The sequence below is a fragment of the Helianthus annuus genome, chromosome 13, assembly GCF_002127325.2.
Source record: "Helianthus annuus cultivar XRQ/B chromosome 13, HanXRQr2.0-SUNRISE, whole genome shotgun sequence".
In the NCBI taxonomy this organism is placed as follows: Eukaryota; Viridiplantae; Streptophyta; class Magnoliopsida; order Asterales; family Asteraceae; genus Helianthus; species Helianthus annuus.
This window is the reverse complement of record NC_035445.2, coordinates 153127194-153259586: the sequence shown is the minus strand read 5'-3', so window position 1 is coordinate 153259586 and position 132393 is coordinate 153127194. Positions and strand designations below refer to the sequence as shown.

At 37.2% G+C, this 132393-nt stretch overlaps 4 protein-coding genes, 2 long non-coding RNA genes and 1 other non-coding gene across 12 annotated transcripts; 4 read left to right on the top strand and 3 right to left on the bottom strand.

The window, feature by feature from the left end:
* Window positions 1-15729: 15729 nt before the first annotated feature.
* LOC110899815 lies at window positions 15730-19512 on the top strand. Of its 2 annotated transcripts, none has more exons than XR_004876382.1 (8): window positions 15730-16035; window positions 16433-16553; window positions 16744-16847; window positions 16948-16977; window positions 17192-17409; window positions 17838-17971; window positions 18115-18181; window positions 18558-19512. It is a non-coding gene; the product is annotated as an uncharacterized LOC110899815 (long non-coding RNA). The 2 variants fall into 2 exon arrangements; XR_002570557.2 differs by having other exon boundaries at window positions 15731-16035; window positions 17838-17967.
* An 11889-nt stretch (window positions 19513-31401) lies between these two features.
* On the bottom strand, window positions 31402-33244 carry LOC110899816 (protein SHORT-ROOT). The gene has a single exon (XM_022146705.2). It carries the CDS (start codon window positions 33183-33185, stop codon window positions 31917-31919), a length of 1269 nt encoding a protein of 422 aa, XP_022002397.1. The 5' UTR covers window positions 33186-33244; the 3' UTR covers window positions 31402-31916.
* Window positions 33245-50795: 17551 nt separating this feature from the next.
* Window positions 50796-51506, top strand: LOC110902007 (uncharacterized mitochondrial protein AtMg00310-like). The gene has a single exon (XM_022148752.1). It carries the CDS (start codon window positions 50796-50798, stop codon window positions 51504-51506), a length of 711 nt encoding a protein of 236 aa, XP_022004444.1.
* Window positions 51507-55565: 4059 nt separating this feature from the next.
* Window positions 55566-63790, bottom strand: LOC110899817. 4 transcript variants are annotated; one of them, XM_035981645.1, is made up of 11 exons: window positions 63475-63790; window positions 62069-62259; window positions 61930-61990; window positions 60989-61034; window positions 60819-60873; window positions 60652-60739; window positions 59947-60062; window positions 59681-59806; window positions 59139-59271; window positions 56879-57033; window positions 55566-56023 (listed from the first exon to the last, which is right to left on the bottom strand). In XM_035981645.1, the coding sequence occupies exons 1-11, from the start codon at window positions 63638-63640 to the stop codon at window positions 55964-55966; spliced, it is 1197 nt and encodes a 398-aa protein (XP_035837538.1). In that variant the 5' UTR covers window positions 63641-63790; the 3' UTR covers window positions 55566-55963. The 4 variants fall into 4 exon arrangements, with proteins under 4 accessions (XP_035837538.1, XP_022002398.1, XP_035837539.1 ...); XM_022146706.2 differs by having other exon boundaries at window positions 59139-59232; window positions 63475-63789; XM_035981646.1 differs by lacking the exon at window positions 56879-57033 and having other exon boundaries at window positions 63475-63788.
* An 848-nt stretch (window positions 63791-64638) lies between these two features.
* On the bottom strand, window positions 64639-77471 carry LOC110899818. 2 transcript variants are annotated; one of them, XM_022146709.2, is made up of 12 exons: window positions 77148-77471; window positions 72643-72749; window positions 72137-72240; window positions 71505-71704; window positions 71135-71416; window positions 70543-70601; window positions 70420-70456; window positions 70258-70329; window positions 70010-70160; window positions 65656-65790; window positions 65267-65300; window positions 64639-65228 (listed from the first exon to the last, which is right to left on the bottom strand). In XM_022146709.2, exons 2-12 carry the CDS (start codon window positions 72740-72742, stop codon window positions 64846-64848), a joined length of 1557 nt encoding a protein of 518 aa, XP_022002401.1. In that variant the 5' UTR covers window positions 72743-72749; window positions 77148-77471; the 3' UTR covers window positions 64639-64845. The 2 variants fall into 2 exon arrangements, with proteins under 2 accessions (XP_022002401.1, XP_022002400.1); XM_022146708.2 differs by lacking the exons at window positions 64639-65228; window positions 65267-65300; window positions 65656-65790 and adding exons at window positions 68710-69318; window positions 69703-69837.
* A 5608-nt stretch (window positions 77472-83079) lies between these two features.
* Window positions 83080-83661, top strand: LOC110903421. The gene is made up of 2 exons (XR_002571920.2): window positions 83080-83369; window positions 83453-83661. It is a non-coding gene; the product is annotated as an uncharacterized LOC110903421 (long non-coding RNA).
* A 20978-nt stretch (window positions 83662-104639) lies between these two features.
* On the top strand, window positions 104640-104746 carry LOC118486088. The gene has a single exon (XR_004877944.1). It is a non-coding gene; the product is annotated as a small nucleolar RNA R71 (small nucleolar RNA).
* Window positions 104747-132393: the final 27647 nt, after the last annotated feature.

The following is a 132393-nucleotide window of genomic DNA, read 5'->3' as shown; positions in this document are numbered from 1 at the left end:
GATGAAGATGTACACAAGACTGCATTCAGGACTCGCTATGGTCATTACGAGTTCCTAGTGATGCCTTTTGGGCTCACAAATGCACCGGCTGCGTTCATGGATCTCATGAATCGCGTTTGCAAGCCGTACTTGGACAAATTCGTCATAGTCTTCATTGACGATATCCTTATCTATTCCAAGAACCAAGCTGACCACGAGAAGCACCTCCGTTGCATTCTCGAATTACTACAGCGTGAGAAACTCTACGCCAAATTCTCGAAGTGTGAATGCTGGCTACGAGAAGTTCAGTTTTTAGGACACGTTGTGAGTGAGCGTGGTATCCAAGTGGATCCCGCTAAGGTGGAGGCAGTCATGAACTGGCAAGAGCCAAAGACGCCTACCGAAATCCGTAGTTTCCTGGGATTAGCAGGATATTACCGGAGATTTATTGAGAATTTTTCAAGGATTGCTGCGCCCTTGACTTCCTTGACCAAGAAGAAAGAAAAGTACATTTGGGGCCCAAAGCAGCAAGAGTCCTTCGAAAAACTGAAGCAAAAGCTAAGCAACGCACCTGTGTTGACATTACCTGAGGGTACAGATGAATTCGTAGTTTACTGCGATGCATCACACACAGGCATGGGGTGTGTTCTTATGCAGAAGGGCAAGGTGATTGCCTATGCTTCAAGACAATTAAAGGTGCATGAAAAGAATTACACCACCCATGACTTGGAGTTGGGTGCCGTTGTATTTGCACTGAAGTTATGGAGGCACTACCTTTATGGTATTAAATTTGTGATTTATTCAGATCACAAAAGCCTTCAGCACCTGTTCAACCAGAAGGAGTTGAACATGAGACAGCGCCGTTGGATGGAAACCCTGAATGATTATGACTGTGAAATCAGGTACCATCCCGGCAAGGCGAATGTAGTCGCCGATGCCTTGAGCAGGAAAGAAAGGGTAAAACCCATTCGAATCAATGCCAAGAGCATTGAGGTTAAGAATAATTTGATGGAAAGGATATTAGCTGCGCAGCGTGAGGCTGTGTTGGAAGCTAATTATCCAAATGAAAAACTGGGAGTAACTGAGGAGCAGTTGACTCTTAGCAAGGATGGAATTCTTAGGCTGAATGGACGTATATGGGTTCCGATTTATGGGGGACTACGAGATGTTGTTCTCCAGGAAGCCCATAGTTCCAAATACTCAGTCCATCCTGGTGCTGATAAAATGTACCAAGACTTAAAGGCAAATTATTGGTGGATAGGCTTGAAAAAGTCTGTAGCCGCCCATGTAGCAAAGTGCTTGACTTGTGCTCAAGTCAAAGCCGAGCACCAAAAGCCGTCTGGTTTGCTACAACAGCCTGAACTTCCCGAGTGGAAGTGGGAATGCGTAACTATGGACTTCATAACCAAGTTACCCAAAACCAGGAAAGGAAACGATACTATATGGGTCATAGTGGATAGGCTGACTAAATCAGCTCATTTTCTACCCATCAAGGAGACGTATAGCTCCGATATGTTAGCCCAACTATATGTTGATAAGATTGTAGCCTTACACGGCATACCTGTGTCTATTATCTCCGACAGGGATACTAGATACACATCTCACTTCTGGAAAAGTTTCCAGCAATCCTTGGGCACGCGTCTAAACTTTAGTACGGCTTACCATCCACAGACGGACGGTCAAAGTGAGCGTACTATCCAAACGCTAGAAGACATGCTTCGTGCATGTGCGATCGATCTAGGTAGTAACTGGGATAAAAACCTACCCCTGATCGAATTCTCCTACAATAATAGCTACCACACCAGCATAAAGGCTGCGCCTTTTGAGGCATTATATGGTAGGAAATGCAGATCGCCTGTTTGTTGGGCGGAAGTAGGAGAGGTCCAATTATCGGGACCAGAGATTGTTTTCCAGACGACGGACAAGATTGTCCAGATCCGGGAACGTCTCAAGGCTGCTCGCGATAGGCAGAAGAGCTACGCTGATCCAAAGCGTAAGGATTTTCACTTCGAAGTAGGTGAAAAGGTATTACTTAAGGTGTCACCCTGGAAGGGGGTGATGCGTTTCGGCAAGAAGGGCAAGCTGAGTCCGAGATACATAGGGCCTTTTGAGGTCATTGAACGAGTCGGATCAGTTGCCTATAAACTAAACTTGCCTGAAGAGCTCAATGGAATTCACAATGTGTTCCACATCTGCAATCTCAAAAAGTGCTTCGCCGACGAATCGTTGGTGATTCCACACACAGATGTGCATATAGATGAGAGCTTAAAGTTCATAGAAAAACCTTTGTCGATTGAAGATCGACAGGTGAAGAAGCTTCGCAGAAAGCACGTACCGATTGTAAAAGTCAAATGGGATGCTCGTAGAGGTCCTGAATATACGTGGGAAGTCGAAGCTACAATGAAAGAAAAATACCCCTATTTATTTGAGTAAATCTCGGGTCGAGATTTATTTTAAGGGGGTGAGGATGTAACACCTCGAATTTTTGTGTCCAATGATGTGTTAACACGTGTCATTTGTTTACACGTGGCATCTATAATAAATAAAGGACTAATTTTGACAAACCTTGAAAGTATATAAATTCGAGGGTTATAAATGTCAACAAGGGTAAATATACTGTATAGTATCCCTAAATGATGCTTAAACCTTCAAACGAATAAATTATAGATCGTACAAAAAAAAAATAAAACGCGGAAGAAAGTGAGAGATTACAAACTACAGGGGTTAACTGTGTCAACATGTTTAATAATACCTCTGAGTGACCCTTTAACGTTCCAAAGACTTTGTAACGGTATTATACCCTCACTAAAATAATATATATGAATTTCGCGAAGTTTCGATATGAAACGAGAAAGTTACGATCGAAATCGTAGAAGAAGGGTTAAAAGCGTCAACAGTGAAAGTTAAGGCTTTCCAATATAATTAATAAATGAACCGGGGACTTAATAATGCGGGTAAATAACATGAGGCCCCTATCAGTAAATAACCGAGGGCCAAACCGCAAAGTTACCCCTTCAAACCCGAAAGGTCAGGTAAATCATTACGAAAGATTTTGTTATTAATGGCCAGATTCTGTAATTATTACAAAAAGATTTAAAAATCCTGAAATCTTAACTTTAGGCGACCCGCGTGAAGGTTAGGGATTAGTTGAGGCGGGCCGCGAGCCTCCTCACTAATTCGCCTGATTTCTTCACCTTTAGGCGACCCGCATTAAAAAGCATGGGAACTCCCATGCGGGCCGCGTAAAGTGCCCAGATGCAGGATTGTAGTAACTACTTGGCTTTTGGACCATTTGAACGATCAAACCTTAATCAAAGAGGCATGGGCACCCTACAATTGACCCATATCACTCAGGGGACATCTACCCATCATCATGATCAGTAGTAGCATGTTGTGTAATGATTTTAGGCCTTGTTCTTGGCTATAAATAGCACCATTGTGCTCATAACATTCACAACATCAAAACTCACTCCTCTGATCATTCCAAGAGCTCTAAAGCTTTCCCCTGTGTTCTTAAGTCTTCTCTTAAGCTTCTGTAAGTAATTCAACCTTTGTGGTTCCACATTTGCTTAGTATTTAGCTAAAAACCAAACCGTCGTAACTACGGTTTGACTTTACGATAAATCAGTAATGGTTCAGTCTTATGACGAATCAAAAGTGGTTATGAGTTGGTATTTATGTGGGTATTAAACCTCTAAAATGGTTCCCCCTGATCACCACTCTAACTATGTCAAATGTCGAGTCAAACTTGCGGTTAAAAAGTCAACAGAAAGCTATTTTGGCGATTTATGCATAATCTGTAATATATATGATATGGAACCTGTTTTGATAATCATAAAACATGATAATAAGTATATAAACATGTTTGCGCTCGTTTGAATCGATCATTTGCTATATAGAACCGGTTCGGAGCCGAATGTCACAAAAGTTTGACTTTTGCTTTGACTTCAGTTCTGACCCGTTTTAGTGAGGTATAAATATACCCTAGGACTCTCTTAGGACCAGGTCACATGTTGGTATAAGCCTCTGTGGTCGGTTCATGAGTTATCCGAGTCTTTAGCGCATTTCCGTCATTCGCCTAAAAGTTGACCGTAACGGCCTTTTTAAAATTAAAACGAGTATTTCGGACACGTGAACGGACCAAAACCTTGCTTATTAAATTATAAGCATGTCCCTAAAGCTTCACATCAAACCAAGGTCTAAAATAAGAGTTATGCTAAAAGGCGCACTTTTAAGAAAATTTTGTAATTAACGGCGCAATTAGCATAACGCCCATCTAACCCAAGTTTTCGTCACCAAAACTTTTACCCACTGTGGTAAAATAATATTTTGGGAATTTTAAAGATTTTTAATAATTTTTACCTTGCTCATAACCTGCGGTTATGGCTACGGTTCGGTAAATACCGAATATGCCCTTTTTGGCCAAAACGGGAGTTCTACAAGGTCTTTTGACCCGATTCCAGTTGCTACTGGTTTTAAATAATAAATAAAGTATTTTAAGCTTTTTAAGCTGTTCGGGAAACTCAGATTTCCTGTAGAACTCGAAAATCCTTTTTAAAGTCTTTAAAATGACCGAAAAGCCCCTACGGGGCATAATATAAACTTAAACTCGTTACGGGCATTACGGAAGGTATCCTACTGATACCAAAATACTTTTAAGGCATATTGACTTAGGAAATAAGCGTACGACTCTTATGGTTAACCGTTTCGCCTATTTGCGCACACGGTACGGCTCATGGAACTAGTTTTCGTGCAATAGCCGATACGGGTCAAATTATATTATTTGAACCCCAAAATCCAGAGTATGAACTATAAACCCATATAAAACAAGTCACTGAACTTGTTGGGTCCAAATCATACTCCATTCTCGGTTTTCGCCTTTTCGTGCGAATTAACCATGTCTATATATCGGAATCAACCGGTTTAAGCTACGGCTACTATAAGGACCGTTAGGATTCTAAGAGGTTAATTAAAACCTTCGTTCCAGATTAGGAGCCCCAGTAAAAGCTATCGGTGACTTGATCTAAATTAAGGATTAATACTTGCAAAGGTAAATACTTTTGACTTATTTCCCCTATACGGGCTTGGGTTACGGTATATTAATACCGCTTGATTGAGCATTATATACTTCCATCGCTTAGGTGGTTAATTGATTAAATATGATTGGCTCATTTAAACAGTTTTGTTGCTTATAAGCCTTTGGGGGGTTTAATGACCGTTGTCCCGGATATCCTTGGCATCATTTTACGAAATGGCCACGACCATCGACATCCCGGTGTAGGCGTACACCCGGTATAAAGTGTCGACATTAAAACTAAAAGACGTAGCCGTTGGTTTCTGTACTACGGTTTTACGCAAACGTGGTGTGTCTATAAATCTTTAACCCGGCACGACCCGGGCTACTGAACGCATAAAAGAACATGTAAAACGTTCACAAGATCATTATGAATTTTCCCAAGTTATGAAAGAGTTTGTGCCTTGTGCATTCAAATCAATTTTAATAAACATTTTCAAATGTGTCAGTTGAATGTATTTACCAGTGTAAACTGACGTATTTTCCCCAAAAAGATTAAGTGCAGGTACCTAAACGTAATTGGCTGGTATTAGCTCCCTAGCGTCGGGATAAGCCTCGCAAGCTTGATTGCAGTATCTAATGGAACAATACTTTATCTGTATTTACGATCCACTGTGGATATTCAACTTCTGTAATACATTTTGATATTACAATCAGAGGTTGAAATTATATATTTAAATTATGCTTCCGCTGTGCATTATATAATTGTGTGGTTTGACTATATTGTTGCCAACATCGTCACGGTAATCCCCCACCGGGCCCACCGGTGAGACACGTGGAAATCGGGGTGTGACAATTTGTAATCATGGGATGCCTCGCGACATCATCTCTGACCGTAATGCTTGGTTTACCTCACGACTGTGGGAAACGTTTCAAGCAGCTCTTGGTACTACGCTTAATCTGAGTACCGCATTCCATCCTCAAACCGACGGTCAGACTGAGAGAATGATTCGAACCCTTGAAGACATGCTCCGTTCGTGTGTCATAGATTTCGGTGGTAATTGGGACGCTTACCTGCCGTTAGTCGAATTCTCGTATAATAACAGTTATCATACCAGCATTCAAATGACACCGTTTGAGGCTTTATATGGAAGTAGATGCCGATCGCCTATTGTATGGCACGAAATCGGACACTCGCAATTAACCGGTCCTGAGCTATTGTAAGAAACGACTGACAAAATCCTCCAAATGCGAGACAATCTGCTGAAAGCTCGGAGTCGTCAGAAAAGTTACGCCGATAGACGATGTAAGCCCCTTGAATTTGATGTTGGCGACTACGTACTCCTAAAGGTATCACCTTGGAAGGGTGTGGTCAGATTCGGCAAGAAAGCGAAACTAGCGCCTCGATATGTTGGACCTTTTAAGATTCTGGAAAGGATCGGAAAAGTTGCCTACAGACTCGAACTACCGGAGGAACTTAGTAACGTCCACCCAACTTTCCATGTTTCGAACCTCCGCAAGTGCCTAGCTGAGCATGATTTAATTGTACCTCTTGATGATCTCCAAATAAATGAAACACTACACTTCGTGGAGAAGCCTGTCGAGATCATGGATCGCCAAACCAAGCAGCTCAGGCGCTCGCGCATTCCTATTGTGAAAATCCGATGGGAAGGCAAATGAGGCGCAGAGTTTACTTGGGAACTCGAAAGCGACATGAAGGCGAAGTACCCGCAGTTGTTTGATACGGCTTCGGCCTAATTTCGGGACAAAATTCCCTTAAGTAGGGGAGGTTGTAACACCCCGTATTTCGAAAGTCAAAGTCAAAGTCAAGATTGAAGTCAAAGGGAGACAAGATTTGCTAATTGCGATCTGTCACTCCTTGGACAATTCCTGTTTTGACTTCTTTGACTCGTAGATAGTCTAAATTATGCTTAACATTAGTTGTATTATGTGGGGTACTTTATTAATAATCGAGGTTTAATCGATATTTATCGTTATTTATCGCATATGTTATCGCTTATCGCAATCGCACTCGCAACTCGAGCTACGCATTTTGGTTATTGTTATACGTGTGTGTGCCTTTTATGTGTTACTTGTGCATGTTTATTTATGTTGTGTTGTGGTAATCAATCGAAACGCAGTCGAAACTCAATCGCAATCGAATCGCAAACGCTAAACGCAAGTGAAGTAGGATGATTGTATGTTAGATATAGTAGTTGGGATTAAAAGTAATTGAATAAGGAACTCTATCGCATCGCAACGCTCGCAATTGCAATCGAAACAACAAAACTCGTCGCACCGAACACTCGAACTAACTGGCCAATCGACCAAGTGATCAGCCGATCGACCAGCCGTTCGATCGAGCTATCGCTCGATCGATCAGCCAGTCGACCAGGCCGCCACTCGATCGATCCACCCCTTTCCACTTTGGGAAACCCTATAAATACCCCCTGTCACCATCACAACTTACCACTTTTGGCACTCTCTTGTCCAACCAGCGCTCCAACCTTACTTTTTCTCCGATTTCTCGCAATTCCGGTAAGAACTCAACCTAAATCTTGTACATCTTTGATCTACACTTGATTCTACACCTTTCTATCTTTTGAATCTTACCTTTTAACCGTGAAATCACTAGATTTGAGGTGTTCTAGGATGATGTCATCATGGTGTTCTTGAGAACTTCATGTTTTGGCTTCAATCTACCGAGAACAACTTAGATCTAACTGATTTCCACACAAATAAACAAAGATCTTTCGTAGATCTAAACATATTCACAGTAAAAAGGATTGAAAGATGGATTTTCCAACTTTCTTTCAACTCTTTTACACCCAACGCACCCAAAACCGATAGAATCGGAGCTAGTACTGACTTTCTACTCATTCTTGTGGTTGTGTTGGTTCAAGATCTGGATTCTATCCACGAGACCTTCGATTTCAGGTTAACCAAGAACAACCGTCTTGAACTGGTTAACTGGTTGAACTTGGGTGATTTCTGTTCAATCGGGTCACTAGGGTCAAGATGGGGTTCTGTTGATTAACACGTTGTCACACCTTCTCGATAACACGACAAACTATCAAAACAACCAAGTGTAAGACGAACGGAACGACCAGGACGGAATGTCGTCCGATCGGACTACCGTCCGATCGGATTATCATCCGAACGGGTTGTCACCCGATCGACTTACACCTTGGCCCCACACTTAATTCTATTTTCAAACCTTGAAGGATGAACATTGAACGAAGTATTGACCGATCGGGTTACCATCCGATCGGACTACCACTCGACCATGTAATGTTCAAACTTCAATACTTAAACAATTTTCAACATGTTCAATAGCAACAGGTTGCCACCTGATCGGACTACAACCCGATCGAGTAACAAACTGCTGTGAACTTGTTCTCACTAAAGTGTCCAACCAATCGGGTTGTCGTCCGATCGAACGTCCGTCCGATCGACCGACTTGAAAGGTAGAGATACTTATATATTTTCAAAATGCTACAACGAAAACTTCAAAAGTCAAGCCATCATACACAAACACATCCTTCCCAAAAGAAGTAACAATCCACTCGAAAGGTCACCCGATCGGATGACCATCCGAGCGGACTGTCATCCGAACGGCCGGCTGTCCGATCAGACTGCCGTCCGACCCACTAACACTTGTATCGTTTTACGCGTCGCTTATCGTTATGCTATCGTTCTGATCAGGCTAACCCTACTCTCTAGCGCTCCCTTAAATCCATCAATCGCTATGAGTATACTCGATCCCTTTTTTCTTTATGCACTTTTGGGTGTTACATACGTTACTTATTCTAAATCATATCGAACACACTACGCAATACTTTAAACGTTAACCGTTATCGCATGTTATACGTGACTTAATGAATGCTTGTTTGTTATGTTTACACATGGAATGTTGTCTACCTGCCTTAGCAACGATAGTACTATAGTTTAGACTCAGCACCTGTTCACTCAGGGGTTGTTAAGGACAATTAGTTACATGGCTCACAGTGGTGAGTGTGTATCGCGAACTGCCTTGGGAAGTCAACCCGCAGTCATTGGTATCGATAGGTTCATGTCGATAACTAACATGCCTCATTTCACACTGTGTACATGTTGGTTATGCGTAATCGATTTCGAACTCTATTATATCTATTAAACTTGTATGCTCACCTTTACACTATGTGTATTGACTTTTATTTCAACGTATGTGACAGGTGCTTAGAATGCTTATTTGCTTACTTTGCTGTGAAATCGAGGCTAGGAAAGACATAGGTCAACAATAAACAATTGTCTATAATAAAAATCTGAGTTGTCGGAACAGAACAATTTGACTAGATCTTTTCTGTAATAATTGTATTATCATTTATGACATGGTATGGGACGTGTTGCTTTAAATATTTGGTAAATATAGTTGTTATGGAAACTTCTGGACAATCTGTTTCGCTCAATGCCGGGCCCCGATGATTCCGCCATCGGTTGGGGTGTGACAACAAGGAATTTAAACCTGAGAGGTTCCTCCGCAAGCCAAGGGTCAAGCCAAAACACCACATCTTCCCCATTTCCAACCACACCTTTGAAGCAGTTCCGTATAGGTTGTCCGCCCACCAAAGTATTAGTGAAGACTTTGGCAATACTACACCACACACCTCTGATAACCTTTTTTTAACGAAATACATTCCCACCCCAACCTTTTAGAATGGATCGAAACAATAATTTTCCTCCATAGATTGTTGTGCTCAGATTTATAGCGCCATCCCCATTTAATAAGCAAAGCCACATTGATATCCAATAGTTTCGATAATCTGATATCCCTGCCCTTTTTAGAGACGTCACCCGGTCCCAATAAACCCAATGTATTTTCTTAGCTCGATTTGATCCTCTCCATAAAAATCTTTAAAAGAATTTCTAAGTCTTGAGTAACTTTTAAATGCAAAATAAAAAGAGAAGATGTTCATCTTTTATCACATTTAAATTACCATTAAAATAGTGTTTACGATCCGACATTAAACATAATTTTTTAAATGAGCAACCAACAAAAGCCTGATCATCAGGATAAACCCAATGGCAAGAAGACACTTATGTCGCCCGCGGACGCAGCTAGTGTTGGTGACCCGACCTACCATCATTCTAAAGGAATCTCATCTTTCGAAAGTCCACTATGGTAAAACTTTCAACTCAACCCAGAGAACATTTGCTCCATGCGAGACTCGAATCCCTGACCTTCACTGATCATAGATTGCCAATGCACCAAAAGGTAAATGGCGCATTAAACCTAATAAGTTGAAGAATAAAGAGATTAAGGTCGCTGTATAAAATTGATATGAATTTTCTTAATTTTTAAATTAAAGAAACATATTACTTTATGAAATACATAAATATATATATTTATTATTTTTATATACCATTCTATCAGAGTTTTTTCCCAAAACAATGTAGATACAAAAAGTATTTACCTATTTGGGTATTTTGAAAAATATTTACCTATTTGGATACTTTTCTATATCCCTTTAATTTTTTACCTAATTTACACATTTCTTTTTATTTTTCTACCCAAAGTAAAATTAGATTACTTACAGAATTAGAATTAGCAAAAATATGAGTAATTATTTTTTTTGTAAAAAAATAAAAAATTCTGCAAATATTCAAAAAAAATCTGCAAAAATTCTACAAAAAATCTGTGAAAAATCCACAAAAAATCTGCAAAAATATATTAAAATTCTACAATAATTTTGCAAAGTTAAAAAAAAAACCTGCAAAAATTATTATAAACAAAAACCATATAATCTATAGGGTAATAGTTGGTGGATTTGATGGTCCATATTGTGTGATTCGTTTGGGGTTAATATCTATAAAAAAAACCAAACTACTTATACGTACATAATATTGGAGAAATAATCACTATTAATAAAATTGAAATAATTAAAATACTTAGGATCTTTTCTTAAAACTCAATTTTCAAGAAATTCGAAATTTGTAACTTTATTTGATAAATTGCTTGAGTTTAAATAAACTTGTTTGAAATATCAAACTTTCCGCCAGATTACTATCATCTAATCGATATAACTTAGGGGAATAAATTTGTGAATTTATTGTTTTATTTTTTTATGAGCTTAGTTTAAACGGGGCCTAGACAATTTCAGGTTATAAAAAGAAAATAAAACGGAAAAAGAAATGCAGTTTTTTTCCCAAACTAGTGTAGATTATATGGTTTCTTTATAATATTTTTTGAAGATTTTTTTTTACTTTGCAGAATTATTGTAGAATTTTTTAATATATTTTAGCAGATTTTTTTGTGGATTTTTCGCAGAGTTTTTTGTAGAATTTTTGTAGATTTTTTTTAATATTTTCAAAATTTTTTATTTTTTTTTTCAAAAAATAATTACTCATATTTTTGCTGATTCTAATTTTGTGAGTAATCTAATTTTACTTTGGGTAGAAAAATAAAAAGAAATGTATAAATTAGGTAAAAAATTAAAGGGATATAGAAAAATACCCAAATAGGTAAATATTTTTCAAAGTACCCAAATAAGTAAATACTTTTTGTATCTACACTAGTTTGGGAAAAAACTCGCACATATGCACCATTAAATCAACCATCGGCTGCCACTAGTTTGCATTGATCACTATTAAATGTATGTTATTCTCATCTTCTTTCAAAAAAAAAAAAAAAGTTAAACTCCTTCAATAATATAACTCTCGATTTCTTCCTTTTGACGTTTCAAGATTAACTACGAAACCACAAATGATTTAGGAATTTCACTTTCATTTTTTCTTGAACGGCAAAATTGGTCAAATATAAAACGGGAACTAGCAAAAAAGTAGAACCCAAATACAAAATACCATCATACAATTTAAACATTACTTCGAATTTATACCATGTAGACCACTCCAACCAATCTACCCTTAGGGGGTGTTTGGCCTAGTTTTTATTTTTTGGCTTATGCTTATATTTTAAACTAGCTTATAGCTTATTTTCTATCATTTGATAAGCTCTTTTTAATGTGTTTGGATTAGCTTATAGCTTATTTATATCATTTGCCCTTACACAAAGAAGGTTTCTTTAAATAAGCTAAAAAACCATCATCAAATAAGCTTATTCAAATTAGCTTATATAAGCTAATAAGCATAAGCTTAAAAAGCTAAACCAAACATCAAATTAAGCTTATTTTGTAAAAAAAGCTAAAAAAAGCTATAAGCTTTGTTAAAAAAGCTAGGCCAAACACCCCCTTACTCTATTCCCAATCCACAAATTTTATCTCTTCTACGATCCTTGTTGAGCTCAACTCCTAGCAAATAAACACCTTATCTTTTTTTAACAACCTAAATCATATAAAATCTTTAGATGACAGGATTTGAACCTTGATCTCAAAGAAAGTAACATCTAAATTTCAATGGCATTGCCAGTTAGACTCAACGTCACCATACAAATAAACACTTGTCGTATCTAGCCCTCACTTTTGACTTATAGAAATCTTATGAATCCAATCTTCAACACGGTGGCTTTTTTTACCATCTTTGAGAGGTGATGTGGCCATTCTTGACTACCTTTCGCATTGAATGAGGGTCCATCACAAATCCTTACGTGCCATCTTTGTAAAGGACTAGCAAAAACTAGACAGGGGCCTTATTTGCTTTCTTTTTTCTCCCTTTCTTTATTTTTCTTATTTTTGGTTAAATAGATCTTATTAAGAACGTTACAAAATGTGTAATAACATATAAAATATGTGTCAATGACATTATAGCCTAGTACATTTTCAGGGTGAATAAGGCTTTGAGATCGTTAGATTCTGGGTTTGATTCGCACAATAAAAGGTTTTTCAATCATTGCCTATCGGAGATATATATAATCGTACTTAAAAAACATGTAAAATATGTAAAATTCTGTATACATTTATAATAGTTGTATATAACACTCGGAAATTATAATCGAATCATGTGACAACACGTGTCCGATAACTCTCAAATATTCCCGATATGTTGGACAAGAGAGACTAAATTGTATAAAATATGGAAGATTGAAAGTTGAGGGGTCAAAGATGAAGAAATGCCAAACATTTGGCTTCTGACGGTCCCTTACTGTCCGCAAGGAAATTCAAAACAGTGGGCGCACCAGAGGTCCATACGGACCGCAAGGCATATGCCTTACGGCCCGTAAGGCCTTCAATGACAGACTTGTTGCAGCTGGGAGCTGCTGCTCCTGCCACCCATGTCGCGATTTGGCCACCTTTCTTCCTCCATTAGACATCTAGGGTGCCACTAATCACCTCCATAACACCTCAGAAGACACATGTCTTGATTTAGAGGATTGAATCCAACTATAAATAGAGGTGTTCAAGCACCATCTGAACTTGCACCTTTAAAAAATCATTCTCTCAATCTTGGAGTGCTTCTGATCTATAGAGGCTTCCCTTCTAATGTTATAACACTCCCTTACACACTTGTAAGGCTAGAGACTGATTAAGGGTTGTTATATGATCATATTATTGTAGCGAACAACCCTTAGAAGTTATACCTTTTAATCATACCGTTTTTCGGGTTGTTATATGAGCAAGTTTCAATTCCGCTTTGACTTTCAATTCTGATCCGTTTGAGCAAATTTAGAGATTGATTAAGGGTTGTTATATGATTATATTATTTTAGCGAATAACCCTTAGAGATTATACCTTCTGATCATACCATTTATCGGGTCTATTGCAAAGTTCACTTGTTATGTCAAATAAATATCCAAAATGCCCTTTATGGCACAAAATATTGTTTTAAAACCAAATGAATATGTTGAAACTGATGTTATAATAATATGAAATATATTTTGGCATTTCAAACTTGTCTTAGACCCATTCGTCCACCCGATACCGCATATGTACGTACGGCTAGCTTAATAAGCATAAATTATATGGCTAGTTTAATAAGTGTAAACTATATTAATCAGGTAGCAATGTTGTAGTTTTTAACTTTATTTATATGCATTTTTTATTTTGTCTTTGCAATTCATTCATTTAGTTTTTTTTGTATTTGTGTTTTTGAATTGTCATTCAATAATGCATTTACTTAGAGTGCTGGTTTATAGATGGTAAAATGGGTGGCGGATTCGGTTGGGTAACATGTTAAAACGGACAAATTTTAGGGAAAAAGGTCTAAGTTAGTTGTTTTACTCAAGTGTATAAGTATCTTTGGAATTAATCCTGAATATAATTATTCGGGTTAGGTTTTTGTACAAATGAATCTTAATGTGCTAAACATAAGAAGTGAAGAGAATTTTTTTAAGGTTTTTTTTTTCTATCTAGTAGAGTAATTATATAAGTACTCGCTGTTTGGCTAAGCTTATTTTAGTGACTTATTTACTTATTTACTTTTTAAGAAGTTAAAAGGTGTTTGGGTTTAGCTTATTATGTGAGAGGAATAAGTAAATAAGTCATTCCATTATGACTTATTTGCTTTTCAAATAAGCAAATAAGTAAATTAGTCATTCCAATAAGCTTAGCCAAATAGCCCCTAACTATGCAAAAAAATATTTTTCTTTAGTTTTTTCAACTAAAAGACATGTTTAAGTAGATGAAAAAATTTCCAAAAAAAAAAAATCTTCATTTCTCAGTTCTCATGTTTAACACATTAAGATTAGTTTATATTTAATCCTTACACTAATGATATAAAACAGTTACTATAATATTGTCTAATTGTTTATCAGAATTTGAATTAAATACTCAAATAGTCAAATAGACTTGCCCAAGCCCTGGAGTCTAGATTTAACCAATGTTTTAAAAACCGGTTCAAACCGGCCGGTTGTACCGATTAAACCGCCCGATACACCCGATTAAACTGTTTTTGAGCGAAATCCGGTACGGTATAAAGAACGGATTTTAAAACATTGGATTTAACCCAAATAACCCGTTTTTGTAAATTTTCTGGGTATTCTGGGCCGTGTTAATTTGTCCAAGTGAAATGGGCTGAAGTGTGAAAGTGCAAACTTGGTTTTCATGGGCTATGCTTTATTTGGGCTTTGGAGAATGGGCAAGACAAACGGCGGTTCAAGCCTTCACTAAAAAATACTCCTAAAATCACTTTTTTTTCTCCGGATGTTATTGGGGCTCGTTTATTTTCGGAACCAATAATTATATTGAGAACCGCGTAAAAAACTTGTATCTTTTGTTTTAAGTGTAATAAACAAGATGGTTACATAACTGCCTACCCCACTATCTCATTAAAATTAGTGATTACATATTTTGTTACTAAGTCATGAATACCTAGTTTTTCATCGTTACAATTAACAAATCGATGCTAATTCAGTAATTTATGATTATTCAAAGGGTCATGATAAGTTTATTTTTTTTTCGGATCTCACTAACAACATAATTACTATCTTGAGGGTGTACTGACTATACAGAACCATAAGCTTATATGTATATAATTGCAGCTTTGCATATTTTCGCTAGAAATTCCACTTTTACATGCTAATTATATATATATATATGGAACCCATTAAGTCTAACCGTTTTCTAAATTGATATCCACCGTCGGATCATGCTGAGATGAAATCTCAGCCGTTTAAACTCCCAAAAATAACCGCTCTCATGGCGGTTTAGAGCGGTTGTTTGTGGTTTCTCAAATAGGTGGTTACCTCCACCTTTTCCTGCCCAGTATCTCCACAACTTTAGTGGTTACTTCCTAATTTTCCCACCCATTATTATACTTTTGTTCCCACCCAGCTCATTAACTCCCACTTAAAAAAACTGTTTTTGAGATGACACTGGCCGTCCATTGTAGTTATTATATTAAGTCTAACCGTCTGTGGTTATCTTCTTATTTTATGGCCCACTATCTCCAAACCAGTTCCCGACGGTTATCTGATGGTTTTTTTTTGCCATCCCCACTCTCGCGTGATTCCAGGGCATTGGTTTCTCCTCCTCCCCATAAAACTCCCCCTGTGTTCAATCACAATTCCAAATCCAGAGAAACCCTCGATTCCATCAGCCACTGACCGTGCCCTCTGCGTCTGTTTGAGCCTAGCCCCACCGCCATAGCGCCACCGTCTGCCACCAAACCAGGTAATGACGAACATCGTGCTGAATCCTTTAATTTGTAAGTGTAATTCCAATCATCACTGTTTATGATATTTTAAAAGCTATAACCGATTGAGATCAAGGTATATTATTATGGGTAACGGGTCATCATTACTAGAGGTGGCAAGTGCAGTTTGGGTAACGGGTCAAAACGGGTTCGAGTTGAAACTTATAACTTTTGGTACGGGTTGAAACGGTCAGCTGTGTTTGTGTTGACTGCCTAAATTTTTTGTCCTCTAACTATTTGTGTAATATATAATGATCGCATAGGTGCGGGTTGAAACTGGTCGCATGTTATTTTGTATTTAGAACTCAGTAGTTTCATATTTGAATCTTATATTTGAGAGTGGTAGGTTTATATTGTGTTGGTTGGATGATGTAGGTGGTTGCACAACACGTCTATTGAAATTACGAAAAAGTACCTGCAAGCTTTTTGTCCATGTTTAATGTTGCTTACCGCGATTCAAATGGAGAACTCCCAGTGGCAGCTGGTCGCTTAGCTGGTACATTTTCTAAACCAGTTCTTTCTTTCATTTTTGGATTGAAGTTGAGTTTTTAAAAGTTGGATGAAGTAACCAGTAACCACACACAAACAAGTGTGATTTTTGGCTTGCTAATTCCACAATTATCAATCTAGCTTATATCCATCCATGATGTAATATGTGTACATGGTTATTTGAACATGCCCAAAAGCATACATTTATCAAAAGACCAAGCAGTTGAATGGTTTAATGAACAAAGGCAATGGGTCGGCCTCTTTAATTTGACGGATACCTTGTATTTTTCTCAAATATCAGGTAATTTATCATACATTTTTTTATGATTTACATGTTCACTGAACAACTATTGTTTGATGTTTAATTATATATAAGTAATCAAATATACTCAATGTTTCAGATTTTGAGATCTAGGAGATGCTCCCCGAGGGTACACGTTCTCTTTTGGTTTTGCCTGTGATTAGTAACGATTATTTTTTAAATTATCATCTTCTTTGGGCAATTTAGTTTAATTTATATTTTATTATGTTTATTTTTAATCGCTGGCGTTTTCAAAATTAGAAATAAATTTATGCCTAAGTGCCTAACTTGGAGTGAATTCTTTAATTTTTATACACTTCATTTGGCATATGTTCAATTTATAGAGCTTTGATCGTGTTACAAAGAAATAACCAACCAATCACAACATGCCATGTCGTCATCCCTTATGCCTCAACACCGGTGAAAGATTGCCTCGCCTCACCCACCACGCCGCCCTCCATGCCATACGAGGGCCGGTGTGCCCGACGTGGAGTGACTTCCACGCTGCTTTTCCACACCCATTCCGTGTGGTCTTAAAAGCTATAACCGATGTGAGATCAAGGTATATTATTATGGTAAAGGACCCGTCCACCGGACGGGTATTAATATATCGTGTGAAAGATGATCATTAATATATCGTTTGATTCATCTAGAAAGGTGTTAATTACGAATTTGTTGTGTTTGATATGTTGTAGCCTATAATTATGTAACGGAACGAGTCTTCCAAATAAGTGAAATAATATTCTTGGTTTGATTTGTCTCGTAAGTTTTGGTGTTGAATGAAATGCAGTTTGCCGTTCAAAAAAAAAAAAAAAATTTGAAAGTATTGGTAGTTGGTACTCGGATTCTCATTCCATCAAATCCATGGCTATTTTTGTAAAAAAAAAAGATAAGTATAAGGTTTATTTTTCAGCCATAGCAACCCCAATATGATGTTTGTGTGCGTAACTTCCATATCATCACTGTTTATGATATTTTTGTGTTTTGTAGTGTTGGCGACTGACGAGAAGTATAATGAGGCAATTTATAGCAGTGCTAAACGGCTAACTAGCTGCAGCGATCGATAGTCTTCCTGATCCTGGCAGCCCACAACCATAGGACGCTACAACAGTTGTGGCAGGTTCGTAAGTTACGAAAGCAATAACTTACAAATTCAAAATTTTGGTTAAGGGATACTGTGTTAGTATCCATTCAGTGTACGGTTCGACAGGACTAATATATATGGTGTTTTTGGATTTTGATCAGTGGTTGTTATGTTGTATTGTAGATGTTGGTGGTAGCATCTTAACATTTTGCAAATCTCCATTTGGGACAAATCATCCTGTTTACTGCAGGTTTGACCTTCCTCTTTTGTTTTAGTTTGACTTTTGTAAGTCAAAACTAGCATCTTTGCTATTGACGATTGACAATTTCAGTTTCTTTAGAACTTAGTTTTGTGTAGTCATCGGTTCTAAAAGATTATACCAATTTAGAGGTTAAAGATTAGTATGCATCTTTACTATTGACGATTGACAATTTCAGTTTCTTTAGAACTTAGTTTTATGTAGTCATTGGTTCTAAAAGATTATACCAATTTAGAGGTTAAAGATTAGTATGTTTGACCAACAAAGTCAAGGCTCTACTTTATTTATGCTATTTTTCACCATTTTAATTCATTTTGGTGGGAGCACTTCATGTTGGTGCTTTTAATAACTACTGTCCGTGCTGCAGGTCAACTATGGTGTACAATGAAATGTGTAGACTACTCAGATGGTGAATGAATACAAGAATAAGTTGGAATATTTTGATTCTGGACATTATAAGTATCTCAGAAGAAGGTTTTATCGAGTCTTTTTTGGGTTTTGCCTTTTTTTTGTTCGTTTTTCCTTTTTCGTGTTTAATATCTGTTACGATATGTTTTCATATCCGTGTGAAGTAGGTGGGTCCTTTTTATTTGATAAACAGATATAAGATTGTCGTGCTGAAGAGGTGAGTGAGAAAACGAAACATGAGGGGTGTCTTGGGATTAAACTATCGGGTGATAGTGGTGGAAATACCATGCTCTAGCCCAGGTACCCACTCTTGGTTATTATTTTTGGCCTGTCATCAATGCATAACTCATAAATTATAATACACAAGGGGCAACACAACTTTTTATTAATTTCTAAATTTAAAACTAAATATAACTATACCAAACCGTTTTCAACAAGAAAAACAATATAATTTTTTTAAAAATCATATTTGACATGTTACTGTTTATGTCGGATAGATGGTTTTGGTACTGAAATCGAAGGTTTAGGGAACCGAAATAAATGAGTTTTGATACTGATGTTTAAGGAACTGAGATAGATTTGTTTAGTTTGATCATATTAAGTTGTTTTCAAAAAGTCATGTTTTGAAAAGCTAAGCCAAAAATGGCCTTAGTTGGATTGTTTTTGTTGTTGTTGAGCAGTTGGTTTGATCACCACCGGAACTAATCACGGTTTCTCTTCCTTTTAACCTTCTTTTTGGTTGTATTTTGCATTGTTCTGTTTAATCACTTTATATGCATTTTCTTATTTTTTATTGTGTATACTCTATATTTGCAGCTTTATTTTTTTAAATTGATGAATAATTGTATCGATCTTTAACCTAAATTAAAGTGAGAGAATCGGAGTTCCTCCGGTTGGGATCTTTTATTGAACAAGTAAGATGGTTTTTTGGATCTTTTATTCTTTTATTGCTTATTTGTGCAGGGATTACGTCGAGTGTGTAAATAAAATTTACGTGTGGGTGTTTTGGGATTGCCTATTTTGAGCTTATTTTAACTTTTTGACTTTTTAAAAGTTAATAAGTCATTTTTGTGGTGTTTGGATAATGTGTTAAGAAGGGAGCTTTTGTTGTTTGAAAAGAAGAAAAAGAAAAGTTAGATGGTTGTGAAAATGAGAAAGAGAGATAGAAAAGGAGAAAAGAAAAAGGAGCAGCGATCCCAAACAGCCTCAATATAGATTATCTTTGTTTGTTACGCTGTTAGCGTAACCCGTCCACCGGACGGGTATTAAACTAGTTGGAGAATGGGTTTAGATAGGTTCGCTTCATTGGTGGAGCTTCAAAAAAGAAACATTAACTCGGTGGTTTGCAAGTTATGTGAAGATGCAAATGAGAGATGTGATCACCTCATGACTTTTGTGTTTATTCGGCCCAAGTCTGGCACCTCATCCCAAATTGGTGTAGATTGAATCCAATATATGTCTTTTCTGTGAAAGATTTGCTTGAGATTGACAAGGTGTACAACCTGGATCAACGTTAAGGAGAAGTTCTCCATGGAATCATCCTACCAACTTGCTAGAACATATGGAAGATGAGGAATGAGTGTGTGTTTTTGGGCAAAAAGAAGAGCGCGAAGAACGTTTTTGTGGATTTTTAATAGATCTCGTTTTAAGTATTTAGCTGGGAAGGAGTGGGTTAAATTCACGTTGTAATTTGTTTCGTTTGTTTTATTGTGCCTAGCGTCTTGCTAGTGTTTTTAATGAAATTGGAAAAAAAAACTATTTCTCAACGACCATTTAAAGAATGGTTCTTGAACGTTCCTTTCTATAATGACGTCACAAAGCCATGTCCCATTCACACAAATAACACCACGATGACGTCACGGATCTTCCTCGGTTTTTATGTATAGGCCGAAAAGAAAGTTTCAAATAATTAAAGAACTAACCATTTAAAAAAGGTCATCACGCTAAATAAAAGGGTATCTTTCTTGTTACACGTTGTTTGGCTTAAATTCCTTTAATTAAACCATCATAATAATAATAATAATAATAATAATAATAATAATAATAATAATAATAATAACAATAACAATAACAATAACAATAACAATAACAATAACAATAGAGTTAGTTACAAACTAGTTCGTTACAAAAATCAATTTTAAGTAAAAAATAATATTAAACATATAATGCTTTGTACGATATAATGAAGGTTGGAAAGAGAATGAGATGAATGGTTATAAAACCGCATTATACATCACATTCAAAATGTAACATACAGGTGTTTATATGTTTCTTAATTATAGTTCTCTACACCTTAGACGCTATACCTTAAACAATTATACTTTGCTTAAAATAAAAGATGGTTATATAATGTCTTGGACAGTTACACACCCTTAAGGATTGCTTACCTAAACCGCACATAAAAGTCTAAGTAAAAAAAAAACAAAAAAAAATAAGGCGGTGAGAACCGAATCTAGAAAAAAACATTTTTCTAGTCAGACGTTCATCCAATTAAGACTGAACTGTTTTCAATCAGTATCATTTCGATTCGTTACTTTATTGGTTTAGTTTGTTACAGTTCCGCTATAATACCGACATTCGTTATAGTAACTTGAAGAGATATGCCCATGGGGATATCAACACGTGTTTTACATCGATTGGAAAGCCATAAAAACGAATATCAATACCAGTACCAATGTTGTTTGGTTGGTATCACTTTGATTCGCCACAATACCGTTACCATACCAATGTTGTTTGACACGTTGAAGAAACCATTAAAAACAAATACGATACCGACACCGATGTTGTTCAGATGGTATCAGTACAATTTTCACGGCAAAGAACAAAAAAACTATATTTGACTAGGAATGGCAATGGGACGGGTATGGGGCGGGTATAGCTAATCCCAACCCCATACCCGGTTACAAAAATTGGTCCCATACCCGGCCCAAAACCCGTCGGGTATGGGACGGGTAATCACCCATCGGGTGTCGGGCATACCCACGGGTTTCGGGTATGCTTGCGGGTTTCAGGTATCGGGCATAACCATCGGATAACGAGTAAAAATCAATGTATGCCGAGTTTGAAACCTTACAAAAGGCTGGAACGTGATAAAAATCATAGGCTAGTAGGCTACTACCATCAATTAGAGTTCATTTTTAAACCAATACATATTCAAAAGAAGCTATGGTAATACTTTAACCAATACACATTCAAAAGAACCAAAACAGCTATGTAATTTTGATATAAAAGCCTAATATATATTCAAGTCAAATAGGTGCATCCTTGATCCTCCATTTCAGTTTCAGTAGTTTGTTTTCACCAAAAGAGAGTACATCCAGCTAAAAACCTTGTCCACCTGCTGATTCTCTTTTGGGATTTGGGGTAACTATTAACTAAGGTAATTAAATATATATCTATAACTAAGGTAAGTAAATATATATCTATAATTGGGCGGGAATTACTTTTTTAGGATTTGAGACTAAATATATAATACATTGTAACTATAAAAAAATTATATATTTATATGGAGTATGTTAACGGGTTAACGGGTATCTAGAATCGGGTAAACGGGTATATATAATCGGGTAATCGGGTCGGGTAAACGGCTATAGCACCAAATCCAATACCCGTCCCAAATTTAAAAAAAAAAAATCTCATACCCGGTCCCATACCCGATTACCCGACCCCATACCCGTCCCGTATGTTTCGGGTATCGGGTTTTCCCATCGGGTTCGGGTTTTGTTGCCATCCCCATATTTGACTCGTTGAAATAAACTTTTATCGAATCTTAGATAAAATAAGTACGTCGTAACGTTTATTCGAAATTATAGAGCATTACATTATATTGCTAAAATCATGACCAGGGTAAACACGCCACTTTATAATAAAAAAACTAAACCGTGACGTAACTTTTATGACATGTACATTTGTGCGTCTATATTACTATTCACAACCCGGTTTTAAGCACGTCACAACGATATAAACAAAATTATATAAAATATTGTATCTTGGAAGTTAAATTATAAATGAAAAACAAAATATGCTTAAATATAATTTAATAATAAAATATTCTATACTAGAATGAAAGAAATATTTAAAAAAGTAACGGACACAGCATATTAATGTTATGTATAATACACTGAGATACGTTCATTCATAACTTTTTTGAACGACGAAACACACTCCATAGTTAACTTATACATCATCAAAATCTCTCATAATAAGGCTTGAACCCTCAACATCAATTCACGAGTGCCCAATGAAATACCAATTGTACTTGGTGAGTAAATTTGCACCTAGCTAGCTCCTTGATCCCCGATTCCCAAGGTATACGTATAAAAATATTTAGATTTAGGTTAGTTTACCGTTAAAAGAAAACGCTTGTCAATCCCTAAGCTTTCTTGAATGAAATATAAACATTTGCCAATGATCCCCAGCCCAAGTGGTTGGGAGGAGGTCAGGAGTTTTCCCCCTTGGGGGTTTCTTCTAGAGGGGTGCAGGTTCGAGTCCACTCTGGTACCAATATTAGGTAATTCCAGTGCGGCTGGACCTTAGGGGGGCCTGGGATTCGAACCCGCAGTGCGGGCGAATTTCTTAAGGGGAGTGAACCGTTAACCGTTCAAAAAAAAAAAAAAATATAAACATTTGGTGAAGAAGATACATACTAGAAAATGATTTTCACTACTATAAAAATTATTGTAAATACACTATCTAAATATTTTTCTAAGAACCAAAAATCACAATGGTTTTTTGATGTAAGGCTATCAGCGAAACGAGTGACAAAAGAAGAGCGGCAATAATCTGTCGGCAATAGAATTGTTGTATTGATCTGTCAAAAAACACGTCATTGGTAATCTTTTGCGATATTCATCGTTGTTTCGATAATGAAGTAGATGTCTAGACAGTAAAATATCTATCAATAATTTGTCGAAAAAAGCGGTCGCTGATCCATTGATGAAAAGTCTTTATACATGGTTTCTTAAAGCACTTTCACACCATCAACTTTCACCAAAGAATTACATACCGATGATGAATTAGATAGTGAAAATCCTGTAGTGCATTGATATAGTGTAAGAGATGGATAAGGATGAAAAGAATAAATTAAATTAATAAAAATATATAATAAAATGGATAGTGGAAAAAAATATAGATTTGATTTTACTTTAGAAAAAGTTGTGTTCTCCACTAGAAAATGTTGGGAGTGAAAGATACCTGCCTGTTTCTGCATCCATGTACGTCTGCTCGAGTCTAAAGGCAACTGTGGTCTAGTCACAAACAAACAAGCCAGCAACAATGGTATCATATCATATCATTTCCCCACCATGCATGCTTTTCTTTACTCCATAGATTTTCGTTCAATTCTCAAACCTTTCTTTTCTAACCATTGTCATGTGGATGGGATCATCCTTATGTGGAAAATGTAACACTTAAAAAAGGCAAAGTATATGTTCCAAATATATAAATTTGATGTTTCTATGTACCATTTGTTCTATGAAAAACCAAAGCGTAATGTGGTTGGATTGAAGTCCGGCCTGCCAAATTCAGTTTTAGTATGTTAGGTCATTGTTTAAAGCGTTTATAGAGAAAAAAAGAACGTGCCATCTATTTCTTCTTATTTTTTCTCTCGCACAACGCTTTGAAGATGACATATTATATTATGTTAAAACTAAAACATGAGACGATTCTAAACCGCGGGGTTATCTGCATGAATCCTAACACGCGATGAATACATGTTTGTAAGAAGTAAGAAATTTTATGCCTCTATAATTAGTGGATTTAATCTTAATTTTTGGATCCATTGTAGAATGTATCACAGCTCATGTTCCAACATATATTAAGTTTCTTTCACTCTTTACTAATTTCTTATTTTCTAAAAGTGGCCTTGTCCAACAACATATACTTTCTACGTTACTTATCCGTCCCCACGATGGTGACTTAATTAGCGATCAAACATATGTAACATGATATAAAAGTCGCGAGGTTTGATCCCGATACCTGGTTTTTGTCTATGATTAGCGCTATTTAGTATTTACATACTGTATACTAATCAAGTCCAGACACTTCAAGAAAAATTCTATCTAATGTCACGTAATTTTTTAAGCGAGTGTTTTAAAGTTGTTTTCATCGAAGTTTATGTGCCACTAGAGAAAATAAAGATGTATTAACAACTGATAGTTTATGTTTTGTACCATTAAAGATTAACAAATGACATAAATTCTTGTACCTGATTATAGGTGATTAGACTGTAAATAATTTTGTCCATATACTATTATATATAAATCAATTGGATATTTACTTCTTAACATCGGATTAAAATAAATTGTTCTTTTATAGCTCTAACAATGACCCTATCAAAGTTTCATTGTCTTATATAATTGCTACAACTATATTAACACCAATATATAGATAATATTACTTGAACAAAATATATTTCACCTAAATACCACATAATCTTGCACTTGCAAAGATTTGAACCAACAACATTTTTATTTAGAAGAAATACCATACTACTAGACTATTAGATCATCATTACCTCACACATAAATGCAAAGATATAAAAACCAACTAATGCACAATTCACATGCCATATGCAAATTTCCATTATGTGTCTAGGAAATTTCCCAAGAGTGTCACAATTCCATGGACATGCTATCCTTCTTTTTCCATGGTGTTTTCCCCTACTAAGTTCATAACGTATTGACAAGATATTTTATCTCTCATCTACTAACATATTTTTTTTTATTGAGAATGTATTATTTTGTGCATAATTATCTCTCCTTGTTTTCCTCTCAATCAAAGATCCATGCATATCTCCAGCCATTATTTTAATTCTTTTTTATTAGTTTCTTTCGTTTGGTCTATTGTATTACCTATTTAAGGCCTATTCTTCTTTGTATTTGATTATTAGAAAAAGGCATATGCTAAATGAATAAAAACTCTGAGTACCAATTTCTATATGGTATCAGAGCGGGTTCCTAAACCCTTAAAAAATATATACACTTCGGCCTCTTCTTCGCCTCTCATTCAATCGACTCCTTCTCACCGCCATGGCCGGTGATGACCAGAGCCGAACTAAATCCAATTCCGCTGCCGACAACCTAAATCAATCGAGTCCAATCCCGGGATTAAACCGTGAGATGTACGAACAGTTCATCAGCTCGTTCACTAATGACGAGATAATCCAGTGGATGGCAACATGGGGGCTAGATTAGGCGATGATGGCAACTGGATCGTTGATTCAGGGTGTACCGAACACATAACCTACCTTCTCAATCTGTTTCATGGCAACCTAAAAACAACACGCGAACTACCAGTAAGAATTCCAAATGGAGACTCTATACCTGTTAAAGGGAAAGGGTCGTCCACCTTACCAAATAGGACTTAAATTCGAGATGTCCTATACGTTCCAGATTTTACTTGCAACCTATTGTCGGTTAGTGGGCTGACTCGATACCTTCATTGCACTGTAACCTTCTTTCTAGACTTCTTCGTAATGCAAGACTTGAATTCGAAGAAATTGATCGGAACGGGTAAATGTCAACATGGCTTATACCGGATGAAGATGGTCGAACGAGAAAGGAAGGCTATGTCGGTGTCGGTGGAGGTATGGCATAAAAGACTTGGTCATGCTTCTAGCGGTAAACTTTCTCGTTTTGATTTTGTCAAAAATGTATCTTTTAAAACTATTGATTGTGATTCGTGTGCTAAAGCCAAGCACACCTGGTTACCTTTTCCCATAAGTTCTATGAAAACCAAAGAATGTTTCGAATTGTTGCATTGTGATCTTTGGGGAAGGTATAGAACTCCTTCGCTTTCAAGAGCAAACATTTTTTAACGATCGTGGATGACTACAGTCGATCTGTTTGGGTTTTCCTTCTAAGACACAAATTTGATGCGGGTGACCATCTGATATTTTTCCACAAATGATCAATACGCAATTTGGAAAATCAATTAAAAGGATTCGTTGTGATAACCGGGGGGGGGGGGGGAGTTTATTTCAAACCGAATGCACAACTTTTATGCTCAAGCGGGCATAATTCTTGAGACCACTTGCCCACACACTCCACAACAGAATGGTGTTGTAGAACGTAAGCACAGACATTTGCTCGAGACTGCACGAGCACTTAGATTTGAGGCAAATTTGCCAAAGAAGTTTTAGGCCGAGTGTGTCATGACAGTGGCCTACATAATCAATCGTCTCCCATCAAACACCATTAACAAGAAAACCCCATTTGAAATTTTACATGAAGAAGAACCTGATTATGAACATGTGAAGATTTTTGGTTGCCTCGCTTACTTTCGAAATACCGACACAGATGGAGACAAATTTGAATGGAAAGGGAAACCTAGGGTATTTTTAGGTTATCCACCGGGAACAAAAGGGTACAAAATATATGACATTACCGATAGCAAAATGGTGGTGTCAAGAGATGTGAAATTTGTTGAAAATGTTTTTCCTTTCAAGAGCATGGATCGTATCGACAAAAGCGAAAATGAGAAACTTTTTGATTTTCCGCCCTGGTATTACAATGAGACTAATGAAGGCGAACCCTTAGTCAACCCTCATGTTAATGGGAACGAAGAAAATCAGAATGGAGAGAATGCCCACGGTCACGAGGATGATGTCGAGACCATCAGCCATGAAGTTTTCGTTGAGGCATCGTTGAACACCTCAAACATTAATGATCAAGATCTTAGCAATGCACAAATTGCAGAACATGAAATGCAAAACAGTGTTGGTCCTTCTGAACAAAACACTTCGGTTCGAGAGGAAGAAAATGCCCAAGTTCGACCATCCAGAGGTCGAACCCAACCAGCACGCTTCAACGATTACAATGTCAAGCTTCCCCCATCAATAGACCATACTCGACCCACAACTAATCAAAGTTCATCCACGGTACATCCTCTAGCTTGTTACATCTATTATGATAATTTTTCTCCCGTCATAAAGCTTTTCTGTCAGCTATCGACTCATGCGATGAGCCCAAGACTTTTCGTCAAGCGTCACTGAACCATGAATGGCGAGAAGCCATGAAGAAAGAAATTAAGGCCCTTGAACAAAATGGTACTTGGACTCTTGAGGCGTTGCCCAAAAACAAAAGGGTGATTGACTCAAAGTGGGTTTACAAAATCAAGTACTAACCAAACGGAGAGGTGGATAGATATAAGGCGAGATTGGTGGCGAAGGGTTTCACTCAACTCGAAGGGGTTGATTATCATGATACATTTGCACCAGTTGCAAAGTTGGTTACTATTCGTACCTTGTTAGCCGTGGCTGTGAAAAGAAATTGGATGATTCACCAACTTGACGTGAATAATGCCTTCTTGCATGGGGATTTAGAGGACGAAGTCTACATGAAGATTCCAGAGGGTTTTGCTAAACAGGGGGAGGCTCGTGTTTGTAGATTAAGAAAATCGATCTATGGTTTGAAACAGGCGTCACGTAATTGGTATCAAAAATTCACAAAATCTCTCGTTGAGCTCGGGTTCAGACAGTCAAAGGAAGATTATTCTCTGTTCATTTATAAGTCAAAAAGGTCTTATGTAGCTGCGCTTATATATGTTGATGATGTTGTCATAGTTGGAAACGTCTCTGTAAAAATACAACACACTAAAGATCAGCTCGACGAGATGTTCAGCATCAAAGACATGGGTTCGTTGAAATATTTTCTTGGAATCGAAGTGTCTCGTATTAAGGAAGGTTTGGTCTTGAGTCAAAGAAAATACACGCTAGATATCCTGAGGGATAGCGACTGGATGGGTGTAAACCTAGTTCCTTTCCCATGGAGCAAAACCTTTAGCTTGGGAAGGGAGAGGGAGAAGATAAAGTGGATAGCAGTCAATACAGGAGGTTAGTTGGTCGTCTCCTTTACCTGCAGGCCACCAGACCGGACATCACCTACGCAGTGAATGTCCTCAGCCAATTTGTGACAGACCCTCGCAAGAACCACATGGATGCAGCAACTAGAGTTCTGCGGTACTTGAAATCGACTCCAGGGCAAGGTATATTGTTACCAAAAGAAGGTGGCATGAACTTATTGTCATATTGTGATGCAGATTGGTTAGGATGCCCTTTGTTAAGAAAGTCTCGAACTGGTTACTTATTGTCTCTCGGAGGAGCGCCCATATCATGGAAGTCAAAGAAGCAATCAGTAGTTTCAAGATCATCTGCAGAAGCAGAGTACAGAGCCATAGCTACTACTGTCAGCGAGGTGATTTGGGTAAGGTGGATGTTGAGTGAATTATAGATGCTAAACAAGGAGAACCAACTGTTTTGTTCTGCGATAACCAGGCGGCTAGGCATATAGCGAACAATCCAGTCTTCCATGAGAGAACAAAGCACGTAGAGATGGATTGTTACTTTGTCCGTGAAAGAGTTGAAAGCAGAGAAGTTGAACCAGTTTATATTAGCTCCAAAAATCAAATTACAGATTTGTTAACCAAGCCCCTTGGAGCTCAGCACCTCAACTCTCTACTGAGCAAGTTGGGCATTCGAAATCTACATGCTCCAACTTCAGGGGGAGCATTGAGAATGCATTATTTTGTGCATAATTATCTCTCCTTGTTTCCCTCTCAATCAAAGATCCATGCATAACTCCAGCCATTATTTTAATTCTCTTTTATTAGTTTCCTTTGTTTGGTATATTGTATTGCCTATTTAAGGCCTATTCTTCTTTGTATTTGATTATCAGAAAAAGGCATATGCCAAATGAATAAAAACTCTGAGTACCAATTTCTATATTTTTCTCTTTCTTGTGTTTTGATTTGTTTCCTAATTTTTCTCATGGCCGTCGTTGTTCCACGGAGCAAGCCGACCATTCACCTTCTTGGGCGTATGTCTCAAGACAATGCCACCATTCCAGGGGCATGTTGTATGTAGGAACCAGGCGAGGGTGAATATCCGACTCCATCATAGATTATCATACCAATGAATGTTTTCTGTGTTAGCCATAATGAATAAGTTCACAGATTTGTTTTTGATTGTCCCAGTAGAGACTTGCAATCAGGGAACTTATCTTGAAATTCTTCCTAGCCAAGCACTCTTAATTACATAGGATACCCACTAACTTCTCACTTTCTTGGAAGTGATCACTTATAATAAAATGGTTATCAAGTGTAAAATTTAAACAAGGTTTAGTTCTCACTTCATGGTCTCTTGCTCAATCTTTTGAGATGTAGATTTGATTAGGTATAATCACCCAAGTATGTCATAAAAGTCTTATGTGTATTTTTGCTTTTTGCAAGAGATGAGCTAAAGTACTCTAACAATGATTATATAATAGTCTCAAAAGAGAGAATAGAAATTCATCATGTATGCCCTTACCAAGTAAAGACGTTTTGTTTCATTGAATTTTGATCTAGAAAGGAGAAATCAATGATAGCAAAAATAGATAAGTATGTCCTTACCAAGTAAAGAGGTTTTGTTTCATTTCAAGTTAAATGACCACTTTTCCATTTGTCTAAATCAACTTTGCTGTTTTTTTTTTTTTTTTGCTTTTAGTTTGAAGAACTCTTTCTTGCATGATATTTCTTTTAGACTTCTTTGATTTTGTAATTATTATACATATATTTTTTTGCAAGACTTAGTCTTACAAAAGTACCATTAATAAAACATATACCTTAACTTTAATTCGATTCGTTATTATAAATTCTTGAATGGTTATATTTTTTTTTCCCTTTTCTTCAACTGGATTATATATCATTTTTGTTGTTTAGCCGTTGTTCAAATATATACATGCATTTATTTTTTAACTTGGTTTTGAAAAACCGTACATAGGGTATGGTCAATCAATGGCCGAACCGTACGTGAAATTGATCGTAGACTTGTTGTTTGTTGTAATTAGTGGCGGATCTAGAAAATCCTTATAGGGGTAACGTTTCAAAAAAAAGCTAACGAAATCGAAAAACATAAAAAAAAACGTCAAAACTTTCCAAAATTTACCCTACCGTCGGAGCGTTAAGGGGTAGCGAGGGCTACCCCTTATTATATGGTAGGTCCGCCCCTAGCTGTAGTTCCTGTAAATTTTGAATGTTCTTTGGACTAACGTTCTACCTTTGTCAATTATGTAAATTTCTTCTTATAAGTGTTGGAGCAGAATTGAGATAGAAGCTCTGTGGTCAATCTGTGATTGTTGTGCCGCATGGTCATTAACACACATTTTGTGAATATGTTCGTTAAGATGTTTGGTTGATAAAGGGGTTAAGAGATTTGTGTACGAACACATCCACACTAAAAAGCATTAGACCTTTTGTTTTCACACAAATCCCTCCACATATCAATCTTGATAAAAAAAACTTTTTTGACATAACATATAATTATAAGTTTGTAGGTAGGTGAAAATACATTCTTTAGGATACACAGGTATAAAAGAATCAACGAATCTGATTCTGCGTAATTTGTTATGTATAGACGAAATATATATTTTTTTTCGGGATACACTATTTTAGAGACGAAGAGCATAAAAGGTAGATAACATATCAAATACTAGTTATTTATGGTATATTTTTTTCTGGACTAAACTATGTTACCAACAGTTAAATCATGAAACTCGAGCAAGTCGTGTATCTTATAGTGGTATATATTTTGTTCTTACAACTATATCCTTCAACCTAGAGGGTGCGGGTTAAGTGTCACGTAAGAAGACAAATAGAATGAGTAATGTAAATATGCATATCTACAAATTTCGTTTCTATTTAATAATTAAAAATATATATCGCAAACTTATATATAGTTGAACTTTTCAATTCTTGGTTACCTTAAAACAAGAAGAAAAAAATAAATCAAACCAACCTTTTAGAATTACCTTAAAACAAGAAGAAAAAAATAAATCAAACCAACTTTTTAGAAAAAAATAAATACATATATGGAAAAGGACTTCAATCTAATAGAAAGATAAATACATATATGGAAAAGGACTTCAATCTAAGAACACACCAATAAACATAAAATATAAAGCACAAACTCAAAACACTTTAGGACATCAAGAAAAGCTAAAAAAGCATTATAGAAACCACCCACACTTAAAGTGCCTGCAAATATACTCATCTAGTCATCTTCATGACATTGATCTTTACTATTTTCTATAAATAAAAACACTACATCTTCTTCTATCTATCTTCAACCTTCAAATCCGAAAATCCACACATGAGTTTTAACTTTTAATGAACCTTCAAATTAGGGTTTTAATGAATATGGTGGATCATGTTGATACCCTTTTAGTTTGTATCATGTTGGCACCAACTTACATACTACATGTTCAAGCAACAAGATTTGAAGCTAATTGAGCACCAACATTATCTACGCATGAAAAAGCATGCAACTTGAGTTCTTTCTTGATTAGGGTTTCCAAGCTGAAGCCCATACAACTGGTTCATCTTTCCAAGCTAACAATATTCCTGAACCCGAATTTGAATTTGAATTCGGATCGGTTTGATCAATCGCGAGAGACCATCCGGTTCGGTACCTCTTTAGTAAGGCTTTAACATCATCCACAACATCATCACTAAACCCTACATGTGAAAAAAGCTCATTGAGCCTCTCACACCATTGGTTTCCTTTCTCTCTTCTTTCACAATCTCCTAAACCAATATTATGTTTATCATCACACGACAAAACCCTAACGATGCTCCTTGAACACTCACGTTCCAACATCAAACGTTCGTTACTAGTGGGAGTGAAGCTTTCATCCAACATCTCAAAGTACAAAGTGTAGTACCTTAAGCACTCATCAAAACACTTGACAAAATCACTTCTTGAGCTAGTAAAATCGGCTTCTTCTTCGACTATGGTTACTACTCGAGGGTTTAACGATCGAAAAAGCCGAATAACATCTCCCCTTTCCTCAACTTCAACCCTTCTCAAAGCTCCAATACAATTCACAGCAATAGCTTCATCATCTTGAACACCTAACTCTTCTTTAGTAAACTTCCCTAACGGCTTATTCGATCCGTTAATCACGTTAAACGCGAATGGGACACCCATCAACCTCGCAAATTTCTCCATCCTTTGAGTGATTTCCTTCATAACCGAACGAACCATGGCCGCGGTGACAACCACGGTTAGCTTTAAACTAGGAGTCTCATCGGTTCGAGTCGCTAAAGCCTCTAGCAAAGTAGGCCATTGGGTGCATAGCGTGTTGCTAATATCAATAATATGAAGCTTAGTCTCACCATCAAAGGCTTCCAAGATAGCACCATTAGATGCAACATGACCAAAAGTTGTCCAAGGTGAAACCTCTTGGAATTTGAGTATTAACTTTCTTGCGGAATCAAAGCAATGGCTTTTATCAGCAACCGAAACCAAAGTCTTGTAACACCGTTGACCGGATTCGGTTGCTTTGCAAAAGAGTGCTTGCAAGAAGTAATAAGCTAGTTTTTGATCACAATCACCATAAGGTGAAGAGAGTTCATTTAACATCCATAAAAGGTGGTTGATCTTGCCGGAATCTTTGTCCGAGATGGCTTGGGCACACTCTCGGAGAAGTTTGGCAGCCCATTTATCGTCATCCGGGCAGGTCTCGGTGCCGCCAGAGTCGGAGTATGGGTGGTGTTTGGTGGTGGCTTGATGGTGGCTTGTGTAGGGAGAGAGGTGGGTTGTTCTCTCCATTGAAAGTTTGTGTGTGAATGAGTAGTGTTTGTTGTGATTGGCTTTCAACGCTTTTCATTATACGACTTGGCCGTCTCCGAAGTGCTAACTTTGAAAACGACAAAATATTTAGGTTTTTATAATTTTTACAAGTTGTTAGATTTGTATTGATTGTTTGTTTGTTTTTGATAATATTATTATGGGATGTGCTAATCATTAGCTTGTTTATGATTAACATGTAGTTAATAAGTCGTTTTTTTTTAAAAAAAAATAGTAAACTATAACTTATAGTAGTTTAATTATATACATAATATATCATAAAATGATTTCTATCAAACTAGTTGATAATATATCTTTTGGTATTTGTATTTTGTAGCTGCCTCCTTGCATTGGTTGAATGGGGCCGACTCTTTTTAAAATGTTATGTGACAACACCACTTTAACAAATGCAAGCTTTATTTATATGCATGTCACATCCCATTATAGTAAAGAATAATAATTTTTTCAAATAACTAATTAATTTAAAAATAACTTTTTATGCTTGAAAAGGCAGAAATATTCTTTGTTTTAATTATAAACTTTTAAGTTAACTTTTAATTTTAATTTTAATAATAATAACTAGGGTGAAGTTACAATAGGAAGTTTATTTGGTTAAGAAGGCTAGAAAGTGATCTTGATCATCCATTTAGTTAATCAAGTACTAAGATTAAATGATGGAAATTGAAGGGAAGAAAAGAAACGCGTGAGTTTGTTTAAGGCATTCTAGTCAATCCAAGCCAATAGTTTCTCTCTCCTCCAATTCCCCCCCCCATTTTTTAAACGTTAATAACTCTTTCATACGCCATTATTTTTTTATAAAAATTGCATCAAAAAAACGAGCGTTTTTTATCTTTAAAACGAGTATACTATTGCTATATTTTCAAAAAAAAAAAAAAATTAAAACCCAGTTGCGTAAAACGCAATAGAAAAACCCCCAGTTACGTAAAACGCAATGAAAAAAAACCTAAAAATGACATTTCTCTAAAACGCAATGCACCAAAAACACAAAGAAATGACTTATTTGTAAAACGCAATGGCCAGAAAACACAAAGAAATGTCTTATTTCTAAAACGCAATAGCCTAAAAACTCAAAAGAAAATGTACTTTCTAAAACGTAAAGGACTAAAAACACATAAAAATGTGTTTTACCTAAAACGCAATGCACCAAAAACACATAAAAATGTGTTTTTACCTAAAACGCAATGCACCAAAAACACAAAGAAATGTTTTATTTGTAAAACGCAATGGCCAGAAAACACTTAAAATGTCTGTTTTCTAAAACGCAATGGACTGAAAATGTGACAACTCGAGTTTCTGACTTTCACTTTCGCATTAAATGCGCGTTGACTTTGACTGTTTAGTAGTTGACTTGTTGGATTTGTAATTGTACGCGTTGTGTTTTAATGAAACGTGTTGTCATTGTGCATACATGTAACTACTTGTGGTTGTAAAAGATAATATTGGAATTATTATTTATTACACTTAGTCTAGATCACGAAACATGGCATACTGTTCGAAGGATTCGAAGGACCACGAAAGATATCCTTCGATTCGAAGGATCAGCTTTCGGTTCGAAGGATCTCGAAACATATCCTTCGACCAAGGACCCTATCCTTCGACATCTTTCGGCCCAGCCTTTCTGATGGGCTTGGCCCATTTCTGTGATACGTTTATATACGTGATACATGCAAACCGGCAGTTATTTTTCAAAACCCTAGTGCTATTGTGTGTGTGTGACGGCATATAGCAAACCTACTCTCTGTTCGAAGGATTCCATACCGTAATCCAGATTTCCGGTTAGTGTGATGTTGTTTATGATGCTTTGATTTCATGATTTATAAATTGTCTTGCAATATATTGTTAGTATGTTAATCGGATCTGTTTTGATGATGTTCAATGATGATGTCTTGTGGATTGGCCATGATAACCGGATATGTATGTTGGTATTGCAATATGTCGTTTGCGTGTTAACCGGAATATGTATGTTAATCGGATGTAGGTTAATCGAATTGATCATATTGTAATCGGACATGTTTATGTAATCGGCACCTATGTGTAAATCGGATAGTTTGAATGATTTTGTTATTCAGATTAGGGTTCTTGATAAACATGGGAATCATGCTTGTTTGATCTTGTTGATGCTAATTGATTTGTGAAATTGGTGTTAATTGATAATCAGTTAGGAAAAACTTGGAAACTTTGAGAAAAAACGTAACTGACATTCCGTAACTGATGTTCATCGAAAGATATTAGTAATCGAAACATAGCTGTGACCGAAAGATACCTGTCCTTCGAAACATAGGTGTTGACCGAAGGATAGCATTGACCGAACCATAGTAGTGTTGACCGAAGGATAGCTTTGACCGAAAGATAGTGTGTTGACCGAAACATAATCTGTGTGCCGAAGGATAACTATGTCGAAACATAGCTGATGTGTCGAAAGATAACCATGAATCGTAAGATGCTAACTGTGTATCGATAGATGTGTCGAAACATATTTGTGATGGTTGTGATAATTGTTAGACCGAAGGATGAGCAATATATCGAAGGATGGGTAAATGTGAATCGAATGATAGTTAATGATTAAATGCGAAATGATACGTGATGTGCCGATATGCAAACTGACTGTTATGTGAACATTAAATTGCATGCGTATCATTGTGAACATGAACTGATTTGTTATACGTGCATACAATAGGACGTGATTAATCACTTGTGAGTGCATAACCTAGCATACCGAGCAAACCAAGGTGAGTTCACACAGCCAAGGCATGGGTTCCCAGGGTGGGAATGGGTTGGATGATTATTTGTGCATACTTTGATATTATAACGAACGATTAAACTGTTGATGCTTACGAACTGCCTTCGCACACACCCTGGTCGGTAAAGACTATGGTCGCGAACGAACTACTCAACTGCCTTCGCACACACCCTGGTCGGTAAAGACTATGGTCGCGAATTGATTAACCGCCTTCGCACACACCCTGGTCGGTAAAGACTATGGTCGCGAACTATACGAACCCAATCTTCGCACACCTGCCTGGGAGGCCGCGATGGAACTAATCATATGGAACGTAACGATTAAACCATTACTCACACAATACGATATTGAACTTTAAACTGTGAACTCGCTCAACTAGTTTGTTGATTATCTGCTGCATGCCTTGCAGGACCTTAGGTACTTATGGAGCTTGCACTGGAGGAGCGGGACGTTGTGGGCAGTGGATTATGAACGCTATGTTTAAACATTTCGAATAATTGAACTTATGGTTTACTTGGGTTATTCACTTATGCTTCCGCTACTGATACTATGTTTGTTTTGAAACATCAATTGTATTGAATGAGGTTTTACGAACTACTTTATTTATGTTATGCTATGTTCAATATGATTGATGGCTTGATCCTGGTCAGTCACGCTCCCAAGCGGTGGTACTCCGCGTGTGGGATTTTGGGGGTGTGACAGATTGGTATCAGAGCCATTGGTTATAGAGAACTTGGTTTTAATATGGGAAAACGTTTTATTAAAACCAGACTATAACCAGAACAGTGCTCTCAACGATCCACAACGACGCTTCGCTCCACGTGCAAGACTCAACTTCCTAGGTAATAAGGTTTATGTTTATTGCCTACATGCTAGAATTTGCATAGAACTTTGCTCATAGTATGCTTACATTACTTGCTCACAACTTGTCATTGCATGAGAATACTTATGTGCTTACACTCTTCTGTCATCGCACTACTCGCGAACCTTTCTCACTTATGTTGCCTTTGATGTGAAGATCAATGGCCGCACGAATTACCATGACTCAAGCCCAGCTAGAGGCTCTCGTTGCTGCGGCAGTTGCAGCCGCCCAAGCAGGTAGTATATCCTGCGGTATAGATTCATACAAGGATCTTTAGATCCTACAATAATTCTCGTATTTAACCTTGTCCTATTCGTACACAATAGGTCAACCCGCTCAGCAACAACCTGCGTGTACCTTCAAGACTTTCATGGACTGTCGTCCTAGCTCGTTCAGTGGCACGGAGGGGGCAGTCGGACTCCTCCACTGGTTTGAAAAGATCGAGTCGGTTTTCGAAATGTGTGAATGCCCTGAGGCTCGCAGGGTGAAGTTCGCCACTGGCACACTTGAAGGGATTGCGCTCACTTGGTGGAACGCACAAGTGCAGATCTTAGGGTTGGCAGCTGCTAACGCCACACCCTGGAATGAATTCAAAGAACTGATCAAGAGAGAATACTGCACTAGAGAAGACATTCACAAGTTGGAGGATGAGTTGTACAACTTGAAGATGGTGGGTTCAGAGATTGAAGCTTACACCAAGAGGTCGAACGAGTTGGCTGTGCTATGTCCAACCATGGTAGACCCACCATACAAGCGCATTGAGTTGTATCTCAAGGGGCTTGTACCAGAGATTCAGAGCCACGTTACCTCGGCTAACCTCAACAACATTCAGGAGATCCAGCGTCTCGCTCATCGCATCACTGATCAGGCAGTGGATCAGAATAAACTGCCGAAGCGTGTCGGCGCTACTGCTACAGCTGTTACTTCAGTCACCCCCACTGCTGCTACTTCTGCCACACCCAGCGAGAATAAAAGAAAGTGGGACGGGGATTCCAGCAGGGGATCAGCGTCTGTTCAGTCCCAAACTCAGCAACGTCGCACCAACGATTACCAGAGTCCGAGTCAGCAATCATCGGGCAGTCAGGGACATAGTGGTTATAAGGGAAATCACCCGTGGTGTAACAGGTGCAACAAACACCACAGTGGAAGATGTCGCAGAAGTCAATGTCAAAGATGTCACAAGCCGGGTCATGAGGCTAAAGATTGTAGAAGCTCGCGTCCAGCAAACCAGCACCAGCAACTTCCACCGCCAGCTCCACAGAATCAGCAGCAGCCACAGCGTGGAAACCGGGGGTGTTTCCAGTGTGGGGCTGAAGGTCACTACAAACGCGATTGCCCTCAGTTGAACCAGAATCGCAATAACAACAACAACCAGGGCAACGGGAATAACAACAATAATCAGAACAACGGGGGAAACAACAACAACAACGGCAATGAAGCTCGAGGTCGTGCTTTTGTGTTGGGTCGAGGAGATGCAGTGAATGATCCCAATGTGGTTATGGGTAAGTTTCTTCTCGACGATATTTATGTTACTGTCTTATTTGATTCGGGTGCTGATACAAGTTATATGTCATTGAAAATGAGTAAATTATTAAAACGTACACCAACACCCCTAGACACCAAACACGTCGTAGAACTAGCTAATGGTAAAAGTGTAGAAGCCGCACAGGTAGTCAAGGGTTGTAGTATTGTTCTAGCGGGTCAGACTTTCTCGATTGATCTCATACCCATAGTTTTGGGTAGTTTCGACGTCGTCATCGGTATGGATTGGCTATCCCAACATCATGCGGAGATCTTATGCAAAGAAAAGGTTATACGTATTCCTCGCTCCAGTCAGGAACCTCTCGAGGTACAAGGTGACAAGAGTGGTGCTGTGGTTGGCATCATCTCTTACTTAAAGGCGCAGAAATGTTTACGAAAGGGACATACTGCCATTCTGGCACTTGTCACTGACGCATCAGCAAAGGAAAAGAAGCTAGAGGATATCCCAGTTGTACGTGACTTCCCTCAGGTGTTTCCTGAAGATTTACCAGGCTTACCGCCTCATCGTCAAGTCGAGTTTCAGATCGAATTGGCACCTGGAGCAGCGCCAATAGCCCGCGCACCGTATCGTTTAGCTCCAACCGAACTGGAAGAACTGTCAAAGCAGCTACAAGAGCTCTTGGAAAAGGGCTTTATTCGTCCAAGCTCTTCGCCTTGGGGAGCTCCAGTGTTATTTGTGAAGAAGAAAGACGGTACGTTCAGGATGTGTATCGACTACCGTGAACTCAACAAGGTGACGGTGAAGAACCGTTATCCTCTTCCACGCATAGATGACTTATTCGACCAGTTGCAAGGGTCGTGTTACTATTCCAAGATCGATTTGAGGTCAGGGTATCATCAGCTGAGAGTCCGGGATGAGGACGTCTCCAAAACTGCTTTCAGAACTCGTTATGGTCACTACGAGTTTCTGGTCATGCCATTCGGGCTTACAAACGCACCTGCAGTCTTCATGGATCTCATGAACAGGGTGTGCAAACCGTATCTCGACAAGTTCGTCATCGTTTTCATCGACGACATTTTGATTTACTCCAAGAATCAGGAGGAGCATGAGCAGCATCTACGTATTATCTTGGAACTTCTTCGAAAAGAGCAACTGTACGCAAAGTTTTCAAAATGCGACTTCTGGCTTCGTGAAGTCCACTTCTTAGGCCATGTGGTGAACAAGGATGGGATTCATGTCGATCCATCCAAGGTTGATTCGATCAGAAACTGGCCAGCACCGCGTACACCGACAGAAATACGCCAATTCTTGGGTTTGGCGGGTTACTACAGGCGATTTATTAAAGACTTCTCAAAGATCGCGCAACCACTTACTATGCTAACACAGAAAGGTGTCGTTTACAGATGGGGTAATACGCAAGAGACCGCTTTTCAGTACTTAAAGGATAGGCTTTGCAGCGCACCTATTCTCTCATTGCCAGAGGGCACAGATGACTTCGTGGTATACTGTGACGCATCTATACAGGGTCTGGGTTGTGTATTGATGCAGCGTGATAAAGTTATTGCCTACGCCTCTCGGCAACTCAAGGTTCATGAACGGAACTACACGACGCACGATTTAGAGCTGGGAGCTGTTGTTTTCGCGCTTAAGATATGGCGACACTACCTGTACGGTACCAGGTGCACGATTTACACCGATCACAGGAGTCTCGAGCATATTCTTAAGCAAAAGGATTTGAATATGCGTCAACGGAGATGGGTTGAACTTCTAAACGACTATGAATGCGCCATCAAGTATCATCCAGGCAAGGCCAATGTTGTGGCTGATGCCCTCAGTCGGAAAGACACTCTACCTAAGCGCGTGCGAGCGCTACAACTTACTATTCAGTCCAGTCTTCCTGCACAGATACGAGCTGCTCAGATAGAAGCACTAAAACCCGAAAACGTCAAGGCTGAAGCCTTGCGCGGTTCAAGGCAACAAATGGAACAAAAGGAAGACGGCGCCTACTATGTAACGGGGCGTATTTGGGTCCCACTTTATGGCGGCTTACGCGAACTTGTGATGGATGAAGCGCACAAGTCTCGCTACTCGGTACATCCAGGGTCGGATAAGATGTACCACGATATCAGAACAACTTATTGGTGGCCAAACATGAAAGCTCTTATCGCAACTTACGTCGGCAAGTGCTTAACTTGTGCAAGGGTTAAAATCGAGTACCAGAAACCATCAGGCCTGCTTCAGCAGCCTAAGATACCGCAATGGAAATGGGAAGAAATTTCCATGGATTTTGTTACGGGCTTACCTAGATCCCAGCGTGGGAATGACACTATTTGGGTGATCGTTGATCGGCTCACAAAGTCTGCTCACTTCTTGGCTATCAAAGAAACGGATAAGTTTTCTACCCTAGCAGACATCTACATGAAAGAAGTTGTTTCGAGGCACGGAGTGCCCACCTCTATCATTTCGGATCGCGATGCACGATTCACGTCAGAGCTTTGGCAAGCGATGCACAAATCTTTCGGCTCACGGTTAGACATGAGCACAGCATATCATCCTCAGACGGATGGGCAGTCTGAGCGAACTATCCAAACCCTTGAAGACATGCTTCGGGCATGTGTTATTGATTTCGGCAACGGCTGGGAAAAGCATCTCCCTTTGGTGGAGTTCTCGTACAATAACAGTTACCATACCAGCATTCAAGCCGCTCCATTTGAGGCATTGTACGGACGTAAATGCCGGTCACCTCTCTGTTGGGCGGAGGTGGGGGATAGTCAAATTACGGGTCCAGAGATTGTAGTGGACGCCACAGAAAAGATTGCACAGATACGACAACGCATGGCGGCAGCACGCGACCGTCAGAAAGCCTACGCGGACAAGCGTAGAAAACCATTGGAATTTGAGGTCGGGGACCGGGTTTTATTGAAAGTTTCACCCTGGAAGGGTGTGGTTCGATTTGGTAAACGAGGCAAACTGAATCCGCGGTACGTCGGACCATTCGAAATCTTAGAAAAGATTGGTAAAGTAGCCTACAGATTAAAACTACCAGCTGAACTCGGAGCAGTTCACAATGTCTTTCACATATCGAACTTAAAGAAGTGCCTATCAGATGAAAACCTCATCATTCCTTTTAAGGAACTCACTATCGACGAGCGGTTGCAGTTCGTCGAGGAACCAGTTGAAATCACGGACCGGGATGTTAAGGTCCTCAAACACAAGAGAATCCCTCTTGTTCGAGTTCGTTGGAACTCCCAGCGTGGTCCAGAGTATACCTGGGAACGCGAAGATCGGATGAAAGAAAAGTATCCCCAGTTATTCGAAACCAATGCATCCACTTCTGAGGCTGAAGCTACTACTACTGAATTTCGGGACGAAATTCCAAATCAACGGGGGGATGATGTGACACCCCAGGAAAACCAGTGAACGATGTAACTTACCTAGCTTCCTCAGTGAGTGCGTACCAAATTTCGGGACGAAATTTCTTTTAAGTTGGGGATAATGTGACAACTCGAGTTTCTGACTTTCACTTTCGCATTAAATGCGCGTTGACTTTGACTGTTTAGTAGTTGACTTGTTGGATTTGTAATTGTACGCGTTGTGTTTTAATGAAACGTGTTGTCATTGTGCATACATGTAACTACTTGTGGTTGTAAAAGATAATATTGGAATTATTATTTATTACACTTAGTCTAGATCACGAAACATGGCATACTGTTCGAAGGATTCGAAGGACCACGAAAGATATCCTTCGATTCGAAGGATCAGCTTTCGGTTCGAAGGATCTCGAAACATATCCTTCGACCAAGGACCCTATCCTTCGACATCTTTCGGCCCAGCCTTTCTGATGGGCTTGGCCCATTTCTGTGATACGTTTATATACGTGATACATGCAAACCGGCAGTTATTTTTCAAAACCCTAGTGCTATTGTGTGTGTGTGACGGCATATAGCAAACCTACTCTCTGTTCGAAGGATTCCATACCGTAATCCAGATTTCCGGTTAGTGTGATGTTGTTTATGATGCTTTGATTTCATGATTTATAAATTGTCTTGCAATATATTGTTAGTATGTTAATCGGATCTGTTTTGATGATGTTCAATGATGATGTCTTGTGGATTGGCCATGATAACCGGATATGTATGTTGGTATTGCAATATGTCGTTTGCGTGTTAACCGGAATATGTATGTTAATCGGATGTAGGTTAATCGAATTGATCATATTGTAATCGGACATGTTTATGTAATCGGCACCTATGTGTAAATCGGATAGTTTGAATGATTTTGTTATTCAGATTAGGGTTCTTGATAAACATGGGAATCATGCTTGTTTGATCTTGTTGATGCTAATTGATTTGTGAAATTGGTGTTAATTGATAATCAGTTAGGAAAAACTTGGAAACTTTGAGAAAAAACGTAACTGACATTCCGTAACTGATGTTCATCGAAAGATATTAGTAATCGAAACATAGCTGTGACCGAAAGATACCTGTCCTTCGAAACATAGGTGTTGACCGAAGGATAGCATTGACCGAACCATAGTAGTGTTGACCGAAGGATAGCTTTGACCGAAAGATAGTGTGTTGACCGAAACATAATCTGTGTGCCGAAGGATAACTATGTCGAAACATAGCTGATGTGTCGAAAGATAACCATGAATCGTAAGATGCTAACTGTGTATCGATAGATGTGTCGAAACATATTTGTGATGGTTGTGATAATTGTTAGACCGAAGGATGAGCAATATATCGAAGGATGGGTAAATGTGAATCGAATGATAGTTAATGATTAAATGCGAAATGATACGTGATGTGCCGATATGCAAACTGACTGTTATGTGAACATTAAATTGCATGCGTATCATTGTGAACATGAACTGATTTGTTATACGTGCATACAATAGGACGTGATTAATCACTTGTGAGTGCATAACCTAGCATACCGAGCAAACCAAGGTGAGTTCACACAGCCAAGGCATGGGTTCCCAGGGTGGGAATGGGTTGGATGATTATTTGTGCATACTTTGATATTATAACGAACGATTAAACTGTTGATGCTTACGAACTGCCTTCGCACACACCCTGGTCGGTAAAGACTATGGTCGCGAACGAACTACTCAACTGCCTTCGCACACACCCTGGTCGGTAAAGACTATGGTCGCGAATTGATTAACCGCCTTCGCACACACCCTGGTCGGTAAAGACTATGGTCGCGAACTATACGAACCCAATCTTCGCACACCTGCCTGGGAGGCCGCGATGGAACTAATCATATGGAACGTAACGATTAAACCATTACTCACACAATACGATATTGAACTTTAAACTGTGAACTCGCTCAACTAGTTTGTTGATTATCTGCTGCATGCCTTGCAGGACCTTAGGTACTTATGGAGCTTGCACTGGAGGAGCGGGACGTTGTGGGCAGTGGATTATGAACGCTATGTTTAAACATTTCGAATAATTGAACTTATGGTTTACTTGGGTTATTCACTTATGCTTCCGCTACTGATACTATGTTTGTTTTGAAACATCAATTGTATTGAATGAGGTTTTACGAACTACTTTATTTATGTTATGCTATGTTCAATATGATTGATGGCTTGATCCTGGTCAGTCACGCTCCCAAGCGGTGGTACTCCGCGTGTGGGATTTTGGGGGTGTGACAGAAAACACATAAATAAGTGTTTTACCTAAAACGCAATGCACCAAAAACACAAAGAAATGTCTTATTTGTAAAACGCAATTGCCAGAAAACACTTAAAAATGACTCATTCTAAAACGCAATGGACTGAAAACATCTCAAAATGTTTTTACCTAAAACGCAATGACTAAAAACACTTCAAAAATGTGTTTTACCTAAAAAGCAATGACTAAAAACACTTAAAAATGTGTTTTTTTTCTAAAACGCAATAGCCAGAAAACACATAAAACTCTCTTATTTCTAAAACGCAATGGACACATAAAACTCTGCCCCTTGGACCCCGCCAGGGGCGCTGCCCACGGACCCCTGTCATGATCGTAAAACGCAATGACTAAATAAAAAACCCAGATCGTAAATATGAAATTAAAGAATTTCTTACATGGATCGAAGTGATTTCTTCAACAATTGACGAATTTTGAATGATTGAAACACTTATCAGCGCTCGAATCGAACGAATCGAGTGATTATCTCCAAAATCACCGGAAAAAACGAGATTTTTTATGAAATTAAACTGGGTTTTCTTCAAAAAAGCTGAAGAACACGTTGATCGGGTGTTTGAATCATTGATTAGGTTTTTTTTAGGTTTTTGGGGTGGGGGGGGGGGGTTAAGTTTTTTTAGGTTTTTTAGGTATATTTGTATAGTAACTTTGATAGTTGGTGGTAATTACAAAAATGACACCTTGTCTTTTTGAGTTTTCCTTCAATTTGTATGTTTAGTATGTTAAGATTATTTGTATAAGAACTTTCCCGTAGTTTTTAAATATTAGTATTAACCCCTTTAAACGGATTTGTTCATTTTATTGTTCTTGCTGTATTAGCTAGGGACCATTTTTTAATAATTTCAAGCAGTACAATTTATGTTATATATTTTGTGCTCAACATTCTTACATACATCCTTCTGGAAGAAGAAATAATCTATCAAAACCACTTGAGGACAAAAGGAGGCAATGAAAGGATCCATCCCTAAGGATGTTTCATTCTTTAGCTCTTTACATGTTCTTTAATAATTTTATCTGTATGGGTTATAAATACTTTTACAATGATTTAAAAAACTTAACAATTGCAAAAATTATAGTCTATACCAAGCTATAGTAAATGACTACTCAAACAGTGATATTAAGACTAAGGAAATGGAGAATAATCCGAATAGGATTTGGTTATTAAATTAGGGTAAACTAGAACATAATCCATTTAATAAATGAGTAATAAAACTAGTGAAGATTTTTCTAATATTTATTAGGTTTTCTTCTAAATTTGTATACTGGCATTATGGCTAATGGAGATAGATATTATCTGGTGGTTCCGCTGATAACACGATGATAGTCTAATGGTCCGAAAGTGATAAACTTGCCGTTAAAAAAAAAATTATTTCACCTCAAATTCTCAAAAGGTACTTGTTTCTATAAAAAAATTAAACTATATAATAGCTAGCAAAACACATAAAACAAATTTTAATAACAGATCCCAAGCTACCCTAAATGATTGGTTTCAACGCATATACCTAGCAAACTACCAACTGAAACTTGTCATGCATCATTGCATTGGTCACTTGTACATTATGCATACAGAACATGTATCTTACATTTGTTTATAGGTCTATTTTCTAATATAAAGTATTACTTATAAACGATAGAAACTATAAGTATAATAGTATATAATAACATCATATATTAAGAATAATTTAATGCTAAAAAACTTTTTTCTAGTGATAATAATAATTATAAGTATATGCTAAGAAACAAGTTAGCTACAGTGAATACTAAAATAACTGGTTTGTGATGAAAGTAAAAGTGGCTTTTTTTTCACTTAGGTAGTGTTTGGTACGTAGTAACGAGAGACGGAATGAATGGACCATTACGAGAGAATAAAGAAAAAAGAGAATTTGGTTGGTCCATGGAATGGTATCACCCATTACGAGGGAATTGGGCTGTAAACGAACCAAACGTTCAGCGAACAGTTCGTGAAGTGTTCGGCGAGAATTCGTTTATGTTCATTCGTTTAATAAACGAACGAACATGAACAAGAATTTTCATTTGATTAATTAAATGAACGAACGTGAATAGAGGTCTCGTTCATTCAATTGTGTTCGTGAACGTTCGGTAAGGTGTTTGTGAACATTCGTTCTTTTGCCTTTGTTTATTTTCGTTTGTTTGTGTTTTAATTAAAGATTTTTGTACTTTCATATGTTTTATCTTTGTTTTTTATATTATTTCATTTTTATTTATTTTGTTACCCTAACAATTAAACTAATAAACCCTATTTCTACCTTGTTTATGCATCATTCTTCTTTCCTTTATCATTATTTACATTGACGAATATGATCAACAACCGTTCAACAATTAAAGCTTCAAGTTCCAGTGCTACTCTCTGGGCCATCCACTTTTAGCCTTCATCGCCGTTTGCTAAATTTATTTGTGTCCGTGAACCGTTCGCGAACACGGTTATTTCCTTAATGAACGAACACAAACATAAAATCTCGTTCGGTAAGTGTTCATGAACCGTTCGTGAACATATTTATTTCCATAACGAACAAACACGAACAAGGCTTTGTTCGTGTTCGTTCGGTTCGTTTACAACCCTACGAGGGAATGAAGAAAAGGATGTTTGGTTAATCAATGGAATAAAATCACCCGTTATATAAGGAATGGACCATTACAAGGGAGTGAAGAAAAGGATGTTTGTTTGGTTGTGACCCATTGCCAGTAACAACCACCGCGACCACCATCGTAGCCGCCACCCACCTGTCACCGTCACCTATTGTTGCTGCCACCTCGCCACTCACTGCCGCTACCTATCACTACCCAGCGTTGCCACCCACAATCATAGCCACCGACCACCACCACTCACCACCGAGTTTATTATTTCGTCTTTTCTTGCTTACCAATAATACACGGTAATAATTTATTCCATTCCCACATGGTAACCAAACAATACATGAATTGGTAATGATCCATTATATTCCTTCGTCCATTCCATTATCCCATACTAAACAGACGTAATAGAAGTTTCACACTTTTGTCATGCTCATATTCATGTTAAGGTTCAAAATTTAACAAATGTTGTGCTGTGAAACATCCAAATAATTCTAAATTATTATATGTTAGGATTAAATATATAATTATATATGTATTTAATTATATAGCCATGATTATCATGTGTATTGTATTATATCAAAATACTATTATACCTTATGAATATTACTTGGTAATTCTTAATGACTCGTATTACCCTTATTAACTAATAAAGATTTCCCTGTGAGTGTATTTAAGAAGATAACTAAAGAGGGTTATGGGTAAGACAATTATTATAACATCACAATCTTGACCTCATTTCTCTCCATAATCACGAGTTCTTCATCCCTTAAACTCGGAATCACCATCACTCATATACATTCTAAACGGTAACCAGATCAAGTTGACTGACATGTCAAATTCTATGGTTACATCTGTTTCTCAACTATCTGCTAGCTTGAATGCTGTAATAGATATTAGAGTTAACTGCCATTTTCGTCCCTGTGGTTTGGTCACTTTGGCCATTTCAGTCCATTTTTCAAAAATGCGCCATTTTCCTCCCCGACGTTCTGGAAAGGTGGCATTTCAGTCCAAAAATCATAACCCAGTTAAGTCAGTTAGTAAACAAGGACTGATTGTGTAAATTTGTAACATAAAGGACTGATTGTGTAAATTTGTAACACCACCACCACTAGCCTTGCCACCACCACCACTCCGCTGCCACCACCACCACCACCGCCACCACCGCACACCGCCACCACAGCCACACCGCCACCACAGCCACTGCCACCACCACCACCACTTCCGGAACCGCCACCACAGCCACACCGACGTTCTCGTTTTATACATTTTCTAGAACGTTTACGTGCAAAACGAAATGGAGGATGCAGATGATGGAAGTGGTCGATTTGCCTGAATTCGGATGAAGTTGCAGGTTCCGGTGATCACAGCTCGGCTCCGTTCATCACCACCATTCGAAAGCTTCTGAAACAAGATCATCTTCAACGTTCATCTCCTGCAACTTCTGTTCGAAACATAACTTCCCGAAAAACCGATTCTGATTCCGCTCACCGCAATCTCCATTCATCACTGTTGTTTCGACATAAGGCAACTGTCCGTTCATCACCGTTCATCATCGCTCAAACCTGCAACATCACCATCTTCTCCGGTCATCACTCCGAACATCATTGTTTTTCACCCCTCACTCCGGCGACCACCATCGTTCCGCATAACCCGACAACCTTTATATCTCCATCGCATACCTCGCCGTCGATCACTTTCACCACCGTAGCACCATTCTCCGACCACCCTTCTCATCTCCGGCTAACCTGCAACTCCGGTCACCATTGTTGTCATCATCGGACATCATTCCCGTCATTCATCATAATTACCATCATACCATCTCCACTGTTGTCACCTTTGTCACTGTTTGAAGCAGCGTGAAACGGGTTTTGGTTTTGGACACACAATCTTTCATACAAGTTCAAATCTTTCATACACACAAAAACCAAAATGACGTTGATGGTGGTGGTTCCGGCGGTGGTGGTGGTAGTGGCAGTGGTTGTGGTGGCGGTGTGGCTGTGGTGGCGGTGTGGCTGTGGTGGCGGTGTGGCTGTGGTGGCGGTGGTGGCGGTGGTGGTGGTGGTGGCAGCGGAGTGGTGGTGGTGGCAGGGCTAGTGGTGGTGGTGTTACAAATTTACACAATCAGTCCTTTATGTTACAAATTTACACAATCAGTCCTTGTTTACTAACTGACTTAACTGGGTTATGATTTTTGGACTGAAATGGCACCTTTCCAGAACGTCGGGGAGGAAAATGGCGCATTTTGAAAAATGGACTGAAATGGCCAAAGTGACCAAACCACAGGAACGAAAATGGCAGTTAACTCTAGATATTATGTTTACATGTTTTCCACTACATACTCACAGAATTAGTCAACATTATATTCATAGTAAAAACATAAATCGGTTACTTAGTACATCCACAATAACTTTCTTTTATTTTCCAAAATTTTTAATTAACGAATTTGACCCATTAATTTTTTTAATAATATAATTTTTCTGTAATAATTTGTATGTTTGTTTAGATTTTCTCTACATGCTGGTATAAAATCTAGTTGATAACCAAGTTGTATTCAAAATAGAGTGCACGCTATACGAGTGACGGTACGATGCTAGTATCCTGGCGAACAAAATAATTCAAACTGAACAACGATACATGGTTTTTGAGAGATGTAAAACACATGTTGATATTTTTCAGGTATAAGAAAACTTTATCTTTTTTAATTTCTATTTTTGATTGTTATAGCGAGTGCTAATAGCATAACGAGTAGAAATGTTACCGAACAAATTCCCGTTGCGTAGCGCAGTGAATTTCCCTAGTTAAAACTAAACATTGGTGAAGAAAAACATGCCTAAGAGATGGTAAAACATATTAGGATACGGGTTAAGTCAAAATGGATCGGGTCACAATTATTTTTTGAGTTTCTAATAGTTTATGTTAAAGAAAAATAGCACCCGAAATGTTGTAATCGTCAAATCAATACGACACAAAAAATCAAAGGGTACAACATAAGATTTTTTTATGGGTGTTGCTAAATGTACCCTTATTTTTCTTATTTTTACTGGTTATACTCCCCCAGGAAGTTTTTATATTAAGTTATTAACTATATATGTTGTTTGATCAATTTTGTTATTTATTTCAAACTAGGTTTAAAGAAGTTCGCCGCGTTGCGGCGAATTTCTTTTGTTATTTAGTCTGTGTTTACTTGTGTTTTGAAATCACTACGAGCGTGTTGCGAACGAAACTGCTGACAAGAATAAAAAGAAAATATAGAAAAAAACACTAAAAGATAACCGTAAGAAAATCAACCAAAAAGTTGTATGGTAACGATATTGTTCGTATGAAACTCGTGGTCAGATATGAGCAAATTATTCTGGGTACCGGTACCAAATTTGCCGAACCGAAAGATCTTAAGTACCAATTAGGTACCGACTTTTGGCATTCCTGGTACCGGTTTACTACCGTTTTTTACCTTCATATACCGATACCGTAACAGGTATTTTCGGTATCAGTACCGATTCTGTATCGGTTGGCACCGAGCTCATCCCTACCCCTAAAACTAAAAAAAGAAAAAATTAAAAGTTGAAGAAAATCAACAAAAAAAAAGTTTGTACGATACCGTTGTTCGTACGGTAACCGTGATCAGGGATGAGCAAATGGTACCAGGTAGCAGCACTTAACTTCCCGAACCAAAAGATTTCCAATATCAATTCGGCACAAACTTGTTTTCTGTATTAGTGCCGGATTTTACCTTCATGTACTGATACCGAACAGGACCATCACGGTATTTTCGATACCAATACTGGTTCGATACCGGTTGATACCAAACTTATCCCAACCCCTGATATGAAAAAAAGATTAAATTTAAAATGTAAAAAAAATAACTATTATTATAATATTAAAATAATAAAAGTATTAAAAAAACTATATATTATTATAATATTAAAATCACTATTCAATTCATTTTATTTATTAATATATATAATATATATAATATATATAATATATATAATATATAATATAATAATTATAATTATAATAATTCTTAAATCTTGCATTTTTCCTTTTTTTGCTATCACTCAAATTGTCTAATTCTATCATATTTATCCGTTTAATTCCTCATTTGCTGCATCCTAAGTGAGGGTATTTATGTCTTTTAAACTTTATGATTTTAAATCTAATAAAAAATACAAACATCTATTGGTCTTCTGTCTTCATGTTACCGGCTCGGATCATTAATGAGCTTGAAGCTTGTATGCGTAACTTCTTATGGTCCCAGGAGAGTTCGTTTTCTAACGGAAAATCTAAAGTTTCTTGGAAGGTCGTTTGCACTCCGAAGTATGAAGGAGGTTTGGGCATTAGACGTATTGGAGATATGAACAAGGCTCTTATGTCTAATCACATTTGGAGCATTGTTTCGAAGTGGGATTCTCTTTGGGTTGAATGGGTGTATAGTTACCGATTAAAAGGCAAAAACTTCTGGGTGTGTAAAACCCCATCTAATTGCTGTTGGTCTTGGAGAAAGTTGGTTCAACTGAAGCCGCTTATTAGGGATCATATATGGTCGGAGGTAGGTAATGGCGCTAAAACGTCAGCCTGGTTCGACTACTGGTGTGATATAGGTCCACTCGGTGACTTTATTTCGCCGAGAACCATTTCTGATGCAGATTTTACGCTGGACGACACCGTGGCTAACATTTACTCTCATGGTTCTTGGTCTTGGCCTATGGCATGGATAGATCTTTTCCCGGTTCTCATCCAACTGGATCAGGTACATTTGATTCCGACAAAACCCGATAGACTATTATGGAGAGATGGTAGTGAAAAAACAGAGTTTTCTTCTTCGGGTGTTTGGCATTCAATTCGACACAAAATTGGTGCAACATTGTTTGGTTTTCGCAATGCATTCCTAGGCATGCTTTTATGATGTGGTTGGTAATTAAAGGTAAACTTTTGACTCAAGACAAAATTTTAAATTGGGAGATGTCGCGGAGGAAGAATATGAATATGATGTGCTGCCTGTTATGTTATAAGAATTTTGACTCTCATTCGCACTTATTTTTTGAATGCGAGTATTCCTCTCAAGTTTGGCAGATTATTCGAAATAAGGTGGGTATGGACATGGTCAGGCCGAAATGGACTGATATTGTTGATTGGTTGCTGGTTCGAGCTCGGTCTAAAGCGGCAGGGATTTATGTTGCTAAAATTCTGGTTGCTGCTGCTTTGTATTTCGTTTGGCAGGAAAGAAATGCTAGATTATTTAAAAATCAGCTGAGGCCTCCGGAGAAACTCAGTGAAATTATATTATCAACGGTTAGATACAAGCTGACGGGAGCCAAGCTAAAGAATATTACAAGGGTGCGAAGACTTCTTGAAGAATGGGAGATTCACAAGGGAAATGTGGATGATGATGGCGGCTGATTTGTTTTTGATTTATGTTGCAAATTCCTAGATTTTAGTCTAGTGGTTCTAGTTTGTTGGTGTTTTCGTTTGTAGTTGTTTCCTTTGTCTCTACTTTCATGGGACATGTCTCATGATTGAACTAGTGTAGACTCTCTACACTACTTGTTTTTTTCTTGTTTGTGAATATATAGAATTACCAGGGTAACCCTTTACCAAAAAAAAAAAAAAATACAAAGAGAAATTACGACAATAAATTTTTGAATTTATATTTGTATTTCATACTCTATAATACAAATATATAAAAGAATAATTATTCTCGTGATTTTTTTAAAAAAAAAAGGATATATCATCAATTCTTTTTCTAAATCATATTTAAGGGAAAGAGTTAAGATAGCTTTTTTGCAGTAATAAATCCAATGATTTTTTTAAATTTTGTGGTTAATGGATATGGTTTTGTGGTAATTTTATGTTTGATGGTTTAATGCAATGGTTTAAACAGATTTTTGATGCAATGGTTTTAACTTATCCAATGTGAATGAAACCAATCATACCATGTTTTTTATTCGAATTATATAAATGTCAAATCAGTAGTTAAATCAGTTAATTTGTTCCGGTTTAGATAGTTCTATGGGTTATGTCCACCCCTCTAGCTCTCAGTTGGTTGTTGGACCGGGTGTTTCCTTGTGAGACTCCGGTTCGATTCCCGGCAAAGGCAAATGGGTGTGACATGTGCGTTATGATGGTGAAAAACCTACCGAGAAGAGTTTGATCCTGAGCGTTACTCCGGTTTTTATCCGGCTGTTACTCCAGCGAGTAAAATCGTGTGAAAGCAGTACGGTTTCCGGGGAAAAGCCTTCGACCCAAGACTGGTTAACTCAGCGTTGGCCCTGCTATCTGGGCCCACGTTCTTGGAGAGGGTCCGCAATATACGGATATGACAATGGTCACCATTAGAAGTTCACCTTTAAAAATAAAGTTCTATGGGTTTCTAATGGTTTATGAACACTTATAAATGAGATGAATACCAAATCAAAGATCTTTGTGTTTTTTTTATTAAAGTTATGGGTTGTTTGTTTACCTCTTAATGAAGCTCTTAATGGTTTAGAACTCTTACTGGTTCAGCACTTAATAGTTCAAACTGTTTGTTTCGTGAGCAGATGTCTGGAGGGTTCAGACATTTGTCTCTGAATGATTAAGTATTATACAGAGTCTGAATGGTTAAGACCTCTAATCTGAATTGGTCAGAAATTTGCCTTTGAAGGGTTAAGCATTATACTGGCTCTTAATGGTTCAGACCTCTTACCGGTTCAGTACTTAATGGTTCAGACCTCCTCTTACTGGTTCAACACTTAACCATTCAGAAGTTGTCAAACAGCCCCTTATTTACAGTAACAAATATGATTTAGAAAATGAAATAATGATATATATTTTGTTCAAAAAATTTATAAGTTTATTATTGTAATTTTCTCTATTTTTTTTGTTAGGTTTAAAATTATAAAATTTAAGAAATATTGGATATATTATTAGAAAAATACTTAGGGGTTGTTTGGCAACATCTGAATGGTTAAGTGTTGTACCAGTAAGAGGTCTGAACCATTAAGTGCTGAACCAGTAAGAGGTCTGAACCATTAAGAGCCTGTATAATGCTTAATCGTTCAGAGGCAAATGTCTGACCAATTCAGATTAGAGGTCTTAACCATTGAGACTCTGTATAAATCTTAACCATTCAGAGGCAAATGTCTGAACCATTCAGACATCTGCTCGTGAAACAAACAGTCTGAACCATTAAGTGCTGAACCAGTAAGAGGTCTGAACCATTAAGAGCCTTATGAAGAGGTAAACAAACAACCCCTTACTCTTTCGAGTTGAATGTTAAAAAAAAACAGAAATACCATCACATGACATGGGGGGATTAAATAGACAAATTGGATGGTGTTAGGCAATTGGAGTGAAATGACAACAAAACGGAAAGCACAATGTCAAAGTGACAAGATTTATAAATTTACATTTAAATGATAAAACTAATCAAACTACAGGGATGAAAACATCACTTAGCCCTTTTTATAAAGGTTGCATTGATAGGATCGAATGTCAATCGTTTCTTCTCTTCATGTGTTGAAACTAACTGAAAACGAACGTGAACAAAACTAAAACAAATAAAAAGGTAGAGATTTTACAAATTAGAAGATCCATTAGAAAGTTGGAATTAAAATGAATGAAAAAAAGTAAAGAGAACAAATCAAAGGGGAATAAATTGAAACTATAAACATGTGAGTGATAACATATCGAATGACAACCATAATAATGACATACGAATAAGTAGAATAGAAATATACCACAAACAAATGTCGAATACGCAGAGAATGTCAAAATAACATAATGCATTGTATAATCATCTAGAGTGAATGTATCATCTATAATCACAAATCATTAATAACACATGTAATATAATTACCAATGGATGCATTATACTAAAAATGCATATGGAGTATAATAATTAGTGCACACACTAAAAGCATTAACAATAACACATGGAGTGTCCTATTTAAACATTAATAATGATTATATCACAGTGTAATTAGTAACATATGTAGTGTAATCATCAATGCATATACTATAGTAAGACTGTATGTATGAAATATGATTACATTACATTACACTATATTATAATCAGTAACATTTGTAGTGTAATAACTAAAATATAGTTTAGGAAGGAACACATGTAGCTTAATATTTCAATGCATACACTATATTGTTAATATTTCACTATTTACGAAAAATATCACTTTGCTAAATTACTATTAGACCACCCGTAGTGGGGCGTTTTTTTTTTTTAATTGAAAAAAACGCCCGGAAACGCCCCCACCCCCATTACGGTAGGCGTTATTTAAAAAAAAAATCAAAAATTGAACTTTGGCGTTTTAATAATAACGTTAATATGCAAAGCAAGTGGCCAATGGGAGTGTTTGCTTTTTCTTTTGCATGTGTCCAAGGTTTGACTATCTAATCACCAACTGTTTGCTTTTTCTTTTTTTTTAATGATTGGAAGGGGCATTATTAGGCATTATTCCCACTACGCCAATTTTGCAATAACGCCCCATGCTGACTGGGATGACACGTGTCGAATAATAACCCATGGTGGGGGCATTGTTTTTCTTAACCACTACGGGTGGTCTTATAGTTTCACTTATTTCAGTAATAAACTTACACATGATACTTCACTTAATTACAACGGTCCATATAACTTTTTAAGTCTGGTTCGTTGTTGTAGTTTTTTTTTTTTTTTGAACGGCAAAAGAAAACTTTTATTGTAGTTAGTTCATTGTTGTAGTTAGTTTTAAATTTTGATTGCACAAGTATTTTACTCGTTATAACGATGTGTCTAAGAAACTACAACGACGACATTTCTTGAAAACGTTCGATCGAGTATTTTTTTCCCTCGGATTCACACATACACATGTTGTATTCACACACATACCTATGCTTCCTAAAAATTCTCTCTATACAATAAATATATACACATAAATAACACACCAATAGAATCAAAATCATAATAAAACCCATTAAAAAACCGAAAAATCTAGAAAAACCTAAGGGTAGATACAATACAAAGCTGAAAAGTTCAAAGTTGTTTAATCCCTAAAAATCAATATAGAAGTCTCCATAGCCGAACTATAGAATAAAATAGTTGTCGTACATAGGTGTTGCACCCTACCTATACGGCCTTTTGGAGAATCTTATGAAATATGTCATTCCAAAAAAACATTATAACAGTAACTAACTGATCCTCACACAAGACATTGACTCCTCAAATGATACATTTTTTGTTGTTTGGTGACATTTGTTTTCACTCATTGGTCTTTCTTTGACCATAGACTATGCAAACTTTGTCCAGTCAGCAAGATCATAACGGCTAAACAGAACATTGCCGTCCTTGATCCCTCACCACCATCACCATCACCGCCAGCTTAAAAGGATGTTTTAATGTTTCCAGCCTCTTGCGTAACCATCCTCCATATGCGGTTCAAGAAATCCAATGAACTGTGGAATATAGAATAGGAAATGGTAAGCCTGCGGGAATATTGTCCGGCAAATAGCTGGCACCTGGCATGCTTTTAGAGTCTCGTGTTTAAATATGTAGTTTTGTAAACAACTACCGTTTTGACCCGACCCGACCCGACCTGCCTGATGTAGTCATTCTGACACGACATGAACCTCACACGAAATTCGTGGGTTTGGGTTTAGTCTAAACTGGTTCGGGTCAGTTTCAGGTTGAACCCGCGAACACGTTTAGCTAAACGGGTCAGGTTTAGGTTAACCCGGTCGGGTTAGCGGGTTGACCCGTTTAACTCATTTTTGTTATATTATATTTTTTTACAATATGTTTAATGTCATAAATTAATTTGGGTGTGTATTTTATGTAATAACACATAAGATTTTATAATTTAAATGTGATTGTATTATATACAGTTGTGTTTTTTTTAGTAAATTCAAATTTTGATATATTAACTTACAGAAAAAAAATTAAAAAAAAAGCGGGTTGAATGGGTCGTGTTCGGTGTTCGGGTCAACTCGTGAATATTCGGGTCGCGTTCGGGTTCATATGCATGACACAATTTTCGGGTTCGTCTAAAATTTTCGGGTTCAGGTTGAACCCGCCAATCCGCGAACACGGCGCGTTTAACACCCCAACCTCTAGTATTAATGTACACAAATAAATCCCGGGCTGGTCTAAAAAGTCCAGCCCGGGACGGGCTAGGCCTGGAAAAAGACAAAAGCCCAAAAGCCCGGACACTGTTACTATCCAGTAAATCACTAAATCCATTTCGCTGGCTCTAACCCGCCTAGTTCATATTTGTTGTCATAAAAGAGAAATAGCAAAAATCATTAATGTACCTTGGTTGGGTTTAAGGACCATCTTGCACCATAACCATCCTGAACCCGGATCTCAAAAACGGGCCCGTGTGGTGGAACAATATGCACATTTAGCCAGCGACAATGGTCTATCAAGTGATTAATCACCTTTAAGGCGAGCATGTTCTTATGAGACTCTGGACACCATTAAATGAAAACAATAGTATTGATCAATTTAATACATTCCAAAAAACCAAAAGAACTATTACCCAACCCATTGTCCCGTCTCAAGCCAAATGGTATCCAAGTCGACCCAACCCGTTTCAACCGGACTCCGTTTTGAACCATTACCCAACCCATCGTCCCGTCTCAAGCCAAATGGTGTCAGTGGAGCTTTACAACTAGGCCTGTAAACGACCCGAACGAACACGAACATATAATCGAACACATTAAGAAAATGAGCATGTTCTTCACAACGTAAACAAACAAGCTTTTATGAACATAATCTATACTATATAATAAAAGAAACCAACTTTGAGACACTTGTCATCATATTAGGCCATATCTTATGGATAATTATTATTTGAGTTTAATCTCTTCTTATTAATTATAAATAACCCTCCTACGAAATATTATTTAGTTAATATCTTATGGATAATTATTATTTAATTTAATCTCTTCTAAATAATTATAGATAACTCTTCTACTAAATATTATTTTGTTTAATCTCTTCTACTTAACTATAGATAATTAGTATTTAATTTAAAGAGTTAATTACATAGTTAGTCCCTGTGGTTTGTACAAAATAACATACTTAGATACTAAGAGTTTAAAATCAGCTTCTAAGGTATTAACGTTAGTACCTAAGTATGTTACTTTGTGCAAACCACAGGGACTAACTATGTAATTAACTCTAATTTAAATTTAATCTATACTTCTCATTTATAATATTATTTATTCGATTTTCTATATCATATGAACAACACATACTTTTTATTTGTAATATACAAATTTACTCTTATTCTTTTCGATTACCAAATAAACAAAAACTAATATTAAATCTTATTCTTCTTTAAATGTCGAATAGAATACTTCTATTTTTCTAATAAAATATTATCCTTAAATTTAAATTGTTAATTTAACATATTTTTAAATAACCAAATTATTTATCACTAAAATCAAACTTTGTATTAATATATTATTTATTTTTATTTTCATTATTAAAAAATTATCATATCTATTTTATTACATAATTTTAAACAAATTGTGTATAATTTCAATATTACTTTATATATTTGTTACGGGCTTTTTAAATATAATTTATATTTTATCACTCAAAAAATGGCTGCTTATCTGCTTCTTGAATAACATGTTTGACCACTGTATTTTCTTTTCAATAATTATCTCCACAATCACCATATCTATCGTGTACCGAGTATACTCATTAGTTTTTTTTAATATAATTTTCTTATTTTTTGGTATATAAAATCATCTTTATTCAAGACTTGTAATAACGAGGGTTTTAAAAATATAATTTTTTTATTATTTGGTAAACAATATTACATTTATTCAACCCATGTAATACACGTGGTTTTAAAAATATAACTTTTTTATTATTTGATATATAAAATTACATTTATTCAACCCGTACAATATGGTTCTTATAGATATAACTTTTATTATTTAATATATTAAATTATATTTATTCAACCCGTGCAATAAAGGAGGTTTTAAAGATATATTGTTTTATTATTTAGTATATAAAATTTATTTATCCAACCCGTGTAATACACGGGGTTATAACCTAGTTTATCATATATAACAAACCCAAATGAACATTGTTGACCAAACATAAATGAAAAAAAAGTAGTTTTTTGATATAGATTAGTGATTAATTACGATAAGTTCAATTCAAAAGCCCATTTTTTACTAGGAACCGCAATTACTAATCGGTTATTTTTATATAAGTAGTTAGAAATCCCCTTTAGTGTTTATATTATATTAATATAACTACTGTCTACTTATGATTTATTATAATTTAAACGGACATTCACGAACTTAAATAAACGAACAAAACGTGTGTTCATGTCCGTTCGTTTATTTAAATAAACGAACTTCCTGCCGAACAGTTCATGAACGTTCGGTTCATTTACAAGCCTATTTACAGCCCTTCGGTTGTGAGTCAAGTTTCTTTAAAAAGCATTAGTAAAACAATTAGTTGATCCTTAAAAAACAGAACTACGCATAGGAATAAATGCAAAGGAAAATGCATGCCAGAAAGTCAATAGATGGAGATACTTACCATTTCCAGAGAAGGAGCCCCAAAATTTCCCGTTGCTCCTGTTGACATGCTTAGCTAAAGCCCGAGCTCCATCACTCAAAACCGAACCTTTAACCTCAAGCCAACAGGAAATTAAGTTGTCACTAAGCAGAGACTATGTGTATAAATACGAATACGAATAAATACATTGCGGATCTATGTGTTACGGTTTCAGGTGGAAGAGGGGGGAGGGGGGGGGGGCAAATTCGTCTTTTGTTATTCAATGGGTGTAGTTATTAGGAATAAGTATCTTCGTTATCTCATGTAATTATGCATGATTGTTTGGTTGTTATGTTACAAAACTGAGGATATTTATTTGACCCGATAACCAAACCCGCTTATGTGATTAAATGAATCAAAAAATGATCACATGAAATGTATGTCACAAGTCTTGGTAAATTTCATCCCAAAACTATTTACGCGCTTTGAACAATCACGTCGTAACATTTCAAAAGTAGTTTATGAGCATTCAACATGCAAAAGTTACAAAAAAACGATAAACAGTATCTAATCATAATTCATACATCGGGATTATGTGTCAATGTAAAAGCCGAAAGTAATGTCGATCTGGGCAGGGGAAGTGCATCGGAAACCGTTCCTACAGTTTGTGAAATACCCAGAAGCCTTTGAATGCCATCGTAACTCAATGCCTACACCAAGAGGTAGATATTACATAACATCAGCAGTGAATATAATCTATAACTGTAAAAAAAATACATTTACTTTGGTCAAATTTGTTGTGACAAAAAGGTATTTCGCCATCACTAATTTAACAGTTGGAGCAACTAACCGCAAGAATAGATGCCAGATGATCGTAAAGCTGTGGTGTCGGTTTTACAAGTATAGCAAGAACACCATTGGACTTTTCTCTCTCTTCCGAGTAAAACTTTCTATAAATTTGTATCCCTGAAAATAAAAATACAAAAAAACATGACCATCATTTAGAGTACAATGATCCCTGAAAATAGGATCATTGTAGTCCCATTTAACTTTGTTTACATGTGCATGTGTATTGTCACAAAAAAATGAGTAAAATGCCATTTTCGTCCCTAAGGTTTGGCCAGTTTTGCGACATTCGTCCAACGGTTTGTTTTTCCGCATCTGGATCCAAAAGGTTTGAAATCTTGCCATTTTCATCCAACTCGTTAACTCCATCCATGTTTCTCCGTTAAGTCAAAGGTATTTCCGTTTTTTTTTTTTTTTTTTGTTAACTTAAAGGGTAATTCGGTCTTTCTCAGGGGTATTCGGTCTTTTAACATAAAATGAAAAAGACCAAATTGCCCTTTAAGCTAGAAAAAAATATGGAAATACCTCTGACTTAACAGAGAAAAATGGATAGAGTTAACGAGCCGGATGAAAATGGCAAGATTTCAAACCTTTTGGACCCGGGTGCGGAAAAACAAACCTTTGGACAAAAGTCGCAAAACCGACCAAACCTCAGGGATGAAAATGACATTTTACTCTAAAAAACATAATGCCAATAAGAGAGCGTTACCTTCTTCGATGGTATCAACACCTGGTAGAACTTTAGCGAGACCCTCGGCTGCTAGCATGTCAGAAAAAGAAGCATACAAATGAACATCCTGCAATTTTTATATACGTAATTAAGAGAAATTGATAGCGGAGAATGTGTAGACAAACTGCGGGTGAGTGGTGACGCACCTCAACTTGAAGCAACAAACATTTGTTGAAGAGAATCAAAGATCCTGATTTAATACTGCCGATTAAAGTCCATTAGGGAATTAGAGAAGCAAGATTAAATATAGTGTTATTAATCGAATAACGCACTAAAGTAACACTTAAGTAAGCTAACCACTTTTTTGATGTCATACCGATTTAAACGACCAGCACACCTCCCTTCAATGGTTTTATGTCCGTCTGTAATTATAAAAATCAAACAGAAATAACTTTTCTACCAGATTTTTATTATAATAGTAAGTGTAAAGTACACGGATGGTCCCTGTGGTTAACCAAAATTTTGGATTTAGGCCCTAGTTTTCCAAAAGAACACGGATGGTCCCTGTGATCTGTACTTTGTAACGTATTTAGTCCCCAGTTTTTGCCAAAAGTACACAGATATTCACTGTGGTTTGCACTTAGTAACGCACTTAGTCCCCCAACGTTTAGTGACTACATGCGATACAAAGTGCATACGAAAGGGACCATCCATGTATTTTTGGCAAAAGTTGGGGACTAAATGCGTTACAAAGTACAAACCAGTAACCACAAGGACCATCCATGTACTTTAAAAATGCTCTTGGTTTTAAAAAGCGCGCCTGAGGCACGCTTAAGCGCGAGGCGCAACAAGGTGCACACCCTAGGGCTTTTTCGCTCAGCGCCTAGAGTAATTACAAGAAGCGCTAAAAAGGCGCGCTTTTTTGGAATTTTCTGGGCTTTTTTGGCCTGAAGCGTGCGCCTCTCGTACCCGAGGCTTTTTTATGCATCTAACTGTTGTACCTTGGGTTTTTTTGGCTTGTACATGCAGCTAAAATCATACAAAACCTTACTTATAGCTATATTTTGGGTAAGGAAAGCTAAAAACCTATGGGATATATAAAATATATATAATTAGCTTGCGCCTTGAGTACGAAAAGCCCGCTGCTTTTGCGCCTCGCGTTTTGGTTTTAGACCTCGTCGCTTTTGTGCGCCTCTCGCTTTTTAAAACCAAGAAAATGCTGGGGACTAAATCCAGAATTTTAGTTAACCACAGGGACCATCCGTGTACTTTATTTACTCTAATAGTAATATACAGAAACAAAGTTTAAGCTTTGACCTTTGAGTTGAGAGAAAAAGGGCTCCTGAACATGAAGTTCAAACTCAACAGTATCCAACATCTGGTTATGATATACAATCTTAATTTTGATACAAAATATATAAACAATATTGCAGTATTACATATTATTAATACGTACTTTTATTAGATCGGATCCTTTTTCCCTAATAATGTTGTTCCACTCGTATTCTTTTTGTTTCAAGGAAGAATCTTCATGGATCAAAGGCGTATTGGTATGCATTTTATGTATCGTCCCAGAGGAAATCGTATCGAGCAAAGCTGATGATAAGTACTTGTATAAAGGATATGGAGGAACGCCTTCAAAAACGTCTGCAAATTGTTAAAACATGCAGCCTTTTCTTAGAGTTATTAAATTTTAATTACGGGAATTTTAAGCACACTACAAACGGCTTGTATTTGATCAATTTTACAGTTTAACTGTAACGATACAGAGAATATTAGCATATCCCACTGCAACACCCTAGACAAACCTCTTAAATCACCAATGCGTTTTGGCGCATCGGCGATTAATCGGTAATCGGTAGTTTACATCGATATTCGGTCAAAGGAAGTCAAATTTCGGTCAAAATCAATCAAAATTTGGTCAAAATCTTTGAAGTATTTGAAATTTTATACTTATTAATCCAACCCGAATAAGTTTGAAAAATTATATATACAACTTCAAAAACCTTTTGTATGTACACATAAGTTTGAAAAATTACAGATAAAAACCAATCTTTTCAATCTCGATCAATATCAGTTAATCGCTAGCCGGTGCCCCACCACCCGACTAACGTCGGGCTATTTTTACAGCCACGGGGAGTAGTACTATGACAGGTGACCCAAGGGCGAAGGTTAGAAGGGGCCGGAGGGGGCGCCCGACCCCCCGAAATTTTCGCTCAGTAGTTTTATGTATATAGCTTTCGTATAGAATTTTTTGGGTATATATGCTTTCGACCCCCCAGTTCTATAGAAATTTTTGGGTATATACGTTTTCGACCCCTCCGTCGGAAATCTCAAGATTCGCCACTGAGGTGACCACCTGAGAAGTCTCCAACCAAAAACAAATACGTAAGCTCCTCATGGGCAAAACCAGGGGCGCAGCTTTCGGGGGGGGGGGGACCCCCCGAACTTGTCGCTCAGTAGTGTTATGTATGTACGTTTCGTATAAAATTTTTTAGGTATATACGTTTTCGACCCCTCGGTTTTATAAAAAAAATTTACTTATATAGAATTTTTAGGTCCGGTGACTTCCGACCCCCCGGTGGAAATTTTCAAGCTTCGCCACTGGCAAAACCGACAATATTAGTGGTACCAGACCGAATATTCCATCAACAATTACAATTTTCATGTAATCCGAAGCAACTAATTAAAATCTAAACTCATGCAAACATCAAAGGCCTTTGAATTCTCTCCAAATTCCTCATCGGAACCCTAAACACTAGGTTACAAAAGTTCTCAAACAAAAGAAAACTGGGCGAATTAATAATAGCTGAAATTAAACTCAATTGAATTGAAACAGTGGAAGAAGATTGAGATTGATACCGGCAGATGAAGTTGAAGATGACTGGATGAGATCATGATCGTCTTCTTTGAGGAGATTAGAGCAGAATTCATTGGATAAACCTGTGTTAATGGACTCTTCGATGGATAAAGTAAGAGTGAAGTTTAATAGCGGTTCTATGCAGTCTTTCAGTTGAAGTTTCGACATAGCGGTGGCTCCGCCGTGACGCCGTCATGCAGTGGTGGTACAATTCATAAAGTTGGAGTGGAAAGATTATGCTTGTTTGTTGTTTTTTAAGTTACAATTCAGTCCTTAAGGTTGGCTCATAAAAGCTTGAATTAAGCTTAAATTAAACGAGTTTGAGCTTGATGGTATATAAAGAGGTGTTCACCTTATTATTAGGGTAGATAATATGGACCCCTCACATTTTTGTAGCTGGAAATAGAGGATTCTTCCTCTACCGTTCATCTCTACAGTCTCACATTAATCTCTTCTTTTTTTTTTGCAGATTTGGATACCGATGGAGGAAAAATGTGTGATTCTCAGTCTCCCTTACAGAAAGTGGTATAAACCAACTTTGTATTTATATAATTGTTATTCAAGATTTCCAATGGAATGTTCAAATTGCATGGCTAGTAACAACGAAAGTTAAATTCCAATAAGTGACTTCAGTTACAATTTTTTAGTACATTTTTTGGAAGGAGTTAATCCAAATTCCAAATCCATTTTCTACAAATGATGCGATCAGACAGAGTCACATAGACTTTATATTTTTTTGGTGTGGATTTGCGTTGTTAATAAACAAATTAAAATATGTAGTCTGAAGTAGTTAATGAGAATATTTAAAAAAAAAGGGAAACAAATTACACTTGAAAAGTTTGTTCAACCACCGAATTGGTTCAGCCTGTTCGACCCATAATCACCCAAGTCAATCGAAGGGGTTCAAGCGTACCTAGACTGGTTATGTAGGTGGTTCTCGATCCAATTGGTTAGGTTATGAGAATAGCATTGTTAGCTTGTATTTGTTTTTGTAACTAACTATGTTTTTTCATGAATTTATTTTTGTACCGCAAAGTTTGATATCCTCTTCACTTGTTACCATAAACATAAAAAAAAAATTGTTGTTAAAAATAAGTAACATAATTTGAAGAAATTTTATTATCAAGCTGTTAAAAATAAGTAACATAATTTGAAAAAAAAAAATATTATAAAAAAACTTATAAATAAATGCTTGGAAGTTGGAACACCTCAATATACAAGATTTTTGTGGGGTTTGTCCCCATATTGCCTCTCTAACTAATTTTTATCAAACCATCTTTCTTTTCTATATCTTTTCTCTCATCATCTCTTGATTAGCTAACATACATAGCTTTCAAGGATGCATAACAAGTTAACCACCCTCAAATCATCTATTAATTGCTATTTACTCCATCTTTTCCTCCTTCTTCTGGTCTTCCAAGTTCAATCACATGATCATCTACATGATGAGGCTTAACCGAACCATCCGAAAACCGATGGTTGCGTGCATGGTACGCTTCCACGATCCATGTAAGAACCAAAAACACCATCACGATCGACAGGAACACTAGTCCCGCCCACACGATTTTTACTTCTCTTTTTACTGGATTGCAGTGGTTTTCAAGGATTTCCGCAAATGCGTCCTTCACTGTTTGACAGTGAAGGAGGCTTTCCATTCCTGGGTAGGAATTTAGAAGAACTTGTATTGAACTTGTGTATGCGATCGCGGTTCTAAAGTCGTTTCCTGATATCGGAATCCCTCCATTGCAAACTCCATGTTTCCTGATATCGGAATCCCTCCATTGCAAACTCCATCCACAGGATCCACACAAGTAATCAGCCTCAATAGCTTCAAGAAAAGAAAATTTAAAATGTCAACAAAGTAAAAGTTTGTAGAAAAGAGGAAAAAAAAAGCAAGTGTAAAAAAAGTCTTTTATAAAACCACCCAAATCATTATATTATTCCATTAAGAAATCTTTTATAAATGTTAAAATTAAGTGGCATAAATTATCCTTTTCAAGTTTGGCAAAAAAAATTTATAACAATAAAATTAACAATATTGTGACTTGAGTGGTTTTAACTTTTTATAGTTAGAAAAAGGCATGGGCGACTTTATTCGAACAATATTAAAACTTTGTTACTATTACGTGAATTTATCACTTGTTAAAAGACAACTACAACTAACTAGTGCGTGTAAAATGTACCTCAGGGATGTCGCCTATACGAATATCGTTCTCTGAGCAATTGTTCGGCTGGTAGTTGTACTCTGGTTGCCCGGAGAACGGATTGCATACTCCAAATGACGAATCTTGTTGCATTCGCGATATGTTTGCATTCACCTACAATATTTCCAACAATTGTTTAGCTTAACAGCTTTAGGGTTCAGGGTTTAGCGATATACAGTTTAGTTTAGGTCATAGGTGGTCATTATCCATTTATATAAAAAGGACCAAAAAAATGTTTGAGGGTCAACCCGGCCAATACTCAAATGAGCCCTTTCAACGTATGTTACCTCATTGACTAGTTTGTAAACTCCTGCGCTGACATCGTTAAGGACTGATTCGGCTAAAAGCAGTTCGTCACAAGGAAGGATTGAGCTCAAGCTGTTGTTGTAAGGATCTTGTTGGAATCCCTCAAGTGCTGTGCATGTATCACCCGCAAATCTATATAATTTTAAATAATATATAACATTTATAAGTTAATCATATTCACATATATAGTTTGTACCAAGTGAAAGGGCATTAAAATTTATAAACATACCGTGATAAAAAGAAGTACGCCCCAAAGAACACCCAACATAGGACAGTGATTAACCAACACAACACGATTAATCTGCAAGCGTTACAATAAGAAATCGGTCATTAAGCATTTCTTTATTGTTATCATTCATAGTTAAAAAAATGAGTCACTTGATGGACTTACATGTGAAGAATTCGCCTTTTTTTTCATGACCCCAACAACTGCATACCGTAAAGAATTATGTTTACTTATAAACATTGTTTTGGAAGTTGAACTAGACTTAAGGAGGTGAAAAACGCACCTGCTAGCGCGATAATAGCAACCAAATTCAGCGCGAAAATAACTGTACTTACAGCATATCTGCGATCAAAAGCCAAACATTGTTTAGCAACATTGAACAAAGTGATTGGATTATATTTTATCTTTAATGATATAAATAGTTCAGGGGATTAATAAAGGCTCCCACTATTCCCACTCTGCTTAAATCTTATTTTCACACTCCCTACATCCATGGTTGTAAAAGTCGCTAGGCGCTTCCTAGTCGGTCGACTGGGGAGTTGAGAGTACTCGGCCTAGGCGAAGAGGACTCGGGGAGTACTCGGACATGTTAAAAATACTAAAGTGGAAAACTGATAAACAAACCCACGTATTGACTCTGATCAAATCCATTGGTGAAGTGAAAAAATATCAAGGGAACAAGCATTGGGCCTGGGTGTTGAAGATCTGCAAGATCTCCTTGATCTTACACTGTGCAGGGATGAGAATGATACAGATGCCCTGGACTTTGAGTTACAACTTAAAGGACAAATAAGGGAACTGTTGATGAGGTAATAAAGTTCCACAATAATGAAGAGTTTTGGCATCATCTGTTCCAGGGGGAGATTGTTGGGATTGAACCCTACCAAAGGAACAGTTGATTAAAGCCAAAACTAGATCAGAGCAGTGGATCCAGCATAAGCACTACTGTATTCCAACTTTCCCCTTGAAAGTGTTTCTAACAACTGATGGCATGTATCCATTGTCCATATACAACTGCTTTTCTACAAATAACTGATCAAGTATAAAGAGTGATGAAGACTAAAGCCCTAATGATCAATTTACTGTTATGGGTCAAGCACTGCTGAAGAAACAAAGTACTGCTGGAGTCACAACAGTGGAAGGAGAAAGCAGTAGTTTAGTCTTTCCTTTTGTAATGGATTGTAATCAGTAGTTAGCTAAACAGTGCTTGTATTAGATCAATAGTTACAGGTTGTTAGGTAGTTAGATGTCACTTTCATGGTGACGTCAGCCAAGATGCTTCAGTGGTTTGCTCTTGCCTATAAATAGAACAGTACAGGAGAACAGTACCCTGTACTGTTCTATTAGCTCTTTCACCACTTGTCTTCATGTATGAACAAATACTGTGAGCTTAGGCTGAGGGGGAGTTTGTTATAGATGCATGCATATTGTAATTGAAGTTTGAAATAAATTCAAGTATTCAGTTCAATGTTAAATTTGTGTGTTGAAAGCATTTCTTCTGTTTGATTGTGTGCAAGTTTATTTCCATTTTAATTCCGCTGCATTACTTGTTCATCTTCTTTATTCTTAAACAAAAACACAATCAAAAAGAAACTCAGCCTAACATTATGGTTTAATTTTCCAAAAATAGAAGCATATATAACTTGTGTTTGTTTTTTAAGTTACAATTCAGTCCTTATGGTTTAATTTTGTAAAAATAGAGGCGTATATAAGTTGCGTTGTTCGTGAGCTACAGTTGGCTCATAAAAGCTTGAATTAAGTTGAAATTAAACGAGTTTAAGTTGTTTAATAAATTAACATGAGTATTTTAGATTCACTTATTAGGTTCGAGTATGCGGTATAAACCAACTTTGTATTTATATAATTGTCATTTAAACTTTCCAATGGAATGTTCAAATTGCATGGCTAATAACAACGAAAGTTAAATTCCAACAAGTGACTTCAGTTACAATTTTTTAGTTGGCCAACCAAATACGTTTTTTGGAAGGAGTTAATCCGAATTCCAAATCCATTTCCTACAAATGATACGACTAGACAGAGTCACATAAACTTTAACTTTTTTGGTGTGGATTTGCATTGTTAATAAACAAAATATGTAGTCTGAGGTAGTTAATGAGAATATTTTTAAAAAAGGAAACAAATTACATTTAAAAAGTTTGTTCAACCACCGATTTGCTTCAGCCTGTTCTACCCATAATCGGCCAACTCAATCGAAGGCGTTCAAGCGTACTCAGACTGGTTATGTAGATGGTTCTCGATCCAATTGGTTAGGTTATGAGAATAGTATTGTTAGCTTGTATTTGTATTTGTAACTAACTATGTTTTTTTTCTGAATTTATTTTTGTACCACAAAGTTTGATATCCTCTTCAATTGTTACCATAAACATAAAAAAAAAAAATTGTTGTTAAAAATAAGTAACATAATTTGAAGAAATTTTGTTATCAAGCTGTTAAAAATAAGTAACATAATTTGAAAAAAAATTATTATAAAAAAAAACTTATAAATAAATGCTTGGAAGTTGGAACACCTCAATATACAAGATTTTTGTGGGGTTTGTCCCCATATTGCCTCTCTAACTAATTTTTATCAAACCATCTTTCTTTTCTATATCTTTTCTCTCATCATCTCTTGATTAGCTAACATATATAGCTTTCAAGGATGCATAGCAAGTTAACCACCCTCAAATCATCTATTAATTGCTATTTACTCCATCTTTTCCTCCTTCTTCTGGTCTTCCAAGTTCAATCACATGATCATCTACATGATGAGGCTTAACCGAACCATCCGAAAAGCGATGGTTGCGTGCATGGTACGCTTCCACGATCCATGTAAGAACCAAAAACACCATCACGATCGACAGGAACACTAGTCCCGCCCATACGATTTTTACTTCTCTTTTTACTGGATTGCAGTGGTTTTCAAGGATTTCCGCAAATGCGTCCTTCACTGTTTGACAGTGAAGGAGGCTTTCCATTCCTGGGTAGGAATTTAGAAGAACTTGTATTGAACTTGTGTATGCGATCACGGTTCTAAAGTCGTTTCCTGATATCGGAATCCCTCCATTGCAAACTCCATCCACAGGATCCACACAAGTAATCAGCCTCAATAGCTTCAAGAAAAGAAAATTTAAAATGTCAACAAAATAAAAGTTTGTAGAAAAGAGGAAGAAAAACAAGTGTAAAAATAGTATTTTATAAAACCACCCAAATCATCATATGTTTCATTAAAAAAAATATTTTATAAATGTTAAAATTAAGTGCCATAAATGAAAACAAAACATGAAACTTGATTACTATTTCGTGATTATCCTTTTCAAGTTGCAAAAAAATTTATAACAATAAAACAATATTGTGACTTGAGTGGTTTTAACTTTTTATAGTTAGAAAAAGGCATGAGCGATTTTATTGGAACAATATTAAAACTTTGTTACTATTTCGTGAATTTATCACTTGTTAAAATACACCTACAACTAACTAGTGCGTGTAAAACGTACCTCGGGAATGTCACCTATACGAATATCGTTCTCTGAGCAATTGTTCGGCTGGTAGTTGTACTCTAGTGGCCCGGAGAACGGATTGCATACTCCAAATGACGAATCTTGTTGCATTCGCGATATATTTGCATTCACCTACAATATTTCCAACAATTGTTTAGCTTAACAGCTTTAGGGTTCAGGGTTTAGCGATATACAGTTTAGTTTAGGTCATAGGTGGTCATTATCCATTTATATAAAAAGGACCAAAAAATGTTTGAGGGTCAACCCGGCCAATACTCAAATGAGCCCTTTCAACGTATGTTACCTCATTGACTAGTTCGTAAACTCCTGCGCTGACATCGTTAAGGACTGATTCGGCTGAAAGTAGTTCGTCACAAGGAAGGATTGAGCTCAAGCTATTGTTGTAAGGATCTTGTTGGAATCCCTCAAGTGCTGTGCATGTATCACCCGCAAATCTATATAATTTTAAATAATATATAACGTTTATAACTCATTCATATTCACATATATAGTTTGTACCAAGTGAAAGGGCATTAAAATTTATAAACATACCGCGATAAAAAGAAGTACGCCCCAAAGAACACCCAACATAGAACAGTGATTAACCAACACAACACGATTAATCTGCCAGCGTTACAATAAGAAACCGGTCATTAAACATTTCTTTATCGTTATCATTCATAGTTAAAAAAATGAGTCACTTGATGGACTTACATGTGAAGAATTCGCCTTTTTTTCATGACCCCAACAACTGCATACCATAAAGAATTATGTTTACTTAGTTTATAAAACATTGTTTTGGAAGTTGAACTAGACTTAAGTAGGTGAAAAACGCACCTGCTAGCGCGATAATAGCAACCAAATTCAGCGCGAAAATAACTGTACTTACGGCATATCTGCAATCAAAAGCCAGACATTGTTTAGCAACATTGAACAAAGTGTTTGGATTATATTTTATCATTAATGATATAAATAGTAACTCAGGGGATTAGTAAAGGCTCACACTATTCCCACACTGCTAAAATCTTATTTTCACACTCCATACATCTATACGGCCCGTATAGAGTTATATTGGTTGTATAAGAGAATGTTGCACAAAAAAAATGTCGGAGAATGTTTTTTTTGTCTCCATGTATACGAGCCGTATAACCCGTATAGAATGTTATACGACCCAAACCACATATAATATTGTACGACCCAATATTTGTCATGTGGATTATTCTATACGGTACGTATAACCCTATATGACCTGTATAGAGGGTGTGAAAATAAGATTTTGGGGTGTGGCTTTATTAACGCCCTTAACAAAACCCCATAGATTATTTATCTATAAAGTATGTCATTATTTGATAAGTGATTGATTCAAGAGTCGACACACTAACTAGACATAAATTTTATTCGAAAGTGTTTCACGTCAAAAGAAACTTACAAAATACGAAGGCCTAGATCAATCCTATGCCGGTTCTTTCTTGCTTGTCGTTGTATATCATCGGCAGTAGAGTCAAGCTGCCTCGAAGTGGACTCAAGGAACCGCGTGGTGCTTGCTTCAACATTTGTACCTTGTAAGTTAGTCCGTGTCACTTTCATTGCGCCGGTTGTATTATATATAGTCTTTGATGCATCATCAGCCGTATCAATGATTATATCGATTATCTTATCCGCCCTCGAATGAAATTTAGCATTCCCTCCAAGTACTAATCCAGATCCAACTCTGAAAAAAATATATAAATTGTTTCAATTTTTTGCATGTATAACTCCATAATGCATGTGGGAATAGAAATATAGAATTGAAGGGTTACATGGCTAAAAGTGTGAAGAAAGCTGCAAGAATAATGTGCCAAAGGTAATATTGCTTGTGGGATGTTGGTCTATAATGTTTCTTTAGTTTCCTGTTTGATTTGCAACAAGTGGTTGCTACAAGGTATATTCCAAAAACGACGCCGCATAAGAGCCATAGGCCCCCAAGCACATATCCAGCTATTCCTGTGTATGCAGTTGACTGAAAAATTACAAAAAAAAAAAATGTTATTAACTTATTATTAAAATATCATTTATTTTAAGAATGTATTAAAAATCCAGTGTTCAAAATCGGTCAGACCGGAAACACAAACACAACCGGTTGAGTACTCTTGAAAATAGAAATGCCTTTTTTTGAGACTTCATATTTTGTTATTTCTACAATATATATTTTAACATTGTATAGTATAATAAACTATGCAATACAACGTTAAAATATGTATGACGATCGGCTTTGAAATATTGTATTAAATTAGTTAGAGGTTATTTAAAATATTAAATCATTTATGACTTCTTACGGTTTTGACACCGCTCTGGTGGACCGGTTAGACGATCGGTTTGATGACTGTTAGCGCAGTTATAGAAACTTTTGAAGAATAACGTCTATAATAGAATCAAGATTAAAACAACATACACTCCAGTAATGGATGTTGGTAATGTCGTATCCTCCCCTGTACTTTCTGAGGTTTTCCAAAGGATCGGGCCTAACCGTGTCATCTAATATTTGATTTGTTTCGGCTGCATAAAGAGAAAGTTTTAGTGTGGCTTCTAAAACAAGAAAGTTTCATATAATATCAACAGGTCAATAACCAATTTTAAATAGAGAACCGTGAAATCACACAGACACTTAGAGTGCAAGCAGCGGGAGGACTCATGGACACCCCCTACTCCACTTCGACAACCCCCCCCCCTCGCCGTCTTTCCTTTTTGTCTTCAGGGACCAACGTGTAGTCTTATACATATTGGTTTAAATGGTGGTTTTTTACTACCCCTCTTTCACTACATATGATCATAATGTTCCATGCACTATGGACAAATGCTTATATGGTTCTAGCAGTTCTCTATTTAAAATTCGTTGTGTATTAAACAAAATGGTAATGATAATACATATATAAAACTTTATAGAATTCAATCATTTACCTGGTGGAGAAGTGGTAGTAGGTTGTCCTTGAATTAAAGAAAAGCTTAAACTCAAAAGCAATATCATCACAAACCATATTGTGCTTCGTCTTTGTCCCATTTTTGTCCTGCATTTTTGTAACATTCATATCTAATGAAACCCTTAATCTCTACACATCCTTAAGTACAAGGGTTGTACGGTAATTAGAGTAAAGTATGGCGGTTACATGGCGGTTATAAAGTTCAGGGACTGAAAGTGGCAAACCAGAAGTTGATAACCACCACCCCAAGGGTTGCGAAACCCCTTGGAGAGGCACCTTTTGATCTCGGCCACAAAGAAGGAAAAGAAAGGGTGGCACCGGTTCAAGTTTGTGACTACAAATCAACGTACCCCTTCACGATCAATCTCATCCACATATTCAAGGGACACGACTCTTGGACAAGAAGACACACCCCTTCATGTTTAATTACATCCACATGTTTTAGAGATGCACCCGTTCGTGAAAGGACGCGTCTATTGGATCGCACCCTTTAGAAACTATAAATAGGGATAGATTTCTCATTTGTAAATCACTCTCAACAATTGTATTGTATTGTATTCAAACTCTCATTTTATATATTCAAGTTATTCGATTGTCTAGAGATCAAAGATCCATTTTGGGGCCAACAATTGGTATCAGAGCGTCAGGCTCTAGGCATCGGGAATCGCAAGGCAACGAATTGGCGGGAACTCATTCACGATCAGGTTTCATCATTCTAATTTTTCAGTTCGCAAGTTTTAGTTTTTTTCGGTTCAAGGTTGTCGAACCAGGGTTCTGTTCGAAATCTAGGGTTTTGATTTCGGGGTTATAGTGCGAATTAGATTGTCAGGAATTCATTTAATGCGCGTTGTGGTTATTCGCGGGTTAAAGATTTGAGAGTTTGTTGAATTCAAGGGAATTAAATTTACTGGTACAGTGGTTCGTATTGGTGGCCAGGAAATTTTAGAAACAATAAAGTAAGGGTTGTGAGAATTCTAAGTTAGCAATCAGACTAGGGTTCGTGAGTGTATCGAACCGAGTACAGGAGCGCAGAACAGGGTTATTTTTTGTTTCATTTGGAGGGCCAACAATTGGTGAAGAAGAATCAAAATTTAATCTGGTGGTTATACGCGATCAGTTTTATTCGCGGGTGAAGGTTTGAAGGCCAAATTCATAGTATAGAAAAGAAAATTGAGCGATTCAATTGGGAAAAAGAAAATCGAGTGAGTGGATCGTGAAGAAGAAGCGAGTAAAGATGGAATCATTCGAGTGATTCGAAGTGTGTACGAAGAATCTAGAATTACCAAGTGAAGGCTCGAAGGTTTTTTCAATCAGAAACAAAGTGCTATGCGGAATAGACAAATTGTAGATGCAGTGAATGCAAAGAAACACGGTGATGCAGCGAATGCAGAAAATGGAAAGAAAGTAATGCAGTGAATGCCGGAAACAAGAAGATAATTTGCAGTGAGTGCAGGAAAAAAAGTGCAGTGAATGCAGAGAAAAATGAAGCAGTGAATGCTGGGAAATACATGCAGTGAACGCAGAATTTGATATAGTAATATGGAATAAAACAATTCAGTGAGTGAATCAGGAATAAGTGAAGAATCCGTGAAGGAAGCAATCAATGATGAAGAACCCGTTGTGAGAGACAACCGTGATGACGAGATTAAATCTGTGATAGATCAAGAAGAAGATACACGTATCCTGTGACTGGGTCAGAAAAATTGTTGTGTAATACAACTGCAGGAGAAATCTGAGTGAGTCAGTTTATCAAAATCTATGAGAAATGGATTCCGATCATGTGATATGATAGTGGGCAAGTCAATCAAGACCGGGTGAAGTTCGTGTTGAGACAACTACATAAGAAAAGGTTCGTGTGATACAAATCAAGTATGGTCAAGGCAAGTGTGAAGCAAAGTATTCGTGTGAAGCAAGGTTCGTGAAGAACATGGTTAGTGAGAAGCAAGTTCGTGAGAAGCAAAGTTCGAGAATAAAAGATCCATGTGAAATGTCAGATACCGAGGAGACTCGAGATGATAAAGCTACTCGGAGTTCAAGATCTACAACTCAAGGATGTTCAAGATTAGGGGGTGAATGAAACCCTTAATCTCTACACATCCTTAAGTACAAGGGTTGTACGGTAATTAGAGTAAAGTATGGCGGTTACATGGCGGTTATAAAGTTCAGGGACTGAAAGTGGCAAACCAGAAGTTGATAACCACCACCCCAAGGGTTGCGAAACCCCTTGGAGAGGCACCTTTTGATCTCGGCCACAAAGAAGGAAAAGAAAGGGTGGCACCGGTTCAAGTTTGTGACTACAAATCAACGTACCCCTTCACGATCAATCTCATCCACATATTCAAGGGACACGACTCTTGGACAAGAAGACACACCCCTTCATGTTTAATTACATCCACATGTTTTAGAGATGCACCCGTTCGTGAAAGGACGCGTCTATTGGATCGCACCCTTTAGAAACTATAAATAGGGATAGATTTCTCATTTGTAAAAAACTCTCAACAATTGTATTGTATTGTATTCAAACTCTCATTTTATATATTCAAGTTATTCGATTGTCTAGAGATCAAAGATCCATTTTGAGGCCAACATCTATTAAAATATAAATTTAACTATTTTTATATTAAAGGATTTAGATTTATTACAACGATAAAATTATGATTCAAAAATCCAAAAAAAAAAACTATTGGTGACGAAATAAATAAGTTAAGGGAAATGCTATTTTTTCGTACAAAAAAGAGAGATTTCTCATTATATCACTCATCTCATAAAATAAAAATAATAATTAAAAAGAATATTTTTTCAATAATCTTTGAAAATTGGTTCAGTTCACCTTTTTTGTCTATACTATTTTCTTTCCACTGTCAATTGTTGAAAATGTATAACGTATAAACTAAACCCAAATTATAATTCTACTAAAAAATAAGATTTTCAAAACGGATACTCGGAAAATGTTTAGCATACTCAAAACAAAGAAAAACCTGAAAACGTCAAACGGTAATGTAATGTAAAAAAAACTGGTTAGAAGTTATACGTTATGAATGATCTTCATTAATGAAATAAAATATATTTTTTTAGCATATTTTCAATTAAAAAAAAGTGGTTAGAAGTTATACGTTATAAATGATTCTCTGGCATGAACACACTTATATAAATCTACCAAAAATATATGTATGATATTCTTGGATTTTTTAGTAGTTTAACTGATAACTTAGCTAAATGATACTTACATATATTAGATTAAAAGATTAATTAGATGCAGGCTATAAAAGCGTAAAGTAATAAAAGTGTAAAGTAATAAAAGCCTAAAAAAGTGGTCATTTTTGAAGGTATGAAAGTCGTGATAATGCCTCCCAACTTTGACAAAAGCGTTGCTTTATGTTTTATCCCATTAACCATAAAACCAATTATTTTAATATGAAGTAACAAAATTTAAAGGCGTCAGAATATTAAAAAAAAAAAATCAAATGTATATGTATATATAAACAAGTAGCCTTTACCATTAAGATTCATTAGAAAATAAAATATATAGTGTTAATAAAAACATGTCTAGATGATACTTATGATCCCCTAAATAATGCTTTAACATTTTAAAAACTAGATTGGTTTTTAAACGATAAGTTTAACAGTTTATTAGTCAAATTTGTCTAAAGAAAACTCATAGGTCATAACCGAAGGAGACAGACTTTTGTTTTTTATCAGTTTTATCTGGTTCACTCAAAATTGAATGGACTAATAAACCGTTAGAGCCATCTAACGATAACAAAAGTCCTGGTCTAACCGGTCAGAAAACCGAATACGGCCCAATTTAAAGAAAACATGACTTAAATTAATTAAGGGATGGTTAGAATATTACACGAGTTAATTAATGAAATACTAAATAGTTATCAATAATAAAAAAACGACTTTTAGATATAAATATATGACTTCTCTTTTAAATCAAGAGACAAAACACGAAAGGTAAAATAAATGAAACGTGAAAAAAGGTAAAATGTATGAAACGAGAAAAAGAAATTTGGACTCACAGACGTGTAATACGTAATGGCGGTGACGGGCGTTTTTTTGCCCTAATGCACACGCTTTCACGCCTGCACACCGCCCTCTGGGCGTACTTTTGCATTTTTTTTTTGTTGCGCGTGTTGATTAAAACGTTGTATTCAATTTGGACGACCAATAGAATTTTTTTGATGGGTTTTTTTTTATTTTTTTATTTAATTCAATATGGATTATTCAATTTGCAAGATTTCAAGCCTCACTACACCCCTTTTTAACTTAAAGCCCCTTTGCTGATTAGGCGTATGAAAGCCTAAGGGTGAGACATTTGTTTCACTCACCACTACACATGGTGTTACATATAAATTTATTGCCTGAATAAAAAACTTAGGAGAGAACAACATTAATTAACCCAACATAACCTCGTATTTAAAACTAAACTCGTAACACCTTCCCGGCGAGAGAGAAAAAAAGAAAGAGAGAGAGAGAACTCACCGGAATTTTACTGAGTTTTCCGGCAGCCGGTGAAGTATTGGCCGGAGAAGAAAGCTTCCAACAGGTGACCAACTGATGTATAAACTCAGGTCTCCTTTAAACAGCCGACATCAATTATCCAAATCACTTGTTTAACTTTCTTGAAGCAACTAATATCCTTTTATATACAACTTATATATTGAGACTTTGAAAAATCCAAATTCAATTCTATGAAGGGATTATGCATTTATGCATGTATATATATACACATCTAGAAAGTTGGAGGGGAAGTGTGAATTTGGTCAAAAATATGGGTCAAGGATATTTAATTTTCAACGAAATACAAATGTGGAATTAAAACTTGACCCACGTTGTATAGTGTTTATACTTTATATTAATTAAATTAAATGATAAAAAAATGAATGGGGTATATTGGAGCCACCTCAATTGTTGATTTCGTAAGACTTACCACTCGTCAATAGCCCGTCTTGTACGAAATGAAAGGAAATGAAATTTATTGTGTTCTTGGTTTTTTTATTTATTATGAAAAAGAAATATTTGATAAAAACCAAAGAGAATTAGGGATAAAACTACATCCTTCATTATTAAACATTACAATATATAGATGATCATAGCTATAAACCCTAAAGCCCATAAGTAATAGGTTGGGCCTAAAATGTCTGGTTTATAACACTCCCCCTCAGACATTTAGAATTATACACAGTTTAACAACATACTTCAGGATGATGTTAAATTGGTACTTCAGGACCTGAATAAATAAACTGATGCTACTGGATCAGCTATGCTGGCTCATTAAAAACCTTACTAAGAAAACCCAGTGGGACAAAACTTAGTTAAGGGAAAAAGAGTACAGCGTGTATAATTCTCCCCCTGAATTCAATAAACATCTTTCAATCTACGAAGACCGATCTTGTGTGATAGCTGCTCGAAACTGCTTCTAGGTAAAGATTTTGTGAACAGGTCTGCTAGATTTTCACTTGACTTGATCTGACGAACATCGATTTCCCCTTCTTTCTGCAAGTCATATGTTGAGAAAAACTTTAGTGAGATGTGCTTTGTTCGATCACCCTTGATGTAACCTTCTCTGATCTGAGCTATGCAAGCAGCATTGTCTTCATAAATAATTGTCGGCTCCTTATTGATCTGTTCTAATCCGCATGCTTCTTGTATGTGATTAATCATTGATCTCAACCACACACATTCTCGACCAGCATCATATAGTGCTATCAATTCCGCATGATTTGATGACGTTGCTGTAAGTGTCTGCTTAGTTGACTTCCAAGAAATTCCTGTGCCACCGTATGTGAATACATAACCTGTCTGAGATTTTGCTTTGTGATGATCTGATAGATATCCGGCATCAGCATACCCAACAAGCTAGGACTTTTGATCTTTCTGATAGAAAAGACCTAAGTCTTGTGTCCCGCAAATATACCGGAATATATGTTTTACACCATTCTAGTGTCTACGTGTTGGATTCGAACTGTATCTCGCTAGTACATGTACTGCAAATGCAATGTTAGGTCTTGTTTTATTTGTGAGATACACAAAAGGGCACCGATCGCGCTTAAGTACGGTACTTCTGGACCAAGTACATCTTCGCCTTCTTCTTGACGGCGATAAGGATCCTTGTGTGGATCTAGCGATCGTTCAACCATAGGTACGCCAAACGAATGTGCTTTATCCATATTGAAACGTATTAACATCTTCTGGATGTAGTTTGATTGATGGACAAATGTGCCATTGCATAGATACTCAAATTGTAGTCCGATATATAATTTCGTCATACCAAGATCTTTCATTTCAAATTCCTTCTTTAACAACTGAGCAGCTTCCTCTATCTCTTCAGGAGATCCGATGATGTTGATATCATCAACATAGACTGCTATTATAGTGAAATTTGAAAGTGATCTTTTTATAAAAACACATGGACTGATTATATCAGACTTGTATCCTTCTTTTTCGAGATATTCACTAAGTCGATTGTACCACATACGACCACATTGTTTGAGACCATATAAAGATCTCTGGAGCTTTATAGAACACATATCTCGAGGTGTTGATTTTAATGCTTCAGGCAATTTTAATCCTTTAGGGATTTTCATATAGATGTCATTTTCTAGTGTCCCGTATAAGTATGCGGTGACGACATCCATTAGTCTCATATGAAGTCCTTCAGAGATTGTGAGGCCGATTAGGAACCTAAGGGTTATCGCATCCACTACAGGGGAATACGTTTCCTCATAATCAACTCCTGGGATTTGGGAAAACCCTTGTGCTACAAGTCGAGCCTTATATCGTACAATCTCATTCTTTTCATTTCTTTTTATTGCAAACACTCATTTATAACCTACTGGTTTGACGTCCATGGGCATTCGGACTACAGGTCCGAAAACATGTCGTTTTTCGAGCGAATTCAATTCGGCGTTTATGGCTTCTTGCCATCTTGGCCAATCATTTCTGTGCATGCACTCTTCTAAAGTTTTAGATACGTAATCATTTTCATTGATTACATCCGTTGCTATAGCATATGCGAATATATCATCAACACTTGTTTTATTCCGGTTCCACATTGTACTATCTTGTACATAATTAATAGAGATCTCATTTTTGTTCGGTACCGGTGTTTCATCTGAAACTTCATTTTCCTCTGGATTCATAGTTGTCTCTTCTGGGACATTTACCTCTACCGGGGTTTCACTTATAATCTTTTGTGAGTTTTCACCAACTACGTTACTTTGCTCTTTTCGTTTTCGTGGGTTTTTGTCTCTGGAACCGATTGGTCTCCCACGCTTTCGTTGTATAGTAATCGCTTCTGGGATTACTTCAATTCGAGCAGGTGCATTTGATGCTGGTACATGTGATTTTGTCACTCTATTCATGTTTGTGAATGCATCTGGTAATTCATTCGCTATTCTTTGCAAATGTATAATCTTTTGGACTTCATATTCACATTGACCACTTTGGGGGTCGAGATTTGATAGCGATGATGCATTCCACGTTATTTCTTGTGTTACCAGTCTTTCTTTGTCCTTATCTCCCCCTAAGACTGGGAACGTTGTTTCATCAAAATGATAGTCAGCATACCATGCTGTAAACATGTCTCTCGTCATTGGTTCTAAATATTTAATTATGGACAGGGAGTGAAAACCAATATAGATACCCAGTCTTCTTTGAGGTCCCATTGTAGTACGTTGAGGTGGCGGTATTGGTACATATACCGCACAACCAAAAATTCGAAGGTGGGACAAACTTGGTTCTCGTCCGGAGACCAGTTGCAATGGGGAGTATTCATGATCAGCAGTTGGTCTCAATCTAATCAGTGCAGCGGCATGCAAAATAGCATGGCCCCATGCAGAAGATGGTAATTTACATCTCATTAAGAGTGGTCTAGCGATTATTTGTAATCGTTTAATCAGAGATTCGGCTAAACCGTTTTGTGTGTGAACATGAGGTACTGAATGTTCAACATTGATCCCAATTGACATACAATAGTCATTAAAAGCTTGAGATGTGAACCCTCCCGCATTATCCATCCGGATGTTTTTAATTTGATTATCTGGGAAATTTGCTCTCAATAGTATGATTTGAGCTAAAAGTCGGGCAAATGCTACATTTCGAGTAGCTAAAAGGCTCACGTGTGACCACCTTGAGGATGTGTCAATTAAGACCAAGAAATAGCGGAATGGTCCACATGGAGGATGATTGGGCCTACAAATATCCCCTTGGATTCTGTCCAAAAATGATGGGGTTTCATGTATCAATTTAGTTTGTGAGGGCCAAGTTATAAGTTTGCCCAGAGAGCATGCTGCACATGATAAGTCTTGTGGTAGCATAACTTTTAAGTTTTTGAGAGGGTGCCCGGTTACACTTATGATTATTCGTCTCATCATTATACTACCAGGGTGACCTAGACGGTCATGCCATATATTGAATGTGTCTTTATCTAATAACTTTTGGTTACTCACCATGTATGATTCGATAGGATTGATATTAGTATAATATAATCCAGAGGATAAGGCTTCTAATTGTTCAACAATTGTTTCTTGGCCATTTTTGTTTGAAGTAATTTGAAGATATTCAATATTATTTTCAGATATTGTTTTTAGGTGGTAACCATTTTTTCGAATATCTTTAAAGCTAAGTAAATTTCTTCTGGATTTACTTGAATATAATGCATTATCAATAGTTAGTTGGGTACCCGAAGATAATATTATGTGTGCTCTGCCGGAGCCTTCGATAGGGTTACTGACGCCAGATATAGTACTAATCGGTGTCTCTGCCGGAGAAAACTCAGATAAAAATTTCATATCTTTGAGCATCGTGTTAGTACTACCGCTATCTACCATACATTCATCACCAATAATAGCTCTACTGGAGCTAGTATACATATTTCTTCAGGAAAAAAAAATAAATAAATGTTAATGCAAAGAAGTAAAATGAAACATTGCAAGAGTTTCAAAATACAAAGGTCACAGTATGAAAAGTAAAGCATAAAAGGTACATTATCCTCAATCAGATTAGTTTCAACATTCTTTCCTTTTTTTTTCATTTATGCGTTGAGATGCCTCAATGAGGTGTTTAGGGGTGCGACATGTGCGGGACCAATGATTTACATCCTACATTTATAACAAATGTTGCTTTGGTTCCCGCTACTTTTCCCTTTTGAAGGTCGCCCTGTCTATGTCGACTCGATTCACCACCGCTATTTTTTTAGTGTACTGGGACTCTCGATGCCATGTATATTCCCCTCCTCGACCATGACCACGACCTCCGCTGGGGTCACAGCCTCTACCTCGTTCGCTTGAGAATTGGCCACATTCGCTTCAGGGAATGGGCTTGCACCGGCGGGTCGCGATTGATGGTTTTGTAGTAGGAGCTTGTTGTTTTGCTCCGCGACCAGACATGATATCAGTTCGGAATATTTAGTAAATTGACGTTCCCTATATTGCTGCGACAGAAGCATATTTGAGGCATGGAACGTTGAATTTTTTTTTTTTCGAGTATGTCTTCATCGGTTATTTTTTTCACCACATAATTTTAACTCAGAGGTAATGCGGAATAAGGCAGAATTATACTCACTGACAGTGTTAAAAGCCTGTAGTCGTAAATGAAGTCATTCATATCGGGCTTTGGGGAGTAAGACCAACTTCTGGTGGTCAAAACGTTCTTTGATATATGTCCATAATTCAAGAGGGTCCTCAACAGTTAGATATTCCCGCTTTAGATCTTCGTGAAGATGATGGTGGAAAAATATCATAACTTTCGCTTTATCTTGAGGTAAAGTTTGATTATCATCAATAATTATCTCCCTCAAATTATTTGTTGTCAAGTGAATTTTAGCATCAAGAGTCCATGGGAGATAGTTGTTACCCGAGATGTCAAGTGCGGTGAATTCAAGTTTTGATAAATTCGACATTTTTATCTGGAAAAAATAAGGCATTTTAAAAACAAGCCTCCAAATGAAATGTATATTGTATGAGAACTTCGGGTTCTCTTTTGCTAGAACTGCAGGTTCTAAACTTTAAGTATGTTTATAAAATAGAGAAGTGAAAGAAACTCATTTATTAACTTTTTTTTTAATCATGTAATGTGGTTCTCTGATAACATTATAATTGTGAGTTAAATTTGGAATTCAAAATCGTTATACTCCATAAATGAAGATACTACTAACATAATATATTATAAATGTACAATTTTTAAAGACATCTTTCTTTAATAAATATGTTTTGAGGGGTCAAGTAAGGCCCTTAAAAAATGTGTTGGAGGGTTTAAATAAACGGGTACTTTTAAGCATATTATTTGGTATCGGGCCTCATACGCATTAAGCCACCAAAGACATGACCATTTTAATTATTATTAAATTTAGATTTTGAGTATAAGTTATTGTTTTGTTATGAATTTAAATATTAAATGATAATTTGGAGGCCCACAATTTGGAACGCAAGTAGATGCACATGATCTCAAACTGAGATAGGGTACAGCTGTATCATCATCTTCATATGTGAGCACTTCATCTTCTAAAAGTTCCAAAAAATAAAACTCCTCTAAATGAATGAATACGACTGACGACCACGCCACCACGACGGCGACGACGTCACCGACGACGGCCTACCGCCACCACCGCTTGGTCCGCTGCAACTTGAAATCGAAACCCTAGGTCTCAAATCGGCATCGCCATTACGGTTACAATTTTTGTTACGATCTCCGTTAGGCTAGTAGGTCCGCTGCACTATATGATGCTGCTCATCGGTACAGTGATTCTTATACCTCATTTATATATATGTATGTTTTTGTGTGTATAGGTTAGAGATGGTGATGATGCTGCTTGTGCCGCCGGCAACGGTGCTAGGGGGTTGTTTGTGCCGGTGGGGGTTTGAGAATGCGGTTCTTGTTTTTTTTTTTTTTTCAGTTTTTGTAAGTGTAGAAAACAAGGAAAAACAAAACCTAATATCGGTATTCTAAATGTACAGATATATAACGTGATAAAAACCAAAGAGAATTAGGGATAAAACTACATCCTTCATTATTAAACATTACAATATATAGATGATCATAGCTATAAACCCTAAAGCCCATAAGTAATAGGTTGGGCCTAAAATGTCTGGTTTATAACAATATTAAGTTTCGTAGGCATTTTTAGAAAAAAACATTTTGTATTTTATATAATTACGATCCAATCCTAGTGAATGTGTTTAAGAGGTTTCCATTAGAATCTTCTTCTTCATCTTTAAAAAATAAAGTGTTTTTCTGAATTTTGTTTAAGTTTTCACAAATTATTCTCTATTTTTATATCTATAATTTATTTTTAGTTTTTTTTTTCTCTTTCCTTTACGCTTGATATACAAACGAAAATGCTCTAAATACAGTCTTTAAATTTTGGAGATGTGTAGCGAATTTTTATATATAGAGATTCACTGTAATAAAATCTTTATTTTTGGAGATTAAGAAGAAAAATATGAAAAATCTCTGAAATTTGAGGGTATGAAGCTTTTTTAAATGACATGTTACCTTTCTAAGAATTAGATGAAGTAATATTTTAAATGAGCAAAAGTTTTTAATCTGAATTTGTTTTATATTCTATAAGATGATATAAATTTGTATTTAAACAATCATATTAGTGTATCACAACAAAAAAAAAAAGTTTACAAGACATTTATGTAAAAAATTTGATTTAACTTTTATGTATTAATCTTACCATGATGGTACTAATTTGTGAAATATATGATTTACAGTTGTATTTTATTAGCATTAAAAAATATATTTATAACTTATATTCTATAGTCTTTAAATATAAGAAATGGATATTTGTTATTTAGATCTATCTACTAGAGATACAAATTAGACGATTTATGCTTGTAAATTAGAAATTAAACACTTGAAAGGCAATGTTAAAATAAGCCGGGCCGAATTCAAGCAACAGAAGAACTACTATTAAATTGACTATTAACAACTTGTTGAACAACCTTTTGTGACACAAGATTGACAATAAAACAAAATACACAACATCATCATTATATGTTATTGTTAGAATAGTAAAGTTAATCGGACACATGTATATGTTGAGATTAGACATTGTCATCTTGACCCAGAGTATAGAAAACCCATTATTTATGTAAACACTTTTTTGTGTTCTAGATTGAGTTCGCATTTTCTTGCATGTTCGAATTGTATTCTAGATTATAAAGGGTAAAAAACAAGTCCAACTTCACGATCGCCAATAACGACTCTGTCGCATACCGGAGAGAAGGTTAGATGGGGCCGTGGGGAGGGGGACCCCCCGAACTTTTCGCTCAGTAGTGTTATGTATGTAGTTTTTGTTTAGAAATTTTTTGGTATATACGTTTTCGAACCCCCGGTTTCCATAGAAATTTTTAGGTATATAATTTACTACGTATTATTTATCAATTTATATAGGAGTACAATAAGCATAATTATAAAGAAAACGAGTAAATTGCCAAAATGGTCCCTGAGGTTTAGTCATTTTTGTCACTTTAGTTCGCAACTCAAACCTTTTGAATATGGGTCCATGTGGTTTCAATTTTGTTGCCATTTTGATTCAAAAGCAAAATCTAGTCAGATTTTTCAGTTAACATCCAGTTTTTTTATTCTTTTTCCTACCTTTTAATGAAGGGTAAAACGGTTAGATTTTTTAAAATTGTTATAATAAAACGTTAAGAGACCATTTTTCATCAAAAGGGAGGAAAAAGACAACAAAGTTGGATGTTAACTGAAAAATCTGACCAGATTTTAATTTGGATGAAAATGGCAACAAAATTGAAACTACAGACAGGGGCGAAGTATAGAAGGGGCGGGGAGGGGCGCCCGACCCGCCGAACTTTTCACTCAGTAGTGTTATATATGTAGTCTTCGTATAGAAATTTTTGGGTATATACATTTTCGACCCTCCGGTTCTATAGAAATTTTTGGGTATACACGTTTTCGACCCCCCTGTCATTCGGGTTAAGCTTCGCCACTGACTACAGAGAACCAGATTCAAAAGGTTTAAGATTTGGACTAAAATAAAAAGAATGACTAAACCTCAAGAACTATTTTGACAGTTTACTCTAAAGAAAACTAATTAGAATTATATATATTTTCTGATTGCAGTAAAATTTATACATAACATGATACATGTGATTCTAAAGATTTATGTGGTTATTGGGTTGGGTACCCAGTGGGTCCATTCCTTTTATGATTTTTTTTTTAATTTCCGCTTTTAACAAAGAGTAATAATATTCTAAAGATAATAAAAGAAAAAAAAGGATCAAATTGGTCAATCTATCCAACCAGATTGTTACCACTAGACCTGTTTTAAAAGTAAACTAGTTGATTTTCCCGCTGCGCGTTGCGGCGGGGACCCAATGTCTGCAAAACGCGTGTCAGCAGCAGATACCGAATATCAAAACATAAATAAAAATAACGTGGTAAGGATGGTCACTCTGTTCTAAAAAAAAACGATTTTAAATAACCTAATATATGATAATATGACCCACACGTCCTACACATTGGAAATTCGGTTGTTTTCAATTTAGTGATTACGGTGCTAACACGTTTAAATTTGGATGGGCTCGGTACCGGTAACGGCACCGAAAGTACCGATCCGGAAAATCATCAAAATTAGGTACCGGCATCGAAAATGCTCGGTACAATACAATATGGTATTTGAAGGTAAAAATCAATAAATACAGGTATGGTGCTAGACCGGTGTCGAACCGAAAGTAACGATTCTGAGAACACCAAAAGGTGGGTACCAAATTGGTACCAAAAATGATTTGGTGTAGAAATTTGGTACCGATACGATACCGGTTTGATTATAGGATTTGATACGATTTGCTCATCAAAAAAGACAAAAAAGAAAGCAAAATAAGTTGTTGTGTATATAAAACCTTATTCAAACGAAATACAGTTTGCTTACTGTGTGTATGAAAAGTAACCTAAACGGTGCAATTACTTGCATTGCTACGTTGCTACAGGATTTGATGAGCTCGGTACCAACCGGTATCGAAAATACCGTTACCGAAATCCCCAAAAGTGTGTACCGGTACCGAATATACCTGGTATGGTACGGTTCGGCACCGGTCGGTACTGGTACGACACCGGTATTTGAGGGTAAAAAGCGGTGAATACCTGTGCTGAACCGGTACCGAAAATACACCCGATTTGGTAAAAGCGGATACCAATACCAGTACCCGATACTATTTCTTCATTCCTTAGTGATGTGTTCACTTCTAAATTTAATATATTATATATACTGTTCATTGATAGGTAAATTTAATATATAGGTAAATTACTTTTATATGAACGGTTATAACCCCATGTATTACACGGGTTGAATAAATAAATTTTATATACTAAATAATAAAAAAAATATATCTTTAAAAACCTCCTTTATTGCACGGGTTGAATAAATATAATTTTATATGTTAAATAATAAAAAGTTATATCTATAAGAACCATATTGTATAGGTTGAATAAATATAATTTTATATACCAAATAAAAAAGTTATATTTTTAAAACCACGTGTATTACATGGGTTAAATAAATATAATATTTTTTACTAAATAATAAAATAATACATCTTTAAAAAAACGTCATTTATTACACGGGTTGAATAAATGTGATTTTATATACCAAATAATAAAAAAATTACATCTTTAAAAATATGTGTATTACACGGTTTGAATAAATGTAATTTTTGGTACTCAATAATAAAAAAATATTTATCCTTAAAAAACCTCGTGTATTGTACGAATTGAATAAATCTAATTTTATATATCAAATAATAAAAAGTTATATCTTAAAAAACCTCATGTATTACATGGGTCGAGTAAATGTAATTTTGTTTAGTGAAAATAAAAATATTTAATATATTAATACAAAGTTTGGTTTTCATGATAAAAATAGATTATTCTGTTGTTGCAAAATTTGTTAACGAAGTCTCTAAATGTAACACTTTATTTAAAACTCCATAAATATATAAATGATAAATAATATTAGTTAATTTAATTTCAAGTTTCGTAAAATTTATTTGATACCAAACTAAACAAAACGGTCAAAGATATTAAGATCAAATTAGATAACTAAGTTTGAATTTGAAGTAAATAAATAAATATAAAAGTAATAATTAATTGCGTTAATTACTATTTTCGTCCATGTGTTTGTCAAAAATCACTATTTCAGTCCATTAGTTTAAAAATTACGATTTCAGTCCCTGTGATTTCACTTTCATAACAATTTCAATCCATTATTCTGTCGTACAGACACTAAAATGGTTACGAGGTGGACTGAAATAGCTACGAAAGTGAAATCCATAAGTTATTAAACTAAATAATATTTAGGAGAGTTATCTACAATTAATTAGAAGAGATTAAATGTCACACCCCAACCGATGGCGGAATCATCGGGGCGCGGCACTGAGCGAAACAGATTGTTCAGAAGTTTCCATAACAACTATTTATATAATCCAGTTAAAGATACGTCCCATACCGTATCTCGAATAAACAAACATGTCATTACAGATAATCATCCAAACAAGAAATACTGTTCTGACAACTCAGATTCAATTATTATTACAGACAGTGGTTTATTATTTCTAGACTCCCTAGCCTCGATTTCATCACCACGCACCTAAGCATCCTAGCAACTTAAGCACCTGTCACATACGTTAAAATAAAGTCAATACATAAAATGTAAAGGTGAGCACACAAGTTTGATAATAGCATATCGAGTTCGAATAGTTTTTACGCATAACCAGCACGTACACAGAGGGAAATGATGCACGTTAATTATCGACATGGACCTATCAATACCAACGACTGCGGGTTGACTGTCCGAGACAGTTCACAATACATGATCACCACCGTAAATCATGCAAGTAATTGTCCTTAACAACCCCAGTGTGAACGGGTGTTGCGTCCAAACTATAGTACTACGTTGCTAAGGCAGGTAGGCAGCATTCCACGTGTAAACATAATAACAAGCATACATTTAATCACGTAATACATGCAATCGGTTAGCGTTCATATAGTTTGAATAGTGTGTTCGATTGTGATTTTGATAAGTACGTATGTAACACCCAAAAGTGCTAAAGCAAAAAGGGTTCGAGTATACTCACAGTGATTGATTATGGATTGAAGGGAGCGCTGAGAGTAGGGTTAGCCTGAATAGTTCGATAGCACAACAATGAGTAACGTGGAAAATAAGACAAAGGAGAATGGATCGAATAGGCTGGTCGATCGAACGGTAGGTTCGATCGAACGGGCTGTTCGGTCGGCTGGTATATCCGTTTGGACAGTCCTGTTCGATCGGCCGGTAGGCTCGATCGGCTGGGCCATTCGAGTGGATTGTTTCTTCCTATGGTGTGTTTGTGTTTAAGGATTTGAACTTTTGAAGTTTTCGTTGTAGTATATGAGAACACCAAAATGTCCTTACCTTTCAGGTCGATCGATCGAACGGGCTATTCGATCGGCCGGCTTAACCGATCGGCTGGGAACTTTAGAAGTGGTTCTCAACAGAATGTCACTCGATCGAACAGACTGTTCGATCGGCTGGCACTCCTTGCTACGAACGAGTTGTAAAAACGATTAAGTGTTGAAGAGTAGTATCTCATGATCCGAAGAGTAATGTTCACCAAACGCAGTTCGATCGAACATCCCTTCCTCGATACTATGCTTCATGAAATTTTAAAGTGTGGGACCATGTGCTAGCCGACCGGCTGGCCCGGTCGATCGGCTGGTATGTCCGATCAGCTGGGCTGTTCGAACAGCCTAGCCGTTCGGCCAGCATTTCTGACCTGGTCGGCCTTTCTTCTAACACTTGGCTGTTTGGTTACTTGTCATTATATCGAGGTAGTTTGATAACGAGTTGAACTATGATACCTTCGTTCTTACTCGTCTCTCCGGCTCAGACAGGAATCACCCAAATCCGTCCGTTGAGCGGTTCGGAACGTCGGCTTAGAGTTTAACCCATTGTCGGTGAACCTCGTAGATAGAACCCGAATCTTGAACCATCCAACCATTGGAATGATCGTTGGGTTGGCTCAGGCTCCGTTTCTACCGGTTTGAAGGCATTGAGTGTAAAAGAGTTGAAAGAAAGTAGGGATTCCTTCTTTCAATCCTTCACAACTTGTGGATGTTTAGATCTTTGATAGATCTTAACTTGTTTATGTAGAAATCGATTAGATCTAAGCTATTCACGGTTGAATGAGGCCAAAGTTTGATGTTCTTCAAGAACACCATGATGACATCACCCAAGAACACTTAGATCTTGGTGATTTCATGGTTAGAAATCGAGTTTTGAAAGATAGAAAGGTGTTGAATCGAGTAATGATAAAAAACGTACAAGAATCAGAGTGAAAACTTACCAGAGTTGAGAGAAATCTGAGAAAAGGTGAAGAAGAAGGCTGGTTCGGTCAGAGCTTTCCAAAAATGGAAAGTTTGACAATGACAGCCCTATTTATAGGCTCCAACAGAGGAAAGTGGCAGCCGATCGGCCAGGAGCTCCGATCGAGTGGGCTGCTCGATCGGCTGGCAAGATGCTAGCCGATCGGCTGGCCTGTTCGATCAGGATGCCTCCTGTTCGATCCGCGACACACTTTGAGTATTTTGCGACGATTTTCAACGTTTCGATTTCGATGGACGATGATACGAATACAATAGAGTTCCTAGTCAAATTACTTTTAATCCCAACCACTATATCTAACATACAATCTTCTATAAGTCACGTTTCGATGTCGGTTTCGATTGAGTTCGATTGCTTTTCGAGTTTCGATTTGATTTTCGATTGATTCACTTGAATACCACACCAACATACAAGTAAAGCACGCACAAGTAACACATAAGGCACACACATACGTATAACAATATCGGAGTTCGCATACTTCGAGTCTCGAGTTCGATTGTTTTATCGCTTAGCTTGATTAGTGATTGATTAACTTTATCGCATTGTTACTTCCTACTATTCACAGTCGTAAATCGGTCGTGTTGATTAAACATTCGATCATTTCATTATATACAACACTTACTCCACATAATATAAAAGCAAAAAGAACATTAACAGTCAAAGAAGTCAAAGTTGACTTGGACTTTGACTTTGACTTTGACATTCAAAAACACGGGGTGTTACATTAAACTAAAATAATAATTATTTATAAGAGATGGCCTAATATTATGACAAGTGTCCCCAAAGTGATTTCTTTTATTATATAGTACTAGAGGTAAGACCCGTGTTCCAAATCAGAAAACCAACAAAAAATCTACATGGTAAACTTCAGCTTCTACCACTGGTCAGACACCAGCGATGTTAAAACACAGTTCTCGATGTGGTCACTCAAAGAACAAAGAACAGGCCAAGAACTAAATAGGAAAGTCGACATAATCAATGACACTAATTACAACAAAACCTGGAACAACATAGCATTGCTCGATGAAGTCCTCCACTCTCCTCCATCAGAGTTCCAGAAGAATGAAGAAGAGTTTCTGACACAACTTCTAGAACAGGATCAGAAAATATGCAACATGCTAACTGACCTGAAATTAAAAAGAGAGCATGAAATCACATGGAGAAAGGCCAGAGCGTACGAAATCTTAGCAAGTGTTAACCCTAGCGTGTAATACTTTATAAATATTTCATTAAATTCCTATTTTTCTATGTAGCAGTTCATTTTAATAATATAAACATGCATGTTAACATATTCTAAAATGTCAGTGTAAATAAAAACTCTCAACATCATCAACAGTTGTAGCACAACTGACTTTTCACGATAGAAGATACATATCGTCCGTTGAAGTTGCAACTGTAACACCCCGTGTTACCGAATGTCAAAGTCAAAGTCAAGTTTGACTTCTTTGACTGTAATAAGTCTATTTTATGTTTTATTTGTAATATGTGGAGTAAGTGTTGTTAATCAAAAGAATCGAAGTAATCGAATGTTAAACGACGCGAAACGTTTTACGACTGTGAATAGTAGGAAGTAACAATGCGATAAAGTCAACCAATCAAAAATCAAGCTAATCGAATCATCAATCGAACTCGAAACTCGAACTATGCGAATTTGGTGTTATATTACGTGTGTGTGTGCCTTACTGATGCGTGTGTAGTGTAATATATTTTAGATGTATATTTTAAGCCCCTTTTTACACTTTTAGCCAAGTTTTAAATTTATAAAACACGATATTCACTAACACTAAACACACATATGGGCAAGTGCACCCATCGTGGACGTAGTATAGTGTTGGTAAGATACCGAGGTCGTCCAAGGACACAAGAGCTTTTAGTACCGGTTTATCCTCAACGTCTAACCAAATCAAAAATGTTAGAAGAGATTTTTAAACTAAGAAAATAAAAACTAACTAAATGCTGAAAATAAAATAAAAATAAAAACAGATAGACAAGATGAATCACTTGGATCCGACTCGTGTATTAGTATAACCTTTGATTATTTTCGCACTTTTGCACTTGTTTAAGAGATTATCTTAGTTATTGTAGTAGGCCCCTCTTTTGAAGGCGACATTACCCTCAACTCAGTAGTTTGAGTCAGCAAGGATACAATCCTAAAGGGTCAGATTATTGAAAGATAATGAATTAAGTTATTAATGCAAATTATGGTAGGCCCCTCTTTCAGAGGTGACGTTACCCTCGACTAAGTAGTCTGAGTCAGCAGGGATACAGTCCTAAATAGCCGAGTTATAGTATTAATAGTACTTAAATTATGAGGGGGTCAAAGAGTTTGGATCCCCGCCATCCAATACCTATGGGCATTGAAGGAGATCCTACTAAATTTGACCCAGGTCCCTTGCAGGACCTCTAAACGCTGAACAAGGGCAAGACCCTTACCAAACCGTTCCCTTAACCCCCGACCAGGTAGCCAACATACCTCCATATAGACCGTGGAGATATGAATGGTGAAAATCTTTTATTTTATATAGACAGTAAAATAATGCCAAGACACCACAGACAAACGATAAGGAAAGATCACCTTCAACATAAGCAACTAGTTATTAAAGTCATTAATACAAAACCAAATAAAAAGTGCAAAAGATTAAAAATAAAAAGTATTATACTAAACACTTGTCTTCACCAAGTGATGTAAGAGACTTAGGCAAACATGGCCTTGATTGTCAAGAACTCTTACGATCAATCTTGGATCCCGAGATGACTCACACACTCTATGATGGACAATGGATGATGGTGGTGGATGATGGTGTTGTGATGGTGGTGGGTGGTGGATGAAGTGTGAGAGAGGTGGTGTGCCAAGGGATGAGTTGCAATGAAACCAAGCACTCCTATTTATAGGCTGAACAGAAGGCTGGGCACGGCCCCGTGCCTGTCTGACACTCTCTCTCTTCATTAATTGTAATTCGCAATTACAATTAATGCGCCTGCTGTACTTTCGCCACGCCCCCGTGTTCACTGGACACGGCCCCGTGGTGGGTAATAGAAGCTTCTACTGGTTTGTCTTTTCTGCTGCTTTTTGGGCACGACCCCGTGCTGGCTGAGCATGGGGCGTGTTCAGTCTTCTGGCTTCTCTATTTTGCTTGGGAGGATGCTGTTGAGGGGTCGGGCAATCCACTTATGTCCCTTTTCTTGTATTTATGTTAGATTTAGCTGTCTTTTTGCTTCTTTTGTTAATTTGAGCTCACTTAATCCTAAAAATACAAAAGGAAGACAAAAACACTCTTTTTCCAACATTAGTACTTAAAAAGGGTTAGTTTTATGCCTCATTTGATGTAATTTATATGTTGCATTTTACACACATCAAATACCCCCACACTTGAATCTTTGCTTGTCCTCAAGCAAAACTCTTTTATATGTGGCTTACATTCCCAAATGGAATGGGTAGAAGAGAAGGTTTTGGCTTGTCATAGAGTGTCGGGAATCCAAGGTCTTTATTGGGTTTTATTTTTATTTATTTACAATCCTATTCGTTATGATTTATTTAGAACGTTTCATAAGATAAATTACTTATTTGGGCATAGCATGCCTTTTTAAAATTCCATTTATATACAAGTTCACATACCTCACGGGAGAAATCACTCACACTCGGCCGAAGGTGTATTTTTTTAGTGAATCACTCGAGAGCGGCATGGAACTTATTCCTACCATAGGCTTGCCAAGCAATCAATCCTCCTCCTTTTTAACTTTTTACCTTTGCAAATATCAAGAGGACTTTTTGGGTGAAGGCTTGGGCTAAAGGTGGGTAGTTGGGTTAGTGGTTAGTAAAAGGGCGAAAATCGTAAAAAGCGTCGGATTTCGTAAAACATTTTGTTTTAGTGACTTTTTATTCTTAATGAAGTGTTTCTTCAAACAAGCTTTTGTTTTAAGAGCTTTGTTTGTTTATTTCTAACTTCATTCATCATTTTTTTTGAAGTCACACGAAAACCGAGCTTGTTACTAAAATAAAGGGGTAAAATAAAAAAGGGTTTTTGGTGGGTAAAAGGGTTTTTAGGGTGAGAAATGAAAGGTAGGGGGAGTTTTTGGGTAGGTGAAAAGAAAAAATAAAAATAATGGTTTTGAAAGAAAAAGGGTTAGTCCTAATGCCTCCATCATTTACTTACTTGGGTTTAAGTTGGTAAGGACCGGGAATGAATCGTCGTGGCAAGTTCTAGAGTCGTAAGAACCAAGCGGTTATTCACACAAGAAACGAAAAATGAGCATTTAGCGTAAAGATGTATATTTGTATGCTCAAAACTCACGTTTCATAATTTTCTTATGTTAGTTCTTTTTATCACGACGCTATCGGTTGTAAATGTGTAAAAATATAACCTTGTTAGTCTTAGAATTCCCAACTTAAACTTTAGACAAGTAAAAGAAATGAAAATTTTTGAAAAAATTTGGGGTGATTAGCGGTTCCAATAGAGTTTTGTGTAAGGCTTGTTATTAGGACTTGCAAAATTTCAAGGTTTTAGCATCCCCCCACACTTAAATTACACATTGTCCTCAATGTGTCCCAAAAATAAATTTTTAGGTTGATTAGATGTGTAACATGGTGTTAAAAGTAAAAATTTATGTTACTGGAAGTCTGGACACGGCCCCGTGGGGACCGGGCACGGCCCCGTGTTCAGGTGCCAGTAACGATAATTAAAGAAAAGAAACAGAAGCCTGGACACGGGGGCGTGTCTGGTGAACACGGCCCGTGTCCAGTTACCTGAACTGGGCGTTTGTCTACAGGGGGTTCAGCACGGGGCCGTGTTGGTTGGGCACGGCCCGTGCTGAACCTACTGTAACGGAGAAATTGTTGACGTGTGGCCTTGTTCTTGTGCATGGGGTCATGTTTCTCATTTCCCTTATCATCCTTTACCACCATGAGTGTGTTTTATTCCTGCAAATTAAAACTAAAAAATTAAACTAAACTAAGGATAGTTCCGCGGAATGCCTCCGTGGTGCGCCATGTTTATAAGGGTCCTTGGCTAGACCCAAGGTGAGGTTATATATTTTCTGAGTGGGATGTTTTGCATCCCATGTTGCACCGTCGGAGAGCAGCATCCAAACTAGAATCAATAACCTTCATATAGTTGACCGGGTCATCGTCCTCTATTCTCTTTCCAACCCCGAACTTTACTTCCTCATCCCCGTACCTTAAGGTGAGTGTTCCGTCATTCATGTCTACCACTGCTTGTGCGGTGGCTAGAAATGGTCTCCCTAGTATGAGGGGGACTTTGGTGTCTTCTTCCATATCGAGTATAACAAAGTCGGCCGGGTAGACAAATTTGTTTACCTTTACTAGGACATTTTCGATGACACCTTGTGGGAATTTGACGGATCGATCAGCAAGTTGTATGCTCATTTTTGTAGGACTCGTTGTTCCTAGGCCGAGTCTTTTGAACATTGATGAGGGCATGAGGTTAATGCTAGCCCCAAGGTCGGCTAGTGTGTCACGCCCCCGACCCGATTTGACTCGTTTCAGGAGCCGCGGGACAGAAATCCCTGGTATTTAATTTAGGCGACAGCGAAAGTCTTTTTAAAACAGGATCTTTCAATATTTAAAACTGCCCGTTTACATAATTTAGGGATAAAACCCCGGTAATTTACAATAAGGTGATTTCACTGGGAAATCTTTATTTTTCAAAACATGTTTCTTTATTTATTTACATTGAGCCACTTCTCTAAGCTGGTAGTGCTCCACAGCACTTTTCTTAGCTCACAACAGATCACCTGAAACATGTTTGAAAAAGGTTTTGTCAGCGGGAAATACTGAGTGAGTTCATTCAGGTTTTATAAAATGACCCTTAGTTATAAAATTACAGCATAAGAGCGACTACAATGGTTTATATCTTATATTTATCTGGCGCTATGTCACAACGGTGACATGTCACAATGGTGACGATGGTCATACCACTATTAGGTCAATGAACCCAATTAGTGATGATTATCCCTAGTAGGTCAATGAACCTAACTGGGAGAAAATTAGTAATGTGCACAATACCCCACTAGCCAGTGATTCAAGATATCCACGACTTAGTCCCTGTAATTATAACTTTTGAAAATAATTTGGAGTATTGTAAAACAGTTGATAAAAAGAGAATGGCTCACATTGCAGATTTAACGAGCAGTGTATAAGCCTACTGATTAGCCTTGATTAACCTAATTTAATTCACAATACACGCAATTAGGGTTAGTAACTAATACAACAGTTACGTCAATTCACGAGATCAAACCCTCACAACGATTAACAAAGTGCAATACTTAATAATTCAACGGGTTCACAACGAATAACAGAGCATAGTCTGAATTCGAACAGCACTCAAATATTCAAGTTGAAATCACGACGAATAACAAAGTATAAGCTCAATTTGAGCAGCACTCAAACAATCGTTGGATAGTTTCAATCGATCGGACGTTGAATCGTAATAGCGATCGAGTTATTACCCTGATTGCGGCAGCGATTCGTGCGGTGTGTGATTTGTAGTAAATGATGTATAACTTCGTCTACGAAGTGAATTTTCTCGTCGAATTAACGCCAAATTTCAAGTCCCAAACCCCCTATTTATACTGGATTATTGCACCTCGCGCGTGTCGCGGAAGAATACGTGGCCTGTGCCGCGTATCGCCTGGGATGACAAAGTAGGGTAGGGTAAGTTAGTCACCTGCCTAGCCTTGCTGAGTCGACAGTTTCGATAAATTCTACTTAGACAACGAATTCGAAGGATACTCGTCAACTAGGTTTTACCCCCCCTGAGTTTTAGGGGCCCTGATCCTGATTCCGATTGTTCTGAAAATTTTAAGGTTTATGCAGAATTACTTGGGTTTTCTATTAAACAAATAAAATAATAAATTAATAATTTTGGTGAGAGTTGTTACATCCTCCCCACCTTAAGAAAAATCTCGTCCTCGAGATTTATTGGAAGAAATGAGGATATTTCCGCTTCATTTCTGATTTCAGCTCCCAAGTGTATTCTAGTCATCTCTTTGAATTCTACTTGACTTTAACCAATACTAGTCGTTTGTGTTTGAGAAACTTGATCTTTCTATCTTCTATTTGTAGTGGTTTCTCCACAAATTTCAATTTTTCATTTACCTCTATATCTTGAAGAGGTACTACCAGGGATTCGTCTGATAAACATTTCTTGAGATTGGATATATGAAATACATCATGTACTCCAACTAGTTCTTCTGGTAGTTGTAAACAATAAGCAAAGGGTCCTATTCGTTGTATTACTGGAAATGGTCCTACGTACCTTGGACTTAGTTTTCCTTTCTTACCGAATCTAACAACTCCTTTCCAAGGAGATATTTTCGATAGCATTTTGTCTCTAACTTGAAACTCCAACGGCTTTCGTCTATTATTTGTATAACTCTTCTGGCGATCTCTAGCCGTCTTCAGCCTTTCCTTCGTGATACTGAATATCACAGTTGTAGTCACTTAGGATTTTCATCCATCTCCTTTGCCTTATGTTTAATTCTTTTTGCTCAAATATATATCTTAAATTCTTATGACCCGTATAGACAGTAAACTTACTTCCATACAGATAATGTCTCCAAATCTTAAGGGCAAAAATTTATGGTTCCTAATTCTAAGTTATGAGTGGTATAGTTTTCTTCGTGCTTTTTCAATTGTCTTGATGCATACGCAATTACCTTTTTGTGTTGCATTAACACAAATTCAAATCCTAGCTTTAAAGCATCACTATATACTTTAAAATCTTTTGTTCCTTCTGGTAAGGCTAGGATTGGGACATTTGTTAATTTATACTTTAAGATCCTAAAGGCTTCTTTTTGTTTAGGTCCTTATTCAAACTTAACTGTTTTTACAGGTTAGCTTATTTAATGATATAACTACCTTGGAAAAATCCTTAATAAACCATTTATAGTATCTGGCTAAACCTACAAAACTCATAATTTCCATTGCGGATTGCGGAACCTGCCATTTGGTAATTGCTGCTATCTTATCAGGATCTATGTGAATACCTTCATGATTCACCATACGACCTAGAAATTGTACTTCTGGCAGCCAAAATTCACACTTCGAAAAATTTGGCGAAAAGCTTCTCTTTTCTTAACAAAGTTAATACTGCATGCAAGTGCTGATAATGTTTTTCCTGACTTTTGGCATAAATAAGTATATCGTCGATGAAGATAATTACAATTTATCCAAATATGGTTTACAGATCCTATTCATTTTGTCCATGAATGCTGCAGGTGCATTCATTAATCCGAAGGACATGACTGTAAACTTGTAATGACCATATCTAATTCTGAAAGCAGTTTTAGGTATGTCTTTCTCTTGTACTTTTAATTGATGATATCCGGAACGTAGGTATATCTTTAAAAAAATATCTAGTTCCTTGAAGTTGATCGAAAAGATCATCAATCCTAGGTAATGGGTATTGATTCTTAATTGTAACCGTATTCAATTCTCTATAATCAATACACATTCTTATCGGACCATCCTTTTTCTTAATAAACAACACTGGTGCCCTTTCCTACGGGGATAAACTAGGTTGTATGAAACTTTTACTTAATAATTCATCTAATTGATTTTTCAGTTTTAATATTTCTGTGGGTGCTAACCGATAAGGTGCCTTGGCTATCGATATAGTTTCTGGAATTAGATTAATCCTAAATTCTACCTCCCTATCTGGTGGTAATCCTGGTAATTCTTCTGGGAATACATCTGGGTATTCTGAAACTACAGAAATTTCCTTAAGTTCTTTATCTTTGGTATTAATGATTACTGAAACTATTCCTTGCTTTTGTTCATAATTAGCAACTTTCATTACTGATATGAACTTTATGGGTTTACATGGCTTATCTCCTGTAATCATTATTATTTCTCCAGTGGGTGCACAAATTTTTTTATGGAATTCTTATCACAGATATTTTAAGCATGGTTGTTTACTAACCAATCCATTCCTAACATAGCATCAAATTCAACTAATTTCATAGATAATGGGGTTGCAGAAAATTTGTGACTTAAAAGTTCTATTTCTACGTTTTGCAGAACCTTATTTATTTTAACCGAATTCCCATCTGCCGTTTCTACTGTAGAAATTTGCCTAATGCTGATTAAAGGTAAGTTAAGAGTTTGGCAGAATGAAATATTTATAAAACTTTGGTTTGCACCAGAGTCAAATAATACTTATGTGTAAACGTTGTGAACTAAGAACGTACCAGCTATCACTTCTAGAATGAGCTCTGCTTCCTGAGCAGTCAGTTGGAAGGCTCTCACATTCCTTTTTGCTTCTTCTGCAGGCTTAGCTTTATTGTTAGATAGTTTGTTCAGTTTTGGACAATCTGGCCTAAGATGTCTAGCTTCTCCACAGTTGTAGCAGACTGAAAATCTCTTCCTCCTGCAGTCTTCTTCTTGATGCCCCGGAATTTTGCAAAAATTGCAATATCCTTTGCATCTTCCAAAATGCTTTCTTTTGCAAGAATCGCAAAATGGGCTAGTGGAAGATTGCCCATTCCCTCCTTTCTTGAAATTGTTATGGTTACCCGGACGGAATCCTTGGGTAATCTTTTGGGCTACTTCCTTCCTTCTATTTTCTTCTCTTGTCCGTACTAGTTCGTCAGTCAGAGTATTGGCTAAATCCACCGCATCATCAATCGTGCGAGGTTTCGCAGCCTTGACGATATTACGAATTTCAGCAATCAATCCCCAAATATAACGAGAAATAAGTACCGGCTCTGGCGAAGCCAGGGTTGGTACTACTCGAGCATACTCGAAGAATGTCGAAGTATACTTTCGACAATCTACATCCACCATCCAGTGGGTTAGAAACTTATTTGTCATTTGTTCCTTTTCATATTCGGGACAAAATTTTCTTTCTACAAGGCTCTTAAATTCTTCCCAGTTCATAGCATACGCCATCCTTCTTCCTTTTGCTTGTAACATCGTATTCCACCATTCTAGCGCCCCTTTTTTGAAAAGGTTTGACGCGTACATGACCTGATCATCCTGAGCACATTTACTTATGGCAATTACTGCCTCGGTTTTCTCTAACCAACGCAGTGCTGCAGTCGCTCCTTCATTGCCTGCAAACTCAGTGGGTTTACAAGCAAGAAATTCTTTGTAAGTGCAACCAGGCATTGCAGCTTTCATTTTCTTAGGGGAAGGAGCTTGCCGTGGTTCATTCTCATGATTGCCTCCGTTTATGCTATTACTGAAGTTATCTTCAGAAATACGTTTGCTAGGAACGATTTGTTGAGGTTCTATTGGATTTTTAACAGCAGCAACAATTGCTGGAATAGCATTGGCTATCCCTTGAGCAATTATTGTTGGAATAGTGTTGGCTATCCCTTGAGCAACGATATTTTCTATATCCTGCCTAGTCATATATTGATCCCTCGGTTGTTGCTCAGATTGAGTAACCTCATTAACTGGTTCATTATTCGCGTTCTCCATCTGATAATTACTGTATATATATATAATTTTATTAGTATCAAAAATCATCATACAAATTTCACAATATACATATAGCCAAAACTATCGATTTCTCGATTTCCATTTTTATATTTTATAGTAGGCATCAATACATACTTTTATCTTACAAAGTTTTATTTGTAATTATTTTACAGACTGATTTTTTTTTTACTATTATTATTACAAAACCACAGTTCCATAAATCCCCTATCCTTTATCAGATGATATTCTAGTAGTGGCGTTTCCTCTCATCGTATTTCCAGGAGATCTGTCCCCCAATCTCTTGGATCCTATCCCCATTATCCATTAGTTCTTTGCCAGGGTGGCGGAGTTCAGCCATATTCTTGTTACTCATTGGTGGATTTGGTAAAGGTTCTAGATTGAACTGAGGAAAAAGCTTATAGGGATTGTTTTGTAACTGTATTTCATTAGTCAACCATTCGTCTATTCCGAAAGGTTGCAAGTGGATTGAAGGATTTGGAATAGCTGGTTCTAAGTTCATTGGTAGTTGTGTTTCAAGAGAGTGAATAAAAACATTTTCATTAACAGGCTTAATAGTATTATGGCTTGCCAATATAAAATCTAGCTCTTCCTGAGATGGTAAACTTTCAATTTGCCTAGAACTTTCCCCAATTTCCATTTTCTTAGGCTTGGGTTTCTCGAGAGGTAAAGCATTGAATTCTATAGGTTCTTCTATGTCTGGTATATACCTATTGAAATCTCTGGAGACCTCTATTCTTACCGGATAAAGATTTAAATCCAGAAGGGCGTCAGACAAGTCACTCATGCTGTTTAGCAAAATACACACAATTACTGAGTTAAAATTTATAACAAAATTTTATAGAAAACTTTTAAATATTATTTCATACTGGGTAACTACCAAAACAACTGAAATTTAAAACACACTAGGTTTTATTTGTAAATTTATTTATTTACTGAATAAGGCTTCTAGACTGTAGATAATAAAGGTACTAAAACTTGGGTCAAATTATTTTAAGGATTTGCATTAATCGCTACATTGGCTAGCATATAAAGATCTGCCCATACAATAATAAAACACATAATCACAGAATAGCAATTAGAAATTAGAAATTCCTAAGTATTTCTCAATTACTTTAATAGGCTAAAATCAATAGTAAGCTTAAATCAGTGGCTCTGATACCACCTTTTTCTGTCACGGCCCCCGACCCGATTTGACCCGTTTCAGGAGCCGCGGGACAGAAATCCCGTGGTATTTAATTTAGGCGACAGTGGAAGTCTTTTTAAAACAGGATCTTTCAATATTTAAAACTGCCCGTTTATATAATTTAGGGATAAAACCCCGGTAATTTACAATAAGGTGATTTCACTGGGAAATCTTTATTTTTCAAAGAGTGAATTTCAAGTTTTGTCCTTTATCTTTAGGCCACTTTGCAAGTTTTGTCCTTTATGTTTAAATTTGACGAGTTTTGTCCTTTATGTTTAAAAATCAAGCACGTTTTACCCTATATGTTTAAAAATCAAACACGTTTTGTCCTTTATGTTTAAAAAATCAAGCACGTTTTGTCCTTAAAAATCAAGCATAAAGGACAAAACGTGCTTGATTTTTAAACATAAAGGACAAAACTCGTCAAATTTAAACATAAAGGACAAAACTTGCAAAGTGGCCTAAAGATAAAGGACAAAACTTGAAATTCACTCTTTTTCAAAACATGTTTCTTTATTTATTTACATTGAGCCACTTCTCTAAGCTGGTAGTGCTCCACGGCACTTTCCTTAGCTCACAACAGATCACCTGAAACATGTTTGAAAAAGGTTTTGTCAGCGGGAAATACTGAGTGAGTTCATTCAGGTTTTATAAAATGACCCTTAGTTATAAAATTACAGCATAAGAACGATTACAATGGTTTATATCTTATATTTATCTGGTGCTATGTCACAATGGTGACATGTCACAATGGTGACGATGGTCATACCACTATTAGGTCAATGAACCCAATTAGTGATGATTATCCCTAGTAGGTCAATGAACCTAACTGGGAGAAAATTAGTAATGTGCACAATACCCCACTAGCCAGTGATTCAAGATATCCACGACTTAGTCCCTGTAATTATAACTTTTGAAAATAATTTGGAGTATTGTAAAACAGTTGATAAAAAGAGAATGACCCACATTGCAGATTTAACGAGCAGTGTATAAGCCTACTGATTAGCCTTGATTAACCTAATTTAATTCACAATACACGCAATTGGGGTTCGTAACTAATACAGCAGTTACGTCAATTCACGAGATCAAACCCTCACAACGATTAACAAAGTGCAATACTTAATAATTCAACGGATTCACAACGAATAACAGAGCATAGTCCGAATTCGAACAGCACTCAAATATTCAAGTTGAAATCACGACGAATAACAAAGTATAAGCTCAATTTGAGCAGCACTCAAACAATCGTTGGATAGTTTCAATCGATCGGACGTTGAATCTTAATAGCGATCGAGTTATTACCCTGATTGCGGCAGCGATTCGTGCGGTGTGTGATTTGTAGTAAACGATGTATAACTTCGTCTACGAAGTGAATTTTCTCGTCGAATTAACGCCAAATTTCAAGTCCCAAACCCCCCTATTTATACTGGATTTTTGCACCTCCCGCGTGTCGCGGAAGAATACGTGGCCTGTGTCGCGTATCGCCTGGGATGACAAAGTAGGGTAGGGTAGGTTAGTCACCTGCCTAGCCTTGCTGAGTCGACAGTTTCGATAAATTCTACATAGACAATGAATTCGAAGGATAATCATCAACTAGGTTTTACCCCCCCCCGAGTTTTAGGGGCCCTGATCTTGATTCCGATTGTTCTGAAAATTTTAGGGTTTATGCAGAATTACTTGGGTTTCTCAATTAGGGTTTTCTATTAAACAAATAAAATAATAAATTAATAATTTTGGTGAGAGTTGTTACATAGTGCATTACGAACGGGGGAGTCCCCGATCGAGCAAGGAATTGTGAAGCTTCCGGGATCGATTTTCTTTTGGGGGAGTTTGTTAAGTACGAGGGCATAGCATTCTTCGCCTAAGTTAACTAATTGCAACGTTTCAATTTTCCTTTTATGAGTGAGGAAGTCCCTCATGAACTTAGAATATTTAGGCATTTGGGTCAGGACATCAATAAAAAGAATGTTGACATGCAATTGTTTTAGTATACTTTCGAATTTTGCGAATTGCTCATTGGTCTTTTGACGAATTAACCTACCGGGGTACGGAACTCGAGGAGCCTTGGTAGGCTCTGATGATGAAGGGGAGTCCTTCTCTTGTAGAGGCGGTGGTATAGTCTCCTCTGTCGGCGGTGGCGCTTCCGCAGGCCCCACGGTGCGGTTTCGTAATGTGATGAGATGGACTTGCGCTTTTGGGTTTGTTTCGGTATTGCTTGTTAATGCGCCTTGTGGTCTCTCGGAAAAATTTTGGGCTAGTTGACTTAATTGTTTTTCTATGTTTTGAATACTAGCTTGTTGATTTCTAAAATTTGATTCTAATTGTAGAAACCTTTCCGAGTTTTTCTTTTCAGTGTCGTAGATGAGGCGAGATATTGTATCTTCAAGCCTTTCTCGTCCACCTTGTTGTTGAGAGAAATTTTGTGTCTCATTTCTTGGTTGTTGAAAGTTTGTTCGTTGGTTTTGTTGGTTACTACTATTGCCGGGTTCTCTCCAACCAAGGTTAGGATGATTTCGCCATCCTTGGTTGTAGGTGCCCGTTGGAGGACCCGACGGCCTAGGTCTATTATCAATGTAGTTTAACGACTCTTGTTGATCGTTTGTTTCTTTCATACAACTCCAATTTTCATGTGGCCTACCACACCCTTCACAAGCCATAACCGAGACTGTTTTTGTCATTTCCAATTTTTTTATTTTCGAAAAAAGGGCCTCGATTTGTGCTAGTAAAGAAGTGCTTTCATCAACCTTATGGGCGCCCGGGGCAATAGATTTATTGCCTCGGGGAGTGTGCCACTGAAAATTGGTTTAAGCAATTTCCTCAATTTGGTTATATATTTCATGTGGGCGGCGATTACCTAAAAGTCCCCCGGAGCTAGAGTCGAGTGTCTGCCTTGTGTGTGGCAACAACCCATTATAGAAAGTGGATACTTGTTGCCATATCGCAAGGCCGTGATGTGGACACTTTCGCAATAGCTCCTTGAACCTTTCCCAAGTTTCATATAAGGATTCCCCATCCTCTTGTGAATATGTGTTAATTTCAGTCATTAATTTAGCCGTTTTAGCGGGAGGGAAATACTTATATAGAAATTTTTGGGCTAGTTCATCCCAGGTGTTTACCGATCCAGCTGGGAGGGCGTTAAGCCAAGCTTTTGCTCGGTCTTTTAGTGAGAAAAGAAACATTCGAAGGCGGATGGCGTCATTTGATGCTCCATTGATCCGAAAAGTATCACATATTTCCAAGAAATTAGTAATATGTAGATGGGGATCCTCGTCCACAAGCCCATGAAAGGTTGCGGAGTTTTGAAGCATCTGTATCAAATGCGGCGGAAGTTCGAAGTTATTGGCTTCTAGATTCGGTGCGTTGATAGCGGCGCCGAGATTACCTACGGTGGGTCGTAGATAATCCATGAGGGTACGTTGGTCTGCCATTGGAAGTGGATTCCCCGAAGCTTTCTCTTGGTTTTTGGCTTTTAGTCTTTTTCTGAGAAAGCGTTCGGGTTCTTCTAGAGGTTCTTTTATGTCCTTATTAGAACTAGAGCTCATACACTACGTAGGGGTGGCGTCTGGTTCCGAGACCTGCAATAAAAACAGAAAAGAATGCTGGTCAGAAGGTTCACCACGGCCCCGTGCTCAGTGAACACGGCCCGTGGTCGGAGTTACAGTGATTGTTTTTCAAATCCCAGTTACTGGAGAGTTGGACACGGCCCCGTGTTGCACCGACACGGCCCCGTGTTCAACCTTCTGTAACTTGGAAAACTAAAAACTGCTAGTAACAACGCTGGGCACGGCCCGTGTCCGACCAGGCACGGCCCGTGCTGAGCTCTGCAGAAGCTGAAAAACTAAGAAAATCCTAAAAAATTAAAAAGAAAAATAAAAATATGATTAGGCCGTTGATTCCTAACTTTCTTAAAATCCTTGTGTCCCCGGCGACGGCGCCAAAAACTTGATGCGTGTGTAGTGTAATATATTTTAGATGTATATTTTAAGCCCCTTTTTACACTTTTAGCCAAGTTTTAAATTTATAAAACACGATATTCGCTAACACTAAACACACATATGGGCAAGTGCACCCATCGTGGACGTAGTATAGTGTTGGTAAGATACCGAGGCCGTCCAAGGACACAAGAGCTTTTAGTACCGGTTTATCCTCAACGTCTAACCAAATCAAAAATGTTAGAAAAGATTTTTAAACTAAGAAAATAAAAACTAACTAAATGCTGAAAATAAAATAAAAATAAAAACAGATAGACAAGATGAATCACTTGGATCCGACTCGTGTATTAGTATAACCTTTGATTATTTTCGCACTTTTGCACTTGTTTAAGAGATTATCTTAGTTATTGTAGTAGGCCCCTCTTTTGAAGGAGATGCTACCCTCAACCCAGTAGTTTGAGTCAGCAAGGATACAATCCGAAAGGGTCGGATTATTGAAAGATAATGAATTAAGTTATTAATGCAAATTATGGTAGGCCCCTCTTTTGGAGGTGACGTTACTGATGTGCGTGAAGTGTGTTATATTTTATATGTATATTTAAGCCCTTTTTACACTTTTAGCCAAGTTTTAAATTTATAAAACAAGATATTTACTAACACTAAACACACATATGGGCAAGTGCACCCATCGTGGACGTAGTATAGTGTTGGTAAGATACCGAGGTCGTCCAAGGACACAAGAGCTTTTAGTACCGGTTTATCCTCAACGTCTAATCAAATCAAAAATGTTAGAAAAGATTTTTAAACTAAGAAAACAAAAACTAACTAAATGCTGAAAAATAAAATAAAAATAAAAACAGATAGACAAGATGAATCACTTGGATCCGACTCGTGTATTAGTATAACCTTTGATTATTTTCGCACTTTTGCACTTGTTTAAGAGATTATCTTAGTTATTGTAGTAGGCCCCTCTTTTGAAGGCGACGTTACCCTCAACCCAGTAGTTTGAGTCAGCAAGGATACAATCCTAAAGGGTCGGATTATTGAAAGATAATGAATTAAGTTATTAATGCAAATTATGGTAGGCCCCTCTTTTGGAGGTGACGTTACCCTCGACTAAGTAGTCTGAGTCAGCAGGGATACAGTCCTAAATAGCCGGGTTATAGTATAAATAGTAGTTAACTTATGAGGGGGTCAAAGAGTTTGGATCCCCGTCATCCAATACCTATGGGCATTGAAGGAGATCCTACTAAATTTGACCCAGGTCCCTTGCAGGACCTCTAAACGCTGAACAAGGGCAAGACCCTTACCAAACCGTTCCCTTAACCCCCGACCAGGTAGCCAACATACCTCCATAAGCAACTAGTTATTAAAGTCATTAATACAAAACCAAATAAAAAGTGCAAAAGATTGAAAATAAAAAGTATTATACTAAATACTTGTCTTCACCAAGTGATGTAAGAGACTTAGGCAAACATGGCCTTGATTGTCAAGAACTCTTACGATCAATCTTGGATCCCGAGACGACTCACACACTCTATGATGGACAATGGATGATGGTGGTGGATGATGGTGTTGTGATGGTGGTGGGTGGTGGATGAAGTGTGAGAGAGGTGGTGTGCCAAGGGATGAGTTGCAATGAAACCAAGCACTCCTATTTATAGGCTGAACAGAAGGCTGCGCACGGCCCCGTGCCTGTCTGACACTCTCTCTCTTCATTAATTGTAATTCGCAATTACAATTAATGAGCCTGCTGTACTTTCGCCACGCCCCGTGGTGGGTAATAGAAGCTTCTACTGGTTTGTCTTTTCTGCTGCTTCTTGGGCACGGCCCCGTGCTGGCTGAGCACGGGGCGTGTTCAGTCTTCTGCGTTCTCTATTTTGCTTGGGAGGATGATGTCGAGGGGTCGGGCAATCCACTTATGTCCCTTTTCTTGTATTTATGTTAGATTTAGCTGTCTTTTTGCTTCTTTTGTTAATTTGAGCTCATTTAATCCTGAAAATACAAAAGGAAGACAAAAACACTCTTTTTCCAACATTAGTACTTAAAAAGGGTTAGTTTTATGCCTCATTTGATGTAATTTATATGTTGCATTGTACACACATCACTTACGTGTTACCTGTGCATGTTTACTTTATGTTATGTGTGGTGATCAATCGAATCGAAACTCGAAACTCAATCGAACTCAATCGAAATCGAATTATGATGGTAACGAAAGGATAGTGTGAAATATAGATGCTTGTATATAGATATAGTGGTTAGGACTAAATGTAATTTGAATAGGAAACTCTATCATACTCGTATCGTCTTCAATCGAAATCGAAATATCAGAAATCGTCACACCAAACACTCAAAGCAGGCTGTGGATCGATCAGGCTCCTAGCCGATCGAACAGCCCAGCCGATTGGACGGACTGTCCGATCGAGCAGGCTGCCCGATCGGGATGCCTGGCCGATCGGCCAGCTCTTTCCCCTTTTGGAAGCCTATAAATAGGCCTGTCATTGTCATTCTTTCCACTTTTGGAAACCCTCTGACCGACCAGCTCGTGTTCTTCACTATTTCTCAGATTTCTCTCAATCCCGGTAAGATTTCGTCCTAAATCTTGTACGATTTTGATCTATGTACACTCCTACACCTTTCTATCTGTCAAATCTTGAATTCTAACCGAGAAATCATCAAGATCTAAGTGTTCAAGGATGATGTCATCATGGTGTTCTTCAAGAACTTCATGTTTTGGCCTCAATCCACCAAGAATCACTTGAATCTAGCCGATTTCCACATAAACAAACTAAGATCTATCACAGATCTAAACATTTACATGATGTGAAGGATTGAAAGAAAGATTTCCAACTTTCTTTCAACTCTTTTACACTCAATGCCTTCAAACCGGTAGAAACGGAGCTTGAGCCAACTCACTAAACATTCTAATGGTTGTGTGGTTCAAGATTCGGATTCTATCTACGAGGTTCACCGATTTCGGGTTAAACGTTTAACTACCGTTCTGAACCGTTCACCGGCCGGACATGGGTGATTCCTGTCCGAGCAGGGGAAACAAGTAAGAACGAAGGTGACATGGTTCAGCTCGTTGTCAAAATACCTCAATATAACGTCAAACAATCAGAACAGCCAAGTGTTAGATGAACAGGCCGACCAGGTCAGAACGTAGACCGATCGAACAGGCTGTTCGAACGAACAGCCCAACCGATCGGACATGTCAGCCGATCGAACAGGCCAGCCGATCGGCTAGCACATCGCCCCACACTTTAACAATTTCATGAAGCCTAGTATTGAATGAAGTGCTGTTCGATCGAATTACGGGTTAGGTTGAATTACTCTTCGGATCATGAGATACTATGCTTCAACACTTAATCGATTTTCAACTCGTTCGATGTATTGGAGTGCCACCCGAGCGAACATGTTGTTCGATCAGGTGACATCCTGCTGAGGACTCACTACTGAAGTGTCTAACCGATCGGTTAGGACGGCTGATCGAACAGACCGTTCGATCGATCGACCTGAAAGGTAAGAACACTTCAAAGTTCTCAAATACTACAACGAAAACCTCAAAAGGACAAGCCATCATACACAAACACATTCTACTCAAAGGAAGAAACAATCCACTCGAACAGTTCAACCGATCGAGTCTGCCGGCCGATCAAACGGGCAGCCCGAACGGGCTGACCAACCGATCGAGCCTGCCGGCCGATCGAACAGGCTGTCCGAACGGACTGTCTAACCGAACGAACAACCCGTTCGATCGAACCTACAGTTCGATCGACCAGGCTGTTCGACCCATCATCACTTATTTCCATTTAACGCGTTACTCATCGTTATGCTATCGAACTATTCAGGCTAACCCTACTCTCAAGCGCTCCCTTCAATCCATCAATCAATCGCTGTGAGTATACTCGAACCCTTTTTGCTTTAGCACTTTTGGGTGTTACATACGTTACCTATCAAAAATCACAATCGAACACACTACTCAATTATTTAGACGCTAACCGTTCTGCATGTATTACGTGACTAAATGAATGCTTGTTGTTATGTTTACATGTGGAATGCTGTCTACCTACCTTAACACGTAGTACTATAGTTTGGACTCAGCACCCGTTCTCACGGGGGTTGTTAAGGATAATTACTTGCATGGATTACAGTGGTAATCATGTATTGCGAACTGTCTCGGACAGTCAACCCGCAGTCATTAGTATCGATAGATCCATGTCGATAATTAACATGCATCGTTTTCCTCTGTGTACGTGCTGGTTAAGCGTAAACTATTTCGAACTCTATATGCTATTATCAAACTTGTATGCTCACCTTTACATTTTATGTATTGACATTATTTTAACGTATGTGGCAGGCAATTAGGATGCTTATCTGCTAGGAAGGCGAGCTTAGAATAAGCGTCTAGAGCATAGTTGTCTGTAGATCTTGCAGATCGAGTCTCTAGAAGCATTTAAACTATATTTATATTTAAATCTGAGTTGTCGGAACAGAATATTTGACTAGTTGTTATCTGTAATAATTTGTTTTACTATTTGGGATACGGTATGGGACGTATCAAATTAAACTAAATAGTAATGATAGTTGTTGTGGAAACTTCTGGACAATCTGTTTCGCTCAGTGCCATGCCCCGATGATTCCGCCATCGGTTGGGGTGTGACCGATTGGTATCAGATCCATTACTATAGGGAATTAGGCTAGACACGACCTAGTCTGGGTCGCTGTCTTAGAGACCTAGACTATAGTTAGGAACTAACAGACCAAGCTTATGTACTATACCCAACTATTTCTCGCTATCAGTGCACTCGAATTCTCAAATAGAATCAAGCGATTTAGTCAAGATTAGGTGTGAAAACCACAAACTCTCGACTAAATTGTTGGGTCAATGCTAATTTTATCAATTCATCAATGATTTCTCCATTAATTTTTCAAAACCAACGAGGAGAATTATACCAAATCAGGAGTGAAATCCATATTTTGATGAATAATCTCCTCAAATTTTACTAAAACGAGGAAGAAGTTGCTAAGCTAGGGGTGAAACCCTAACCTTGATAACTTGTTCTGAAATTTTTTGTTTCATCTCACCAAAGCCTCGACGGACTCCAACGACCTGAACTCACAAGTATGACCTAGGGAATACGTGCTGAATGCCCAAGAATCGAGGCAGCAACGCGAACCCGAAAGTCAAAAAGTGACGACAAGTCAACTGCGAATAGTCGAATCCCTTTGGGTAGTCGATGTCTAGTAGCCGCAGACAATCTGTTCCTCGATTTTATGTGTTTCAATTTTGAGCTCGCAACTGCCAACTCTGATAACTCGTTGATTTTATGTGTTTTAAGTGTACTTGTGTGTTTACGTGTTTTAATTTTGAGCATTATTCGATTTTTGCTATCACTTCGATCGACACACACAACTCGTATTGCTATCCTATCTCAAGACGCTAGCAAGTCGCTGCAGTTTTAGACGATATTATGCTATGATACGCGATTATACCATACTACTCGACACGTTATACGACTATACTATATTACTCGATATGCTATTCGCGATCACTATATTCGAACGACACGCGAACTTGGAAGGATAGGTTTCTGTATTCTGACTGCATCTGTGATTAAATGCGTAGGTGTTTATGTGTTTATGTGCTTCTGTGATTCTGTGCTCTATGTGCTTCTGTGCTTCTGTGATCATGTGAATTTGTGGTTTTATGCCAATGTGGTTACGTGATTCATGCCTTATCGTGTTCCTGAGCTTTAGTAAGTAGTAGACGTGTGAGGTGAGATTCGATTTGTTGTGTCTGAGACCTACGACAATGTCCGTTGCAGACCATGTCGTCATCTGGACACCGAACCCCTCTTACTCGCCAAGAAAAGAGAGACAAGCGTCTCGCTGCTATTATCGCCAAGCAAGTGGCAAAAGCTGTGAGCGAGGTGTATGAAAACGTCAGCAAATCATTTGAGGAATCGTGAACCGATGTTCCTAAAGATGCTAACAAGACCGTTTTCAGCTTCAAACAGTTTAAGGCATGCGGACCAAAAGAGTTTACCGGGGAAGATGGCCCTACCGCCATGTTTCAATGGTTTGATTCGGTTGAAGTCACTCTGCGCCAAAGCGGCTGTCCTGAAAATCTCCGTACCCTAAATGCGACCGGCGTTTTCCAGTCCCGAGCTTTAGACTGGTGGACGGCCGAACGAAACAAACGCGGGAATGATGCAGCTTATGAGCTGACTTGGGAAGAGCTGAAGGCCATCATGATGGACGAATTCTGCCCTCCCCATGAACGCCAAAAGCTGGAGGACGAGTTTTGGAACATCAAGCAGAAGGACGGAGACAACGCTGCTTTAACTGCTCGTTTCAAGCAGCTTAGCATTATCTGTCCCGATCAAGTCAAGACGCCAGACATGGCCATCAAGAAGTACATTCGAGCTCTACCTGATTGTGTTGCCGACTTTGTTCACGCCGCCAAGACATCATCGATTGAGGAAACCTACTTGCTTGCCGCCGAGATCAATGACAAGCGGGTAAAGTCTGGTTTCTGGGATAAGCCATCCAAGTCTCTGCATCAAGCTACTACTGCACCGACCGCCGACTCCACTGCTCAATCATCCAAGTCATCACGCCGCAAGAAGAAGCACAACAACAGCAGCTCCAGCAACAAGAACTGTGCTGTCACAACAACTGTTGCCCCTCTGCAAGCCGTACAGGCTCAGCAGCAGGCTCATCACCGACCAGCTCCAGTGACCAATGCACCGCCAGGAAAGCGTGCTTACACAGGTCCCCACCCGCTCTGCCCAACATGCTCATATCATCATCCGGTGGGAATCGTCTGTCGTTTATGCGCTCACTGCAACCTCTACGGTCATTTCACTACGAACTGTCGCTATGGTCCCTGAAACACCGCAGCTCCTGCCGCCGCTCATCAAGCTCTACTCCCAGCACCTCAAGGCCAACCCGCAGCTCAAGCACCCGCGGTCAATGCTCGAGTCTGCTTTGCATGTGGTGACCCTAACCACTTTGCAAACATGTGCCCGAACAGGGTGGTAAAGCAAGAGCCCCAACAGCAGCAGCAACAAGCAGCCCGTGCCAGAACCTTCAACATCAACGCCCGTCAAGCCCAAGCTGACAACAACGTGGTTAATGGTACGTTCCTTGTGAGTGGTATTTATGCATCGTGTTTGTTTGATACTGGAGCCGATAACTGCTTTGTGTCGTTTGAATTCGAGAAGCTCCTTAGTCGTAAGCGCTCTTATCTCCCTTCGTCATTCGAAGTCGCTACTGGAAGAACTGTCGCCGTTAATTCTGTTCTCCGTGATTGTACCCTCGAGCTCAACAATCATATCTTCCCTATCGACCTTATTCTGATGCAGCTCGGAAACTTTGATATCATAGTAGGCATGGACTTTCTTCACGAAAACCATGCTGAAGTTGTGTGCTTTGATAAAATGATTCGATTCTCGCTCGCGAATGGTGATCTATTATGTGTGTACGGTGAAACAGCTTCGAAAGGTCTCAAGCTCATGTCATGCATCCAAGCTAGCAAGTATCTCCGCAAGGAATACAGAGCTTTCTTGGCCAACATTGTAGTAGCGGAGAAGGAAAAGAAAAAGAAGGCCGAAGTCAAAGACGTACCAGTGGTCCGAGAATTTCCTCAGGTATTCCCTGACGATCTTCCAGGATTACCGCCAAGTCGTGACATCGACTTTCGTATCGACCTTATTCCTGGAGCTAACCCTGTTGCCAAAGCTCCTTATCGACTCGCACCATCTGAAATGCGGGAACTTTCGAACCAACTCCAGGAGTTACTTGAAAAAGGCTTTATTCGCCCGAGCACCTCTCCTTGGGGCGCACCAGTCCTTTTCGTTAAAAAGAAGGATGGGTCGTTCAGGATGTGCATCGACTATCGGGAGTTGAGTAAGTTAACCATCAAGAATCGTTACCCTTTGCCTCGAATCGATGACTTATTTGATCAGTTGCAAGGTGCTAAGTGTTTCTCGAAGATCGATCTACGTTCAGGTTATCATCAATTGCGCATTCAAGAGGAAGACATCCCCAAAACCGCTTTTCGAACTCGATACGACCACTATGAATTCGTTGTTATGCCTTTTGGTTTAACTAACGCACCCGCGGTTTTCATGGATCTGATGAATCGCGTGTGTAAGCCATTTCTAGACCGTTTCGTCATCGTGTTCATCGACGATGTCTTGATCTATTCCAAATCGAAAGCTGAACGCACGCAACATCTACGTTTGGTTCTCGAGCTACTCCAGGGGAATCAACTCTACGCCAAGTTCTCCAAGTGCGAATTCTGGCAGGAGGAGGTTCAGTTTCTGGGTCATATCATTAATAGTCAAGGTATTCATGTCGATCCCGCGAAGATTGAAGCAGTTAAGAGTTGGATTACGCCCGAGAACCCGTCCGAAGTTCGTTCTTTTCTCGGACTAGCGGGCTATTATCGACGATTTATCGAAGGATTCTCTAAGGTCGATGTGCCGCTCACCGCCCTTACTCATAAAGACAAGCCTTTTGTTTGGGGAACCGAACAAGAGTTTGCTTTTCAAGCCCTCAAGCATATGCTTTGCAATGCTCCTGTTCTCACGTTGCCCGACGGAAACAACGACTTCATTGTCTATTGTGATGGTTCCAACCTTGGTCTTGGCTGTGTTCTCATGCAACGAGACAAGGTTATAGCTTACGCATCTCGTCAGCTCAAAATCCACGAGAAGAACTATACAACCCATGATCTCGAGCTAGGCGCAGTTGTTTTTGCATTGAAGATTTGGCGACATTACCTGTATGGTACCAAGTGTACGATCTTCACCGATCACAGGAGTTTACAACACATCTTCAAACAGAAAGAACTTAACATGCGTCAACGCCGATGGGTAGAACTTCTTAACGATTACGACTGTGAGATTCGTTATCACCCAGGCAAGGCAAATGTTGTTGCCGACGCGCTCAGTAGACGGAGTTATTTGCTCAGTATTCGCAATACCCAAGCCCAGCATGATATCGAAACCCTTATCCGCGAAGCCGAACATGCTTGCTTTAATTAACGCACTTTGAAGAAAGAGAGGATCTATCACGATGGAGCTCAGTTGGTAAGCAAAGCAAATGGAATTTTCTATTATCTGGACCGGATTTGGATCCCTAAGCGGACCGGTTTGCGAAAGATTATAATGGACGAAGCCCACAAATCCCGATATTCTATTCTTCCCGGTGCCGATAAAATGTACCAGGACCTTCGTTACAAATACTGGTGGCCGGGCATGAAACGGGATATCGCTCTTTATGTTGGAAGCTGCCTGACTTGTGCGAGAGTTAAGGCTGAACATCAACGACCTTCTGGCTTACTCGAACAACCTCCAATCCCCATATGGAAGTGGGAGAGTATAGTTATGGATTTCATAACCAAACTTCCGCCCACGCCATCAGGTCACAACAACATTTGGGTTATAGTTGATCGTCTGACCAAATCAGCCCACGTTTTGCCAATACGAGAAGACTACAAGGTAGAACGACTAGCCCGAATCTACACCAACGAGATCATTTGTAATCATGGTACGCCTCGTGACATCATTTCAGATCGTGATGCTCGGTTTACTTCACGATTGTGGGAAACGTTTCAAGCAGCTCTCGGTACGTCGCTTAACCTAAGTACTGCATTCCATCCTCAAACCAACGAACAGACTGAAAGGACGATCCGTACTCTTGAAGACATGCTCCGTGCGTGTGTCATAGACTTCGGTGGTAGTTGGAATAAATACCTACCGTTAGTCGAATTCTCGTACAACAACAGTTATCATGCCAGCATACAAATGGCACCATTCGAGGCCTTATATGGAAGAAGATGTCGTTCGCCTATTGTGTGGCATGAGATCGGTCACTCGCAACTAACCGGTCCCGAGCTACTACAAGAAACGACTGACAAAATCCTCGAGATTCGAGACAACTTGTCGAAAGCCAGGGATAGGCAGAAAAGTTACGCCGATAGAAGACGCAAGCCCTTTGAATTTGACGTTGGCGACTACGTACTCCTAAAGGTATCACCTTGGAAGGGTGTGGTCAGATTCGAAAATAAAGGGAAGCTAGCGCCTCGATATGTTGGACCTTTTAAGATTCTGGAAAGGATCGGCAAAGTCGCCTACAGACTCGAACTACCGGAGGAACTTAGTAACGTCCACCCGACTTTCCATGTGTCAAACCTCCGAAAATGCCTAGCTGATCATGATCTAATTGTACCTCTCGACGACCTTCAAGTCAACGAAACGCTGCATTTCGTGGAAAAGCCTGTCGAGATCATGGATCGCCAAACCAAGCAACTCAGACGCTCGCGCATCCCTATCGTGAAAGTCCGATGGGAAGGCAAACGAGGCGCGGAGTTTACTTGGGAACTCGAAAGCGACATGAAGGATAAGTACCCGCAGTTGTTTAAATGAAGATCTAAAGCGAGAAATTGGTAAAACATTCACGGTGATGTGCAGCTTTCATCCTAATTTCGGGACGAAATTCCCTAAATAAGGGGAGGCTATAACACCCCGCGTTACCGAATGTCAAAGTCAAAGTCAAGTTTGACTTCTTTGACTGTAATAAGTCTATTTTATGTTTTATTTGTATTATGTGGAGTAAGTGTTGTTAATCAAAAGAATCGAAGTAATCGAATGTTAAACGACGCGAAACGCTTTACGACTGTGAATAGTAGGAAGTAACAATGCGATAAAGTCAACCAATCAAAAATCAAGCTAATCGAATCATCAATCGAACTCAAAACTCGAACTATGCGAATTTGGTGTTATATTACGTGTGTGTGCCTTACGTGTTACCTGTGCATGTTTACTTTATGTTATGTGTAGTGATCAATCGAATCGAAACTCGAAACTCAATCGAACTCAATCGAAATCGATTTATAATGGTAACGAAAGGATAGTGTGAAATATAGATGCTTGTATGTAGATATAGTGGTTAGGACTAAAAGTAATTTGAATAGGAAACTTTATCGTACTTGTATCGTCTTCAATCGAAATCGAAATATCAGAAATCGTCGCACCGAACACTCAAAGCAGGCTGTGGATCGATCAGGCTCCTAGCCGATCGAACAGCCCAACCGATCGGACGGACTGTACGATCGAGCAGGCTGCCCGATCGGGATGCCTGGCCGATCGGCCAGCTCTTTCCCCTTTTGGAAGCCTATAAATAGGCCTGTCATTGTCATTCTTTCCACTTTTGGAAACCCTCTGACCGACCAGCTCGTGTTCTTCACTATTTCTCAGATTTCTCTCAATCCCGGTAAGATTTCATCCTAAATCTTGTACGATTTTGATCTATGCACACTCCTACACCTTTCTATCTTTCAAATCTTGAATTCTAACCGTGAAATCATCAAGATCTAAGTGTTCTAGGATGATGTCATCATGGTGTTCTTTATGAACTTCATGTTTTGGCCTCAATCCATCAAGAATCACTTGGATCTAGCCGATTTCCACATAAATAAACTAAGATCTATCACAGATCTGAACATTTACATGATGTGAAGGATTGAAAGAAAGATTTCCAACTTTCTTTCAACTCTTTTACACTCAATGCCTTCAAACCGGTAGAAACGGAGCTTGAGCCAACTCACTAAACATTCTAATGGTTGTGTGGTTCAAGATTCGGATTCTATCTACGAGGTTCACCGATTTCGGGTTAAACGTTAAACTACCGTTCTGAACTGTTCACCGGCCGGACTTGGGTGATTCCTGTCCGAGCAGGGTAAACAAGTAAGAACGAAGGTGCCATGGTTCAGCTCGTTGTCAAAATACCTCGATATAACGTCAAACAATCAGAACAGCCAAGTGTTAGACGAACAGGCCGACCAGGTCAGAATGCTGACCGATCGAATAAGCTGTTCGAACGAACAGCCTAACCGATCGGACATGTCAGCCGATCGACCAAGCCAGCCGATCGGCTAGCACATGGCCCCACACTTTAACAATTTCATGAAGCCTAGTATTAAACGAAGTGCTGTTCGATCGAACTACGAGTTAGGTTGAATTACTCTTCGGATCATAAGATACTATGCTTCAACACTTAATCGATTTTCAACTCGTTCGATGTCTTGGAGTGCCACCCGAGCGAACATGTTGTTCGATCAGGTGACATCCTGCTGAGGACTCACTACTGAAGTGTCTAACCGATCGGTTAGGACGGCCGATCGAACAGACCGTTCGATCGATCGACCTGAAAGGTAAGAACAGTTCAATGTTCTCAAATACTACAACGAAAACCTTAAAAGGACAAGCCATCATACACAAACACATTCTACTCAAAGGAAGAAACAATCCACTTGAACAGTCCAACTGATCGAGCCTGCCGGCCGATCGAACAGGCTGCCCGAACGGGCAGACCAACCGATCGAGCCTACCGGCCGATCGAACAGGTTGTCCGAACGGACTGTCTAACCAAACGAACAACCCGTTCGATCGAACCTACAGTTAGATCGACCAGGCTGTTCGACCCATCATCACTTGTTTCCATTTAACGCGTTACTCATCGTTATGCTATCGAACTATTCAGGCTAACCCTACTCTCAAGCGCTCCCTTCAATCCATCAATCAATCGCTGTGAGTATACTCGAACCCTTTTTGCTTTAGCACTTTTGGGTGTTACATACGTTACCTATAAAAAATCACAATCGAACACACTACTCAATTATTTAAACGCTAACCGTTCTGCATGTATTACGTGACTAAATGAATGCTTGTTGTTATGTTTACACGTGGAATGCTGTCTACCTGCCTTAACGACATAGTACTATAGTTTGGACTCAGCACCCGTTCTCACGGGGGTTGTTAAGGACAATTACTTGCATGGATTACGGTGGTAATCATGTATTGCGAACTTTCTCGGGCAATCAACCCGCAGTCATTGGTATCGATAGATCCATGTCGATAATTAACATGCATCGTTTTCCTCTGTGTACGTGCTGGTTATGCGTAAACTATTTTGAACTCTATATGCTATTATCAAACTTGTATGCTCACCTTTACATTTTATGTATTGACATTATTTTAACGTATGTGGCAGGCAATTAGGATGCTTATCTGCTACGAAGGCGAGCTTAGAATAAGCGTCTAGAGCATAGTTGTCTGTAGATCTTGCAGATCGAGTCTCTAGAAGCATTTAAACTATATTTGTATTTAAATCTGAGTTGTCGGAACAGAATATTTGACTAGTTGTTATCTGTAATAATTTGTTTTACTATTTGGGATACGGTATGTGACGTATTAAATTAAACTAAATAGTAATGATAGTTGTTGTGGAAACTTCTGGACAATCTGTTTCGCTCAGTGCCATGCCCCGATGATTCCGCCATCGGTTGGGGGGTGACAGCAACTCTCCCATCAAAAAAGGTAGCACATGCAACTTTTCACAATGTTGCAACAATTATACTGCAACATCGATATTGAAAGGTTGATGTGTGACGGGAAGCTTCATTGAAACGACGATGTTGGAACAATGATACTGGAACGATAACATGTAAATAGAATCATCAAACATTTGAACAAAGATGTGTAATCGTAGAATAGCGGCTGAATCACGAGAAAGATGCATTTCAGAGAGAGAGAGAGACACGCTCGCAGATATCGGCGAGAGAGATTTGAATGTGGAGCCAGATAATTATGTCTTATTTATAGGATTAGAATAGAATTAGAATATATGGTTTAAATTTTGAATTTTGAATGCGGAGTCGGAATTTTGAATTGGGAACAGATTTTTATTATAAAATGTTGGGAGCAGATGTTGAGGGAACTGGATTTGAGGGAGAGATGAAAGTGTGGAGCCAGAATTTTAAACTGGGAACAAATGTTTGATTATAAAATTTTGAATTGAATATGGAGTCACGATTTTGAATCGTCAGAGGTTTAAGACAGTGGTTTGATTGCAGGCCTTTGGAATATGAATGTGGGCCAACTTTGAATTCTTAAGACTTTTAATATTAGGCATTATGATGTAATAATAACATAAGAAAAGCGTTGTTGGACATGCTCTCCTGCTGACACATCAGCTTTTCTTATGTCACTGGAATTTCTCATTTTATAGAAAGTATAGATAGATATTTTAACCCACCCATTATCCATTCCTACCCGAACCACTTGTTTTGCCACTTTATTATATTGTCGTGTTCTCAATTGCACAACCATCCAACCTATCTGACGATGGGAGAGAAGCATGTCTCTAGAGTTTGTTTTTGTGGGCTGTGCTTTATTATAATATTAGATATAATCCCAACTTGTGTTTTAATTTCATTAAAATTTATATTTACATATATAAGTATAGACTTTATATCATCTCTCTCACGTAGCTTCTTTAATTGGTATTGCTTTATAAACTAAATCTTCTTTACAAAAACTTATCTAATTCGGCAACTTGCATATTTACCTTTACATATTAATTGAACCTTTAAAATATCAAATTCATATATTTCACTTAATACTTTATGTATATCCTCTATTCAATCTCTATCTTTAAATTGACATAGGTAACTTGTTTCTTACGATGTCATTGACACTGATATATAACATGGATATATAATGATAATAGATAGGTTGATCCACACTTCATTAATTTTATCATGCATATATTTATACAGTTGTAAACGAATCGAATGAACACGAACAAGGTCTTGTTTGTGTTCTTTCATTAAGAATATTATGTGCTCACGAACGGTTCATGAACACTGACTGAACGACATTTTTTGTTCGTGTTCATTCATTAGATTACGGAAAGGAACGTGTTCATGAACGGTTCACGAACACAAAGAACACAGATAAACTCGACGAAGTTCGGTAGTATTTTTCGATGTGCATAAAGAAGGTGAAGGTATGGTTTCCTATTTTATTTGTTTGGTTAATGAGATAAATATGAATTAAGGAACATAAAATGTTTAGAGAAAATATGAATTTTTTCGACAAAGAAAAGATGCTCGTGGTTGCTTAGACAATTGGCTTATGGGACCACTTCTGACATTATGGATGAATATATAAAAATGTCGGAACGAGTGGCGAGGGAAAGTCTCCATTATTTTTGTGAGTATGTCGTTGAACTATATTTAAAAATATATATGAGAAAACCTACATTTAGTGACATACAAATACTTTTAGTGGTTCATAAAGAGTGACATGGTTTCCCTGGGATGATCGGTAATTTAGATTGAATAAAATGAGAATGGAAAAATAGTCTAACTGCATGACGCGGGCAACACACCAGTGAATATGATAAAAACCAGGCTATAATGCTTGAAGCGGTTGCATCTCAAGATCTTTGGATTTGGCATGCATTGTTTGGTACGTCTGCTGCAAATAACGATATAATTATTCTCAATCAATTCTCCATTTTCAACGACTATATAAATGGTGTTGGACGATGTTAATGGTGCGGAGTATAAATACGGTTATTATCTAACGAATTGTAATTGCCCGGATTATGCCGCGTTTATAAAATCATTTACATGGGGAACAACTTTAGACAAAAAGAGACATAAGTTTAATGGTGCTCTAATGGCTACACAGAAAGATATCGAATGAGCTTTTGAAGACGTTGTGTAGAATTATGGAAAAACCTAGAGAAGACGCCGTGTAGAATTATGGAAAACCCAGGATTCGAAATGTGATGTACGTGTGCGTGATTTTACATAACATAATTTTGGAGAATGAGAGACGCACAATTTGCGAATATTATGAGGCGAGTCAACCAAACACCATTAAATTAAGTGATCAAGAGAAAAAAGTGAACTTACATGAAATTAAACATAATATAACACATCACAGCCTTTAAGCGGATTTGGTTGAACACATCTGAAGCGTTCCGCGAAATGACCTTGACGAAGACGATGATTAAAGTTTATGTAATTTTATTTTAAGTTTATTTAATTTTTTATTTTTAAGTTTATGTAATTTTAAGTTTTTGTAAATTTTTAAATTTATGTTGTTTGTGTAACTAATATTAATGTTTTTATTTAAATTTAATAAAGTTTATATAATTATTAAATATAAAATGATAATATAAGATGTATGCCACATGTCGAATAACGACAATCTATCACGCCACTTCCCACCCCTTCTTTTTTTGCACAACACCACTTTTCTGATGCGCGATGCCCTCGGACCCCCGCCAAGTGGGCGTTGCCCCTTGGAACCCATTAATTAAAGGGCTCTATCCGAGCACTTAGAAGAATTATAACAACTCAAACAAGCATGCACTCCCACACCTTCTAATTGTTTGATGTGTATTACAATTTACTTTGGTCACGAAGTCAATCCCGATTATACTAACATATCCAACACATGTTTGATCCCTTCTGTGATGCCAGGGGCGTAGCTTTCAAGGGGCCGGGGGTGGCGCCCGACCCCCTGAACTTTTTGCTCAGTAGTGTTATGTATGTATGTTTCGTATAAAAATTTTTAGGTATATACGTTTTCAACCCTCCGGTTTTATAAAAAAAGAATTACTTATATAGAATTTTTAGTTTCGGTAACTTTCGAGCCCCCGTAAAAATTTTCACGCTTTCCAAAAGAACCAAAACACCTTCTAGATAAAGAAAATGAAAATGATTAATGATGATCGTATAAAACTTGAAATTGATAATCGTCATATGGCCTTTCTCTGTTTGGGTAATTAGATATGCTTTTCTGTTACGGGTCAAATTGTTATTAATATGATGTTACCTATGCCGATTCTTCACTTTCATCATCAACAAAGGTCACTTTCTTATTTCACAGCCTAATTCCTTATTTCTTCATTTGAGAAAAAGAATTAAACGAGCTTTCTAATTTTTTTAACAACTATGGTTCATGCCTAAGCAAATCACGATCCGTCTAATGATAACTTTGTGACATTAAGGAGCCTATTTTGAGATATTAAAAGTTCTAAGATTGTTTATCTGAGTTGAGTTAACTCCAAGCTTAATCTATTTTAACCTGTAATTAGTGCCCGAGAGCTCTGTTTATTTTAGGATTTATGTCTAAAGCTCGAGTTTGATTCATGAGTAAGTTTTCAATCTTAAGCTTGGTTCTCTATCATATATTAACTATTTCATTCTTACATACACACATATATGCATGAGCGGAGGATAATGGAGCCCGCCGATTTTTCGTGCATAGTGTTAATTTTACCTAAAATTTGGTTTTTCTATTGTAAAATATTGGATTTTTAAGAGTCCAACACCCACCGATTTGGATTTTTAGAGTTCGACCCCTATGGAGCTACCGTTCAAGCTCCGCCATTGCATATAAGTGTGTGTGTATATATATATATAGTTGTTTTTTCTATATATTTAAAGTTATATGACTACTGGAAATTCTCCCATGCGATGCAGCGTGGAACATATAATTGGTTTAATTATACAAAAATTGTCTCCCAAAAGGAAATCGATATTGTTTTACATCGATCGAAAACCTTAAAAGTGAATACATATGCCAATATCGATATTGTTCGGTCGGCATTGATTTGGTTCAGTAGCGGTTCGATGTTGATACTCAGTATAGTTTACGAACCGACTCGTACTGAAATTCAAACCATAAATATGAATACCGGTACCGATACCGATTTTCTTGATGGTATCACTTTAATTTGTTAATCCTTAGTTTATGACGTGAGCGAGGGTGTGTGTAAGACCCATTCTTAAAATATACTAGAATCGATAGGAATTCTAGCAAAATATGATTTATATATATATATATATAATATTGTATACTTACGGGTTAATTAAGATCCATAAGTGTTTAAAACATTTACAAAACGATAACATAGTTTGGTTCATAATAAACATCTAAAACCAAAAGCGGAAGCTTCAAATTTATTGTGTTCGGTTCTTGCACGAGCTTGATCCCATCCATTAACAACATATTAAAGACTTGAATAACAATTAAGAGTCTTAAATGTTAGTATTATAATGATTAAAGGTAATCTAATAACATAAATTACTCAACAAAACAAAAATAAAAATTTTTGAATTTCACACCGTAAGCTACGGACCTCAAACCGTAGCTTACGGTCCGTATGGATCTTCCCAGACAGAAAGCTTGGACCGTAGCCTACGGCCTCCAGCCGTAGGTTACGGTTTAGGTCTACAGTTTGTTGTTTATTTTGCCTTTATCCGTTTAACCTCCCGTTTCTTCCTAAACAATCGTAATTTGATCATCAATATGGACTCAACATCCACTATCCTAATCAACAAGATTCGTAATTTATAAGCTTTCGGCTTGTAATTCTTTTATGAAATTATGTGACTCGTTTTACGTTAAACCTCATTATTCACATTATGGCAAGAATTAATTTCTTACCATTTTGTCCCTTCCTTGGGCTTACTAAACTCGCGTTTTAAGCTCCCGTTACACGGTTTTCATACGCAATATTGTTCCGCTTGATTAAGTCTAACTAAGCATAAGCCTTACTTTTTGTTTACTTAAAAGAAAATCCATATTCTCTAAGCTTTAACCCATTCAAAGATTCGCCGATTACAAATCCGCGTTTCCGTTACTCGGTTCACGCTTTCAATCGATTGGTCTGTTCGCGTGAAAATCCATCACTTATGAACGAATCAATTTGTTACTTTCTTTATTTTGACCCGTTCGGTTGTTTGTGTGAAATCCATCACATATAAACATACCAAACCTGTCGTAAATCGTTATTTCCTCATCCATCATGAATCAATAACCAAATCCATTAAGCAAAATACTACGAAGCAAGTAAGCTGCGTACCTTAAAGTTTTTCCTTCAAACGTGTGTCCGTTCCGGCTTAGCCACTTGATGTTTCACCTAATTTGCCTATAGAGTTCAATCCAATTTATCCTTTAGAACTCATAATACAACATATCACATGTAAATTGTCAAACTTATCAATTACGTGATTCTTTCATATTTTTCAACAATTTCGAGATCACTTAGGCATTACATCGAGCATCTTGTGGGCGGGATTTTACATTACAATTATCAAGTTCATAATTTGGCTATTAACCATGTATTAGCATCGTTTCAAGCCTCTATGTCTAGTGCGTGTGATTAACATCTGAAATTCAACATTTTAACATCAATTTATATCATTTCGCTATCACAATTTAAGTGTTCATCATATTTATCAAAACTCACTTAACACTAATATGGTTAATTATTTAAACACTTAAATTAAGGCATTTAATCATTAATTTCTCATCTAGGGTTTGTTCCTAGACTTTTATTCACTTCAATCTTGCCATAACATCTACTATTCATACTTGAATTGCAACTAGGAATGTTAATCACAATTTTATAACATCACTAAATATCAAAATTTAACATACCTTGTAATCTCCTAACTTGAGTGATCACTAATTTAGCTCATGCACTGATTTTAGGCCTGATTCCCTTTTTGATTTTGAAGGATTTGTGATTTTAGGGCTTGAGGTGTTCTCCCCCCTTGTTCTCTGATCTTGGTCGACCAAAACACACACATCATTGTGTGTTTTGTGTCTTTATTTTTCTTTTTATTATATTCAGTTTCTCAATTGCCTATTTTAGTCCTTCAAGTTCAATGATTTATACAAAGGGTCATAATTCATGATTTAATTATTTAGCAATCCTTTTATTATTAACTAGGCTAAATGTTCCTAGTTATTTTTCATAAGGTTATAATCAACATACGCACACACACAAACACACACATATAGAAACGGGATCAGGAGAAAACGGCAAAAAGTGTGAGAACGGTGAGAACGCATCCTGGGCGAACACGTGGCGTGCGGCATGATCAGGGTCTAAGGGATTTTTTTTGTCTTTTTAGTATTCTTATCCTTTCACGATTTTCGCGTTTGACATGCTTCTTTATTTTTCGCGTGCAAGATAATTTTGGCGTTATGTAGATTTATTAATTATTTGGCGTTTTATTGTTTTTCTTAGATTTCTTCTTGTTGAATTAATTCTTTTTGTGTCACATAGTTAATCTTTTGGCGTTATGCCTTTTTCCATGTCATTTTTGGCGTTTTGTATCTTTTTGTTAATAATTCATTACTATAGATTAATATTTTATAAAACTACAATAAAACGAAAATCAAAATAAACTAATAGTCTTCCGTAGGTGGGATTACATCAGAGATGTACCCATCGCTTTCTTCTTCACTTTCTTCAGATTCTTCATCATCAAATTTCATTTTTGCGTATAACGCCATTAGCTCGTCTCTTCTTTCCTGCAGCCTATTCTTGAATATCACTGCGTCCTTGGATTTTGGATCGTTTGAAGGTGTTAAATGATAGAGTTGTTCAATGATAGATAGCAACCCTATCTTCAACATTTCTTCCATTGGTCTTGAATATTGCACCCCGTTTTGATAAGTAACTTCAAGTGTTCCTTCTTCCTCATGCAATACCCAACTGCTAAATTTTGGTATATGAGTATCTTCAATATCATCGTCATCTTCATCATCTTCTGCTGGAAACTTTCTTTCCAGTCTTTTTATTACAGTTCTTGTTCTTTCACAATCGTTGTCTCTTGGAACCCCAAGGGCCAGGATATCCTTCTGAACATTTTCATTCATTCCCATCATGGCTTTTATTGTTCTTACCTTTATCCTTCTCCTGTTAGAGAACTTTATGATAAATCGTTTTCCTTTGCTTTCAAACCTCCATGTAATAACCTTAGTCATTTTTTAAATTTTTTGGCGTTTTGGAGAATATGTGGCGTTTTAGTCTTTTTGGCGTGTTTGAGCTTGGGTTCTGATGGTCTTCTTTTATATTGACTTTTTTTCCCGCGTATGTCAGGTAATTATGGCGTTTTGAAAAAGATAAATAAATTTAATATAATAAATGTTAGTAATTATGTTTTCGGTCGTTTCATTTTACTGTTTTTTGCAGTTATACCGTGTTTTGTTTCCAGACTCAACTGTTTTAATGGTGTAACATGTCAAATCTTTTGACGGCTGTAATTATGGCGTTTTGTTTTCCAATGGCGGTTAGATAACTATTGGACTTCTTTTGTTTTATATTCTTTGCACGTTGTTTCACGCTTTTTTTTATAATATTAGTTGTTCTAATTAATTTTATTATAGTTTGGTAGTTTTTTGGGGGCTTTTTTATGGCATTATGGCGTTTTACACGTATTTGCTAAATTTGGCGTTTTATTATATTTTTCATTATAGCATTAATATTATTTTGTTGTTTATTAACTGACATTACAAAACAAACAATAGATAAAGAAAATAAAAAAAAACAAAGCAGAAGCAATTTATGATTTAAAATCTTCAGTGTCATCAGTCTTTTTTTTCTTTTGAAACTTCAAGAAATGTGACAAATAAATGGCGTTTTGGGTTTGGCGTTGTTTATTTTCTTTGTTCATGTGTTGAAGTGTCTTTGTGGATGTTGGAGACATAGAGTGATCCCCTGTGGGTGGATGCTATCTGCCTGTGGTTTTCATTATATTCATTGAGGCCAAAGTAGCATATACACTGGTATAGGTCTCTTCTTATCATCCAAACCTTTTTCAGGAACAAAGATGACAGTATGACATATGGGTGTCATCAGTCTCTCTTTTTTCAATTTTGTCCATCTCATGCAGCAAAATCTTTCTACACTCAAGTAACAAATCATTAAATGAAGCTTCATGCAGAACATTACTGAGGATCAAAGAAAATATGTTTGCTGTCGTTGTATTTTTTTGGCGTTTTACATTGAGTTGTAAATTTTTTTAGCAACCACTGTGTGTTTTTTTTGTGTTTTTTTGGTGTGATAAACGGAAGGTGGTGAGGCATTTCTATTTATAGAATTTTTTTGGCGCATAGTTTAGGCGGGATGTTATTTTTATAACAAAAAATGTAATTAACATTTATCCGAATGTAAACTTTGGCGTTATATATTAATGGCGTTTCATATGTTTTGGCGTTTTTGTAGCCAGAGAACTTAAATAAAAGGATAAATTACACTTTTCGTCCTTTATATTTCTACCGGATTGCAACGGATAACCTTTAACTTTAATAATTACAGTCACAATCCTTTATTTGCAAAAGTCGTTACACTTTACGTCCTTTAGCACTAACCTGGTTAAATTTTTTTGTTAAGTTTATTCACTTAAGGGTGTTATAGTAAATTCATACTTTTATTTAAATGTTTAATAAATAAAATAAAAAAAATTGCAGATAAACATCATCTTCCCCAATTTCCTATCCCTAAAATCCTAACCACCACATTTTACCACCACCACCACCTCATTCTGCCTTTATACTCATTCAAATCATTTTTCCTCTTAATCATTACGCATCAACCCTCCAATATCTTTGAATTTGGAATTCTGGATCAACAAACTTTCGATTAGAATAAGTTTGTCAAGAAATATGGTATACAAACGAATGGGGAATTAAACTCAAAAGAGACTGAGAATCCAAACATGATCACTTATCTCTAGCTAGCAAATCAAATAAGAAACATTTCTCTCTATACCATCCAAAACCAGCACTGCCACCATCTAACACCCACCACCACCACCACCACCTAACAACCTCCCCCACCTAACAATCACCTCTGGCACTAAACACTATCAAAATCATCAAAAAAAAATATACTAAAAAGAATCAAAATCCTCAAACAATTACAAACCCTTTATCTTCAATTTATCCACAGATCTGGCTTTAGTCAACTAGGCAGATCTAATAGCCTAAAGATTGAAGGAAAAAAAAACCGTAGATCTTGCTTCAGTCGCTTCAACGGCGTTCTTGTGTGGTGGTTTTGGAGTAGTGGCCGCACAATGGAGATAAACCCGACGAAGGAGATTAAGCGGACGACCAATGATGGCAGCAAATGGCCGCGACGGAGGTGGTGCTAGCGGTGGGTAGTGTAAAAAATAGTTTTTTTTTTGTTGAGAGTTAGGGATCTGGATGGAGGCGGAGGTGGTGGTGTGGTGTGGCAGATCTCGTAGTGGTGGTGATGGTATACTTCGGCTGGATTCGGTGGTGGTTGGTTTGTGGTGGCCGGATCCGGTGGTGGTGGGGCTGGATTCGATGGTGGTGGCTGGGATAGGGTGGTGGTGGAGGTTGATTGAAGAGATAGAGAGGGAGAGAAGGGGTGGGGTGATGGTATACTGCAAGCAAAACACTACAGATTTAATTCGTGATCATGAGCTATATGTGGGGGTGTTACTGATGTGCTTAGCTCCAATTGGTGCATACATATATATATATATATATATATTTACTTTTTTAAATAGTTGAGTAAAATTACCGATCTACCCTTATGTGCAAGTCACATGACCAGACTTAACTGAAAATTTTAACCTTGTTACTACTAAAGGACGAAAAGTGTACTGAGTTTTTCAAATAAAGGACCGTGTCTGTAATTATTGAAGTTAAAGGTCATCCATTGCAATGTGATACAAACAAGCGTAATTTATCCTAAATAAAACACAGAAAAAAGTACGCAGTGATAAAATTGGCATTTTGTATTTATTTGGCGTTTTATTTTTCAATGGCGTTTTATGTGAGGAATGGTTTTTTTACTTTTTTACCCTTAATGACGCGCGTCCACGTAATAAAATTGGTGTTATTTACTAAAATGCCACCGCGCCAATCTAGTCCATAGATTGTTTTGATTGGACGATCCATAAGCATTCTCACCGTTCTCACACTTTTCTCCGTTTTCTCTAAATCCTGACCCTGTATATATATATATATATATATATATATATATATATATAGGGGAGGGTTTAAATGAGAACGCTAAATAATGTGAGAACCGTGAGAACAAATAAAAAAACCATGAAAACTTGGTAAAAAACAATTCAAATTCAAAATTTTTTTCTACACTTATCATTATTATTCGAATACAATGTTAGAAGTTCAATTTACACGTTTAAATTTACGTGAATTCGTAAATAAAGAAAATTTACACATGTGTAAGTTTGCCATTTACACATGTGTAAATCTGTTATATTTACACATGTGTAAAAAATCTAAAAAGAGTGATTTTGAAAGGAGAAATGAATTGTTTGATGTTATAAATTCTTGTTTTGATGATGTATCTTAATTACAATGAGGTTTGTATTAAAAAAATTTGGTTTTGATTGCTTTTTTCATTCGTTCTCACGGTTCTCACAATATTTAGCGTTCTCAAGATAACCCTCCCCTATATATATATATATATATATATATATATATATATATATATATATATATATATATATATATATATAGAGTAGGGTTCCTACGGAAAGTGTGTTTTTCCTAGAAAGTCTAGGAAGCGATCTTGTCCATCCGATTGGTGTTTTTAAGGGTTGAGATTAAATCAATGGCAATCTTGTAATAATTAACTACATTTAATAGATTGTTTTAAATGAGTAGGGGCAATTTCGTCCTTATGTGTGTTTTAAACCAATCAAAAATAACCGCCAGAGATCACATCTCCTTAATTCACGCCAATTTCCCTCTCTCTCTAAACCCAAATTCGGAAACCCCAAAATCATACCAAAAATACCTAAAATCATGGATGAAGATAAGAGATTTTCCTTGTTCCATATACGTATGATCAAGCTTTCATTGTACTGTGTGTTTTACAAAGCGATTACGGGTGGTTCTTGTTTGTAATTGACGGTATTTTGCTGGTTGCAGGAAAGAGATTCAAAAAGCAGGAAACTTTGGAAAGGATAGATAGCAGCGGAAAAGTTACCGGAAGCCGATCGAAAGCTGGGGCGAAATCTACTGATGTAAACACATTTGTATGAATCTGCTTGCTGTTAAAACACAGCTGTATGAATCTGAATTGCTATTAAAACACAGCTGTATGAATCTGAATCATAAAACACATTTGTATGAATCTGCTTGCTGTTAAAACACAGCTGTATGAATCTGAATGATAAAACACATTTGTATGAATCTGCTTGCTGTTAAAACACAGCTGTACGAATCTGAATGCTAAAACACATTTGTATGAATCTGCTTGCTGTTAAAACACAGCTGTATGAATCTGAATGCTAAAACACAACTGTATGCATCTGCTTGCTGTTAAAACACAACTGTATGAATCTGAATGCTAAAACACAACTGTATGCATCTGCTTGCTGTTAAAACACAATTGTTTGAATCTGAATGCTAAAACACAACTGTATGAATCTGCTTGCTGTTAAAACACAGCTGTATGAATCTAAACGCTAAAACACAACTGTATGAATCTTCTTGCTGTTAAAACACAACTGTATGAATCTGAATAATAAAACACATCTGTATGAATCTGCTTGCTGTTAAAACACATCACCAAGAACAAACTGTTAAAACACAGTATCAAGAACATGCTGATAGATTCCAGCAAGAAAACGAATGAATTATTGATATTACGTGAGATCAGAAATCTAAAATAAAAAATTCCGAAATTTATGGATAGTTAGTTATTGAAGATAATTTCCTAAAATAAAAATAGATTGTGAAAGTACATAAATGCCCTTTTAGATAAAATCTTTCAATGCCACATGTCGCGTTCTTATTGCTTCCTAGACTTTCTAGGAAAAACACACTTTCCACCCAACTCCTACTCTATATATATATATATTTTTGGGGTGTTACACTGTGCATAATTTTTTTTTATCATATTTTAAGTACTTTTTACCCTTTATCAAGCTATAAATTTATAAAACACGATATAATACTATCACTCTCTACAACATGCTAGGGCAAGTGCACCCATCATTGGCGTAGTATAGTGATAGTAAGATACCGAGGTCGCACAAGGACACAAGAGCTTTTAATACCTATATCTTCAACGTCTAATCTGACCAAATTTTGAGAAAAGTTTTGGATAAGTGAAATAAAGAAAGAAACTTACATAAATAAAAGAAACAAATAGACAAGATAGAATCATTTGATTCCGACTCATCTTTTATGTATCCTTTGATGATTTTCACACTTTGGGTTTTTAAGAGATTATCTTAGTTATAGTGGCATGTCCCACTCTGGTTTTTCTAAGAGATTATCTTAGTTATAGTGACATAAAACTATGTTGTTTTGACAATAGGTAACAAAGGTGTTGTGTTAAATTATTAACCTATTCAATACTTAAGTTAAACTTGTTTCGCTTGACATAAATGGGTTTAGTGGGTTAAACGTATTTAGACACGTTTTAATTGTGTCGTTAATATATTCCCAAGACACTAGTTATTTTAATTTCGTATCAAGTTATGTGAATCTTATACTAATAAAGGAATCAAGTTAATGTCACATAGCATTTCTTCTCAAATTTATCTTAATGCCACGTGACACTCTGTTTATTATTATTATTATTATTATTATTATTATTATTATTATTATTATTATTATTATTATATCTTTTTATTATTATTATTATACAATTTATTAATCTATACACAACAACAAATAATTACATATTGTTATTATATCATATTAATATACCCAATCTATTAACTATACATAAATATAGATAATTACGTAATACGTAAAAATATTTATCTTATATTATTGTACTATTTTATTTATTATTTTTATTTTTCAATCATTGGGCCAAATCAAATTAGGTTATATACTTGTAGACCTAGATTGTCTATTTTAACATAATAATTTGTTTACGAATAGAACTCTTTAGACAACGAATTTTATACCGCCACGTCGAAAACCTATAAAACGACTATAATATATAGTTTAAAATTAAAATTATACTTTATATTATTTAGATCATATTTTAATTTATTTTTGTAACATCTTGCTTGCGGTGTGCACATATAATTATATATGTGTGGGTTCTCGGGGGGTGGGGGAGGGACAAAA

Bases quoted from the DNA above. Each gene is read 5' to 3' on its own strand.
- LOC110899816 (XM_022146705.2), bottom strand. From the start codon at position 33,185: ATGGAGAGAACAACCCACCTCTCTCCCTACACAAGCCACCATCAAGCC.
- LOC110902007 (XM_022148752.1), top strand. From the start codon at position 50,796: ATGTTACCGGCTCGGATCATTAATGAGCTTGAAGCTTGTATGCGTAAC.
- LOC110899817 (XM_035981645.1), bottom strand. From the start codon at position 63,640: ATGTCGAAACTTCAACTGAAAGACTGCATAGAACCGCTATTAAACTTC. The intron at 60,874-60,988 runs GTATGACATCAA...TTTAATCGGCAG, and splicing joins TGTGCTGGTCGTTTAAATCG to TATTAAATCAGGATCTTTGA. The intron at 56,024-56,878 runs GTACATTAATGA...TATATTCCACAG, and splicing joins GGTCCTTAAACCCAACCAAG to TTCATTGGATTTCTTGAACC.
- LOC110899818 (XM_022146709.2), bottom strand. From the start codon at position 72,742: ATGGGACAAAGACGAAGCACAATATGGTTTGTGATGATATTGCTTTTG. The intron at 70,602-71,134 runs GTAAGTTTCTTT...TTTTGATTGCAG, and splicing joins GATCTAGGCCTTCGTATTTT to ATATGCCGTAAGTACAGTTA. The intron at 65,229-65,266 runs ATGGAGTTTGCA...ATATCAGGAAAC, and splicing joins TACTTGTGTGGATCCTGTGG to ATGGAGTTTGCAATGGAGGG.